Raw genomic sequence first — 132,644 nt, forward strand, 5'->3', positions numbered from 1 at the left:
CTTCCCTGGGTGTTTCAGATTAGAAAGCTGGACATGTCCCTTTCAGGGTTCTGTCCCAGGCACAGGAAAAATGGGCCAGCAGAAGAAGGAAGTGAAAACCTTCCCATCTCCTATCTCCATTCCCAGACCCAGTGTCCCAGGACTCCCATGCCCAGCTAGTGTGGAAGTTTGGGAACCTGTGGATTTTTCCACAGAGTGTCAGTTCCCTTCTGCTTTGCTTTTAGCTCCACTGGCCTCCTTTCTGTTCCTGGAAGCCACCTTTCTGTCTTAGGGCCTATGCATCTGCTTTTCTCCCTGCCACGTTCTTGGAGAGACCTTCCCCTTCAGCTCAAAAGTCTCATCCTCAAGGAGGCTTCTCCAACACTTCTGGGAGCTGGAACATAAGGTCAAGTGGGCAGGGATCCCTCAGTCAGGTTGTGCTCATTGATTTATCTCCAGCACCCAGCACAGTGCCTGGCCTGTCGTAGATGCTCATATATTTCGTTTAAAAGAACGTTGAATGAATTATTCACCCTGCTTTATATTTCCCATAGCCCTATTGCTATCAAACGTCATCCTGTTTACTCATTTGTCTGTTTACTTGTTTGTTGTCTGTCTCTCTGGCTAGATTAGAACCTCTGGGAGGGCAGGGACATTTCTGTCTTGTTTTCCAACGTCTATCATCAATGCCTGAATGACTGCCTGACACATAAAGGGTTCTAGATAAGCATTTGTTTAATGAATCCACAGGGGATCATGTTTTTCACAGACAAATGTGTCTGAATTAAAGACAACACCCTCCTTAGAAAAAAGGAGGAAAATTCTGAAGCACAGACAGACTGGGGTTGTGTTAAGACTGTTTCCACCATTCCAGAATCATTTCCTGTACTGAAGTGTGGATTGTACGATTTCCTTGACTAACATTAAAAAAATTTAGCTTATATATCTATTGATCACCTACTGTGTGCCAGGCAGTATGCTAGGAATGTTCACATATGTTGTGCCTCAATAGAGAAATTCTGTCCAATAGATTAATATCACTTAAAACTTTGCTTCTTTTTAAGAAGTACAGAAACAGGGACTTCCCTGGCAGTCCAGTGGTTAAGACTCTGTGCTCCCAGTGCAGGGGGACACGGGTTAGCTCCCTGGTCAGGGAATTAAGATCCGGCATGCAGCAGGAGAAACAAACAAAATAAACATCCATTTTATTGAGGGTTCTGGTTTATTGGTTCTTTATTGTTTGCTAGGCATTCAATGCCCTGGAGGATCACCTCCCAATCTATTGATACCTTTCCAAGTATCTGTCCCACTGCTTCCCTTAAGGTAGGCCAAGACCCAGCAAATTCAAACTGCTCATAATTCTTGCTCTTTCCATCCTGTCTCCTGCATTTGCCTGTTCTGTTCCTGTCCCTGGGTTATTCCTTTTCTCATCTCCATGGGTCTAAGTTTTCTTACTTATCATTCAATGTCCACCTCCTCCAGGAAGCCTTCCCTTATATTGCCTTGGATTTATGGTAGGGCATGCCTTATCTTTCCCCTCTCAGTTATGTTAATGAGGTGACTTTTGGATGGCACCTAAGGATGGGGGCTGGTTGCCAAAAAGACCAACTAGGTGATCAGAGGGCTGGAACTTTCAGTCTCTCTCACCCCAACCTTGGGAGACAGGAGAGGGGCTGGAGTTTGAGTTCAATCACCAATGGCTGATGACTTAATCAATCATGTCTACATAGGGAAGCCTCTGTAAAAACACCAAAGGACTGAAGATTCAGAGAGGGTGGTGTGCTCAGAGAGCATGTCCTTCCCACCTGCCTTCCCCTATGCTCTCTCACCTGGCTGTTCCTGAGTTATATCCTTCTATAATAAATCTGTAATCTAGTAAGTAATATGTTTCTCAGAGTTCTGAGAGCCGTTCTAGCAAATTAATCAAACCCAAGGAGGGGGTCATTGGTACCTCTGATCCATAGCCGGTTGGTCAGAAGCACAGGTGACAACCTGGACTTGTAATTGGCAAGTGGGGTGGGGGGCAGACTTTTAGGACTGAGCCCTTAACCTGTGGGGTCTGATGCTGTCTCCAGATAGATAATGTCAGAATTGAATTCAATTGCAGGACTGCCAGCTGGTGTCAGAGAATTGCTCGACGGTGTGGGGAAAATAACCACCCATTGTAATTGGGTGCAGAATCCTAACTGCAATATCTTTTGGAGGGACACAGTTCAACTCCGAACAACTGCCTTAACCTTTGTGATGTAAACGCATCATTAGGACTGGCTTCCCTAGTACAGGAATAGACATTCCTTGGTATACTGGGGAGGGCAGGGGATTGGTTCCAGGACCCGCCAAGGATATCAAAATCTGAGTGGCTCGGGGCTTCCCTGGTGCCGCAGTGGTTAAGAATCCGCCTGCCAATGCAGGGGACACGGGTTCGAGCCCTGCCCCGGGAAGATCCCACATGCTGCGGAGCAACTAAGTCCATGTGCCACAACTTCTGAGCCTGTGCTCAAGAGCCCGCAAGCTGCAACTACTGAGCCCATGTGACACAACTACTGAAGCCTGTGTGCCTAGAGCCCGTGCTCTGCAACAAGAGAAGCCACGACAATGAGAAGCCCGCGCACCGCAACGAAGAGTAGCCCCTGCTCGCCGCAACTAGAGAAAGCCTGTGTGCAGCAACGAAGACCCAATGCAGCCAGAAATAAAAACAAACAAATAAATAAATTAAAAAAAAATCTGAGTGGCTCAAGTCTCTTATATAAAATAGTATAATACTGTACCTTGATAAACTAGAGTGTTTGGGAGTAGAGGAGGTTCTGAATAATGGAGTTTTCTGGTTAAAGGAGGGTTACATTGCCCTGGTCCTGGTGATTCTAGAATAGTATAGTCAAGGTGTTTGGATTTTTCTTTTCTTTTTTTTTTGGCCACGCCACGAGGCTTGCAAGATCTTAGTTCCCTGACCAGGGATTGAACCTGGGCCCTCATCAGTGAAAACGCTGAGTCCTAACCACTGGACCGCCAGGGAATTCTCTTGGTCGTTTCTTGATTCGGGATCAACAGCAGTAGCAATGATGACTCCTGGCCAGCAATGATTGACATGTACAGCAAATGTACATAGGTGATTTGGGCCAAAACCAATTCTGCACCAAAGACTATGTCCGGACTTTACATTTGGGAAGAACTAAATATTGGCTTGTTCTGCTTTTGTACCTTTCACTTAGAAGGGAAGTACTGAAACAAACAAAATTCAGTTAAAGATCCAGGTTAGATTGCATCTGGTCAAAACAGATTTTATTGTACATTTGGATTATTATACTTTGATATTACACAACTTTGAATTACTAATAGTAAGTGACTGACATATATCATACTATCACACACATCATACTATGTGCTAGGTACTATCCTGAGCTGTTTACATTCATTAACTCATTTAATCCTCACAACAATCCTATATAGGTACTTTGGTTATCTCCATTCTACAGATGAAAAAACTGAGGCTCAGAGAGGTTAAGTGACTTGTCCAAGGTTACACAGCTAGGAGATGACAGGATCAGAATTTGAATCCAGTTTCCAGAATTTGAATCCAGGCTCTACATTACGTTTTTCTGCCCATGGTGATACTTGTCCTGGTTTGCCTAGGACTTTTTGGATTTGGCACCAAAAATTCCACCTCCTGGGAACCCCTTCAGTCCCAGGCCACCCAAGGATAGCTGGTCACCTTACTTCTGGCTCTCAAACATAGTTTTCCAAGGTCAGCTATTTTTTAGTAGAGCCATAATTACCTCTACCTGTGTGCCATTCAGTTCACTGATCGCTAATAAGATAGAGGGGTTATGAAAATGACCTTGTCAAACTCTTGCTATTGAAGTAAAGTGGATAATATATGGAGAAAATCTGTGGAGAGGACAAAACAGGAGCCAAGGGAAATATTTCCAGATCAACGATAAATAATGACTGAGAGAGAATGGGATGGGCGAAGAGCTGGCTGTGACTGAGGCCAGGACACGGTTGGAAATACCTAAAATAATGAAGGTGACAATGGTGATGGCGGTGTTTCTCAACACCTGTTGAGTGCCTTGTGCCAGGTTCTGTGCTAATCACTTTACCGCTGTTACCTCATTTAGTCCTAACGGCAACCCAGTGAGATAGGCACTACTATTCTCCAACTTTACAGATGACAAAATTGAGGCCCAAAGAAGTTAAATTAGGAGTGAAGGAAGCAGGTGGCTTCTGGGTGAGAAAGACGATGTGGACCTTGGCCTGTTCTTGGCTCAAAAGGTTTTTCAAAATATTTCCTACTTGGAATTTTTCCAGAATCTCTGAGGACAGAGCATTTTTTCCAGACCTGTATTCTGCTCAGATTCAAACTGGAAAAACAGGAAAAGGACTGGTCCCTTTCGCTCACCAGATACTTCCCTGCCATCAGAAAACTTACACATGCAGAACTTGCCGCTCATCTGGGGTTTTTCTGAGTTGGCCAGAGTCAGGCATCTCCTATGTGACTTGGGCAGACAACTGGGTGTTAAAGAGTGACTGATGAGGTCTACGTGCCGCAGGAGAAGCTGCGGGGATGTCTGTGCTGGGACCCTCCTGAAGGGCCACTGCTTTATTTTATATACCTTGATTCATCATTCAACTGTCACCCCTGAGGGCTTGCAATTAATTTTCATTTGTCCTGGTCCTCTAAAAGAGGGTTACAAATGGCTCCCCTTCTGGTGTCCTACAAAGAATCTTTCCTTTTAAAATAGTACCCCGTTAATAGAGAGAAAAGATCTCTGTGGAGATGGGTAATACATGAAGGACTTTTTGCTTTGTTCTGAGGAGGGAGTGGCCCTAATTTGCCAAATCCCAGTGGCTGCCTTTGATTCTGCTTTCAGATAGAATGCATTAAAAAAAGGAGTAGGGACTGCTCGTGGCGTAGTGGTTAAGAATCCGCCTGCCAATGCAGGGGACACAGGATCGAGCCCTGGTCCAGGAAGATCCCACATGCCACGGAGCAACTAAGCCTGGGTGCCACAACTACTGAGCCTGCGTTCTATAGCCCGCGAGCCACAACTACTGAAGTCCGTGTCCCTAGAGCCTGTGCTCCGCAACAAGAGAAGCCACTGAGATGAGAAGCATGTGTACCACAGCGAAGAGTAGCCCCCGCTCGCCACAACTAGAGAAAGCCTGTGTGCAGTAACGAAGACCCAAAGCAGCCAAAAATAAATAAATTTTAAAAAGCCAGCTGTGCAAATTTGACAGATAATCACTAACAAAAGAATTGTTAAAAAAAAAAAAGGGGTAGGGCGGACTTTCCTGGCGGTCCAGTGGTTAAGACTCTACGCTTCCAGTGCAGGGGGCGTGGGTTCCATCCCTGGTGGGGGAAATAAGATCCCACATGCTGCGCGGTGTAGCCAAAAAAAAAATAATAATAGTAAAAATAAAATAAAAATAAAATGTCTTAAAAAAAGAAGCAAAATGGTAAAAAAAAAAAAAAGGAGTAGGGCAATGCAACTAGAGATTATCATACTAAGTGAAATAAGTCAGAAAGGGAAAGACAAATACCATATTATATCACTTACATGTGAAATCTAAAATATGGCACAAATGAACCTATCTACAAAACAGGAAGAGACTCACTCACAGACATAGACAACAGACTTATAGTTGCCAAGCGGGAGACGGGTGGTGGAGGGAAGGACTGGGAGTGTGGAATTAGCAGATGTAAACTATTATACGTAGGATTGATAAACAACAAGGTCCTACTGTATAACACAGAGAACTATATTCAGTATCCTATGATAAACCATAATGGAAAAGAATTTTTTCTTTTTTTAACAGAGAGGTCTTTTTATTTATTTATTTATTTTTGGCTGTGTTGGGTCTTCGTTGCTGTGCACGGGCTTTCTCTAGTTGCGGCGAGCGGGGGCTACTCTTCGCTGTGGTGCGTGGGCTTCTCATTGCGGTGGCTTGTTTTTGTTGCGGAGCACAGGCTCTAGGTGTGCGGGCTTCAGCAGTTGCAGCACTCGGGCTCAGTAGTTGTGGCTCGTGGGCTCTAGAGCACAGGCTCAGTAATTGTGGTGCATGGGCTTAGTTGCTCCACGGCATCATCCCGGACCAGGGCTCGAACCCACGTCCCTCTGCATTGGCAGGCGGATTCTTAACCACTGCGCCACCAGGGAAGTCCGGAAAAGAATATCTTAAAAAAAGAATGTGTGTATGTGTATGACTGAGTCACTTTGCTGTACAGAAGAGATTGCCACAACATTGTAAATCAACTCTACTTCAGTAAAAAAAGTAAAACAAAACAAACAAAAAAAAGGAGTAGGGGGCTTCCCTGGTGGCACAGTGGTTGAGAGTCTGCCTGCCGATGCAGGGGACACGGGTTCGTGCCCCGGTGAGGGAAGATCCCACATGCCGCGGAGAGGCTAGGCCTGTAAGCCATGGCTGCTGAGCCTGCGCGTCCGTAGCCTGTGCTCCGCAACGGGAGAGGCCACAACAATGAGGACCCGCGTACCGCAAAAAAAAAAAAAAAAAAAGGAGTAGGGTGTTTGTTTTTGTGTTATTTTCTTGTTACCATATGCTTTAAAAAAAAAAAAAATCCTGATTTAACGGATGTGCAAAGTGTGATTTAGTCAATCAGGTTGAATGGAAGGGTAGCTGTCTGCATGCATTCTGTTTTTTAAAAATTTTGATAAAATGTACATAACAAAATTTTCCAGTTCAGTGGCGTTAAGTACATTCACATTGTTGTGCAACAGTCACCTCCATCTATCCACAGAACTCTTTTCATCTTTCAAAATTGAAACTCTGTATCCTTTAAACAATAACTCCCCATTTTTCACCTCCCACCTTTCTTTTTTTTTTTTTTTTTTTGCGGTACGCGGGCCTCTCACTGTTGTGGCCTCTCCCGTTGCGGAGCACAGGCTCCAGACACGCAGGCTCGGCGGCCATGGCTCACGGGCCCAGCCGCTCCGCGGCACGTGGGATCTTCCCAGACCGGGGCACGAACCCGTGTCCCCTGCATCGGCAGGCGGACTCTCAACCACTGCGCCACCAGGGAAGGCCCCCACCTTTCTTTTGATAGTATGTGTTAGGATGGTCAGAAGAAGCATTAAAAATATGAATTTTTCTCCCTTAACTGACCCAGCTTTCTGCTCATCACTGTTTCTCAGAAGAAATGATTATACAACCACATGCATCTTCTGCCTCTAATGGGATCAAATGATTAAAGATTTCCCCCTTTACAGCTGTGGGCAGGGACGGGGCCTTGGAGTCACAATTCCCTGAGGCCTATTAAGTTCAACTGGTAAGCTCACTGGGTAATTAACAGTCCAGATAATAGTCAAATGGGACAGATGCTGGGCTGACATTATTTTGAAGAATGATTAGGGAATGGAATTTTTTTTAAAAAGTTAAAAAAAATGTAAACATAATAGATGCTCAATTATGAAAATTTCAAGCTTCATGGAAGGGTATAAAGAGAACATTAATTGTTCCTCCTTAGTTCTCTCTCCTGTTACTTGTGCTGCTTTCTGGATTAAATATGTAGAAAAGCATATGTTTTCAAGTATGTGTACATCCATCTATTAATTTTTTTCTGGTTCTAAAAATATGTTTATTGTATTATCTATTCTTTAAGAAAGACCAATGGAATATTATTGTTCTTACAGCTCTGCCACTTCACAACTGCCCTGTCTTCCCAGTACGGATGACTCATTTCCCTGGTGATGGGCATGAGGGTTGTTTGTAGTTTTTCAGTAAGCAGTGTGGCAATGAACATTCTCATGCATTTAGTCATATAGTTTGCATACTTACGTGCACATGTCTATAGGATAAATTCCTAGAAACAAGATGTAAAAATTGGATGGATATTGCCAACTACTGAAAGCTAAAAATTTAGGACAACTGTTGACCTCTTGAGAAGCTTGGTCAGGCCCTCGTGACTCTATAAGCTGAAGGGATGCCCACCCAGTAAGTCAGTTAGGACCATCCAACTGAGGAAGATGCCGTGTGGTCGTAGCACCTGCATAATTTCAGGCGGGGTACTCCTAGCACTGAAAAGTTTCATCCTCATTATAAGTGGTCAATTTAGCTTTCTGATTTCTAAGTCAGTCTCTTGATGACTTTGGTGAATATCAATAAATTCTCTGGAGACTGCTCACCTATCTAAGGGGACCAATGCAATTTACAATTTATTTTCTTCCCTTGAGGTTTGAGATGATCAACCAAAGGGTAGCTGCACTGCTGAAGCATTTAGCCCCTACTGCTCAGTTGCTCTGCTGGATTGCTGGCTTGAATGACCAAAATGCCCAGAGCTGCTCTGAGACCTGGGATAGGTCTGAGTTCTCATTTTCCCGAAAGCCCACGGGGATCCCAGGTTGATCTTGGCTGACCTGGAAGAATCTGCCCTAAGAAACTTTTATCTTCCTATGGGAATTATTCTATTTATTTCCTCAAGATTGGTCTGACTGGAACCTAGCCAGGATCTCTGATTGTCCAAGGCAGATCTGAGTGAGAGATTCTCACCCAACTGATTCTGCCTGGCAGAGGAACTGAAGCCTCTGGGGAGTCTGTGGCAGATGTCTCCTAGCGGGTGTGGGGAGAGCTTTGGCAACTTCAGCTGGAGGAGAGTCCCCAAGCGACAGCAACGCCTCTGCCCCAATTTACATTTTGATCTAATCTCTGCATGTGATTTCTGAACTGGCAGTCTTCTGGTGACAGGGCATAAAGCAATGACAGGCCTCAATCATCTTTCATGTGCTTAGCAGGAGAAATCATGTTTTCTGCTGCTAGGATTGTCTACTAACAGAAGGGCAGGATTTTCACCTCCACACGACTTAGGCAATGGAATGTCCTCCTGCCTCCTTGAATTAGCTTCACATGCCATTGAAGGTAGCAAAAAGGGATTGGGGCTGTGTGTATGATCCATGAATCATTCGCTAGCTCCTGCGGTAATTTTTTTTTTTCTTGAGCAATTTTTGTGTGTGTGTGTGCTCAAGGCATAGATTTCTGAAACAGATTGCTTGAGTAGCAAAACCTTTCAATGCAACATCTAATTGTTTCTAGGGCCAGCAAACACTGCCCTAAGAACTTTCTTCAGGGCTGGCAGGCCTGAGAAGCGCCTCTCTCATGCAGTGGGGATCTAAGGTCTCCGAACTTGCAATACACGAGTTCATGATGGGGTTAGAAATGTTCACAGTTGCAGATGTAGCTTCGTGTCGTGTAGTGCAGAACAAGACAACCCAAGTTTAAGTGATTCCTCTGCCCGGGAAGAGTCACTTCATGCCTCTGAACCACATGTGTTCATTCCTCAAATGTTCACTGAGCATCAGTAGCACATGGAATCAATGAATGAATTTATTGAGCACCCACTATGCCCCTGGCACCGTGGTAGGCGTCTTTTTTCAGTTTTCCTCTCTAAAATGTAGGTAATACTGCACCTGCTCTCTATTCCTCCAGGGTTACTGTTGGACTCAAAACAAGATAACGTGTGGGAAAATACTTTGGAAGCAGCAAACCATGTAACCATGTAGAGGCCTGTTACCTTTACCTTTATTTCAGATTTTCTACTTCCTCTGTTTTCCCTTCCTATCCTTCCAAGTCTTGGGAGTCTGCCTGGGTGTGGCTTCAAGGGGCTGATTATTCACCATAGTCCAGTGTAGACGCATAGCTGGGAGTGTAGCATTTCCTTCCGAACCCGTGCCCTTAGGCACATGTGTCATCTTGAAATCTACATCAGTGGGAACACCAGCTTCCCACACCCTGTGGGAGATGGAGTTTGAATATGTGTGTGAATCATGTAAAGTTGAAGAGTTGGGTTCCGTGCCTTTGTGCTGTGCTGTCCCTTCCCACATTGTCAGAGACAAGATCTGAGTGATCAGGTGAACTTGATCTGTAGCAAAAAGAGCATGGGCTCAGGAGTCAGACCCTCCAATCCTGGCTTCTGCTCTGCCAGTTACTAATTGTATAGATGGCTTGACCCAGCTTAGGCAAAAAGGGAATCTAGTGGAAGGATCCTAAGACGTTAAGAATCAGGGATAACTGAAGTCAGGGACTTAAATGCCTCCAGGACACTCTTTTCTCTCTGGATTTTTTTTTTCTCCCTACATGTTGGCTTTATTCTTTTAGCTCAGTGTTTTCCCCAGAGAGGGGATCATGGCTTCTGGTAGCTCTTGTGTCTTATGGATCATAACTTTACCATTAGAGTAGGCCTGGTCTCTTCCTTCAATTCCAGTGTCAAAAATTCTGGAGAAGAAATCTGATTGGCCTGGCTTGGGTCATGTGTCAGGTCCTAGACCAGTCAACTTTGACAAGGGGAGGGGCAGGAAGGGTCATGTAACAGAGACAAAACCATTCCCAGAGATTAGGAAATTCACTGTGAGCCTGATAGCTAACCTATTTATACAGTTACTTCATCTCTCTGAGCCTCAGTTTTCTAATATGTAAATGAGACTAATAATATGGTCCAATGCCACAATGAGGTATACAGCTCTCACATTTTGACACCTTCACATTGCCCTTAGATTTAGCTAGCAGTAGGGGCTGAAAAATAATAAGATAAATCAGAAAACCTTTAATTTATTAATACAAAGAAATCTGGTGACATGCAATATTTACTTTCACGTATCAAAATATGTAAAGCAGAGACTTTTAAACTTAAATTTATTTCCTAGGCAAGACCTAAATTCTGGAATTCAGTATCTAATTAAACAATACCTTTAAAAATGGTAAATGAGGGACTTCCCTGGTGGTGCAGTGGTTAAGAATCTGCCTGCCAACACAGGGGACACAGGTTCGAGCCCTGGTCCAGGAAGATCCCACATGCTGTGGAGCAACTAAGCCCCTGAGCCACAACTACTGAAGCCCACGTGCTCTAGGACCTGTGCTTTGCAACAAGAGAAGCCACCGCAATGAGAAGCCCACGTACCACAACGAAGAGTAGCCCCCACTTGCCACAACTAGAGAAAGCCCGCGTACAGCAACGAAGATCCAATGCAGCCAAAAATAAATAAATAAATTTATTTTATAAAACGGTAAATGAAACTGTGTGAATAATAAAAGATGCAAACCAATCTAAAGAGTATTATTACAGAACTGACAAAAAGACAAAAAACACTAGTGTAGGCATAAAAGAACATAATTGAACGTGAAATTTTTCTGTTTTACATAAACCAGGTTAAAACTAATAAAGGGAAAGGTAAAATGTAGAAAATTAAATGAATAGCTTTTTAAAATAAGTCAAAAATTCAAAACTATATTAAACAAATACATTAATAATATATATCATTATATATACAACTTTTAACATACAAGAGTGTGTGCAATTAATGTCTGTCTTTTATATTTATACCCAAAGCTGAATGATACCCAAAGATCATGTTCCCATGTGCTGTGGAGGAAGAAAGGTCTCCTTTGAGCTGGGATGATAATAACTTGAGCATCAGACGGCTTTTTGATCACAAACCCAGTTGAAATTTACAGGTAGCTGTGAATGACTAGGTGAGGCAAATGGGGGCAATATGGTTCTTGGAAAGAATTGAAGGGTATAGTTCAAGGCTTAAACCACCCCTGCTCAAATTTTCTTCTGAAAAGCAGCAGAAATTAGAGGCCCCATCATTTGAGACCTGGCCAAATTGCCTTGCTGCCTGTCTCCCCACTTCCCTGTTTCTTGCAGTTCCTACCTACCTCCTGCGGTTGTGATGATGATGATTAAAGTATCTAGCCATGTGCCTATGTAGGTACTCAAAGCATAATGATTCTCTTTTACATACGGCTCAAAAAAAAATCTTTAAAAAATCATAGGCACATAAAAAGGTTGGCTATAGACATTCATTGTAAGAGCAGGTCACATGGCTCAAATATTGACCACAGCACCCTCTGATTTGTTTAAAATTTGCTGAGAGGATCCCTCAGTGATTTTTAATCTGATCTGAGCAAGCTCAATTTGAAAAATATCTCAGTATTCTAAAGGCTTCTTGGTCTATAAAGAATCAGGCAGGCAAGAGCATGTTTGGATGAAGATTCACATTTCATCCATGAAACTATATAAAATGCTTATATTTTATCTAGTATTACACAGACACATGATATAATTATACTACATGGTATGCCAAAAGCTCAGAATAGCAGAACACTTATTTAAATTATAGTTTAGAATTTCTCAAATCACTACCTTTTCCTAAGAAGTCCATGTCCTCATGACATTGTCAGCCCAATTTAAAAACTAAGCAGGAAATCTAGTTTATCATTTGAATGCGCAGTCTCCATCATACAGCAGAACATCTAGCCATGTGGCTTTGGGCAAACCACTTGATCTCTTCAACTTGAAAAACATTTTCATGCCTACCACGTGCAAGGCTTTGGGATGGACTTCTGTGGGATGACTCAGGCATGCCTTTGAGGAGAAGGGCATGCTGGGTAGGGACTTTCAGTAGAAGTTAAGTACAGAATCTGCAATGGTTCTGGAAGTAGACGGCGTATGAAGGAGGCGGGGCTAGCAAGTGGTTTGGTCTGGTGGAAGCATAGGGGACAGGTAGACGTGCAGGGGGAGCTAAGGCTGTTGGGGAGCTGTTAATTGGATAGAAGGCTCATAAGGAAGGCAGGCGTCGCAGATCTGGAGCCTGGATGACCTGGAGAACAGGATGCCTTTTAAGCAACATTAGGGAAGATGGCAGTGTTAGTTTGGGGAAACCAAAAGAAGGATGCTTTTGGTTTTAAATATACTGAGCTTAGGATCCTACTTGGTTATCCAGCTGGAGCTTCCAATAGGTAACCGAAATAGGGGAGTTGAGTTTGAGAGTTGCAGGGACTGGAGATAGAGATCTGAGAGTTGCCAGAAGTGATAGTTGAACTTGATTGGATCTCTATTCATTAGGACGTGGGTTCCACCGATATAACAGCAACACCCAAATATGGTAGTTTAAACCAGACAGAAGTGTATTTCTTTCTCACGTAATAATTCAGGAGTGGGACCTCCCTGGTGGCGCAGTGGATAAGACTCTACCCTCCCAATGCACAGGGCCCGGGTTCGATCCCTGGTCAGGGAACTAGATCCCACATGCATGCCGCAACTAAGGAGCTGGCGAGCCACAACTAAGACCTGGAGCAACCAAATAAATAAATAAATATTAAAAAAAAAAAAAACGAATTCGGGAGTGAGGAGTCTAGGGCTGGAGTGGTGTCTGTGGGAGGTCAGAGACTTAGGATCCTTCTACCCTTTTGCTCTATGAACCCTAGGGTCATGACCTTGTTCATATGGTCCAATATGACTCAACACTATCACATCTGTACTTCCAGCAGGGAAGGGGGAAAAATGGGAAAAAGACAGGACCTGAAAGTACTATAGGAACAGAATTGGGAGAGTTGCCTACTGATTAGTGCTCTCACTGCCATGGCCGGGTTCAATCCCTGGTCCGGTAACTAAGATCCCACAAGCTGCGCGGTGCGGCCAAAAAACAAACAAACAAACTATAGGACCAGAGTCCCAGACTTAGCTAGACATGTGGCTGCCCACAATAAAGGTTACATTACTCATCTGCCTTGTAGATAAGTAGCCAATAAGAGGTGAGCAAAAGACACGTGAGCAACTCCTATATCCACCCTACAACATGCTTTGAATACCACTATATCCTTGGATAATGAATCAGAGAGTGCACTGTGGTGAAAGCCAAATTAAGGATAGTCTCCTGAAGGAGGGGTTTCACGATGCTATCCACATGTCAAGGAGTATGAGAATTGAAGACTTTAGGGCAGTGGCCCTTCAACCAGGGTTGGTTTTGCCCCTCAGGGGACATTTGGCAATCTCTGGAGACATTTTTGGTTGTCACGACGGGGGGCAGAGGATACAATTGGCATCTAGTACGTACAGGCCAGGAATGCTGCTAAATCACCTATAGTGCATAGGAAAACCCCACCACCGGCAACGAATGATCTCTGCCCAAAAGGTCAGTAGTGCTGAGGTTGAGAAAACTTGCATTAGGGGATTAGGGAAGTGGTTCCCAAACTTTGCTACACATTAGAATCACCCGGAAGCATTAAAAAATCCTGATGCCCAGGTCACACCCAGACCAGTGAACTCAGAATATCGTGGAGTGAAACCCAGACATCAGTATTTTAAAAAGATCCCAGATGATTCCAACGTGCAGCAAAATTTGAGAATCACTGGATTAGGAGGTAACTGGTAACCTCTCTGAGAGGGGAGTTTCAACAACGACTGGCACAGAGTGGGCTCTCAGTACATGTCTGTTGAATGAATGAATACATAAATGAATAACATCATGAGGGTGGAAGCAAATGGTCAGGGGTTGAGGGGATAAGTTGGACAAGGGGGCAGGTGGGAGGAGGGGGAACAGAGAGATTTGAGTACAGTTTACTTTTCGCAGAGCTCTGGTTGTATCAGGAAACAGATAAGGAGAGTAGGTTGAGTGAAAGCAGATAGAGAAAAGATTTCCTTTTTAAAAAAAATTAATTTTTTAAAAAATTTTTGGCTGTGTTGTGTCTTCATTGCTGTGTGTGGGCTTTCTCTAATTGCGGTGAGCGGGGTCTACTCTTCATTGCTGTGCGCGGGCTTCTCATTGCGGCAGCTTCTCTTGTGGAGCACGGGCTCTAGGCGTGCAGGTTTCAGTAGTTGTGGCATGAGGGCTCAGTAGTCGTACATTGGGTTAGAGAGAGGAATTTCAGATATTGAGGTCAGAGGAGTAGAACCATTTCAAATAAAGATGGCGTCTAATGAATTGATTTGATTACATTATCTCTTAAATCCCTTCTAACTCTAAAACTTCATGAAGGGCTTCCCTGGTGGCGCAGTGGTTGAGAGTCTGCCTGTCGATGCAGGGGACACGGGTTCGTGCTCCGGTCCGGGAAGATCCCACATGCCGCAGAGCGGTTGGGCCCGTGAGCCATGGCCGCTGAGCCTGCGCATCCGGAGCCTGTGCTCCGCAACGGGAGAGGCCACAACAGTGAGAGGCCCGCGTACCGCAAAAAAAAAAAAAAAACTTCATGAGAAGTACAAGTGATTGAAACTGCATTTAAATCCAAATATGCAAGTAGCTGACAGCGTGACCCCAATCAATACTTGTGAAACGTGAAGTCCCATCAGGTCCAAGTCCATGGGGATAAAACAGGATGGGGATTTCAGCATGTGATCAGTAGGGAGGTTGATCAATCATTATGGGATCTCCATGTCTTGCAAAATTTTTCAGGTAAGTTCTACTCACACCACTATTTGAGAGTTAGGGAAGATCAGAGTCTTTCTGGGTCATGTAAAAACAAATACATGCAGGGATTCCCTGGCTGTCCAGTGGTTAGGACTCTGCGCTTCCAACGGGGGGACTTCCCTGGTGGCACAGTGGCTAAGACTCCACGCTACCAATGCAGGGGGAACGGGTTCGATCCTTGGTCTGGGAAACAAGATCCCGCAACCTGAGCAGCGCGGCCAAAAAAAAAAAAAAAAGCAAATATATGACTAAGAAGAAAGAATATCTTTGCCCCACACAAACCTTTGTGATAAAGGTTTATCCGCACTTCCCTCCTTCCTTTCCCTCAGCCAATTTGCAGCAAAAGAGGGTAAGATGTTGTTGTGTGGAACAAATGATTTTTTTGAAAGGTGAAACCACAGGTTGGTGTTTATGGAGGACAGACCAGGGGCGCTACTGAGAGGCAAAGCGGATGCTTATTAGGATTTCTGATCATTACTGAAGCAGGCAGGGAAGCTGGGGCCCTGAACTCTGTCTCTTTCTTCTTGGCCTTGAAAGCAGGAGCCGGCTTCCTAATTGCCCCATATGCTGGTTTTATTTGGTGGCTCAGCTGGGTGTAGTGAACCCTAGGAAGAGATGCATTCATTTTTAGTTACCTCACCAGATTGCTAATTTTCACTCTGGAGGCATCAATCACCATAATGACTATAATCCCAGGACAGAGAGGCAGCTATTTCGGCACCAGGGCAGCAGCTATTGCTACCACCAAAGCTCCTTTGAGGCTCAGGGCCTGGAGAGCCCAGGGAGAAGTCCCTCATGGCTTGCTCTGCCGGGCACTCTCAGATTTGGGATGGAGGGCATGCTGGGAAGTCATCCTTCTTTTCTTGGGGGAAGAAATGGAGTTTCCAAAGGAGCAGTGTCTTTGGAGTTAGTGGCAAGTGTGCAGATTAACACAGACCTTTGGTCCGGAGCTAACTGGGCAGCTGTTTACATGCCTGACCTGCAAACAGAACACCAGCTCCTCTTTTCTCTGCTCTTTTCCTATCAACATACTTCTTGGTTTGCCTTGTTTTTTGCATCTTTCCTGAGGAAAGCCTCAAGTTACTAAAGAACGACCTCAAGCAGAAACCAGAGGCTACAAAAATACCCTGCTCCCAGAGGTCGGGGCTAAGTATCACTAGAGAAAAAAAAAGCTCAGTGTAACTTGTCACGTTGTCACCTAGACTTGTAATATTGACTTAAATTTTTTCTTTCCCTTTCTTTTTTTTAAAGTTTTAAATCCTGCCATATGCTGATCTCCTAATTGGCTTCCTTGCCTTTTTTTTTTTCCCTCTCTTCTCTTTTTTTTAAAAAAAAATTTATTTATTTATTTGGTTGTGCCAGGTCTTAGTTGTAGCAGGCAGGTTCCTTAGTTGTGGCATGCATGTGAGATCTAGTTCCCTGACCAGGGACCGAACCCAGGCCCCCTGAATTGGTAGCGTGGAGTCTTAGCCACTGTGCCACCAGGGAAATCCCCCCAAAATTTCTTTTTAAAGAAAACCAACCTAAATGAAGTCTACGAAATATCCACTACATCCCGAAGCAGGGTCACTTAAAGACGATTAACTAATAAATAAATATGTGAAAATTTCTTACCTTTTCCACAGACGATGAGGAGGTAGAGATGGGGGAATAAATTCTCTTAACAAGTTCACATCCTAAGGGTGTCTGGGTGTCTGACTTTTTTTTCTTCCCCTGACATTTTAAAGACAGCCCTGAAAGTGAGAGAGAAAAGAGGAAACTTAACTGTGACAAAAAAGGAAAAGTCTGTTAAGAAGGAAATTTTTTTTGCCTAATAATATAAAACTTTGGAGAATTTAGAGCTCAAAGCATCCTTTGTTAATGATGGCAGGTTGACGGCCTAAGAGGAGGGGAAATTTTAGGTCAGGGACATTTGGGGTGAAACTGAGGCTGTGCTTGAGCATCGTAAGATAAGGCAGACAAATAAAGGATTGCAACAGGAGGAACGGCCCTCTGAGATGGCCCTGGCCCCATCTGCCCCCTTCCCTCCCCTGAGCTGACCTCAGAGGACCAGAAGCAAGCGTGCTTTGTTTTTTGTCTTCCAATCACCTGCCCTTATGTTTAGGCAGCAGACAGACCAGACTAATAAACACAGCTCTGCTCCCAGTCACGCATATGGTATTAAGAATATTCTAGTTCTTCCTTGATGGCTTTCTACTGCCTTTCTGCCCCCTAATGATCCTTTCTAGAACCTACCACAGTGCCTGTGCACGAAGTAGATGTTCAATACATGTTTGATGAATTGATTCAAATTTGGAGAAGAATTTGGGGGAAAAGAGTAAAAAATGAGGGGTGTTTCACTACTTCACTCTCTCTGGGGTCCTGTCCCTCTCAGCGAGAGCCTCGGATGAAAGGGCTCAGGCCCTTCCTACCAATGACTTTCGGTTGGTTCCCAGAGTCTCCGGTTGGGTCAGGGCCCCAGTGGAGCAGTGAAGTCGGTGCCATTTCTTTCTGAACTCTCCCTGCACTAATAACAATAACAGTTGAGTGGCAGTCACAGGCTTAGAAGCAAATCATTCTGACTTTGCCTTCCAGAGCAGAGCTGTTTCCCCTGAGGTCCCAGCAGAAAAAGTCAGGGCTCTCTTGGTTGCAGCAACACCATTTTTAAAAATTAATTAAATTAAATTAATTAATAATTAATTTTTGGCTGCATTGGGTCTTCGTTGCTGCGCGCAGGCTTTCTCTAGTTGTGGCGAGTGGGGGCTACTCTTCGTTGTGGTGCGCGGGCTTCTCATTGCAGTGGCTTCTCTCTCTCTTTTTTTTAAACAAATTTATTTATTAATTTTTCAATTTTTGGCTGTTTTGGGTCTTCGTTGCTGCGTGTGGGCTTTCTCTAGTTGGGGCGAGTGGGAGCTACTTTTCATTGCGGTGCGCGGGCTTCTCATCGCGGTGGCTTCTCTTGTTGCAGAGCACAGGCTCTAGGCACATGGGCTTCAGCAGTTGTGGCACGTGGGCTCAGTAGTTGTGGCTCGCAGGCTCTAGAGCGCAGGCTCAGCCATTGCGACGCACAGGCTTAGCTGCTCTGAGGCATGTGGGATCTTCCTGGACCAGGTATCAAACCCGTGTCCCCTGCATTGGCAGGCAGATTCTTAACCACTGTGCCACCAGGGAAGGCCTACCATTTTGTTTTGGTGACAGGAAGTCCTGTGGTTTTTCTCACCAACTTCCCTGAGGATGCCATCTTTCAGCTACACACATGTAGATTATTTCTGCTTTCCATCCATCCAATCTAGGGCTGCCAAGAGGTTCAAGACTTTCTTCTCTGCTTCCTACTTTCCCCCAAGCCCCAAGTTCTTACCCCAATGCCAGAAGCTGGGACCAGTCTCTGGGACAAAACAGAAATAATGTGGGAATTGTGGGTAGGGTTGAACACATACATCAATCTAGGAACAGGCATAAAAGCAAAGCCCTTGTTATTACAGGAGGGCAGTGGGAAATTATTTCTTATCCATCATGGGTGGTGGTAGTGATTAAGCATAAGCTATTTGTTTCAGTCTTTTATTTTATTTATTTATTTATTTATTTTGGCCACACCAGGTGGCATGTGGGATCTTAGTTCCCCGACCAGGGATGGAACCTGTACCCCCTGCAATGGAAGCTTGGAGTCTTAACCACTGGACCACCAGGGAAGTCCCTCGATATTTTAAATATTGTTTTGTGAAGGTAGATTATTTAATGGGAACTATCAACAGCTGTATTAAAGGGGCCACATGGAGGCTGTCCAAGGAAAGCAATATAATAATAACAGGCAATTAATTACATCTGGTTTAATATTTAAAAACATATCCAAAGGACAATGAGAATGAATTCACTTTTTTTTTTGGCTGTGCCACTCCACTTGTGGGATCCTTGTTCTCCGACCAGGGATTGAACCCAGGCTCTCAGCAGTGAAAGTGCTGAGTCCTAACCACTGGACCACCAGGGAATTCCCAGAATGAATTCACTTTAAAAACTTATTTTAATTTTATTTTTTATTGAGGTATAGTTGATGTACATTATTATATGTTTCAGGTGTACAACATAGTGATTCACAATTTTTAGTGGTTATACTCCATTTATAGTTATTATAAAATATTGGCTATATTTCCTGTGCTCTAAATATATCCTTGTAAGAATGAACTCACTTTTTAAAAAAATTTTTTATTGGAGTATAGTTGATTTACAATGTTGTGTTAGTTTCAGGGGTACAGCAAAGAGAATCAATTATACATATACATATATCTGCTCTTTTTTAGATTCTTTTCCCATATAGGCCATTAAAAAGTATTGAGTAGAGTTCCCTGTGCTATACAGTGGGTCCTTATTAGTTATCAATTTTATAGTAGTGTGTGTATGTCAATCCCAATCTCCCAATATATCCCTCCCCGCCATGAACTCACTTTTGAACTGCATTTGGTCCAATGTCTTTCATGGGGAGAGAGAGGAGCATTCCACATGCATCTGTGTTTGGGCTGTCAATTTATCAGTATCTATGCATTTGTTGTTTTCCTCTGGCTTCAAAAAAAAAAAAATCCCTTGGTATTACAGAATATATGTGTATTGAATAAAAAAACTTTGACTTCTGAAAACGTGTACTTAATGGCATATGCAAATAAAATGTAGTCAGTTTTGCTGTTAATATTTACTATTGAGATGTGTGTTCAATAATTCCCAAATAATTCAAAGAGTTCTTATGGTACTGCTACCAATACTACATGTTATAGTTCTATAGTGCTTTTTCCCACAGAGCTTTTAAAACAAAACAAACTCCACGTTTTTTTCCCCATCCAGTTAAATATTGGAGGAAAGCAGAGCATTAATTTATATATATTTTGAAAGGCAAAGAAGCACAAAGAAAAGAATTCAATGGAATAAGCCCCAGGTATCGTAACTCCAGGCTGGCAAGTTGAGCTCACTGAATCAAGGGCAGGATTTTCCATCCCATTCATGGGGGAAAGGAGGAAGAGAAAGGGGGAGTGGGAGGAATGCAGAGGGTACAGTACTAATTCCTTAGGAACGTGGAAACATGGAGCTCTTGGAAGCAGTGAGAGCTACTGCTCTGGGGTTTTCTCCCTCTGCTATTCTTTAGTCCACGGTGAAATGTTGGAGGAACAGAGTTCAAAGGTGCAGCAGTGTAATGTAGCCTGAAGCCAGAAGCAAAAGGGTCTGATTTCATCCCTTTTGATCAGACAGCCACTCACTTGGGGGTGCCTCTGTTTCCTCATTCATCACGCAGAGCAGTGTAGTGTGGGAAAATCCTCACGTCTGTCACATAGGAAAAGGGGGCCTGAAGCAGAAGCTGGGAGACCTGAGCTTATCGACTTTGGGTTCACAGCACAGCTAATATTTGGGGGAACAAGTTCTGAGAGGACTGAGGGTATGAGCATCCGGAAAATCGGGGGTTGAGAAGTGGTTTTCACAAGAGCTGAGCCAGGTGGCTCTCTGGGGTCTCAGACTGAGGAGATCTACGCTTGACAGACTTTACGGTGACCATTGTCTCAGCTTTGGGATTATAGCAACTGCCATTTGTAGTGTGTTTACTACGAGTCAGGCTCCTTGTACAGTTATCTCATTTGATCATCACCTAAACCTAGTTAGAGCAACATCATCCCAGTTTACAGATGAGAAAACTAAGCCCCAAGAGATTAATTGGCCCAAGGTCACTCACCTAGATAGTGGAAGTATCAGTTTCTTCGTCTGTAAAATGAGTTAATGACAGAACTAGATTCCATCGCCTGCTGGTTTGTTACAGAATCGCTTGAGATAGTCATGACCCAAGCGGAAGCAAAGCCCCAGGAATATAGGGATCGGCTGTAAAGCGAATCTTGCCTTTTCCATATTTGAATTCGGGTACCTTTTTCAAGGCTTCTAAAGCGCGGTTCGTTGGGGTGGAGGGGAGTTCGATGGGGGGGGAGGTCGCGACCGCCTTTCCCCAGATCCCCTTGCGCAGGCCCCGGTCGCCCTCTGCCGACGTAGGGCGGAAGCGCGTGGAGAATGAACGTTTCCGAGCCTGAGAGCGGGCCAAGAACCTCGTTGGCCTGTAGAAGGCGCCTCCCTGTGTGCAGAGTAATCCACTCAGCCGTCCCTTCCTTAAGCACTTCCTGTCTGATCTCTATGGTCCATCCGATAACGCCAAGAGAAGCTCCTGGAGATACCAATTTACCGTAAACAAAATCGAAGTGCGCTGACCCGGAAGAGGAAGCTGGAGCGGGGCGGGAGTAACTCGGAAGGCCGGCAGTGAGGGGGCCCGGCGGGTACAGTAGCTCCGAAGGCTGGCAGTGAGGGGCGCGGGGCAAATCGTAGCCATGGCCGTGGCCGTGGCTACGGCGGCAGCCGTACCCGGAAAAGAGCTGGGCCCCGCGGAAGAACTAGCCAAACTCGAGTATCTGTCTTTAGTGTCGAAGGTTTGCACTGAGCTGGACAATCACTTGGGGATCAACGACAAGGATCTGGGTGAGTCCGCGGAGGTCTCTGCGCCATCTGGGTTTGGGCTTGAGGGAAGGGGAAGGAGAAAGGGGATTGATGGACCGAGTGTGTGGGTCCGTGTGAGTCTATCTCTTTGTCAGAGACTTGGCCCAGGCAACCTGCGGCAGTGGCCTCCTCTTGAGAGCCCTCCGGGCCGAGCTGTTAGAAACCATTTCCCAGAGCTGTCGGTGAAACCTGGAGCGGCCATCGCTTTGGTTTTTTTTTTTCAGCCACAGACAATTAAACAGCGTTAACAACAACAGCGTAGAGCCACATAATGATGATGATGAAGATGTTCATGGCAGACACTTATTGGGTTCTCATTACATGCCAGATATTATGCTCAGCGTTTTACTTACATTATCTTATTTGGTTTTCATACCACTCTGTGAGATAGTATCTGTTTATAGTTTAAGAAAACAAGGCTCCAAGTAATTAAGTAACACCCCTCAAGATCACATATCAAATGTGAGCGAGCCTGGTCTGAATCCAGGTCTTTTGTAGTCTGTGGCTTTAACTGTGCTCTTAACCATTCCTGCTTATACTATCTCTCAAGCACCAATGTCTAGTGTCTGTCAAACATTAGACGTCTTGGGACAAACTGTATACAGGGAGAACCCAAACTGAGAAAATGGAAAAGACTGGGGTCCTACAGCTTAAGGCCACAGGCAGGTGGAGTCCTTATGAAAGCAGAGGGATGGATGGGGTCGAGAGCATGAGTGGAGGGATTTTTTGACAGGTACAGGGATGCTTCATCCATTTTAAAAGGAAGGAGGACAGAATATGGTTGTAGATGCAGATGGATTTAGGGACTGGTGGTAGGGAGATGAGGGAGAGAGTTCCAATGTGACTGTTCTGTTTTCTAAATGAAGATGAAGTCATCAATTGGAGAGATGGAAGGGAAGGGACACATGCATGACAAAGAGGGGTCAGGGAAGTTAGATGTGTGATCTTGGGTAAGATGTAATTTCTGTGAAGCTGTGTTTCTCATCTGTGAAATAGGTATGATACTGTGTTCTTCACAGGGTTAGTATATAGCACCTGTATATTTTAGTTCACTTTTCTCTTGCCTCCCATCAAGATGTACCTATCCTGTATCATTTTTCCTCAGTCTTCTCTTTTAGATAATAATGAGGTGATATTCTCGTCAGTTTGCTATCTCTCTGGGTAATATGTTCCTTCATTCAGCAAACCTTTGTTGAGCTAGGGGCTTAGGAATACAGTAGAGAACAAGGTAGATTCCCTCGGTCACTGCGCTTACATTGTTTCTCTCTCCCTCTCTTTTGAACTACAGTGTACTAATGCCTTAGCCTCTTTTAGAGGAAACAAAAAGTTATTGAGACCAAAACTGCCTCGCCCCCACCTTCGAGGGCCACTTGCAAGTCCAAGTTGTCAGGTGCAATAGATCTGAGGTTCCACCGACCCCCTCCTTGGGTTTGATTAATTTACTGGAGTGGCTCACAGAACTCAGAGAAACGTTTTACTAACTGGTTTATTATATTTATTTATTCATTTATGGCTGCGTTGGGTCTTTTGTTGCTGCTCCTGGGCTTTCTCTAGTTGTGGCGAGCAGGGGCTACTCTTGGTTGTGGTGCGTGGGCTTCTCACTGCGGTGGCTTCTCTTGTTGTAGAGCATGGGCTCTAGGCGTGCGGGCTTCAGTAGTTGTGGCACAAGGGCTCAGTAGTTGTGGCTCGCAGGCTTCAGAGTGCAGGCTCAGTAGTTGTGGCGCACGGGTTTAGTTGCTCCACAGTATGTGGGATCTTCCCGGGCCAGGGATCGAACCTGTGTCCCCTGCATTGGCAGGCAGATTCTTATCCACTGTACCACCAGGGAAGTCCCTAACTGGTTTGTTATAAAAAGATATAACTCAGGAACAGCTAAATAGAAGGTGTGTGGCAAGGAGAGAGGAGCTTGCATGCTCTCTGAGTGCCCCACACTCCCCGAATCTCCATGTTGTTCACCATCCTGGAAGCTGTCCAAACCCTGTCCTTTTGGGTGTTTATAGAGGCCTCACTGTATAGGCACAGTTGATTAAATCATTGGCCATTGATGACTGAACTCAATCTCCAGCCCCTCTCCCCTCCCCAGAGATCAGGTTGGGGCTGAAAGTTCCAGCCCTCTAATCTCCTGATTGGTTTCCCTGGCAACTAGCCCTCATCCTAGTTACCTAGGGGCTTTCCTAAGGTTATCTCAGGAACATAAAAAAAAGAAAACTTACTCTCTGCACTTAGAAATTCCAAGGGTTTTAGGAGCTCCATGCCAGGAATGGAGACCAAATATATATTTCTTCTTATAAATCACAGTATCACACTGTTAAACCCAGAATTACAAAAACAGTAACATTAAAAATACTAATATTGGAAAAGTGTGATAAACAATATTGTTTTGATGAAACTAAATTGCCAGAGTTGGTTTTAATAACAAAAAGGTATATATTTACTTCTTTTGTGTTTTATTTGTTGACTTGATTCTTTTGATTTTGACCTTGATGTATTATCATTTAAATCAGTCTCATTGTTTTTCCTGTTTTCAACAATGAGCTTGTTTTTAATTACTGATCCAGTTTTTGGTACTTCAGTTAATTTAATGATGTCCTCATATAATTCTGAAAATTAAAAAACAAAATCCTCATTAATGACGGCTGCAGTACGAATATGCTGCTGGCTGCTTTAGGCTTGGCTCTTTTGAGCATTGTATGACTAGCACCATGTGACTTAGTTCTCCCTCCACATTTCTCTAAAGAATTTGGGCTCTGAAATCAGATTTCTGGATTCCAGTCCTGGCTCCACCAATTATTATTGGGTAATTCACTGTCTCGAACCCTCAGCCTCCTCAGCTGTAAAACAGGGACAATAATGGTACCTACCTATGAGGGTCGTTGTGAGAACCATGGGGATAACCCATGTGAAACACTTAGCGTAGTGCCTGGCATGTAGTAGATGTTTGAAAAGTCTTAACCACTGATGTTGTTATTAACTTGTTACTTAAAAAAAGCTGATGGCATCTGGCTTTCACTTAATGTCATAAAAAAGGTAAAGGCAAATTTCAGCATGGAAATGGTATGGTGTTACTAGTTTATAAGTTAGCTATCCAGATCTTCCATGTTATTATTATTTTTTAAGGATTAACATCCAAATGAAGGGAATTTGCTGGCGGTCCAGTGGTTAGGACTCCATGCTTTCACTGCGGAGGATACGGGTTCAATCCCTGGTCGGGGAACTAAGATCCCGTAAGCGGAGTGGTGTGGCAAAAAAAAAAAAAAAGAAAGAAATCCAAATGAAATCATTAAAATTTTCATGTGGAACTTACAGTGTGAGGCTTATTATCTCAGCCTATCATAATGCACTTTTCTCCTGAAAGTCTCGTAATTAATAAATAGTTCTAGGGCTTTCCTGGTGGTGCAGTCCCCGATGCAGGGGACATGAGTTCGTGCCCCGGTCCGGGAAGATCCCACATGCCGCGGAGCGGCTGGGCCTGTGGGCCACAGCCACTGGGCCTGCGTACCGCAAATAAAATAAATAAATAAATAGTTCTAATATTAGAAATTTCAAAACGAAACCGGTTTGTAGAGAAAAATCTGTGGGAGAGGGGCAAGTGAGTCTTTCACCGACTCTGATGTTGTACCATCCAGCAGCTGCCTGGCCCTCATATATAGATCAGGTGTGTCCTTTCAGAAACTGTAGAAAGCATCCTATTTGTGCGTGTGTCCATGTGTGCGTGCATGTACACATGCACATGGGCTCATGCTCTTGGACGTGGTTGCCTCTAGAATCTATATGGTGGAGTACATATCTAGCAGTTTCATGAAGAGAGTACAGTGATCTGGGACAAGGAGGTCTTCCTCCCTTAAATACACTCAAGGGCCTGATGAGCCATTTCTTGTTTTTACTTATGAAAATTAACTAGACTATACATGGCTAATCTTGGTAGTCTAAATTCTTTCTTTACCCTTACTGAATGGTGGTCGTCGGTTTTTATGACTGTTGGATAACCCAACTGGTTTTATTTATTTGTTTATTTATTTATTTTTTGCCGTACACGGGCCTCCCACTGCTGTGGCCTCTCCCGCAACGGAGCACAGGCTCCGAACACGCAGGCCCAGTGGCTGTGGCCCACAGGCCCAGCCGCTCCGCGGCACGCGGGATCCTCCTGGACCGGGGCACGAACCCGCGTCCCCTGCATCGGCAGGCGGACCCCCAACCACTGCGCCACCAGGGAAGCCCTGGTTTTATTTTTAACATACTTGAAACTGATTTCTTGCTCAAGTCTCCATTCTTCTTCTTGTAATCCCTTTTCTCATTTGCAGCTGAATTTGTCATCAGTCTTGCTGAGAAAAATACCACCTTTGATACTTTTAAGTCTTCACTGGTCAAAAATGGTGCAGAATTCACGGTATGTGTATGTAGAGAACCCTGTTTTGTTTCAATGTCACTGTTGGATTTAAATTTTTATAGTACATGCCAATCAAGTAAGCCATTAAGTGTGATGTTTTCATGCCACTAAGCAGTGGTAATGTAACCGAATTACCTGTGACACCTTTCTAGGAAAATGGGGCAGGATTTCCATTATTAAGTCCTTATGGGTGTTTACATTCTTGTTCTGTGAATCAGGAAGTGAAAAGCAAGAATCTAGGTTTGAGAGGTAGTTCTAAACCATGGGAAATAAAATGGTTGATGGGAACTAAATTACTTCCCCCCAAAGAGTCCTAAATATTAGCTTTCTCTGAGGCTATGTTACTAGGTTCATGCCATATTAGGTTGACACTGTATGCTTCATTTGTCCCAGTTAGCTAAATTCAGGTGCATAACCACCCTTTTCTAAAGGACACCCCTTTTCTTAGTGTTTTTAAGCACTGATCCAGGAGCTGACAATTTTTGTTGTTTCTTTTCAAAGGATTCTCTTATTAGTAACTTGCTGCGTCTCATACAAACCATGCGGCCTCCAGCGAAGCCTTCCACAAGCAAAGGTGAGCAGAGCTCCTAGCCAAGCTTCATCTCCAGAATAGTTTAGATTGTAAGCGTCCTGTAAATTGCATTTATTTCCCTTGCAGCAGCTGCTGAGCAAGTAAATGTTCTAGTAAAATTTTCAAGTGACTTAAGACAAAATTAAAATGATAAGACATAACCAATCAAATGAATGCTGAATCATACTCCCCACTGCCACGCCAGGATAGTTTGTTAAGGGTTTTGTAATCAGTGTTTTTTTTTTTTTTTTTTTTTTTGGAAAATTGAATTACGTTTATAGTAATGTATGTGAGTAATATGTAGAAAAATGTTCTGTTTTTAGTTTGATGCAAATCTAATGTTGAAGTTCTTTTGTTAACCACTAAGAGTATTAAATATATCTTTTTTTTTTTTAACCCCTTCATGCGCTTTAATGAAACAAGATCCAGTTGTTAAACCCAAAACTGAAAAAGAAAAGCTGAAGGAACTCTTTCCAGTCCTTTGCCAACCAGACAACCCTTCAGTTCGGGTACTGTTATCATGAGAGCATGAGGATGAGGGTGTCTGCTGTAACTGCATTTCCCCCCCTCCTCACCCCTTTTCTTTGTCTCATTAGTTATTAATTTTAAGTTTGTCTACACTGTAACATATTTTTCAAAGTGAAAGTGGTCACTCCCTGAGCACATACTGTTGTATAGAATAGTGTTAAAGGGTTCAGAGAACCGTATTTTAGGGAAATGAGATTGGGAATTATGGAAAGCAGTGACTGGGGATCTGGAACAAGTATGAAACAACTTAAGGTTCTGGAACAGATGCCTGATGTGTGAAATTAGATTTTGACATCTAATTTTAGATGTCATTTAATTTTTCTGACATTTAATTTTTCTAATTTTAGAAAAAAATTTGACATCTATTTTCTGTTTATAGTCATCATTTTCATGCTTTCACGGGAGGGGTGATATCTAATTGCCTTCCATAGGCTTGTATTAAGGACAAGGGGGATTTGCCAAGTGTAGAAATGATTTCCAGGAACCTTTGCTCATACCTTCTTCCTCTCTCTCAAATTGTGTTGGAAATCTCTGTCCTCTCTGCTTCTTTACATAAGTGTTCAGAAATGTAGGGGGTGTTAGATTTGTAGATGTACCTGAAGTACAGATTCTTGAGTGACTTTTCTTGTCCCCTCTTCTCCTAACTTGGCTGCCTCTGCCCTTGTAGACCATGCTGGATGAGGATGATGTGAAAGTCGCTGTGGATGTCCTGAAAGAACTGGAGGCCTTGATGCCCAGCGCAGCAGGCCAGGAGAAGCACAGAGATGCTGAGCACCGGTTTGTCCCTAGCGTCCTGTCCTTTGGAAGTTTAGGATATGGTGATAGTTGAATTCTGGACCAGCCAAGCAAAATTTTGGGCAAGTTTACAGAATCTAGACTGGCCACGTACCATACTGTTGCATCTATTTTCATTGCTCCCTGTCGAGAATGTTTATGCAGCAAATGCTGAGGTGTTCAGAAGATAGAAATCCAGGTTGAAAGAGGATGAATATGTTTGTGGCCTCCTTTATTGGCCTGCAGGGATGTCATAGTTATTGAAACTCTGGTTCAGTTCAGCATTTAGTGGGTACCTGCCATGTACATGGCACTGTGCTGGGTGCTTGGGAAGGCAAAGATGGAATTGGGCTGGTTTCTTTTTCAGACAGGTATTTGTTGATTTGTTAGGGACAAGACAAAGAAGAAGAAGCGGAGCCGAGAGCGAGACCGCGAGCGAGACCGAGACCGCAATAGAGACCATAAGCGGAGACACCGGTCCCGCTCTCGATCACGTTCCCGGACCCGGGAGAGGAATAAGGGGAAGTCTAGATATCGGTCCAGGAGCAGAAGTCAGAGTCCCCCCAGAGACCGGAAAGACCGAGACAAGTATGGGGAGAGGAATCTGGACAGATGGCGGGATAAGCACGTGGACCGCCCTCCCCCAGAAGAGCCCGCCATCGGGGACGTTTACAACGGCAAAGTTACCAGCATCATGCAGTTTGGATGCTTTGTGCAGCTGGAGGGGCTAAGGTAATGGCTGGTACTCTGCTTTCACACCACTGAAGGACAGAATTTCTTTTATCACGGGATTTTCACATTCTAAAAAATTACTGTATCAGATTGTTAGAAGTTGACTTTTTATTTGAAATGTCATAGAGCCATTTATTCCTTCCTCTGCCTTTGGGAGGTCTGCCCTTTTGCTGGTTGAGACAGATGAGAATTTGTTGCCCCCTGGCCCCCAACTTTTTCTCTGGGAGGGTGGTAATCCTATTTTATTGTTTGGCCACCTTCTTGGAACTTTCCTCTTGAGTTTAAGACCATTTCCCTTTGTTCATTTCCAACAAGCGTGGAAATCGGTTGGGGAAAAAGTATTTTAGGCATGTTCCAGACGTGTGTGACTCTTCCTCAGGAAGCGGTGGGAAGGCCTGGTGCACATCTCTGAGCTCCGCCGGGAAGGCCGTGTGGCCAATGTGGCTGATGTGGTGAGCAAAGGCCAGAGGGTCAAGGTCAAAGTGCTGTCCTTCACTGGGACCAAGACCAGCTTGAGCATGAAGGTAGGTGAGATATCCAGCCGGTTTCCACAACTGATGGCCAGGGAAACATGATGGCAGGTAGGCTATGTCCCTTGTTTTTGTGCCTTAGGATGTGGATCAAGAGACTGGAGAAGATCTAAACCCAAATCGACGACGGAATCTTGTTGGGGAGACCAACGAGGAGACCTCTATGAGGAATCCGGATAGACCCACCCACCTCTCCCTCGTCAGTGCCCCTGAAGTAGAGGACGACTCGCTGGAGCGCAAGCGCCTTACCCGCATTTCTGACCCGGAGAAGTGGGAGATCAAGCAGGTTGGGGCCATTTGCTCTTATGGCCACGTAGTCATTCAGCAGGTAGCATGGTGTTTAGGAGTGCGGGCCCTGGAGCATGATGGCTTGGGTGACTTTAGGCCACTTGCTAGCTTGTGGTCCTGAGCCAGGTTACACTACCTTTTTGTGCCTCCACGCCCCCATCTGTAAAACAGGGCCAGTGGTGACATTGTGGGGATTAAACGAGTTAGTAGAAGTGAAGCTCTTAGGTTAGTGCCTTCCTGTGTTATGTGTTATATAAATGTTCATTCTTGTTTTCATCATTAGTCAGTAAACATAAAAGCGCTGTTGGCCAGGCCACTGTGCAGATGCTAGGGCTATGAGGACCTATCGTGGTTCCTACCCTTGAGGATCTCTCCTCCAGGGGAGGAGATAGATTGAAACAAATAACTGGGAAGACTTACATATTACATAATAAGGGGTGTGCAGAATGCTGTGGAGTCAAGGGAGGGAGCAGATAACACCCTGGGGATGAGACCGTTGAGCTGTGCTTTTGGGGGCATGTTGTCGTGCCCCCCTAGGGATGGGATATATGGTGTTCAAGGCCCTGCAGTCCTGGATCAGCAGAGGAAAAAACCTTGGTTTCCTACATGAAATCTCTGTATTAACTCTCCTACCAAAGAAGAGTTTTGATCTAGCAGGTGACAAATGCTTCCTTTTATCCTTTGGCTAGATGATTGCTGCCAATGTCCTTTCCAAAGAAGAGTTTCCAGACTTTGATGAAGAGACTGGCATTCTCCCTAAAGTGGATGATGAAGAAGGTAACCAACCACTTAGATGGAGCAGGATGATGGGTTGGGAGGACAGTTGGCAAGTTGAGCCGTGGATAGGGTTTATTTGTAGTTTAATCCAGTGCTTAAACTCATTTGTTCCTTGGGTCTCACCACTCATCTCTCAAAGGAAAAGGGTCTCCTTACGATGGAAGCAAAAAACTTCATTTTTCTGATAAATGTGTATATATTGTTACATTTGTTGCTTATAATCAGTTTTTAGGATATAAAAAGTCATAATTGTATTTTGCGGAGTGAATTTGATCTCACATTTTTAATAATTGTTCTGTAAACCCTGGATCTGCCTAGATTACCTCTGAGTTGCCCTGGAATAATTTTTGACTTAGCCCATAGGCAATTTTTTAAAATGGTGAAATAAATTCCTTAATAAAGTGTGTATAGTTTATATAACAATAACAAATGAACATCTGCGTATATAGTTATATAGTTTATATAACAATAACAAATGATCATCTGTGTACCTACCACCCAGTTAAGTAGAACTTTACCTACCAATACCTTTGAAACCCATACATGCCACTCTCTGATTAGATCTTCCTCCTTCCTCCTTTGGGCAACCACCATTCTAAATTTTGCATTAATTATTTCCTATTTTCCTTTAGCGTTTTACTATCTACTATATATCTATCCCTAAACATTGTATTGTTCAGTTTGTCTGTTTTTGAACTTCTTTTTTTTTTTTTTTTGAGTCACCATCATTCTTTCCATATTTATCTATGTTGATTTTTTAAAAATTTATTTATTTATTTTTGGCTGTGTTGGGTCTTTGTTGCTGCGCACGGGCTTTCTCTAGTTGTGGCAAGTGGGGGCTACTCTTCGTTGCAGTGCGCAGGCTTCTCATTGTGGTGGCTTCTCTTGTTGTGGAGCATGGGCTCTAGGCGTGTGGGCTTCAGTAGTTGTGGCATGCGGGCTCAGTAGTTGTGACTCACGGGTTCTAGAGCACAGGCTCAGTAGTTGTGGCACACAGACTTAGTTGCTCCGTGGCATGTGGGATCTTCCTGGACCAGGGCTTGAACCTGTGTCCCCTGCATTGGCTGGCGGATTCTTAACCACTGTGCCACCAGGGAAGTCCCTCTATGTTGATTTTTATAGTTATTTTTCACTCGTTTTCATTGCTGTAGAGTTTTTCTGTATATAAATTTACCATTATTTACTCATTTTACTTTTTGATGGGCATATAAGCTGTCTTCTCGGTTTTTTTGTTTACCTTTATGAATAGTTCTATTATGAAGTTCCTGTGTTTGTCTCTTAATTCACATATGCAAGACCGTCTCTTTTTCCTAAACATGTAGGAGGAGAATTTCTGGGTGGTAGGAAATGTGTGTATTCAACTTTACCAGAGAGTCCACATTGTTTTCTAAAGTTTTTGTACCAAGTTACACTTCTACCATAAGTGTAAGTGAGTCTCTGTTACTCCACATCCTTGTCAGCATTTGGTATTGTCCATTTGTCCAACTAAAATTTTTCTCCCTAATCTATTGTGGGTTAGGAGTTATTCCATATGAAGTTGGATGGCAAATGCCTTAGTGCCATTTAGAGTGTCAGACAGCATTTTTCCACAGGCTTAACTTCTTTTGAAGAAAGCTCTGATCAGTTCTTGGGCTGGGGCACAGATGCCCTAGAAATGGCTGGTGGAGGGGGAAGCAGACACCTGCATTACAGTTTTGACCTTGGGAGCTATCTTTGATAAAGATTGCTGATGCTTGTGGAAATGTATTGTTTTGGTGAAAACGATCTGTCATTTCTCTCTTTTTTTTTGGCTGATTCTTCTTTTGGGGGACTTTTAGATGAGGACCTTGAGATTGAACTGGTTGAGGAAGAGCCTCCATTCCTGAGAGGGCACACCAAGCAAAGCATGGACATGAGCCCCATCAAAATTGTCAAGGTGAGAAACACTGAGACTCTAACCTGGACGTGTCAAGTGAACTTCTTTTCCTAAAGTGGCAATTCAGTTTTTCAGAGCAGGTTACTAGATCTGAGTAAGCAGAATTCAGGCCTCGGGAGGTAGTAGTGACTGTTGGTCGGGGTCCAGAATATTTTTGTTTTAGAGGAAGATTGACTTGGCTTTGTTGTTTTTGCCTTTTAAATTCTTATACTCTCATTTTAGTGTGTTTTGGGAGGAAGCAGAGGTAAATATGAGTGCTGGATCTACCATCACTGCCTTTGCCCAGGCTTTAGGGCTTGAGTCATTACCTTGCAGATTCAAGGGCAATTTTGAAGGGTTCACTTGAGCAATTGGGCCCCCCAGTAGAAAGCTTGTGACATGCAGTGTGAGGAGAAGAATTCACTGAATAATTATGATAAAATTTTAGGTTTGGAAAAGGGTATCTTAAAGATCTCCCAGCCCAGCTGATGCTTGTAATCCGCCCATGTATCCTTCTTCAGTGTTCCTCCCACGTGGTCTTCTCATGTCTGCTTGAAAATGTTGGTGAATTTACCAGCCCTTGAGGAGACCCATTCCATCCCCAGATGGATCTGATCAATAGTTCTTCTTTAGGTAGACCTGAATATGTTTTATTGAGGCATCTCACTGGTCTCAATTTTAGTTCTCAGGACCATACAGAAGAATTCTTATCCATTTCTTACATGTCCATTCTCTTGGGGTTCCCATCTTCAAGCCCCAAATCCCTAATTTCTTCAGTGATTTATCATTGTCCTTGTTCATTTTCTCTGAATATAGTACAGTTTATCCATTTCTTTCATGCAATCTGGTGTGTTAATATGAACTTTCTTCTGGGTGGGCCTCATTTTAGATTTGAGTGGCTTAACATCTGAATTTTGTTTCCTGGATATTTAATGCATGCTGAGATCCCATTCTGATGTTGCTTTGTCCTCTGTTGCACTAGAACCCGGATGGTTCCCTCTCCCAAGCAGCAATGATGCAGAGTGCCCTCGCCAAAGAAAGGCGGGAACTCAAGCAGGCCCAGCGGGAAGCGGAGATGGATTCTATTCCCATGGGACTCAACAAACATTGGGTTGATCCTCTGCCTGATGGTAGGACTCTGGGAGGGGACTATGGACTTTTCAAAAAAAAAAAAATCTGAACTTTCACATACACAGGGAGAAGGCACTGCCAGTACATAACTAAAGATTTAGCCTTGGCTTTGGTGATTTAGTTTTTCCCTTCAGTTAGAGCACGTTTTTGGTTTGTTTTTTAAATGTTTTCGTAACCGTGGTCAAATCATTAGACTGGCTGTTTTCTTCTGAGTAACTTAAAAACTTTTATTCCAAAGATAATACAGCTTTGAAACTTCTCTTTTCATATAAATCTTTGTGTAGTAAATATTAACTGACTGCTGGATACAGTCATAACAAATACTTACTGTTTGTGTTAGGTACCTGGGTATACAACTGTGAAGGAAGCAGACAGGATCCCTGCTCTCTGAGGCTCACATTTTAGTGGGGAAAATGGATATTAACCAAATACTACCAAATTACTGACCAAATCACGATGAGTGCTACATAGATAAGAAGCACAGGTAGTATAGTTGGCTGTGGTGGGTCATTTCCCTGGGAAGGTGGAGACCCGAAGGATAAATAGGACTTAGTCTGTCAAAGGGGCTGGCGTGGGGATTGGGGAATATGTTCCAGGCTGAGGAATAGCCTGTGCTGAGGCTGTGATGTGGGAAAGAACTGTGTAGCTGGAATAGAGAGAATGATGGGCAGAGAGGTGGGGGGTGAGTTGTGGCTGCCAGGAATTTGGAGATGGCATTAGGAATTAGGGCTCAATCCTAAAGTTCACGGGGAAATGGTGCAAAGTTCTACGCAGGGAAGTGGCAAGATCAGAGTTGCATTTCCAAAGGATTATTGAGGGTGCCCTACAAAATGGATTGCATGGGGCAAGAGTAGACACATGTGGTGAATTAGGAGGCTTTTATAATAGTTCAGAGGAGAGAGATGGTGGCTTCAAGACAGATAGCAGAGAGGAGGGATGTATTGGAGAAATGTGATTTGTCGAGTGTGGGGGGAGAGGGCAGTGAGGTAGCATGAGGATGATACTAAGTCGCCTGTTTTCCTTTGCAGCGGAAGGCAGGCAGATTGCTGCCAACATGAGGGGTATTGGGATGATGCCCAATGACATTCCCGAGTGGAAGAAGCATGCCTTTGGGGGCAACAAAGCTTCTTATGGAAAAAAGACCCAGATGTCAATCATTGAACAGAGAGAGAGCCTGCCCATCTACAAACTGAAGGAGCAGCTGGTCCAGGTGAGAAGCCCTTTATGATGTGTTGGTGGGGAAGTCAGGGTGTTTTCTAAAAAGAGGATGACATGTTTTAATTGAAATTAGCACATTTGAAGTGGCTTTTCCGAAGGTGATAGGAAAAAAGCATTTCCAAGTACTTAAAAAATATGTATATGTTAGTCTACACATTTTTTTTTCCTATGAGGAAATAAATCTGTTTGAACTAGGGATCCCTAGAGCAAGTGGACAGAGTATTGTGTTGCACAGACAGATAGCTCTGGACAATAAGCATAATCGGGATGCTTGACTTGACATTGAGGCAAATCTTTGCTTCAGATACTTATTTCCATTTTCTGGAGATCTGATTTAAGACCACTAAACCTTCCTGAGGCAACTGAGTTCACTAGTTTCCAGGGAATCCTTTCAATGACATCTTATACATATACAATGAAGTACAAATATATACGAAAACACAGATATTATATGTTTTATATGAGCTGTATGTGTTTCTAAATGACAGCGTATTATATGTACTGCTCTGTGTTTAGCTTTTTCTCCTTAGTGATATAGCTCAGCATTGTTCCCTTTTTTTTTAAGGTGCTTTGTTATGTGGATGTGCTCTGGCTTATTTAACTAGTCCTGTGTTAATAGACATGTATAGGTTGATGGATGTCCTTTGCTGTTATAAACAGTGTAGAAATCAGGTGACTTTAGGGGGTAAAGTGACTTTATAGATTTGGGAATGGCAGTAGAAAGGAACATTGTATTTAACTTTTTTATTTACTACTGAATTCTTTAACCATGTTTGTGTAACACTTAAAAAATACATGTACGTATATAAAATATTAGGTCTATCTGGATAGTTATGCTTTTAGCATCATCTTTGTGTTTTTATGAACTTAAGGAAACCAATAAATTTAAAAAAATTTGAGTCAGTTAAAAAGAGAATTCTCATAAAGTTTAAAGTTTTTAATTTGTCATACATGCGATTAAAATAAGAAAGAGCATTGCTCATAGAAAATCACTGTTAGCATTTGTTTCTATGCGTCGTTAAAAATAATTTAAGCTCCGATTGTCATCTTCCGTGTGTATACTACTGTTTCCCCTTCTTCTCCTTTAGTGTTAGAGCATAATCAGTTGCTTTACTCCAAAATGTGCGGCAGATTTTAATGACCGTGTTTATGTTTGGCTGTCTTCAGGCTGTCCATGACAATCAGATTCTGATTGTCATCGGAGAGACAGGGTCTGGGAAGACAACGCAGATCACCCAGTACCTGGCAGAGGCGGGCTACACTTCCAGGGGCAAGATTGGGTGTACGCAGCCCAGAAGAGTTGCGGCCATGTCAGTGGCCAAAAGAGTGTCAGAGGAGTTTGGTTGTTGCTTAGGCCAAGAGGTAAGTGGTTGGCGAAGCTATGCTGAAAATGCCTGAAGAAAGTGTAAAGGCCCAGATCTCTGTCTCTAAGATGGGAGCAATTCTACCTTTTTCAGGTTTCTCCTGAGAGAGAGGGTTCTCATGGTCATCACTGATCTGTTCAGGATCAAGTCCAAGGCAGATTTTACTTTGAGGGAATCATTGTACATCTTGGTCAAATTCTGTCTGTTAAGATTATGGGTAATAGCCTGGGCTAAAATCTTGCCTGGAGATTGCAAAAAGGAGAGGTTTGTGTCTTAAGGTTTTCAGCTTCTGTTCTGCTTTAGGTGGGCTACACCATTCGATTTGAGGACTGCACCAGCCCCGAAACAGTTATCAAGTACATGACGGACGGGATGTTGCTCCGAGAGTGCCTGATTGACCCCGACCTCACTCAGTATGCAATCATCATGTTGGACGAGGCGCATGAGAGAACAATTCACACTGATGTGCTCTTTGGATTGTTGAAAAAGGTAACTGGGTGCTCTTTGGTAACCTTTATTCTACCTGTTGGGAACTGAATTCTGGGAATTGGATTTGAGTGCCTGTGCCTCTTCGGGCAATCCTTTTTCGTCAGCTACGTTGCATTTCCCTTTAGACGGTTCAGAAACGGCAGGACATGAAGCTGATTGTCACCTCAGCCACCTTGGATGCGGTGAAGTTTTCTCAGTACTTCTATGAGGCTCCCATCTTCACCATCCCAGGTCGAACATACCCAGTAGAAATATTGTATACAAAGGAACCTGAAACCGATTATCTGGATGCCAGCTTGATCACTGTCATGCAGATCCACTTAACAGAGCCACCAGGTAGGGGGAAAGAGCATTTTTTCCTCTTAGACCAAGTCCTAATGTAGGTATTTTTGCTCATCTTTTAAAAAATGCCTTTTAGGGACTTCCCTGGCAGTCCAGTGGTTAGGACTCCACGCTTCCACTGCCGGGGGCCCGGGTTCAATCCTTAGTCGGGGAACTCAGGTCCTGGAAGCCTCGTGATACGGCCAAAACAAACAAAAAAACCAAAAAAACCATCCTGTAGTTTAGACGTTTAAAAAAATGCCTTTTAAGTATTGGTCTGTCTGTAAGTCTCAGGCTTACATGTTTGAAATGGTGGTGATGAAAATATAAATAATGGCGTGTAGGGTTTAAATGCATCTATTTAAATATAGACACAAATTTTAAAAAATTAAAAAAACCAAAAACAAACAAATGAATAAACATGGATAGATGAAAACCTCTTGATTTGTTAGAGGTCAGAATATGAGTGTGTTTTCCATCGTTTGGAGTTTGATGAATGTCACTGTGGCCTTTGTATAGGGCACACACACAGAAAGTCAATGCTTCTGTTCTCCTCTTAGGTGATATCCTGGTCTTCCTGACTGGTCAGGAAGAGATCGATACTGCTTGTGAGATCCTGTATGAAAGAATGAAATCCCTGGGACCCGATGTTCCAGAGTTGATTATCCTTCCAGTGTACTCTGCTCTTCCCAGTGAGATGCAGACCCGAATCTTCGACCCAGCTCCACCTGGCAGCAGAAAGGTAACGCAGGCTCTTGTGCTCTGAAACCATGTGCTGTATGCAGCTGGCCCTAACGGGCATTGCTTAAGGTGTATGTGAGTCTTGTTTATTATGTTTTAGAAAGTGGTCCAACCAGTTTGTTAAGGAATGAGGGTCTTGTATGTGATCTTGCTCTTCTTCCTCTCTTTTCCTTCATTCGACAGATATTTTTTTGAGCATCTACCAGGCTTTGGGGTAGACACCAGGGCTGCAGTCTGAGGACAGGCTTCTATCTGCTGTGGGACATCCACCGGTAGACAGGCCTTTAACATATAGTGTGAACGTGCTGCTGGTGTGCTGGATGCCCAGTGGGGGAGCACCCAACCCAGTGTTCTTACAGGAAGTGAGGATCTAAGCTAGTCCTGAAGAACACGTGGATGTTCATCTAGACGAGAGGGGCAGGAGAACATGCATTCTGAGTAGACAGAACAGGCTGTGATAGCCGAGGGGTGAGAGAGTGTGGCCATTTCAGGGAGCTGTGTAGTTCCAGCAGCTGTGTGTATTGAGGCAGTGGGAAAGGGGACAGATGGATTTTAAAATAATAGTTTTACTGAGATATAATTTACATACCATACAATTGTCCCTTTAAAGCATACAATTCAGTACACTTTAGTATGGTCACAGAATTTTTTTAGTATATTCACAGGATTGTGCAGCCATTAATTACCATTATTAATCATTAATCAATCACCATTTATCACTACTGTTAATTTTTAGAACAATTTCATCACCCCTCAAAGAAACCCTGCACGCTTTAGCAATCATCCCCCATCCACCCTCTGCTCAGCCCCTGGGAACCACTCATCCACTTTCTGTCTCTGGATTCTCCTATTCTGGACATTTCATCATTTCATATAAATGGAATGACATAATGTGTGGTCCTTGCGGACTAGCTTCTTTTACTTGTAGCATGTATAAACACTTCATTTCTTTTTATTGCTGAATAATATTCTGTTGTAGAACAGAGTGTACCACATTTTGTTTATTCATTCATCAGTTGATGGACATTTGGATTGTTTCCACATTTTAGCTATTATGAATAATGCTGGTATGAACATTTGTTTACAAGTTTTAGTGTGGACATGTGTTTTCATTTCTCTTGAGTATATACCTAGGAATGGAAGACAGATGGATTTTCTTTTTTAATTGAAATGTAGTTCATGTACAACATTATGTTAGTTTCAGGGGCACTACAAAGTGATTTGACATTTGCATATATTATGAAATGACCACCACAATGAATCTAGTAACCATCTGGAAGATAGAAGGATTTGAATAACATTAAAGAGTTAGAATGGTCAAGACATAGTGGATGCCTGGAGGTTAAGGGAAGGGCAGAGGGGAGAAGTCAGGAATGACTACCAGTTTCTGGCTTGGGCAGCTGGATGGAAGATGGTGCTGAGGAGGGAAACGAGGAGGAGCAGGTTTGGTGGGAAGACAGTGATTCCTCCTCTGTTCTGTTCCTGGTGATGACACTTCTCTCCGGGAGGGCTTCTGCAGCTCTCTGGCAGGTAGAAGCGTTTCAGGGCCGGTAAGATGCTGGCATGGGGTGAGATGTTTCGGTGCCTCCTAACAATGATTTTTCTGAGCATTTGTGTTTTATTATCTGAACCTCTGGGTGGAAGAACAGTGGCAGTGCCAAGCTGAGACCAATAATCTTCTAGATCACATATACTGCTGCATACACACAAACTGTGAAATTCCTCTGCCGCCTTATAGTTCATTTCATGATCAGAAAAAAAATCTCCCTCTTGTTCCACATACACAAACAGCCCATTTTGTAGTCCAGATGTCCCCGTGGGGGAAGAAAAATCTCATTTTGCACTGGCACATGTGATGCCAGGAAATCTCTGCCTTCCCAGCGTGCTAGAAAATTAAAATTGTAGTAATCAACATTGGATCTAGAAAGTGAGATATGTAACCATTTGCACCAAATGAAATTGGCTTTGATTGGCCACTGCTTTTTCCTACTCCACTTCTCTCAGGTGCCGCTCCCTCCCCAACCTAACCCTTAAGAGGAAGGCACCTCCCCTTCTGCCCATTTGAGGTCAAACTGAGGTTAAGTGCTCTCTAATCATCTAGAGAGAGGGAGAGCCACACAATCCCTTTGGGAAGGTGTCTGAGTTCAGAAGTCTCCTCTCACACCTCTGGGCTGAGCCTGGGCGGCTCAATCCAGCTGTGTCCTTCTTGCCTGCAGGTCGTGATTGCCACCAACATTGCGGAGACATCACTGACTATTGACGGCATTTACTATGTGGTGGACCCTGGATTCGTGAAGCAGAAAGTTTACAATTCTAAGACTGGGATCGACCAGCTCGTGGTAACTCCTATTTCTCAGGTATGGCAGCTTTTCTGAAAATCCTGGTTAGGGCTTTTCTGAAATTTTTTATGGTTTTGTATTTTGAATTTTATGGTTTTAAGATGCTGGCTGCTTTCTTGAGATAAGGGAGATTTTGTGTTGTTTGTTTTTAATCTCCAGAATTGTGTGTCAACATTAAAAAGCCCCATAAAACTGGAACTTAAAAAAAAAAAAGAAATTGAATCCTAGCACCCTAGATGATCTAATATAAGTGGTAAGAACATATATTTTAAAGTATTGCACTTAGCCACAGATATCTGAGATAGTAATAATTCATGAGATGATAATATGTTTCTTTGGTAATTATGGAATAATCTCCTACCTAAATTATATTTAAAAACGAATAGCCTGATCATCCCTTTTGAAGGCAGTTTGGCCACAATGTATCCGAAATGTAAAAGTTCATTTCTTTAACCTAACAGTTCCGCTTCTAGAAGTATATCTGAAAGTTAGAAATGATTGAACACATATCCAAAGGTAATGGAAAAGGATGTTCACTGGAGCATTGTTTATATTGGAGGGAACCTGGAAAAATTCTAAATGAGCTCCAAAAGGGAAGTAGTTTAATAAAATGTGGTAAATTCATTCCATAGAATGTTATGTGACATTAACAAGGTGGTGTGTATCTATATTTAATGGCATAAGCATAACTCTGATATAGCGTTTGAAAAAAGTGAGCTACAAAATAACATGAGTAGTATAATCCAATTTTTGTTTAAAAATGTGTGTGCTTGTGCACAGTGTGTGTAAACGTGCCTGCGACCGAAAGCATGTTGGCGAAATGTTAGCCAGCGTTATTTCTTGGTGGTGCTGCTGGTTACTGTGCTGATGGGTAAAGCACGTTTTCTTCCCTGTACTCTTATATATTGTCCTTTTTAAAAAAAAATTTTTTTATAGGGGTATAGTTGTTTTACAATGTTGTGTTAGTTTCTACTGTACAGCAAAGTGAAGAAGAGTTCCCTGTGCTATACAGCAGGTTCTTATTAGTTATCTATTTTATATATATTATCTTAATATTCTGTAAGAGGTATGTATTACTTTCATAATTTATAATACCATAAGGCTGTTTTCATTTTGAAACTTTAGTAATAATAGCTAAGACTTGCAGGGTACTTCCTAAGTGCCAGGCACTGTCCCAGCTACTTTCACATACATGAACTCATTGTATTCTCAGTTGATCCTTTGTTGTAGATGTTATTATTATCCTCATTTCACAAATGAGACTGACAACCAGAGGGGTTATGTGACTTGCCTGTTACACAGCTGGTGGAGCCAGGCTTTAAACCAGGGCAGTCTGGCCCCAGCATGTGTACTCTGTACAGTTCTCCTGGGGGTGATACGTGCAACTCGCAGTGATGGAGAAATTATTTATTATTATCTGCTCTCCCTGATTTGGAGAGACACCTGTAGAATGCTGTGGAGTCTGCCACGGTGTGTGATTGCTGCCTGCCTTTGAGTGGGTAGTGACCTTGCATATTCCATCCTTTGGTTTGGAGCTGGCATAGGAATTTCTAAATCCTGATACTATTTATAAGACAGATGGTTTTGTCAGAAAACAGCCCTCTTCAGATTGCTATTCACTGTTTCCTAGCAACCTAGGGCTAACCTACATTTTTTTTTTTAATTTCAAAAATTAGCGCCCTTCTCCCAGGGCGAGATTACATTACATTATTTTGGAAGTTACCCATAGTCCTACTACCACCAATCACTGTCATCATTTTGATGTTTTTCTTGCCCATCTTTTTTCATGTTTGTTTCAGGTTGCAATTCTAGTAGTGTAGTAAGTGTGCGGTTTTTAATTAAGTATTTAATTTTCCTGAATATTAAGGTGATATATGTTCATTGTTGGATATTTGATAAAGAAAATAGAACTCATCAACAAGCCTACCATTAGAATTAGCCACAGTTAACATTTTAAGGTATTTTTTCCCTAGTTTTTTACTTCTGGTAGTTTGTGTATTTGCATTAAGATTAAAAAATAAATAAAATTAGTATTACATTGTTTGGCAACTTGCTTTTTCACCTCTGTGAGTGAACATTTCCTCCTGTCATTGAGCATCTCAAACCGAATTTTTAAAACAGCTGCAGACTCATTCACTGGTATGATTAACATTATATTTATTCAGTTCACTTACATTTGGTCATCACTGTGGAGGGTGGGTTTTGTCATTTTGTTTTATGCTTTCTCATTTATGATGTGCCACACTATTTTGTGTTTTTTTTAATATTTTTTATTTTATTTTATTTTTTGCCTGTGTTGGGTCTTCATTGCTGCGCGAGGGCTTTCTCTAGTTGCAGCGAGCGGGGGCTACTCTTCGTTGTGGTGCGTGTGCTTCTCATTGCGGTGGCTTCTCTTGTTGCAGAGCACAGGCTCTAGGCGCATGGGCTCAGTAGTTGTGGCGCTCGGGCTTAGTTGCTCCGCGGCATGTGGGATCTTCCCAGACCAGGGATCGAACCCGTGTCCCCTGCATTGGCAGGTGGATTCTTAACCACTGCGCCACCAAGGAAGCCCCTGCCACACTATTTTGAAGGTATATTTCTGTGATCTTTACCATATTTCTTCTATTCACTTGCTTGTATTTGGCCTCACTTGAACAAAGTTTCCTGAAATGCTGAGTGTTGGAGAGGGGATGATAAGAGCGTTGGTAGGTAGTCTTGGAAATGACCCTAAAGGAAGTGAAATAAACCCCATTTTAGGTTTTGCCTGTTGCTGAGTGCCCCTCTTTTAACAGATTTCCTGGGTAAAGCTGTTAAGCAATGTTTAACAGATATGTTACTTTTATATGCCCACTCCTCTAGGCTCAGGCAAAGCAACGCGCTGGCAGAGCTGGGAGAACAGGCCCAGGAAAGTGTTACAGGCTGTACACAGAACGTGCCTACCGAGATGAAATGCTGACCACCAACGTGCCGGAAATCCAGAGAACCAACTTAGCAAGCACAGTGCTCTCACTCAAGGTAGAAATCACTGTCTTGTTAGAATGCTTTGGTAGAACAGTCCAATCCTATGGCCTTAGTAAATGAATCTCAGTTTTATGAACCTTGTTAAATACTTCAGTAACCTCATGGAACCAGTCCCTTTGAGTGGAATGCAAACGGCTGTGATAACAGCCTCTCTGCTGCGGGGCTGGGGCTAAATTGGCATGTGTGCTGTGACATTTTTTCTTGCCATCGTAACCAGCAGGGTATTTGGTTATAAAAGGTTTTAGCTGGGAGCATTTTCAAACAGGATATTAGGAAAAATCGAATCAGTGCCAAACTGTGGACAAACTCACTTCCCTCAACCCTTTAACTTTCAGATCCAATTCTGTTCTTTTAGAACAGAAGCAAAACCCCCAATCCAAAAAGGGGAACTGTTAGTACAGATTTCAGCCTGGCCCCCTGGGGACTCGGTTTTCATTCTGAATCATTGCTCTTCCTCTCTCAGTCCCCTGTGAGGACCTTCCTTGTCTTTTGGCAGGGGGAGCTGCATGAGTAATTTCCTAGATGATGGGACCCCCGCCCCCCACCCCCCGACACTGATGCTGCGCTGGAGCCCTAGCACTTCGCTGATGCAGAGTGCTCTGTTGTCACTTATTATTCATTCCCTGTAAGAGAGGCTAAAACAGAGCTTCAGAAAAAAAAACCTGCTCCAGTCTCTGGAGTGAGAACAGAGAGGCATCTGTGGCTCAAACTTCTGCTCCGAGCTGTGTGTCCTTGGCAAATTTATCTGCTCGGCCTTCTGCCCTCTATTCTGTCAAAAGCGGGGGCTGTTAATAGTCTCTCCTGCGAACCTAAAGGAGATAATGCAGGTAAGGGCACTGGGCACAGTGCTTACTGATTGCTAACATAATTCCTTGTAGTTCTTATACAGTAAGAATTTATTGAACACCCGCTGTGTTTATGGTCACCATCACTTTATGGGAAAGAAGCAGAAAGCTTAGGTCCTGCCACATCTCCCTTTATACACACTTGGATAGGGCATCATTCACTTGTCTCTCTTAGTCATCAAATTTGGTAACAAATGTATCGAATACACACTCTGTGCCAGGCAGATTGCCAGTGGTTTTGTGTCCACGTGTCTCACCATTGTGAACTCTGAGAGCAGGGACCATGTCTTAGTCACCTTTATATCCCTGCCACCTAACATGGTACAAGGCACTTCCTAGGTGCACAGGAGAAATTATGTATGCAAGAGACAGGGCAAGCTGGTTGTTGTCTTTTTTTTTTAAATTATGATAAAATACACAATACGTTATCACTGTAATCTTTTTAAAATGTCCAGTTCAGTGGCATTGAGTACATTCACAGTGTTGTGCAGCCACACAGCCATCACCACTGTCCATTTCCAGAACTTTTTGATCATCCCACATCGAAACTCTGTACCCATTTAACTAAACTATCCCTTTTCCCCTCCCTTCTGCCCCTGGTAACCATTATTCTACTGTCTGTGTCCATGAATCTGCCTATTCTAGGTACCTCAGATAAATGGAATCATAAAATATTTGTCCTTTTGATCTGGCTTATTTTACTTAGTATGATGTTTTCAAGGTTCATCATGTTGTAGCATGTGTTAAAATTTCATCTTTAAAGGTGAATAATATTCCATTGTATGTATATACGGTGTTTTGTTTATCCATTCATCTGTTGATGGACATTTGGCTGGTTTCTACCTTTTAGCTATTGTGAATAATGCTGCTGTGAACTTAACGTACAAGTATTTGTCTGAGTCCCTGCTTTCAGTTCTTTTGGGTATATATCTAGAAGTGGAGTTCCTGGATCATTTTGTAATTCTCTGTTTAAGTTATTGGTGAATCACCAAATTGTTTTCCTCAGCAGCTGCACCATTTTACATTCCCACCAGCAACATATGAGGATTCCTATTTCTCCATATCTTGCCAACACTTGTTATTTTCTTTCTTTTTTTTTTTCTTTCTTAAATTATAGCTATAGCCATCTTAGTGGGTATGAAGTGGTATCTCATTGTGGTTTTGATTTGCATTTCCCTAATTACTAGTTATATTGAGCATCTTTTCATGTGCTTGTTGGCCATTTTTATATCTTCTTTGGAGAAATGTCTACCTTTGCCCATTTTTAAATTTTTATCTTTTTGTCGTTAAGCTGTACATACTGTCATTCTGAGAGAGTGTTTTTTAAAGTTTCCCGAGAAAGTATATGCTTTCTATCAGTCTTGAGTTTTGTGTGGCGCATTCCTGGAGATTCCTGCTGATCCTGCTAGTGGCTTCCTAATTGCAGTCGAAGATATAAGAGAGAAGGTGACAAGTAGTCTCCCTCCATGTTAACACTGGTGAGGCTGACCTTCCCATCACACACGTTCTTCTCTTCTGTTCTAGGCCATGGGCATCAATGACCTGCTGTCCTTTGACTTTATGGATGCCCCGCCAATGGAAACCTTGATCACAGCCATGGAGCAGCTATACACATTGGGGGCCCTGGACGACGAGGGCCTACTTACTCGCCTGGGCCGCAGGGTAGGGGACAGAACCTAACTTCTGGTGCTTTGGGGAAGGTTCCCTGGCTAACCTTCCATACTCTGTTCTGTTTAAAAGATTAAACTCTGAGGCCCTGGATAAGCTTTGAGTAGAATTCTACATGCCTGTTTTTAACCTGGATTTTCCGCTGTCACTTAAAACTCTTTCTTCTTTACAGAAAAAGAAATTCTATTCAGTTAATCTTACCTCATGATATATTATTGAGTCTAGCCTTAATTTGAAAAGATGTCTGCAAAATTCCCACCTATCCCAATGGTAGTTATATTCTTGGTCACATACATTTTGTTGGGTTTATTTGGGAAATTAAAAATAAAAAAGTCTTCTGATAGAGCCAGGCATCCCGCACCATAGTGCTTAGGTAAACCTCCTGTGGTCTGTTACCCACTCTGACCAGTGTTTTTACACTAGCAACCCCAGATGGGTCTTCCCCAGGGATGCAATTGTAGTTTCTTCTTCTCCCTCTAGATGGCAGAGTTCCCCCTGGAGCCAATGCTGTGCAAAATGCTGATCATGTCTGTGCATCTAGGCTGCAGTGAGGAAATGCTGACCATTGTGTCCATGCTGTCTGTGCAGAACGTCTTCTACAGGCCCAAGGTAGGGAGTTCAGGCCCACATTCAGATAGGGGTCAGGTGAAGTTGGGTGAAATCAGCCTGTTGCCACCACAGTGCTTAATGTGGACACTTGATGGGGCCGCAGAGGGCTCCCCAGCACTGCTGGATGTTCAGTTAGTAGCTGTGGGGTGGAAAATGATCCTCTCCGCACTGCTTGCAGGATAAACAAGCCCTTGCAGATCAGAAGAAGGCCAAATTCCACCAGACCGAAGGGGACCACCTCACCCTGCTGGCCGTGTACAACTCCTGGAAGAACAATAAGTTCTCCAACCCATGGTGCTATGAGAACTTTATCCAGGCTCGTTCTCTGCGCCGGGCCCAGGACATTCGCAAGCAGATGTTGGGCATAATGGACAGGTAACACCCGGTGGCTTCTCATGTTCAAGTTGAACCTCCTTGAATGCCGTGTCTGTTTGTCTCTGTACGAACCTGTGAAGCTGTAGGCACCTGTCCTCTTGCTCCTCACATAACTCTTTTCCTCCAGCTTTTCCGTCTTTGTTGTACTCCTCCCCAGGTAAGGACATGGCTGAGAATCACTTCAGAAAGTTCCTAAGAGGGAGATGATATATTATTTGTTGACAATGCTCTTTGTTTACAAGCGTCTGCAACATTATTAGTTGGGTTGAATTACAACCTAAGCAAAGTGTCTGGCTCTTATGGCATCCATCTTGCCCGCTGTGTAGAGCTGCCCCTGGAAGGACTGGAAGCAGGGTCCTGGTGCCAACTCTGGGGACCCCAAGAAGGATGTGTTGGGTACCATCATTCCAGAAGATAGAACCTCTGAAAGCAGAATAGTCTCACACCTTTGTCCTCTCTTGATTTATTCTCCTGCTAGACACAAGCTGGATGTGGTCTCCTGTGGTAAGTCCACAGTCCGAGTGCAGAAGGCCATCTGCAGTGGATTCTTCCGGAACGCTGCCAAGAAAGACCCACAGGAGGGTTACCGGACACTGATCGACCAGCAGGTGGTCTACATCCATCCTTCCAGTGCTCTCTTCAACAGGCAGCCCGAATGGTAGGTGGGCAGAGAGCTTGTGGATCTGCTGGCCTTTTGTGTTTGTATCCTCACCCACCCCCAGCACTTCCTATTCTAATATTGCTCATATTTCTAGAGAAGCAGGAGCCTGAATTAGACACAATATCAGGCCCTTTTTATTTATTATTTATTTATTTATTTTTAGTTTTATTTTTTTGGCCGCACTGTGCGGCACGTGGGATCTTAGTTCCCTGACCAGGGATTGAACCCGCACCCCCTGCAGTGGAAGCGCAGAGTCTTAACCGCTGGACCACCAGGGAAGTCCCGAGGCCCTTTTTAGAGAAAATCATGGGGGTAAGAGCTAGGAAGGATCTTAGAAATTATCTAGTGAGGTGGTTAAAAAAAAAATTTTTTTTCAAGTAGTATTTAAAAAAAAATTGGAATCTTACCCACCCTAACATAAAACCAATTATAAACCACGGTGCCACCATGGTGGTAGAAGAGGGCTGGAGATGAAGAGCCTTGCCTGCTTGGCTTTCCCCATCCCCTTGTGGCAGCCTCTGAGGTCCTCTTCAGGGCCCTAGAGGTCTATGGATACAGCCCAGAAAACCACCCATTTCACAGAGCAGGAATCCGAGGTCCAGAGAAGGGATGTGATTGGCTCCGTGTCATTTAAATCGTTGGAACTGGCAGTTCTCTGTGGTTAGAGGTGTGCAGGCTCCTCAGTATTGGGGTGTGGCTATCATAAACAGAGACTGCAGTCTCCTCAGGGGTCAGGCAGGAAAGGTAGGAGGGTCAAATGCAAGCTCAGCTGAGGCCCACCAGGGACCAGGGTGCCGTGGAGCCAGGCCTGTATCGGAGGCTTGAGCCCTCTCTCTGTACCCCGCTCAGGGTGGTGTACCACGAGCTGGTGCTGACCACGAAGGAGTACATGCGTGAGGTCACCACCATTGACCCCCGGTGGCTCGTGGAGTTTGCTCCAGCCTTCTTCAAGGTCTCTGACCCGACCAAGCTAAGCAAGCAGAAGAAGCAGCAACGACTTGAACCCTTGTACAACCGCTATGAGGAACCCAACGCCTGGAGAATATCCCGAGCCTTCCGGCGGCGCTGAGAGGCAAGAGTCTGTTTGTCTCTTCTGCAGCAGTGGGCCAGGGCTTGGCCTCGCTCTTATTGATGAAAAGCTGATCCTGAGGATACAGCTGTCCAGTGACTGACTATCTCAACTGGGCATTTCCTAAACTTGTCTCTCATTTCTTCCCTGGTGGTAAAATAGAAACAGGGATTTACGCCTGGTTTGATCAGAGCCTCCAAGCCCCACCACCCCAAGGCACTCAGCCAGGGCTCACAGCCAACATGGGAGTACAGTGCATCATCTCCAAGACAGGGGAAACTTCCGCAGCCCTCGGATGGGAAAGGGGAGTCATGAGCATCTGGTACCTGGACTCAGTGAGGGCCCTGATGCCCTAGCTGGTACTCTGGAGGAGGGAGCCACAGAGCTCGCTGAAAGTGTTGGCCCCGCTTCCTGCCCCTGTCCTGCCCCTGTCCAGCCCCTGTACTTTTGCTTAACCTCCTGCAAATATTTATTTTCTTAAGGAAACAAAATTGGTTTTCTGTGGCTGTTTCTTCTAGCTGAACGGTTAGTGTTGGCCTGGGCTGAGGGTGAGGAGGGTTAGTACCTGTGGCTTCAGTGGAGAGTCCCCTGAAACCAGAGCCTGGGGCCTCTTTGGGCTGGGAGGTGACGCACAGCCGGACCTCCAGTCTTATCTCTCAGCACCGGCGCTGGTCCGGCTCTGCGTGGACCGCCCCGTGATTAACCGCATCCACTGCACAGGCGCTCCACTTGGGGCGCCTGAGTGGTTGCAGATGCCGCATATTGAACACAGAAGGCTCTCCCCGGCTCCGTTTCCCGCCTGCCATGCTCACAACATGCAGCGTGTCCTATTTCCTTTTGAAACATGTAAGTGATGACACAACCTTCAGTTTATTTTGGTTTTATTTTTATCCTCCTGAGGTCTGACAAAGGGCTTTTTTGGTCAAAGCCTCCCTTCCTCCCCCCCAAACTGAAAATCAGCAGAGCACCTCTCAGAGCCTGATTTGTGCTGCCTAGGGTCTGTGCTCCTGGCCTCGTGCTTGGTGGTTTTCTCCTAGCATTTGCTGGGGAATGGCCACCTCCAAGTGCCCTCCTCACATTTCCTGAGAAGCCTCTGGGCTTGGACTTGGGAGAACATCAGGCAGATGCTGCTGGGCCAGGCTGTGGAACTTCTGGGAAGTTGGTCTTGTAGAGAAGCCCCCGGGGGATTGGGGACATCCTGTGTTATGGTCCGCACTGCTTCCTACCTCCTCACACCAGTAAGTAATGATGTAAATACTAGAACTACTATACAGTGGTACGCCGGACACTAAAAGAGACCATATGACATATCAGGATATAAAGGACTGTGGGCTGTCATTGAGCAGCAAACCAGCCACCCTGAAGACACAATTCAGAAACAACCCAGCAGAATCTGCTGACTGTAGGTCCCCACCCCTTTACTGAGCTGAGTGAGCTCCTACGATTCTGAGTGTGCCTCTCAGGAAGCCCAGGCCAGCAGTTAAGGGCAGGGGATCTTTACGTGCTAACCTTCAAGGTATTATAGGGAGAGGTAGTGCAGGGACGGACCGAGGACAGTGAAGTGGAAGCAGGGGCTGAGTACCCAGCTCGCCAGTCTTAATTCCAGCCCAGGTCTCTCCAGTTTAGGAACAAACTCTGGGCTTGGCAGCCCACCTGTCCCAGCTGGGTGACCAGCACTGACGGCATTCGCACCTCTGAAGTCATCGCCCCCAAGGAAGGAGGTTTGGGTTTTAAGCTGAAGTTGAAAAGGGGATGTTTAACAGGCCAAGGGTGAGAGACAGCAGGCTGGTCATCTTTCTGGGTTAGGTGAGCGAAAAGAAGGACCCCAGCTCTGTGGGTGTTCCTTGAACATCTCCCCGAAGAGCTGGGGTCATGTCTCTGCTGTGACAACATGACTGGGGTCTGACCTTCTGACTGTGCACCAGGAAACAGCATGTAGGCAGTATTGCTGAGCCTGCCCAGAGGGAGAAGGGGGCTCCCAGCCAGATTGGGAAGGACTCGCCTGCTGCTCCTACACAGTGGGGCCCCTGTTTCTCTTCCTTGAACCAGTATTTCCCGAGATTGAGTGACAGCCCAGGAGAGGATGTGGGTCTCACGCAGGGAGTTGGAGTCTTCTCGGTTGTTAAGAGTATGCTGTTTACCCCACCCCTGTGGGAGCCTAGCTCAGGAGTCTCCTGCCCCTGCACATGTGCCGAGTCTTGTACTTGTCTGTGTGTCGGGGGACCATCCGCACAGGCCACATGTCAGCTCTCCTGCTGGGTCACGTGCCTTGGTCCAGGGTTCACCTTCATCCATTTTGGAGCACGATTTGGTTTTGGCTGTCTCTCCTTCAGACAGAGAATTCTCTCCAGTGGTCGTGGTTGTGATCTGGTAGCTGTCTCCACTCGGAGCAGTGCCCTCCAAGTGTAAGGATTTGAACAAGAGTTGTGAGGAGTGTCTCGTTAACGCGCATTTCAGAGGGCAGAGGTCACGTGTCTCAGCCTGTGGAGACCTTTCCAGGACACTGCTTCTCACCTAAATTCCTGTCTCTCCTCATGTGCGCCTACTGGGGACCTCAGGGTTTCCACTTGACTTTACACCTCTTCCCACCATGATACCCTGGCTTTCATGTACAATTAAATCATATATTTTTAAAAACTTGTTTCTTAAAATTTTCTGTCTCTTGCTCTAAATTATGAAAATCAGCATTGTTTTCTGTTTCTGGGGAAAAAAATAACATTGCTTTTTATTTGTGGGTAGGGTTCGAGTGGCATCCCTTTCTGCCATCTTGGCGTAAGCACTGGGCAGGGGCTGAGGGTGAAGCATTAACGGGGTTGGGCCGGCCCTGCCTCAGCGCAGCTGTGGTTCCCTGCAGTTCTGATGTACCTGGATGGAGAGCACCCGTTTTCACCTAAGCCTGGCTCCTAGGAAGCTGCTTACACAGGGGCTGGGTCTAGAACTGCCCATCCTGCCCTTCCCTTACGCACAGCCACCCCGTTGTCATATCTACTGTTACACTGCCTCTCTAGGTGTCACTTTTGCAGCCTGGCCTTTCCCCGAACCCCAAAAACTCGGCCCAGGGTTCTGGTTTCCCCCAAATTTGGGCAAGGAGAATCCATGCTGTTTCTCCTTCCCTTTTCCTGCGAAGGTCTGGCCTGTTCTTCCTCCACTAGCCAGGACCCAGGGCTCGGGGCTGCTCCAGCCTCCCTGCACCCTCCTGCCTGGGTGCCTTGCTTCTCTCCCTGCTCTCCAGATCCTCTCCACACAAACTCTGTCCTCACCTTCAGCAAAAACAGCAACCTGGAGCCACGGCGGGAGGGGACACACAGTTGGGGTACACATGGGTAGCATGGTCATGGGAGCAACTGTGATCACAGAAACCACAGGCCAAACTCTGCCTGAAGAAGCCCCAGGAGGCCCTCAAAGCTCTCCTAGGCTCCCACTTCCCTCATCCTGGACAGGGAGATGGCTGCAGGTGGCCAGCGGGCACTAGGCCAGATTACAAAGTACCCTTTGTCCATTATTTCAGACAGTCCTCACACGATAATCCTGGGAGGGGGAAAGAGCAGGTATCACTGAGCCCATTTTCCGGAGGAAAAAGTCAGAGGTCAATTGTTTTTTCCTAAACCCATAAGGGAAGTTAAGTGTCAGGGCCAGGCCCCAAACTCAGGTCACGTGCCCCTAAGGCCAGAGCTCTTTCCAGCCCCAGGTCCTTCTCCCATGGCAGCAAAGAGGACAAAGGAGAACTCACAGGAGACGCAGGGGCCTTTATTAGGGTCTGGCAGATGTAGTGGAGATGGAGGTGAAATCCCAGGCCTGGGCCTAGGAAAAGGCAGAGGGCCCTGGGAGCAGAGCCCAGCCATCCCTCCTCCACCTGGCAAGCCCTCCCCCATCCCAGGTTCCTCACTCCAGCTTCCCCGACTCTAGGAACAAAGAGCACCAAGAACTGCCAAGTAGGACCCTCCAGGGCCACAGCCTGGAGCAGAGTGCGGGATGCAGCGTGCCGTCTCCCCAGCATGGGAGATCAGGGGAGCTCAATGTCTCCCTCTCCGCCAGGATGAAGTGGGGAAGCTCCTTCTCTGTCCCCCAGAACAGAACAAACTCTTGTTCTCTGTGATGGGGGAGAGGGAGTGGGGCTTGGCCTCTAAGCAGGACCTAGGAAGAGGCCAGAGGTGGAGTCCCCGGAGGAGTTTCCGAGACACCACCTTCACACTCGCAGTGTCTCCACTTTCCCTTCCCATCAACTCTGGGGAGCAGCTCAGAGTCTGGGCTGGAGTGACTGATGGGCAGAGGGGATCTGCTCCAAAGACATCTGTGGGTTTCAGAGTGGGAGTTTCCCTGACACCAAATTCAGCTCTATGTACACAGGGCAGCACCCCCGGCAGCAGGGGAGCAGCTGCTAGGGGCTAGTAAGAGTAGCCACCCTTGGGGCCAAAGGGCTGGGCGGGGCCAGCCAGCTCTGGGAGGTAGGCGGGGCTCTCGTCCAAGTGGGACAAAGGGACTGTGTCCTCCTCACTGACGGGCCGGTCAAACTCAGCCTTGAGAGTTGGACGCTGATTGTCCGGGAAGGCCAGAGAGAAGAGGGCCTCGGGCTCGCACACAAACTTATACACGTAACGCTCGCCAGCCACCTGTGGGAAGAGAGGGCCGGGTCAGTGTTGGGGTGGGGAGAGCAGCCCTCCTACAGATGCCCGGGGCACATTTCTCCTCCAGCTGGTTCTTCTAAGAAGCTCCTGTTCTCTAATCTCAACCTCTCCATGCTTTAGGCTTTTCCATTACTATTTATGTGTATCACTGTTTTGGGAGAGGGAAATCTTGGGATTGTCCAGTTTGACTTCTCTGACTGGTTCACTGTCTGCTCCTTCAAACTTGTGAGAGTGCTCTCCTGCCCCCATCACCTTCCCACCTCCACTGCCCCCCACCCCCTTGTCCTTGGACCCCTAAGCCCGACCTTCTGCATGATGCCTTTCTCGTAGTAGTATCGGAGTGAGCGGCTCAGTTTGTCGTAATTCATGGCTGGCCGGTTCTTCTGGATGCCCCAGAGCCTGGCGACCTGGGGACAGGAGACAGAGTTTGGGGATGGCAATGGCAGCTCAGCGGAGGAAATAATGGGGCGCAGGTCAGAAAGAGTACTTGAGATTCTTGGTGCAAATGCTCAGCTGGCCCTGCAGCTAAGCCCCAGCCCACAGACCCTGGTTTGGCAGGAATTCAGGTTAAATAAAGCAACGGTGCCGGTGAAGGCACATGCCACCAGTTCCCAGGTGCTCTCATCTCCAGGCCCCAAAGTCGTTGGGAGGAGGGGTGGGGACATCTGAGAGGCCCACCTCCTCAGGCTCAATTAGTTTGAACTCCATCCCCCGGCCGGTCCAGGCAATGAAGTGGGCATTTGTCGGGTCATCCAGCAGGGCCACCAGAAACTGCCACAGCTGCAAGGCACCCCGGCGCTGGTAGGGCGGCCCCTCTCTGAAGGCTCCCACCCCTTCCTGCTTGATGTCTCCTGGGGAACACAGGAAACAGGCGGTGGAGGGCTTGTGCCCTCCGGTCCCCCAAGCAACCCGGTCCCCTCTCCCCAGGGGTCTCTCCAGGCCCTTTCTCATGAAATGTGATGTGATTCCTGGGGGACACAGAGGGCATGAAAGGTCACTTCTCTGACCTTCAAATTTCTCAGGGACGACGCAGACATCATCTGGGAATGGTCGCAGAGGTTTCTCATAGCCATAGCCTTGAGGAGGAAGTTGCAGGGATCACTCAGATCTGGGGGTTCACTGATACGAGACCCCAGAGAGTCCAGAGGGACTCCTGGCCAGGAGCCCCTCCCCCAAGGCACGACTCCCTCCTCCAAACTTGGAGGGCTTGGCAGGGGAGGTAGGAGGCTGCCTTACCCATGGTCCCGTCACCTGGAGAGGGCCCGGAGAAACCCTCTGCGTGAAGGTACATTGAAGCATACCCAGGGACGTCTGGCGGGGGGGAAGAAAGAAAAAAGGGCGATGTTATAGGTAGCTGGGGTAGGGGCGGCAGTCCTGCACACATTCAAGAACTTCTTCTGCCAGCCTGCCTTCCGGTTCTTTTCCAAGAGGCCTGCCTACCACCAAATCCTAGGGGAAGTTCCCCCCAGAGGGAGTGAGAAGCCGGAAGCCCTCAACTTGAGGGCGGGGCCAGAGGGCCTGGATGGCAGCAGCTGGGGCTGGGCAAAGCTGCTCCACAAGGCCCAGGATTCCAGGGAGCAGCTGTTTCCTGTGAGTTTATGGGGAGGAGGAGGGTAGAGATGAACCTCCGGGGAAAGGGTTCAATGTCCCAGCCTAAGATTCCCTTGGAATGGGCTGACGTCCGGTCAGCAGGGCAGGTTCCAGCCCAGTGCGGGTGTGAGGGAGGGAGGGAGAGAGGGAGGAAAGGAGTGGGGGTGGGGCGGGGGGAGAGAGAGAACACGCATGCATCTATTTGTGGAAGAGGCAGTGGGCACACGGGGCTGTGTGTTTTCAGGTCTGACAGCAGACAGTCCACTCTATTTCATTCCATTCCACGGAACTGACACCTCCCCACCCCACCTGGAGGCGGCCCCGGTGCAAAGCCAGCCCTTCAAGTGCCAGCCCCTTCCCGCCCTACCCCCACCACTCCCACCTATGAATGAGATGGTGAAACCCGACACCTCCGGGAGGAGGCGGGAGGGTGGGCTCATTCATGCCTCCATTTTGTGAATGGAATTCCTGACTCCATTCAGAGAAAGCTGAAGGGGGAGGGGCAGGAGTTCAAGGGCATGTAACACGATCTCCTCCGGTCTACATCCTTTGAAGGTCGGCGGCAAGAGCGTCTCCCTCCTCCTTCCTCCATCTCACTGCCGGGCACGGCTCAGGCTTAGGGCCCGGGCTTGAGGAGAGGTGGGTGCACCTTTCTGGTTCTTGCTGGGGCAGCCTGGAGGATTTGGGGCTCACCCCCCTGTCCCGAAAAGACTGGGCACCAGGAATAGAGAAATTCAAAAGCTCTGGCCAGCTCTGAGCCTACCCTAATCTCTGAATTTATTTTTTCTAATGCAAGTTTGCAGATAAACTCAAATTTGGAGCTGGTAGCAATGTTAACAGGAGACAAGGTTTTCTGGGCCTTTCCTGGGCGCATGGGATTTTGAGCTGTAGCTGTTTTTGAACACTGCAGCTGAGTGCATCTCACTCCTGTCAACAGCCAGGTGGAACTAGAATTTAAAGCAGTCCCTACTTCCGGTCTGGCCAGGATGGCGGGTCCTTCCAACCTGGAGGCTCGGAACAGGATGTGAAAACCACATGTGAACCCCGCCTTCCAACTGGGAACTGTGAACCTGGCTAGTTTCAAGTTCATGTTTCTCCTCATTAAAATCCCTTTGTATTTTTAAGCTTCTGTGGGGACAGGGACCAATGACACGTCCTATTCATCTTTGTGTCCTCCAACTGCACACACTCATGCTCCTGGCACAGTACTTAAATCTCAGTAGGTAATTAAACCCCCAAGCACCTGCTAAATAGAAATAGGAAGAAATGCCTTAACTTTCCTATCAAGTCACAAGCTACCTGAGGGCAAGGACCTGCACATGTCACTTATCTCTTATCTGAATATAAGTTTGCTGATTGAAAAGTGACAGTTCTTTTGAATCTATGAAAAGAAGTGGTAGGTGGGTGGGTTGAATGTATGAACTGGTAAATGGATGGGAAGGTAAAAAAACTTGTGGGGAGACATTCTAGGTTTAATGGAACTGATCACATGCCACCCCACCCAGCAATCCCACCAAAACCCCTCCATCTCCTTCCCGGGAGCATCTCTTACCTGAGTCGTAGGAGAAGTCCATCTGCTCCTGTTTGATCACTACCCCCGCCCCTGGGTACCTGTGCCCATTGATTCCACCCTGGCCCACTGCCGGCTGGCCGGGCTGGCCGGCCTGTTCATACAGGGGGTCAAGGTATTCCCGCTTGAAGCTCTGCTGGGGGTAGGGTGGGCAGGGCTCCGACAGCTGGTGTTGGTAGGGGGCTGGGAGAGGTTCCCGGCCCCCTCCCTGAGAGGGTGTGAAGGAGTGGCAGATATCCAGGGGCTGCTGGAAGACAGAGCTGGATGTGGTTGGATGGAGAAGGAAGAAAAGAGAATATTAAACGAAGCCCTCCTTGTGCCTGCTGCTCCCAGAGCTCACAGAGTGGGCTCCGGCCGGGGGGGATGGGGGGGATGTCAATATCCCTTCCTCCCTACCTCCCCCCATGCCAGGTTTCTTAAGGGCAGCGAAGAACACTCAGGGATTGAGAAAAAACTGGTGAGACCTGGTTCTCCTTGTCACCTTACCTATGCTCCCCCAGGTACCCATGGCCAGGGTGGGGCTGGGAGGTGCCAGAAGATCTCAGGAAACTCCGTTGTTCTGCCCGGGGAAAGGGTTGCAGGGGCGACTGTCCGGGGGCACCAGGGGCGGGGGACTTGATGACGATTTGTCTAGGGGGGTCATAGGCACTGGAGGTGAGGGGGAGACAGGGGTGAGGGGGCAGAGAAGCTGGGCGAGCATCTCTGAACACTTCACTCCCTGGGAAGTCAGGTCACAGGGATTATGGGAGAAGAGTAGAGGGTGCCGGGAAAGGAACAGCATGAGCCAGACTCAGCCCCAAATGAACTTTTTCTTCTCCTTTCTTAATCCTGAAGCTGGGTGTAATCTTTAGAACACCTCTCCCCAGCCCAGAGCAGCTGGGCTGGGTCAGACAGCAGCTTCTCCAGTGGAAACACCCTGCCTGGGTCTTAACACACATCCCTTGAACCCGCTGCTGCATTTTTCATCCTAACTACTCAGGAAATCCTGAGTTACATTACTGCATTACAGGAGCTCGGAAATCCTTTCCGTGTCTAACCTGCATCTCAACCGCTGCCATTGCTCACAGGTGCCCACCCCCACCCTCCATCCAACCCTTCCCCAGGGCGGGGCTGGGGCTCACCTGGAATAAAGGCACTGCTCGCCATGATGGTAGGAGAGGGGCGGCTTCCTGCTGCAGGGCAGGGCCCGCTCTGTGCGGGGACTCTGGGGTTCCTTCTTGATCCTGGTCGTGGGGCTGTGGAAAGCTACTGTGGGGGTGGGGAGAGGCACAGCAAGGCCAGAGAGTGTCACAGGAGAGGCAGGAAGAGCTTCGGACACCTTCTGCTCTTTAAGGACCAGCTGGGTGCCAGTACAGCCTCATCCCCCTTCTCTGGATCTCCGTTGTCAGACACTTCTAAGAACAGTTGGCTATTTACATTATGTGTAGCTTTATACCTCAGGCTAATGTCCCATAGGAACCAAAGAAACTGTCTGAAGTTCAACATTTAACGCAATCCCCCCACCCCCCAAACACCTTTCTAGGGGTGAGCACCTCCAACGAAAGGCTCTGGTTTTCCTGACTGCCCTGTAAAATTCCAAGGGAGAAAAATGTTTTCTTCTTTGGGGCTATGAAGAATCTTTCTTTTTCTGGTTAAGGTTGGATATTAGCCCACTTGCCTGTCAGCTGACTAGCATCATACACATGCTCCTAATTATCTGGGAAGAACATTGGCCTTTCCTGTGGCCCCTGCTGGGTTCGCCAACTCCAGCCACCAGGCTGAGCAGCAGAGTTGGTTCCGAGGCAGTGAATGTGAGAGAGTCAAAACCTGCAATCGACGGTTCTGTTGTCGATCATTTGTGCCCTGTTTTCATGTCATTGAAGATAGTTGAGAGCAAAGTATCCGACATTAAAGCAGGGTTTCTCAACAGTAGCACTAGTGACATTTGGGCCAGATAATTCCTTGTCATGGGGGCTATCCTGAGCATTGTAGGATGTTAGCGGCATCCCTGGCCTCTACCCACTAGATGCCAATAGCACCCCACCCTCAGTTGTGACAACCCCAAATGTCAACTAACATTGCCCCATGTCTCCTGGGGGGCAAAATCGCCCCCAGTTGCATGAAAGTAACTTAGAATGGTAGAACTGGACCCTGCTGCACGGGTCCAAGCCCCTCGTTTCAGAAATAAGGAAATGGAGGATCACAGAGATGAAATGTCTGCTCCAAGGTCACACAGCTAGGATGGACAAGCCCCGATTTGAAGCAAGGTCTTCATCTCCCAGTTATTGCTTGGTCTTTGGGTCCAAACCCAAGAATGGGGAGCCCTGCCCTTCACTCTCTTCTAGAGGACAGAACAAGTTGATCTTTTGGGATTCTCTATCCCTATGACTCATTTCCTGCCCTCCCCTACTCTCCATTCCCTCTACCCAGGCCCTCTACTCACAGTTTTCTGAATGGAAATCAGGAACAAACTGCTCATCACTGTCCGGTACCTGAGCTGCAGAGAGAGGCCAGAGGTGAGTCTGGGGTGGGGGCCCCGGATGGCAGCCCCTGGCAGACACCATTATTGCAGCCCTGCAGATTAGCACCAGCCCGAAGCAGGGAAACAGCTTTCCTAGGACTGAAGGCAACTCCACCCCAGGTCCTAGCGACCTCCATCTCTGGGTTCCATCAACACCCCGGAGGGAAGGCTGCAAGTTCTCAGAACCCGTCCGAGCAGATTCCAGAGTTTTGTCCTAGACGCTTCGTCTTTTTTTCCCTCCACTTTTATGAGTGAGGACAGCCCTGCGCCTCAGTTTACAAAGCTCCCTCAGAGCTCCCAGCAGAGCCACATCTGGGGCGCGCGGGCACTGTAAGGAGTGAGATTCTGTGGACTTAGAATCACATGGGAAGATTCTGAATCTGGGCTGGACCCAGGAACCTGCCTTTTATAGAACCTCCCGGGTGAAAGGTAGAAATCTAGAGCCTGGTAAAGGAGATGGAAGGGAAGAAGGAGAATGGTTCAAGAGAGGTGATAAGAGGATGACAATGGGAGAGGAGGCTGGGGACACTGGCAGGTCAGGTGCCTTATCGCTCTGATGGGCAACTAGGAGAGAGAGAAGGGTTCCCAAGCTTGGAGCTCTGAGGAGCACCCCCAGGGTGCCAGCGTGGGTAGAGTTGAGTTTGGGGATTAGGCAGGAAAACTAAAATAGAACAACAGCTCATCCATGGCCTCCAGACTGGATATCCGGGCTTTGATTTCTAGTTCTTATCCTGGGCTCACTAACTCCTTCAGGTGGGTTACAGCTCAGCACCTCTCCTGACCCCAGAGTCTTTGCCCACTTTTTGCCCCTTTCTCAGGAATAAATAGATCACAGCAGGAAGGGGAAGGGTAGACACCGAGAGGGACTTCCTATCAATCTGGGAAGAGACTGGCTTGAAGATGAAGCAATGGAACCCATGGAGAGGGGTCTTTTGTTCCCTGGAGACTGCTCTCAGATTGGACAATAGGAAAACTCATGGATAAAATGACCGGAGAGTGGAGAATGGCTGGTAAGGGTGTGGGATACGAGGAGATGGCTGGAGATCACGGCCACTCGTCCTAGTCTATACAGGACACACCCCAGTCTCTATGGCTTCCCTCCTGGGCCAAGGCTCCATCATTTCTTCCTTGGATTTCAGCCACGACATGTTATCAGAACTCCCAACATCTACTCTCCCCAAAACTGTCAGAGGGATCTTTTTACAACAGAAATCCGATCACTTCTCTCCCTTGCTTAAAGCATGAACCCCAAACTCTTGCCCTTGGCCTCTGTGGCGCCCAAGTTTCTGGCTCTTGCTTACCTCTCTCACCTGCCTCTCCTTGCCTGTTACTCTCCAGAGCTCTGGTCTCCTTTTGGGTCCTCAAACTTGACCAGCTTGAACCCTCTTCCCCACATCTTTGCCTGTTTTTTTCTGGCCTTTGAAGTGTTAGCTCACTTTGCTATCTCAGAGGCTTTCTCTGACCACCCAAACCAAAGTGGTCCCTCCTGGCTCTCGATCACATCCCTGTTTTATTTTTTCCCTAGCACATATGACTACCTGAACTTATTAATTTACGCACATGTAACTTATGTGTAATTTATTGTCCATCTCCTCTACCAGAAAGTTAACCTTGCTGAGGGCAGGGGCTTTGTCTGTCTTATTTGTCTGACTCCCCAGCACCCCTCAAACAAGGTCTCGTTCAGAAGAGACACTCAATGCATTATTTGTCAACTATATGAATAAACTACAATGACGCCTTGTCCTCAGGCCGGTGAGAGCCAGCAACATGGGCCTGGGAGCAAGAACTGAAGAGATCCTAACCAATCAGCCCTTCCCTCCCCTTTAGGGCTCCCCCTCTCCACCACCAGGTAACATTAGAGGCAGGTCCCCTGAAAAGCACATCTCACAAGGGATGCTTTAGGCTGTGATCAATTGCTTGGCAAGTGGATTCTTCACCAACTTACTTTAAATATCAGAGGTGTCAAGTGCTTTAAAATACACATTTATGCGGGGTGGGGGGGAGGGATAAGTTGAGAGCATGGGATTAACAGACGTACACTACCGTATATAAAATAAACAAGGATTTACGGTATAGCACAGGGAACTATATTCAATATCTTGTAATAAACTATAATGGAAAGGAATAAAAAAAGAATATAGGTATACACATATATACATGTATAACCAAATCACTTTGCTGCACACCTGAAACTAACACAGTATTGTACATCAACGATACTTCAATAAAAAAATAAATTAAATAAAATAAAATATACGTTTGTAGGTAGGTGACTTCCTGACAGAGGGAACCCAATGGCTGAGGGGTTTAAGAATCAGGAACCACTAGCAGCTAAAGAATTTATGAAAGAAAAGTAAGCATAGAACCATCCTAAAGTGATCAGATAGATCACCAGGGCATGAAATCCCGTGGCAAAAACAAATCAACCAAAAAACCACACAGCACATCTTTTCAGGAGCGCGACTAGGGCACAAAGGCAACCATTCCCAAACTGGGCCCAGTCAAGAATCCTGGGGCATTGTTAACAACGGATTCCCAGTCCCCTCCTCTGGAGAGTCTCATTCCACAGGCCCGGGGTGGGGGCCAGGCATCTGTATTTTAACGCATGCCCCTGGTAGCTCTTAAGAAGAGGCAGGTTTGGAAAACTGGATAAAGGGAAGGGTGCAAAACCTGCTCAGCTGCCCAGGGGTGCAAGGCCCAAGCCCATCCCTGCTGTGCCCTCTGGCCCGCCCACAGACAAGACCCCCAGAGTGGCAGGAGGGGGGTGATAAGAGCAAGATGGACAATATTTCCCTCCCTGCCCATGCCTGCTGTGCCCTCTGGCCCGCCCACAGACAAGACCCCCAGAGTGGCAGGAGGGGGGTGATAAGAGCAAGATGGACAATATTTCCCTCCCTGCCCATCCCTGCTGTGCCCTCTGGCCCGCCCACAGACAAGACCCCCAGAGTGGCAGGAGGGGGGTGATAAGAGCAAGATGGACAATATTTCCCTCCCTGCCACCTGGGCAAGGAGGGTTCCAAGGGTGGAGGAGGTGCAGAACACGGGGGAGGCTGACGCACATAGGTCTGCTTCTGGGGCTACGTTAACTGCCGGTTTCCACGGAGGTAACGGGCTGGGGGCATCTCCTGCTGGCGTCACAGACCAGGTCACGTGACGCTAGAGAGCCCTGGGGTCATCTTTTCCTTCCTCTTGCCTCAGGCCTGAAGGTTGGACCAGAACCCCCAGTCCCCCCAGCAGTCCCAGAGGAGCCCCCCCCGCCCCAGCACACTGACCACACCTCAAAAGAGGTGGCACTATCTTCATCCCAGGGCCATGAGAAAGCAGCCCAGGCAAGAAGGGGCTGTGGTGGGAACCCCAGTCCCTGCCTGGCCCCTCTCCGGAACACCGGCTTCTCCCAAAGGGGCAGGACAGGGCTTCAGTCGCACAGAGACTGTCAAGGATGGGAATAGGAACAGTAACGTGGAGCCTCTCATTCCTGGACAGCAGGAGAATTTCTAATACCGTGTTTGGTCTTGAGTGTCAGCCGCTCTGTATTTGTTGAGCTGGCTGAGCTCTGGCTGCCAAGCCAGTGTGCCAGGGTCTGCCCTCAACTCCATCCTGGCACTAAGGTGGAGTTCACCTGCCTGGGGACATGGCAGATAATTAAGGAGGGGACGGGAAATGTGCCAAGCCAGCACGATACCCAGAAAGAGAGAATTTTAGGGAACATCCCTCCAGTGGGGGGCGGGAGTCAGTAGAAGAGAAGGGGCTTAGGGGCCTCCCAAGCTGGGCTCCAGGAGAGCTGGGAGGTGAAAACCACCAAGTAGCTAAGCCCACCCCAGGCAAACCACCCACCTATATGATACATGCCCCATCACCTTCTCCCCCTCCTAGGGTACAATTACAGGGTGAAGGGGTCCTTAAGGAGCCCCAGGGGGAAGGGGGGCCATTCCCCGGAGCTTCTGCTCCATTGTATCACCACTGGCCTCATCTCTCACCCTTACCCCGCCCCCACCCTGGCAGTGTGCTGGAAGGAACCAGTTCTCTATCTATGGAGGGGACATTTGTCCCCAAGAGCCTTCTGGAAGGGGAGGAGACAGAAAGATGTAGAAGGAGGCATTGTAGCTAGGAAAGACTGGGAGAGGGGATTAACCCCATATCGCCCCACAGACAGACTGCAGCACCAGCGTGCACACACGCAGGTTCACACACCCTGATGCCTCTTACTTCACGCCAGCACATGGATGAAACACATCCTCTCTGCATACCCTTCCCACACAGGTTCTCTTTTTGGACTTAAAAATACGATGAGGGAAAACCAAGGGGCAAGGGAGCTGAAGACCTTGGAGGAAGATTTGGGAGCAATGATTCTTATGGCAAGGGGAGCACAGACCCACCCCTTTGAGAATCTCGTAAAAGCTACGGATCATTCTCTTCCTAGAAAAATTCACATTCCTTTGTGTAGGGTGTACCCCCAACAATTTTATACACATATCAGAGGGCGCAAGGACCCCTGCCACCTATCCACAGAGCTTTTGGGAATCCACGGACTCATACAAAGGACATACATGACCCAGAGTCAATGTTCCTTACCGCCAAAGAGACCAACATCATTGTCTCTGGGGGTTCCTGTGGGCTCCCAACAAGCCCGGAAAGGAACCCTCGTCCAGAAGCGGCACATCTTTAACCATAGCCAGACACAGCCTGGGCTCAGCCTGTCTGAGCCTGAGTTTCCCTGTAGTAGCCTGATTATTTCTCCAGCAACTGAGCAGATCCCAGGCACCCCGAAAACAGACACACCTTCTTAGTCTCACTTCACCCCCACCCTCTCCATCTAGAAAACCTCCAACCCAAAGATGTCTGAGCTGCCTCGACAGAGCCCCCCTCCCCCTCCCCCTCAATGTTGCACGGACACCAGACGCCGCACCCAGAACGCCTCCGCCAGCATCCAGCCGGGTGTCCCCCGAAATCTTCACAGCCTCACCCACACTTCAAGGACCCACTGCGTCTCTCCACATTGGGGCTTTAGGGGGAAATCAAGCTGAGGGAGGATGGGCTCTGGCCTCCAGTCCCACGCGCCCCACCACTGGCAAGTTTCCAAAGGAGCTAGTCCCTCCCTGCCACCCCAAAACTCCCTCTGGGCTGCAGGGTCACTGACCTGGTGGGAAGAGGCAGGAGAGGAGGCTGGGGCGCTGCTGGGATGGTGCAGGGGGACAGGGCCCCGGCAGCTGCATCTGTCTCCGCAGAGAGAGCGAGAAGGAGCGATCGGCCTCAGCATCCCCCCCTCACGCCTGGCCATCCATCGCCAGCTGGGAACCTGAGCTGCTCCCTCAGAAGGAAGGACAGGGAACCAAGGAGACCCCAGCGGCCCCCCCCACCTCCGTCTTGCGATCCCCACCCCCACCTCCCCACCCACTGGATTTAAATGTACAGGGACTTCCAGGGCAGCAGCAGGAAGCACACACACTGGCTGTCACACTGACACATGCAGATAGACACAAGTACAATTTCTAGACCCCCACCGCCAAGGGGTGGGGCTTCCAAGGTTGAGAGCAGATGAGAACGTTTTCCTCCCCTTCCCATTCCAAACCCAGCTGCTTCCAAAATGCCACCCTCTGAGCCTACCCCTAGATCACAGCCCCGGGAGCTGCCCACCTGGGGAGCCTAGGGACCCTCAGCTGACAGACGAGGAGCCTGGCAAGCCAGACAGAAATCGGGCTTTGGGAAAGGAAGTCTTTGAGAGACGGTGGAAACCGACACCGCTGCGTCCTTCAGCTCCAGCCTAGCTCCGAAACCTCGAGCGGAAGATGGGAGGACTGGGCATAGCTCTGCATGTAACTCGCAGCTGGGCACACAGGGCTTGCAGAATCGGGGAAGACAAGACGTGCACAATCTCCCCCAGAACCCCCAGATCCCTCCAGCACCCACGAGGCCGTTCAGCCTCGAATTCCACAAAATGTCTTGAGCGCTTGCTCTATGCTAAACAGTCAGTCTGTTAGCGTACATATTTTGGGGACACCACAGTCGTCAAGACAGATCTAGTCTCACCTAGTCAGGGGTCTTTCTCTTCTACCCCAAGGTTTTAAAGATGGCTCTAGAGGAGCTGGGTTTGAGTTTAAAAAAATCGTCAAAGGTGGAGGGAAGGGGAGATCCCAAAGAGAAAAGCCCTCAAGAAGGGGTTCCTAGTGCTGTAGTTTCTTGGTTTTCAGTGTTACACTGAAGGGACCCTCAGATGGGGGTGTTAACCCTTCCCTCTCAGAGACTGCCTAAACACCATAAGCCTCCTACCTGCAGCCCCACCGGCAACACCCTCAGGCCCCACCCAAACACACCAAGGAATCCAACCAGGAGACCCCCCCACCATCCCGGAACACACCTCGCTACCCAGAGGAGGTCTCGCTATTGACCCCACCCCTCCAGCTCAGAGCGCACCCCACCCCCGCCCCCAGCAAACTGGAGGGGCAATTTGCCTGGGGAGGGAGGTAGTCAAGAGGGAAGGAGGCGGGAGGATCAGTTGCCATTAGAATTACAATCAAGGCTGTTTGAGGAAGAAGCCCTGGGCTGCTTTGCCAAAGTGAGGCAAAAAAGAATTATTTAAACTTTTGCAGTTCTTTTGGCTCAAACAGTAAATTGTTTGGCGCTGCGGGCTGGGAAGAAGAGAAACCAAGGGTGTAACAATGAATGTTTTGGCAATTCCAGAAAGGAAGTAACAAATGAATCTCTACTTCTCCTCCTCCAGTTTCTTAAACTCCCGACTCCCGCAACACCCCAACCTACACCTCGGCCTGGCGGCTGGTGCCAAACAAACTTTGCAAATGAAAATTTCAACCAGGAAAACGGGCCTGGGGCCAAGTTCCATTCAAATAGGCAAATACCCCACACAATGGTCTGATTCATCCGCAGGCCTAGTTACACAAGCCTGGCTCAGGGCAGAGAAAATAAATATCAATATAAGTAACCACGCTGGGACCTGGAAAGAGTGGAGAGGCAGGGGACGTGGGGAAGGGGCCTTGCAGAGGCCCTTGAGGGTGAGGAGAGAGGAAGCGGGCTAGGCTGGAATAGTAGGGGTAGAGAGCATCCCCCACCCCAATAATAGTAAAGGTCACAAAACCACTCACCTTCAGCAAGCCACGTCTCCTGGAAGTGACTTAGATCCTGGAATAGATCTGAGGGGTGAATAATGGAATTGGAGAAGGTGAGCTGGAGGTGCTCGTGAGAGAGCGGGAGCCCTAGCGAGCCGGATGACCTCCCCCTTGGGGGTACTGGCGGATAATGACCAGAGTCCCTTGGAGGGCGAGTCCTTTTGGGAAAAGGGCGGGGGCTCCAGGGTCAGCCCTCGGGGTGTGTGAGGTGGGGAGGGTAGCGGTTTGTCGCTCTGTCTCTTTACCTTCGGAGTCGGGGGGCGGCAGGGAGCCCGGGTCCATGAGCTTCCCCTGCGGGACCATCAGCGCTTCGCGCAAACTCCCATTTCCGGGAGATTTCTGCGGAGAAGGGGAAGAATGCCCCCGAGTCACCCTGAGGCCGCCTGGTCTGGGGGGCGGGGCTGGGGTCCCGGGGTGACTCCGGGGCGGGCAGCCCTGGACCCCGTTGGGGCCGCTGGGTGGGTAGGGGCGGGGTGCAGGGAGGGGGCGGGCGTGGAGGCCGGCGCCGCGCTCACGCTGCAGAAGGTGTAGGGCACTTGCTGGTCCAAGTATTCGCCTTTCATCCTCCGCTCCATCCGGCCGCTCCCTCCGGCCACACGGCCCGGGCCCCGCGCGGGGGCAGAGACCTAGGGGCGGGGGAGCTGCGCTTGCACACCGTCTGGGGGAAGGCAGCGAGGTGGGGGTGGGGAAGGGCGACGGGGAGGGGCAGTCGCGAGGCTCTGGGTCCGACGGCAAAACTTCTCCGACTCACTTAGGCGATGGGGAGGTTTCCGCCTGCCGAGCCTAGCGTCGCCACCACTCCCCTCCCGCCAAAGGAGGTCCCACCTGCTCCTGGGAGCCGGGCTCGCCGTTTCGGCTGCTTTCTGCAGCCCTGCTTTGCCCAGGCTCAGTTACATAAGACGTGTGTGTGTGTGTGTGTGTGTGTGTGTGTGTGTGTGTGTGTGTGTGTGTTCGCTCTCTCGCGCGTGTGCGCTGGCGCGCGGAGGAGCGGGCGAGGAGCGCACCATTCGCACACCCACAACTCTGGCGCCCCCTCCAACCCTGAATCCCAGCGTCTCCCACCCCTTGCCCTGGAATCTGCGGAGGCGGCTGTGAGAGTGTGGTGCGTGTTGGAGGCGAGGCTGGGAATCGCAGACATTCTCCCTCCCTCTCCCTCCCGCAGCCTCACCTGAGGCCCGGGCGTCTGTGCTGGAGCAGCGGGGGGTCCCGAGCATACCCCGGGACCCCACTGAGGGCCGTGGGGCTAGGCCGGAGCGAGGCGGCCCCGGCCCCGGGTCCCCCGCGCACCGGCTTGTTTTCCGGGCGCCGCCGACAGTTGTGAGCCCGGGGGAGCCGCTGATTGGTGCATTTCCTTCGCCTCGGCCTCGGCTCTCTCTCCCCCCACCCCGTTCCCTTTGTTTCATTGACTTTTGTGAATGAAACCCCAGGGCCCGGCTCGCCCGCCAATCCCGAGACTCGCCCGGCCGAGCCGGAGGGGCGGAGTTTCCCAGCCGCGGGGGCCAATCAGAACGCAGGGGCTGGCTCCCGGCTTCATTCACCGCTTGGGCTCTCATTCATAAAAAAATAAACTCCTCGCGGCCGGAGTTCATTCATAAATAGCTGAGAGAAAACGGGGGCAGTCGAGGACCCTACGTCTCCTCTGCGGGACTCGTCTGTGGCCCTGAGGCTCGGCTAGCACCTCCGGCTGGCGTCTGCACACATCTCTGTGCATCTGCGTGTACGTGGGAGTGTGAATATATCTATGTGTGCGCCCTGGGGGGAAGCGAGCGGACTTCCATGCCCAGAGGAACAATAATAAAGAGCATTTATGAAGCGCTCTGCTTCCACGTGCTCATTTCACTCCCATAAGCTGGCGAAGGGGTTCTATTTTTTCCATTTTACAGAGACTGAAAATGAAAACTCAGAGAGGGGCAGTGGCTTTGCGGAGGTCACTCCGTCAGCGCCGCTGGGGTTTGCAGCCCGCAATCCCCTATGTTCTCCTGTACAGTCCTTTGAGGCCACAATTAAATGAATTAAAGCTATGTGACAACAACTGATACACAGTAGGCCCTCAATAAATGTAAACTGGCACGGAATCCAGACTTTTTCTCAAGGGTCTGCTCTCTACAGAGCTGTTCTGTGACCCACTTTCTATTGATTGCAGCAGAAACTAGAGGCCCGGCATGGATCTCTGAAAATGCAGTTCTCTCTCCGCCATCTTTCTTCTTATCCTGAGAACAAACACGAGGTATGAGGGAGCAAAAGCCGCAAGGGATCTGATGATCTGGGGGCAGGACTGCTGTCAGTTCTAGCCAAAAGCTACTCATAGTCTGTCACCTCATTCATTTACCAATTCATTCAATAAATATTTATTGTGCCAGACACAGTGCTGGGTGCCAGGTAGGCAGCTGTGACCAAGATAGACACTTGGTGTCCTGTGCTGCTTAGGCTGGAGCCATGGAGGCACACAGGACATGACATCCCCCAGGTCTTTTTTTTTTTTTTCCTGAGATAATCTGGGTCTACAGTCTATGCCCTCCTTTGAGGAGAGCCTGATTTGTTTCCTGCCTGTTTGTGATAAACACAAGAGAGTGACCAAACCTCAGGCCTGTTTTCAAAATTCATCTAATCTAACACCCCCACTTTACAGATGAGGCTGTCGAGCTTCAGAGAAGGAAATGATACATGCAAGCTCTTTCAGTTGTCAGGATCAGAGCTAGAACACCAAACCTCTAGCACCTGTTTAGGGCTCCTTTCAGGAGATCATCCTGGACAAATGAAAATAAACTTCCCTCTCTTCTCTGCCGAAATATTTAAGACTCATGCTTATTGCCTCTCTTCTCCAGGAAGCCTTCCAGAGATCCTGAATCAGTTCCATAAAGACCCTACAACATTCTTGCCTGTATCTCTGTTGTCAAGTCTTTTTCTGCCTCGTGGTCATCCGATTGTATGGAGAGCTTTCCAGGGCCTGGAAAAGATCTCATTTGCCTCTTTAAGTCTTCCCCAGCTTACTTCAAGCTTATGAGGGTCCCAGGAAATAGTTGTTTAGTGAGTACGTACAATAAAGACCAAACTAATCGAGCTTAGCAAGGAACCCTCCCCAAGCAAGGAGAGACAAGCCCAAGCAAATCTCAGCTTTAAGCTGGATGGGACCAGTTTAGGGAGGAGCTTGTGTCTCTGAGCCAAGAGAAGTGGGGGAGGAGGAAAGGCAGCTTCCAGGAAGGCAGCTCTGATGTAGTTTCCATGACAATGAAGAAGATTCTGGTGGGTCCTGGAGAGGGCACTCCAGTCTGGGGCTCTCTTTGGGGTGCCCCTCTGGTTCTGAGTTCTTCCATTTTTCTGGAGGCCCCCTGGCTCCCTGGAGAGTAAGTGCTTCCTTTTCATTCCTCATCCAGGGTCGTGGCTGAGGGGCCCTCCTCCTCCGGCTGTGGCTCAGCAGGCTGGCTGAGTCGCCACTGCTGTCACCTGGCCTCTGATTCAACATCCAGGCTCAGAGTGAAACAGGAGGGGAGGGGGCAGGGCACAGCCTTTAAAAAAACAACATAGCCATAGGCTATGATGAAAGCTGGTTAGAACCAACTAGGTCCAAGATGGCAGAATATTTGACTTCCAGTGGACCTCGAGCCTCAGTATATGCTCATTGTAACACATCAGCGAGCTAAATGACACACCCACAGGCGCCATGACAGTTCCAAGGCTGACCATAAAGACCAAAAAGTGGGTGGTGACCCAATTCCTGGAAATCTCCACCCCTTCCCCAAAATAGTTGGAATAATCCTCCCACTCATTAGCCTATGAAATTACTCAGCCCATGAAAACTAACCACGCCATATTTCGAGGCTACTCTTGCCTTCTGAGATGGCCCACACTCTGTCTGTGGAGTGCATTTCTCTCTAAATAAATCCACTTCTTACCTATCACTTTGTCTCTCACTGAATTCTTTCTGTGATGAGACATCAAGAACCTGAGCTTCATTAAGTCCTGAGACCAGGTGTGTGATCTCAATTAAAATACTGTGGGTTCATAATTCAGAAAGAGTCATGTACCACAATGTTCATTGCAGCACTATTTACAATAGCCAGGACATGGAAGCAACCTAAGTGTCCATCGACAGATGAATGGATAAAGAAGATGTGGCACATATACACAATGGAATATTACTCAGCCATGAAAAAAACGAAATTGAGATATTTGTAGTGAGGTGGATGGACCTAGAGTCTGTCATACAGAGTGAAGTAAGTCAGAAAGAGAAAAACAAATACCATATGCTAACACATATATATGGAATCTAAAAAAAAAAAAAAAGGTTCTGATGAACCTAGGGGCAGGGACGCAGAGGCAGAGAATAGACTTGAGGACACAGAGGGGGTAAGGGTAAGCTGGGGCGAAGTGAGAGAGTAGCACTGACATATATACACTACCAGATGTAAAATACATAGCTAGTGGGAAGCAGCTGCATCACACAGGGAAATCAGCTGGGTGCTTTGTGACCACCTAGAGGGGTGGGACAGGGAGGGTGGGAGGGAGACGTGAGAGGGAGGGGATATGGGGATATAGGTATACATATAGTTGATTCACTTGGTTATACAGCAGAAACTAACACACCATTGTAAAGCAATTAGACACCGATAAAGATGTTAAAAAAAAAAAAAAAAGACCGTGGGTTCGGGACTTCGCTGGTGGCGCAGTGGTTAAGAATCCGCCTGCTAATATAGGGGACACGGGTTCGAGCCCTGGTCCGGGAAGATCCCACATGCCGTGGAGCAATGAAACCCATGCGCCACAACTACTGAGCCTGCGCTCTAGAGCCCATGAGCCACAAATACTGAGCCTGTGTGCCACAACTACTGAAGCCCGCGCGCCTAGAGCCTCCTGCAACAAGAGAAGCCCCCGCTCGCCGCAACTAGAGAAAGCCAGTGCAGCAGTGAAGACCCAATGCAGCCATAAATAAATGAATGAATGAAAGAATGAATGAAGAAATAAATTTATTAAAAGAAAAAAAAAAAAGATCATGGGTTCAAGTCCCAATCTGGGTTTCACCGTTTTAAGAGCAGTGACATCTCCAGGGGGAACATTTGAGCTTCTTCGAGGTCTTGAGGTAGTTGGGGAGAGGAAGGAATAGAGGGGCTGGAAATCACGTTTTACTGAGGAGAGGGTCCAGAGCTTTTTTCTGTTGGCAATCACATCACAATAACCAATATTTACTGAGAACTTCCATGTGACATGCCCTGCTGCAAAGACTTGGCCTGTATTTACTCACGCAGCCTTCACAGCAGTCCTGTGGGGAGTCATCTTCATTTTACAGACGAGGAAACTGAGGCCTTGGAAACACACATCTACCCCAAGGATCTGCTCCACAGACTGAGGACTCCCCAGACCTACTCATGGGCCCAAAGACTACATTTGAGTGAATACACAGCAGGAGGGATGGAGAACACGCTTGAGCCAGAGAGTATACATGGACACATCCAGATTAAGGAAGCTCACAGTCCCCTCCTGGACACACAGCTTCACGGAGGACACATACAACATACTCCCTGACACCCTCCAACACACCTCTGGTTGGGGGCTGTGCAGGTTAATGCTTCCTTCTCTCTGGAATATTGGGGCTGGACTCTGACTTTGTTTCCTAGGAGTCTAAGTTATAAAATGAAAATGTGGATTTTAGATATGCAAATGTCCAACAAAGGCAGCTTGGGACTTGTCTGAGAGCTGGAAGTTCCAAGCACTGGGATGAGGAGGGAGATGCCTGGATTAGACCTGAAGGGCCCAGGAGCCATCAGAGAAGCAGGCTCTCCTAGGCGGCCTTTCAGAATGTAGCGGTGGATGCTGGGTGACCTGCCCAGCGCGACTATGCGGGGAAGACAGAAATGCCTTCAGACGCTTGGCTTCCTCAGTGTCTGGAAGAGCTGAGTCTCACAGGCTTAAAGGGCAGTATTTAGAAGGTAACCCAGCTTAATAGTAAGGCCAGATGGATGGATAAACAGGGTCAGGAGGTAACCTGTGACGCTTTAGTGTCTCCCAAACTGGAGCTGTCACCAGGGGGGAATGAACCAGAGAATATAGGGTCAGGGCCTATTTTCTGGTGGGGGTGGGAGAACATGGGGTCTTCGCCATGGGCCGGTGGGTCACCAAGAAAAGAGTGCCACTCTTGGATTGCGTTTCGTCCTTGTCTCACAGTCCCACTCTTTCACACTGCTTCCTCTAAACGGCAGGGCTTCTCAGCCCAGGGTCCATGGGTAACGCTGCCTCTCACTGCTGTGGCCTCTCCCGTTGCGGAGCACAGGCTCCGGACGCGCAGGCTCAGTGGCCATGGCTCACGGGCCCAGCCGCTCCATGGCATGTGGGATCTTCCCGGACTGGGGCACGAACCCATGTCCCCTGCATCGGCAGGCGGACTCTCAACCACTGTGCCACCAGGGAAGCCCAGATAAGGCTATATCTTGAAACCAACTGTCTGCGTCGGTGTGTGCAGACGTGTATGCATTTAGCTGAGTCCAGAGCTTTTATCGGAACCATCACAGATGGGTCTATGATCCCCCATCTCCCCAGGTTAAGAACCACTGCCCTAATGTCTTTTATCCTAGATGTCTTTACAAACATCTTGTCAATATATATGATCTTAAAAGTGGTTGGAAAGAGCACTTTTGGAGACTCTGCTTGGGAGGGGGTGGAGCAATTGCTCCCCTTGTTCTCTCCACCTTCTACTTAGTGGGAGACCTCTTGAGAGCCCCACAGAAAAGGGGGCGGGCCCTCCCTCCAGCCATTTGGCTGGGAGCACGTCGTCCGGCTGGAGGAAATGTAGGGGTAAAGCAGATGTCTTGCGCAGCTCCGGAGGGCACCCTGGTAGAGGAGAGCTGTCTCAGGAGAAAAGGCCTAAAAATGAGGCCATGGGTGGAAACCGGGCCTCTCTTTCCCTTGGGTGTTGTAGGGGTGGGATGTACTCAGGAAACCTGGGAGAAACAAGAGGAGGTGATCACCACAGCCTGACTCTTGTGGGATCTCGTACAGCAGAGAGAGGCCACAGTCAGGAATCTGAGACGGGAGGTTCTGCTTTCCCCGAGAGACCCTCATCTGGGTGTGAGATTCTCAGGAGTAGAGGGACAGACACAGTGACCTCCTTGGGCCAGGCCAATCCCTGGGAGGGGCTGATTTTAGGACTCCTCCTTTGGGAATCACCTTTTGGGGAACCGTATAAGAACTGGTCAGACACCCACTGAGGAACATTTCAATATTTTTAAACGGGCTAAATAAATGTGTCCTCCTTTCATCTGGGATATTGTCATGGGAGGAAAGTTTGCGCCTAACGCTGGGAAGAGTCTGGGAGGTCAAAGCGTGCCCCTGAGGAAAGTCACTTTTATTTTTAGAAGGTGCTGGTGACTTCAGCTTTTCCTCTTTGCTGCTGGCAGCCGCTCAGGACTCTCCCAAATGCCAAGTCTTCCTTGTCTTGCTCTGTCTCTTCCCCTATTAGTTTAGATTTCAACCCTCGGCCTTTAGACGAAGCAGCCCAGCTCAAGAACAGGCCCTCCCTGAAAGCTGCAGGATGGAACAGGACCTTTTTTTCCCTTTCGAATTTTTTCCCTTTCTGTCAAAGAGAGACAAATGGACAAATGTCAGCAGCCTGAAGGATGAGAGTGGAATCGGTGCCAGTTGGGCAGAATCCAGAATGATCCCCTTTTTAATTAAGTGCGGATTTGAATTATGAGGGGCCGTAGCTCCTGATGGGCAGGGCACTGCCAAGGGGAGGCAATTTCTCTCCTTAAAGATTAAATGCCGTTCATTCCACTTAGTCTCTCCCCAGTTCTCTGAGAGCGTCTATATTTGCTCTTGTCATCACGAGGAACGCCCCAGCTGGCTAAGGCAGAGGCAGGGAACCCAGAGCTGGCAGAAGCCCGGGAGCTTGACTTCTCCTGGACTCTTTTTGGAGGAAATAGTGGTGGTGGTGGGGATTCCTGGTTTTATTTCTGAGTGGTTTTTTTTTTTTTTTTTTTTCAAATCAGAAACTCTTCTGACTCCCCCTGAGGCATCTTAAGGGCTTCCCTGCAACTGGGGAAGCGCTGTTGTAGATTTACTTCTCCTGTTGATTCCCAGCTATCCCTACTGGCGACCCCAGTCCAGATTTATCTGGTAATTTACAGCCACAGTTGTTAATTTACGTTCTGGGGCCATGGAACCCAGAGCCCAGGAAACGATGCTCGCCCTGGGTGAAGGCGTTGCTTTCTTTTCACTCCGTGGGGACCAAGCCCCTGGGTGGAGAGAGGATGGCAGAAAGGAAGGATGTTAGGGGGAGGCATGTGGAGAGGACACAGAACCTCACCAGATGGGGCCCAGGCACTCTGGATCCCAATCTGAGTTTCCAAAATATGGTATTTTCACGTGTGCTTACGTGCTTTGCATTTTATTGTATTCCTAAGCCTTTTCAGATATGTTATCTAATTACCTTTTCCCAGCATTCTTCCAAGCAGGTATTTTTAGCTCCATTTTGTAGCTGAGTACTCTAAAGTTCAGAGAGCAACTGGCCTTCTGTCACCGAAGGGTGGGGAGTGGGGGGGGATGGGAGAGTGGACCAAACTCCCACCTCCTGATGCCCTCTTCAAGCTCCACCCAGCTCCAGGGGCAGCCGCTTCTGAGAGACCCGTAGAGACAAAAACATATTGTTCTTACCAGCCTGATCCCCAGTCCTCTGATATCCTGACCCACCTGACCCTTCCCTCCCTGACATTTCCTTTTCATGCTCTTTTTTTCCCCCTACAAGACCCACTTTCCTGTTAATACCTGTTAGGGTCTTGTTAATTGTGTATCTTCTTAGCGGGTAGTTCGGCATTTTCTTAAATTGCATATCAGACACGAAAGTCTCCCACAACGGGAAAACTAATGCAGGGGGAAGCATTTTGCTCCCTAGAAATTGAGAATGTAAAGTATATTTAATTAAAATGATAAATCTGATTTTCAGTTTTGTTTTTACTACCGCTAAAACTAATCCACTTTATGAACGTTTGCAGGAGGCTGCAGGCCATCAAATCAGAGAATATTAGAGCTGCGAGGCACCTGGAGATCTTTCTGGGCCAAACCTTTCATTTTATAGACAAAGAGACTGAATCTTGATTGGGGAAGGGATCCCTGAAGTTCCAGTGATGTGTGAGGGGTTGGTTCTTCATGGCCCCACCTTCTTTCTTAATCTACTGGTGTACCTCAAGGGCAGGCATCTTCTGGCTGTGCTCCTCTCTCTTTAAATGTCTCCCCGCATCCACTGTGCAAACTCCTGCTGGGAGGGGCTTGGCCTCTGGAGCCCCTGCCCCCACCTCGCCAGTTGGTACCGACCACTTCTCTACCCAGTTCTGTCCCTCTGGCTTTCCTGGCTTCCCAGGCTGGATTCTTATTCTCAGGATCGTTTGGTGTGATTTTAAATTGTGTTTGATTCTCTGTAATATTCTCTCTGCCTCCTCAAGGTAGTAACCAGACCTTTGTTTTTCTTGTCCCGGTTGTGTCACAACCCCCAGGGTTGTGTCTGCAGAGCTGAAAACAGAAGCTGTTGAATTCACATTTTCTGTTGTTTTTGTTTAAAACAAGGTTGTAAATGTTGCAGACCATCATTTATTTGAATAGGTAAGACATGCATTTGGTACAAAATTCAAAAGTCGTAATATGCTCTCTGGTGAAATTTTACAGCCTTTCCCCTGGCAACCCATTTTACCTTACTAGAGGCAGCCGAGATGACATGTTCAATTTCTTGTGCCTTCTTGGTGAGACAAACAATACACATATACACAACAATGGCAGACCTCACACACATACCTGAATCTCCTCTCCTTTGTTTATACAAATGGCGTAGACTTGTGAACATGGGGGCATGAAAGTACCAAGAGTCAAAGAAACTTCATCCTGACACAGCCTGGCCCCACCAGAGAACAAAGAGTTCAATAAACTGAACTAGAACTTCTAGAGGTTGTTATATGTGCTGTTAAGATGGTTTTGCCCATCTCCGCCACCTCCCATACAATTAAAAACAACATAAACCATAGAATAAATTAGAGGAAATCCAGACAAGATTGGATTTTCATCATGATTACCAATACCAAAGTATTGCAAAGGAAAAAAGAAAACATCGGTGCCTCTGTTTTGCCCTAAGCACAATCTGTGTCTGATTACTTGGCAAGGGTTTTGAGACAAATATCCTGGTTGTGCCTCTGACTGGCTCTGTGATCTGGGTGAGTCAATTAATCTCTCGGAGCCTCAGTTTCCTTATATGTACAATGGGGACAATAAGATCTACCTTGGCTCAGGTCTAGGGATAATGGGTAGAAAATGCCGAGTTAACAAGAACAAGCCCCTTTTCAATCTCTCTCTGTAAATGTTTGTGCAAGGTCTCTCTGGCTGCCCCCTTCCCCCGGTGCACCCTCACTTCATGGCCTGCTCCATCTAGGCCTCTCTGGCTCCCAGTGCATGGGCTGATGTTCCCCTATTTCCCCTCCATCTCCTCCACGCTGCTGTCCTGGGAAGCCTCCACAGCTGCTTGGCCGGGATCTGGGTGTGTCAGTTTACAGGCAGTGACCTTTCTCATCTACTGGTTATTGGTGACCAGTTTCATTTGGATTCTAGGGGAAGAGGCTTTGAGGTCCCCAGGGTCTAGTCTGCAGTGGCTGTTGGGATGCTATGCTTCCAGGGACAAGGGGTTCCGCCTCCTTTGGCAGAGAAATGGGGATCCAGTTAAGAGGCAGGAGATCAGAGGAAGGGGGATTGTGGGTCCTTGTGTGTGTGTGTGTGTGTGTGTGTGTGTGTGTGTACATACACAAGTTATAATAGTCACTGCTTCACTTCTTATTTCCAAGAAGCCAGAAGGCTGCAGTAATTTCTTCAGAACGAGTCCTCCCAACTCCACCCTGCCCTGTGACTGCCAATTGTCTGTAGGATGCAATCCCAGCTCCTAAACCTGGTCTCCACAATGTTCACACTCCCCAGTCCCACGCTTAATACCCAAGTTCATCAACCCGGGGACACATATTGTCTTTTTTTTTTTTTGCGGTACGCGGGCCTCTCACCGCTGTGGCCTCTCCCATTGCGGAGCACAGGCTCCGGATGCGCAGGCTCAGCGGCCATGGCTCACGGGCCCAGCCGCTCCACGGCATGCGGGATCTTCCCGGACCGGGGCACGAACCCGCGTCCCCTGCATTGGCAGGCGGACTCTCAACCACTGCACCACCAGGGAAGCCCCTCTTTTTTTTTTAACAGGTTTTTTTTTTTTTTGAATTTTATTTTATTTATTTTTGTACACAGCAGGTTCTTATTAGTTATCCATTTTATACATATTAGTATATATATGTCAATCCCAATCTCCCAGTTCATCCCACCACCACCCCCGCTTTCCCCCCTTGGTGTCCATACCTTCGTGCTCTACATCTGTGTCTCTATTTCTGCCCTGCAAACCGGTTCATCTGTACCATTTTCTAGGTTCCACATATATGCGTTAACATAGGATGTCTGTTTTTCCCTTTCTGACTTACTTCACTCTGTATGACAGTCTCTAGATCCATCCTCGTCTCTGCGAATTGCGACACGTATTTTCCTTTGGGCTTCTGTGCCTTTGCAAATGCTACTTCTTCAACCTGAAACCCTTCTTTTCCTCCCCTACGGATGAAACCTCACAAGGCCCAGATGAAATGCTTCCTCTCCACTTTCCCAGGCAGAGGGCCCTCCGTCAAATCCTGCAGGACACTCAGAGCACACCTCTCTTGGAGGGAGACCTGGTCTCCTGCGTTGTTGGCATGAGCATACTCAGCTCTGTCCCCTTGTGGTAGAAGCGTGGAGTCCTAGCCACTGGACCACCAGGGAATTCTGCCCCCGTGCGCCCGCTCCCCCCGCCCTTGCTACTTTCTAGCTCTGTGACTTTGGAAAAGTTACTTAGCTTCTCTGAGCCCCACATGTGTGTGATATGGCATAAGTGAGTAACACATGTAAAACTGTTGGCTTGGCACATGGTGAGGGCTAAAAGAAAGATTTGCTGTTGCTTTTTGGCTGTCACTTACTATGTATTCCCATCTCCCAGCACAGTGCCTGGCATGTAGCAGTTGCTCAATAAATGAATAAAATGGATTCATTAATTAATCAGTTACGTTCTCCTACCTCCCCCCACCTCAGCTCCAGAGATGCTGCTGTTTCTCCAAGTTTGGGACCCCAGATGTAGCATTAGTCTGGTGCTTCCTCTGGAAGGCAGGGCTCCCAGCATTCCACATAAACTGACACCTGTCCCCACCCCCACTCCACCCCAGAGAGCGGGCAGCAGAGGGCATCCTGAAGCAGCAGTCACCAAACGAAAGTGTGAACACTTGTCCAGGATGTCCTGCCTCCAGATGTGGAGAAATCGGAGCTTCGCCACCAGCATTCCTCACCTTTTCACTTTCCCTTCTTTGGCTCTAGCTACAATCTCTCTGGAACCAGGAATCCTCAATTGGGACTCTCTGCCTCCTTGCCCTGTTCCTCAGAATGGGGGTGTCTGGACTAAGCCTCTTATCTCCTTTTCTCAGTTTCTTGAGGTCACTGACACAATGAAGTAGCACTAGACAGAGAATGAGAGGGTTTCAACTGCCATTCCTGGCTGTGTGACCTTGGGCAAGTCACTTAACCTCTCTGAATCCCCGGGTTGTGGTATGAAAATGTAGAGATGGGTGAGACTCAGTCATGTAAAGCTGCACGGAGATCATTCTGGTGGTTCCCCTTCCCTGCCACGGCTGCCTGCCCTCGGAGACTGACAAGGCAGGGTCAGAGCCTAGGGTCTCTAGAGTCTGAGATCCTGAGGGGACCAGGGAAGAGGGGTGGACCAGAGCCACCACCATTACCCTTGCCACGGAAAAGTGGGTGACTTGGAGGGCATGGGCAGATACCCTCCTACCAGGGGGCCCCATGGGACAAGGCACCACGACTGTGGCTTGGGACTGCCATGTTTCTCCCTTCACATGCAGTTGCTGCAGTTGGGTTTGGGCAAAAAGCACACCGCCTCCGCCACTGTTTGAGCAGAGAAAGTAAGCTTCACAGCTCCTGGGGGGCGGGGTGCCAAGTCACCCAGGCCCCCTCCTTCTGCCCCAGGGAAGACACACTCATATCAGTGTGGTTCTGGAATCTCCATCCTCAGCAGAGAGCAGCAGAGACCACATGAGGGCCTGACATGCCAAACTGGGTGAGAGGGGTCCGGCTCAGAAGGACCTCAAGGGAAAGCCACCGCTGAGCTGAGCGGGAGCTCAGAGCCTCTTCAGACCGTAACTGGGGTTGGGGAAGCCCCCCTCTGGGAAAGGCTTCCCCACCCTCGTGTTGACATATACCTCCCCCATATTGCCTCAAACTTGAGTTATGAAACATGTTCTCATTATAACATTTCACTGCCGCTCCCACCCACCTCCCTGACTAGATGGGAAGCTTCTGGAAGGTGGAGGCCTGTTCTACACCTCCCTGGACAAACCCCTTCCATCATTACCCACTTACCTTCTTCCTTCCTTCACAGATATTTATTGAGCACTGATGTAGGTGCCAGGGACACAGCTTGGATGCCTGAGGCTCATTCTTTTGGGGTGTCAGCTGCTAAATCTCCCAGTTGGGTCTCCCAGGCTCTCCAAGGTAAAATTTCCCCTACTCTATCCCAGAAGGGGACAGAGGGTCCAGCCTGGTAAGGAGGAGCCAGAAACTGCATGCTTGCAAAGGAAGCCAATTCCCTCTTTCTTCCTCCCCACAGTACCGGGGTGATGGTCCCACGGAAAATTCACAGGCAGGATCTGGAATCTCAGCGGGGGAGCAAGCCCAGGCTCCCTTCAGGGGAATCCCTGCCGGCCAGACCAAGCCTGAGCCCTGGGAAACAAGTTCAAGGCTACTGGTGTGTGCAGGCCTGGGCAAGGTCAGGGCCAAGTGGAGCCTCTCTTTCTCTCACACTGGCTTAGAATTTCTCACTCAGCTCTGTGGAGGGCCGGCTGTGGACATCAGGCCTGGGACCGCAGAGCCAAGATTCCAAAGAGAAAATTCTAAGGCAAATATCTCAGGAGTTTTTAGTTTTCCCACTTGCCACAATCCCTTTCACCACCACCCCTAGAATCTTCTAATTTAGCCTCGTGCTTACCAGCCTCCTGCTGCTGGTCCTGATATCCCCGAAGCCTGGAATACCCTCTCCCCGGCCCCATGCCTGAATCCTACCCCCTTCAATGCCGGCCCCCCATGCCACCTCCTCCGAGAAGTCTCCCCTGATCCTCCCAGTGAGCATGTGTCTCTCTGTCCTTGGAACACCCAAGTTCAAGCTGTGGTTAGGACTTTGGCTTCTGAAATCAGACAAGACTGGATTCATAGGCTGCTGGCTCTGCCCCTTCCCACCTGGGTGACCTCAGGCAAGTTCCCCCTCCTCACTGAGCTTGTGTGTTCCCATCTATAATAAGGGGATAATGACAGTACCTCTCTTCCGCACAGTGTTTTTGAGAGCATTAAGTGATTTTATACAGGCTTAGAATAGTGCCTGGTACCAAGTAAGTTCTCAATAACTGTTAGCTATTTGTATTTTACTTATAACATTCTCCCCGTAGCAGAGAATCTTCTCTACCAGAGGGTGAGCTCAACCCACAGAAGGACCCCATGAATATGTGTTGAATGAATGAATGAACAAATGGGGAGGGGCGGGGCCAGCACTGCAGGTGTGAGCTTTCAAAAGAGTTGCTGTCAGTTCTGTTCAAGATGGTCTCCTGCGGTTGACACCGACAGTGACCCTTCCCCCCTTGGTCCCGAGGAAATGCCACCCAGGCACAAGGTCTTCAGCTCATCTCTGTGATTCTCGGTTGTTCTTAAAGGCAAGTTTCCCAAGTGTCTCAGGCTGCCTGGCCTCCTCCATGTGGATGCAGAAGGAAGGTGGGAGCACAAAGCACGCTGGCTGAACCCCTTCTTCATAGGTGGTGCAGGGCGGGTCAGGGCCGACCCCAGTGGCGCTGTGGCTGAGCCCTGCCATGGGAGGAGAAGCTGCCACTTCTCACCCCGTGGGCTCAAGTCCAGAGTCCACAGTGATGGGCAGGGCTCCCCCCTGAGGATTCTCAAATCTGCTTCTCCAACTTGTCCTGAATAAGTCAGCTTTCAGGAAGGTGAGAACATGATGTATTGGGAGCTCCTCTTCTCCTTGTGCGGGTGTCCCCTTCCCACACCCTGGAGAGGTCTGGAAGGCAGCAGGGAACTGGAGCCAGATGGCCATGCCACATGGAAGCAAACCCCAAAGCCCCTGCCTCTTTGTCACCTCTCAGTTCCACTTCCTGGCTCTCCTGACTCGGGGAGGATACACCTCCAAAGGTCCTTCTTAGCCCCCTGGACGGGGTTCCAGCCGGGAAGATGGGTCGTGGGCTGCCTCTGCCCCTGACTTTCCCAGAGATACTTGGTCCCCTCCCTTGGCTGCCCAACCTTGCACGTGGACTCCTACTATCGGTGAATTAGGTCTTCCGTCTACACTTTAGAGCAAGGCTTGGTGGACTTCTTCTGTAAAGGACCAGACAGTAAATATTGTAGGCTTGGTCAGTCATACCGTCTCACTTGCAACTACTCAGTTCTCCCACTGCAGCACAAAAGCAACCAAAGACAACACCTAAACAAATGAGCATGACTATGTCCCAATAAGGTTATTCCTCGAACTTACACTAAAATTTAAATTTCTTATATTTTCCATATGTCATAAAATATTATTTTTCTTTTGATTTTTTCCCAATCATTGAAAAAGGTAAGAACCCTTTGGAGCTTACAGGCCTTACAAAAACAGGCAGTGGGTCCAACGTGGCCCATGGGCCATAGTTTTCAAAGCTTTGCTTTAGAGGTACTGGTCTTTCCATGTCTCTCAGGAGAGCATCCTCTGGCTGTAAACTCAGCTCCAGGGGCTGTGCAAAGCAGGTAGGTGTCTTTCATTCAGCATCAGCAGACTGTTCCAGGGCCTGGGCTGAGAATCAAAGGGGCACAGAAAAGGAGTGAGGCACCCAGCCTGCCCTCAAGGAACTTCTCATCCAGTAGCAGGGGGGGTGTCCAAGACAAGTCCAAGGAAGATTCTGATACACGGTCAAGGACAATTGGCATCATGAAAGAGAACTTACCTTGTCTGTGAATAAATAAGTTCTTTGCAGAATGTAAATTGGTGCAGCCACTATGGAGAACAGTATGGGGGTTCCTTAAAAACTAAAAATAGAGTTACCATATAATCCATCAATCCCACTCCTGGGCATATATTCAGAGAAAACCATAATTTGAAAAGATACATGTACCCCAGTGTTCATTGCAACACTATTTACAATAGCCAAGGCGTGAAAGCAACCTTAATGTCCATCGACAGATGAATTGATAAAGAAGATGTGGTGTGTGTGTATATATATATATATATATATATATATACATATATACACATATATATATGGGTATATATATAATGGAATATTACTCAGCCATAAAAAAGAATGAAATAATGCCATTTGCAGCAACATCGATGGACCTAGAGATTATCATACTAAGTGAAGTAAGTCAGACAAAGACATATCATATATCATTTATATGTGGAATCTAAAAAAATTATACAAATGAACTTATTTACAAAACAGAAACAGGCTCACAGACTTAGAAAACAAATTTATGATTACCAAAGGGGAAAGGTGGGGGGGAGGGATAAATTGGGAGGTTGGGATTAACATATACACACTGTTTTATTTTATTTTAATTTTTTTTACATCTTTATTGGAGTATAATTGCTTTACAATGTTGTGTTAGTTTCTGCTTTATAACAAAGTGAATCTGCTATACATATACATATATCCCCATATCCCCTCCCTCTTGCGTCTCTCTCCCACCCTCCCTATCCCACCCTTCTAGGGGGTCACAAAGCACCGAGCTGATCTCCCTGTGCTATGAAGCTGCTTCCCACTAGCTATCTATTTTACATTTGGTAGTGTATATATGTCAATACTACTCTTTCACTTCGTCCCAGCTTCCCCTTCCCCCCCGTGTCCTCAAGTCTGTTCTCTACGTCTGAGTCTTTATCCCTGCCCTGTCACTAGATTCATCAGTACCATTTTTTTTAGATTCCATATATATGCGTTAGCATATGGTATTTGTTTTTCTTTTTTTGACTTACTTCACTCTGCATGACAGACTCTAGGTCCATCCACCTTACTACAAATAACTCAATTTCGTTCCTTTTTATGCCTGGGTAATATTCCATTGTGTATATGTGCCACATCTTCTTCATCCATTCATCTGTCGATGGACATTTAGGTTGCTTCCATGTCTTGGCTATTGTAAATAGTGCTGTAATGAACATTGTACACACTATTTTATATAAAGTAATCAGTAAGGACCTATTGTATAGCACAGGGAACTCTACTCAATAGTTTGTATACGCAAAAAGAATCTGAAAAAGAACAGATATATGTATGTGTATAACTGAATCACTTTGCTGTACACCTGAAACTAACACAACATTGTAAGTCAACTCTACTCCAGTAATAAAAAAGAGTTCTCTGCAACTTGCGTTGAGAAAGTTGAAGGAGAGTAATGGGCTCCCTGGGAGAACAAATGTGGCAGGAAAGATTTCATGGAGGAAATGGCATTAGAGACAGACTTGAAGAAATCAGAACTCCAGGACTGACCTTCACCCCTAGTCTCCCTCTGGTGAAAGGAAGCCTTCTGACTTTTGCATGAAAACACTGAGGACACATAGGTGCTCTCCATGCCCCGCCCCGTAATGCCATTACTAGACGGTGGGCTCCTCAGGGCAGGGGCAGGGGCCTGACTCATTTCTGAGCCTCTGGAACCCCAAGAACATGTTTTTTTTTTTTTGGCACAAAGTTTATTTTGGTAAATGCTTGCTAAGATTGAACTGAAGTTGGGGTTAGGGGAGAGGATGAAAAAGATTTCTGATGGAAATTGGACCCAATAAATTGGATTGTTTTCTCTATTTTATCCAGCTCCCCAGACCCCAGAAAGACATTTCCCAAGGAATGTGCCAGCTGACTTGGGCACAACCTTAGAGTTTCTTAGAAGGGGCTTGTGGAGGGGGAGGGGCGTTAAAGCAGTTCTGACCGATCAGACCTTGGACAGAAGGAGGGAGGGACCCTCAGGAGTAGCTCATCTGTGATCCTGTCCCAAGGCCTATACCCCCCACTTCTTGCCACATAAGATGCAATGCCATCCAACCCAGACAGATGGCAGAGGCATTACTGCAGGGCAGATGAAAGCACAGGCCAGGGAGCCTTACTCATTTTCTCTGCTACCAATAAGTTATAGGACTTGAGCAAGTGAATCTCTCTTTCCCTTGGTTTCCTCATCAGTAAATCAGAGGCAATAAGAGTACCTACTCCAGGGAGCTGGTGTGATGATAGAATGCGTCAATAGAGGGGAGCACAGTGTCAGACTGTCCTTAAGGATTCAATAAATGCTCGTTCTTGCTACCAGATGTCACCTCGGCACCTGCCCTGGGTCCAGCTAGTATCTCAAGGGTTCTGATTGTCAGGACCATCCCTGAGTCTGATCTAAATCCCTCCTGCTGTAGATGGACAGCTTCCTTGACAGCCTTCCGGGACAGGGACACACTCTGTGCTCAGTGCTCCCTCACCTCACGCTGCCCCTCTAATCTCAGCTCCTTCTCTTTCTCCCCTCCCTTGGGATTATCATAAACTCCCCGGAGCTAGCTAGCCAGCAGGCTTGGCTGGGCCCCGTCTGCAGCCAGGTTCCCAGCCCCACACATTAACTTCTGAGAAAGCTGCTTCTCATCAAATCCTACCACCAAAAAGACTCCCCTCTTAGGTATTCCTGCCAACTCCGTTTTATAATCTCCGTGCCGGGGAGGGAGAACAGTATAGGCACTTTGTGTGCAGGAAGGAAGCAATTAAATTATTAGCACTTTGAGAAATTAAACGACATAACTTATGGCAGAATAAGTTTAGCAAAAAAAAAAAAAAAACCCTTGTAATGTGAGAAAACAATTAAAAAGAATTATATAAGGTTAGGCTCCCTCCTTTATTGCAATAGAGTTAGCAGTTCATTGATTAGCGTCTTGTTATAATGTAGCAGGATGGTGCAGGCTGCTACGGAGGCAGCAATACTCAGGAAGCGAGATGCTTAGCTGGGTCCTGCAAGAAGACACAGAGGAGGGGCTGAAAGCTTTTCCTGGAGAGGAATGGGGGAGGGGAGAATGGGGTCAGGGGAGGATCACCAGAGCAGCTCTTGCTTCTCCCGGCTCCTTCTGCTTTGGTAGAACTTGCCACATTCAGCCTGCCCAGACCCTGTGCCAGCAATTTTGCTCCTAGATATTCATCCCAGCGAAATGTTCACACAGCTCCATAAGGGGACATCCGTGAGGATGATCCCTGAGGCACCCTGTGTGTCCTTTGTTGGAACAGTGGAAAGGTAAAAAGGGCTGGATGTGCCACGGAGCAGCAGCAAGAAGTAACAGACCGCATGCACCCAGAACCACGTGGCTAGATCTTGAAAACTTAGGAGTAAAAAAAAACACATGACTGCTACCCGCATCACGTGGAGGGAGCTCCCAGACAAGTTGAACAAAAGAAGCAAGACATGAAAGACGTGAAAGAGGCCCCGCTGTATGATTCAATTTAGATGAAGTTCAAGAACAAGCTAACTATGGGGCTTCCCTGGTGGCGCAGTGGTTGAGAGTCCGCCTGCCGATGCAGGCGACACGGGTTCGTGCCCCGGTCCGGGAAGATCCCACATGCCGTGGAGCGGCTGGGCCTGTGAGCCATGGCCGCTGAGCCTGTGCTCCGCAACGGGAGAGGCCACAGCAGCGAGAGGCCCGCGTACCGCAAAAAAAAAAAAAAAAAAAAAAGAACAAGCTAACTAACTGGGTGTTGACAGAAGCTGGAGTAGTGGTTACCCCTGGCAGCAGAAGGGGGAAGGGAAGAGTTTATTAACGGGGAAGAGGCACAGGGGAAGCTTTCTAGGGTACTGGAAATGTGTTATCTTTTGATCTAGGTGGTGATTACACAGGTTGTATTCATAGATAAAAAACTGAGTTTTAGACTTAAGCACACATACTTTGCTGTATACATGTTATCCCTCAACAAGGAGTACAGAGCAAAAAATGTTGCCCAGGGAAAAAAGCAGGAAACATGGAGCTATGACACAATACCATTTATGTAAATAAAACCCTGCATGCACGTGAAACAACACTGCCCATCCTGCAAGAACTCAGCAAACAGAAAGATAGCCACTATCATTTGGACATAGGCAATGGGGATAAAAGAGAATGAATGAATGAATGAATGAATGAAACCAAGAATAGGGTCCTGAAAAGGCTAATTACGAAAATAGGTCATGAATGGAGAGTATGGTTAACTTAACCCTCTGCCTCTGAGGTAGAAGTTTGTAGAAAATCACTAGTTAATTAATCAGGAGGTCTTTGGGCTGGATGTGGGATGTGTGGGGTGTCGGGGCATTTTGATCTGAGGGGTGAGTGTAGAATCAGTCACCGACGCCTGCCAGGGGCTTAGGGAGGCACCTGTCTCATGTTTCTATCCGTCTCTGCTGTTTGCCAAGTGACACCATCATGCCCACTGCCTGAGAGGACCTCATATGGTGGGCAGATCCCCGGGGTGGGTTGACTGGGGCCAGCCCATCTGCACTTGGCCCAGACCTCCCACTCCCAGCTGAGCCCCCCAGCAGGTTTCTTAACCTCTCTGGATCTCAACTTCCTTATCTGTTACATGGATGATAAAAAGAAGGTCCAAGGTGAGGGTGTGGAGCAGGGCTCAGCAAACATTTTTCATTTGTTTTTTTTTTTGTCGGGGCCATGTGGCTTGTGGGATCTTAGTTCCCGGACCAGGGATTGAACCTGGGCCCCAGTAGTGAAAGCACTGAGTCCTAACCACTAGACCGCCAGGGAATTCCCTCAGCAAACTTTTTATGTAAAAAGGCAGATAGTAAATACTTTCTGCTTTGTAGCCCATAATGTCTTGATCACAGCTACTCCAGAAGCAGTCATAGATATAAATGAATGTGCATGGCTGTGTTCAAATAAAACTTTATTTATGGACACTTAAATTGAAGTATCACATGATTTTCATGTGTCACAAAATATCATTCTTTTGCTTTTTTTTCCAAACCATTTAAAAAGGTGAGAATGATTCTTAGCTCGCAGGCTGTACACAAACAGGTGTGGGGAGCGAGGGCGGATTTGGCCCACGGGCGGTAGTTTACTGAGCCCTGGACTAGAGCAGTGAGTGAGCTGGAGCAGGGCTTGGCACATAGCAAATGCTCAAGAAAGTTTAGCTATTACCATTCTTACCCCCACTGTACGGCGAGAAAGCAGAGATGTGGAGAGGCAAAGTGGCTTCCCAGGGTCACTGCGGAGTTAGTGGCAGAGCTGGGACACCGACCCAGATCTCCTGAGTCCCCATTCAGGGTGGTGGTTTCAACCCACTTAGAAAAATGCTCAAGGAGGGAAGAGTCTGGTGGTATCTACGTCCCCTTTTCCAGGGCCCACTGCTTGCAGCAAGAAGTCTGGCTTCAGTCTGGGTGGCTAGTTTTTCTGCTGAATCAGAGAACGCCTTGCATCCATGGAGTGCATTTTTACCCTTCAAAGCCCTTGGCCATCCTTAGTCTAAACGAAGTGACAAACGCTACTCTGCGCTCCTGTTTCCTAGGCTTCTTTTGTCCTATGGCGTCAGTGTGATGAATTTGTTGATGTGGATATGCCATTAGGGGGCATCAAAGTGAACTTCTGATTCCATTTACATAAAGTTCAAAAGCAGGCAAAGCTAATCTGTGCTGTTAGAAGCCAGGAGAGTGGTTACCCTGGGCAGCAGGCATGTGGGGGCCTCTGGGGTTCAGGAAATGTTCTGCCTCTTGATCTGAGGCTGATCTTTGTGAAAAGCCATCGAACCTATACTTATGACCTGGGCACGTTTCTGGGCAGATGTTCTACTCCAATAAACTGTTCAGAAAATAGCTCCAAAAGCATCTTGGGAAAAACAGCGAAATTTCGGTAAGTCTAGTTGCGGGAACGGGAGGGCATTGCTGATGTCACCCAAGCCTTCTTGCTCTGCTGGGGCAGAGAAGGACACTACTGATGAGACCGGAAGTTCACCAGCCCATACGCACCTTTCACCTTAACATATAAGGTGCTGGTCTTGGTTCCCTGGAGCACAGAAAATGTGTGAGTATATATGTGAGAGTGTGTAGTGTGCGTGCAAGTGTGGGTGGGTGTGCTTGTGAGTGTGAGTATGTGAGACATGTGTGTGTGAGCACCACTTAAACATGGGCCCCAGAAGTTTTCCTCTCCCTTTGGAGTTTGGATGTGGGACCTGGGCAGGGGTGTGTATACACATACTGAGCATGTGCCGCGCGTGGAGGTTCTGGGACTCATCTCCCTGGTGTGAGTGCTTGGCCATGCCGCTGCTATTCCTCCTGTGGATAGCCGTTATGTGTTTTTTATAATGCACAGATTTTGTAATGCTGCAGGTTTATGCAGAGAAAACGGCTTCTGGTAACTGGCTGACCCTTTTAGCCATTGTTCATGTGGGTGGACCTCAGGCCCTCTGTTTGTTTCTGGAGGGTTTGCTGGAATTCTCTCTGAGATGTGCTGAGCTTCCTGCCCAGGAGAAGAAATTGATTTAATTTATTTAATTCAGATGATTAAATTCTCTCATTCACAGGGAGCAAAACACAGATTTTGCATTACAGGAGCCTGAAGGAGAGAGGGAGGGATGGAGAAGATTGAAACATGGTGATTCCAGCTAGAGCTGGAAGAGAACTTCTCTCCGTTGGAAGGAGCTTCACATTTGTACCAAAAGGATTGGTCTTTGGGGCCTTTCTGTGAAAAAGAGCTGATGTCGTTGACCAGATTTGAGGAAGAACATTCCTGTCCTCCCACCAATACCACCCTTTAGGACTCCTCCGGACCGACGTCCCCTAGTCCCTGCCTTCAGCTGCAGACCATAACTCCACCCCTGCTTAACTCCCTTTCCCCCCCTTGAACTTGACTTTTCTAGTTCCAAGGGCACGCCATGCCCCTGCATGTTTCTCTCTACTGCCTGGAACATCCTCCTTCACCCTCAGCCCACTTGGTGAACCCTAATTTGTCCCTAACTCAGCTCAGATGTGGTGTTTTATGAGATGCTTTTCCATCTCCTCTCCCTTGCAAATATCTCGACTCTGGTGCTTACCACACATAGCTGTAATTCTTTGCACATGTGTTTTTCTCCCACATTGGGCCACAAGTTACTCCTGAGTAGAGACCCTGTCTTGTTCATCTCTGAACCACAGGATGCCAGGGCAATGCTTGCCTCAGAGGAGATGCTGGGTGAATAGAAGCTTCCTGAATGAATGAATAGGCACACAAGTGGGGGGTGGGGCACTGAACGAAGTCCACAGGTCTCAAATGCAAACACACAGACATGTACATGGCTGGGCAAAGGCACACTCCCCGCCCCTCACTCGCTGAGTTGAATTGTATCAGTCAATTCTATATTTTTTTTGGCCTCGTCACATGGCATGTGGGATCTTAGTTCCCCGACCAGGGATCAAACCCGCGCTCCCTGCATTGGAAGTGCAGAGTCTTAACCACTGGACCGCCAGGGAAGTCCCATGTCAGTCAATTTTTGTTTTGCACACGGCACTTGGCTTTCAGAAGGGTTCTGGGTAGTAGCGGCTATCCTTTCAGACAAGGTCTACCTGAGTCTAAAACAGCACAAGATGAGGGTGAAAGGTGGGACTGGAGGGGCATTCCGATGTGGGGCAAGACCAAGTCGGGAGACTTGTTGCCCTGGGAGCCTGGCCGGAACTGGGCCGCTCTGCTCGCAGTCACAGGCTGGGGTGGGAAGGTTTGTGGGGGAAAGGGTTAGATCAGTGACCCAGAATAGAGAAGGATCAAAGGCTGCCTGGACAGATGCTATCTCTCCATGGATGAGTGTCCCCGCAGGCACTGGCTGCTTCTCTGCACTCAGGTGCTTGCTCGCCACGGAAGCTCTAGTGAGAACACGTACGAGCACCTGGCACGGAAAACGAATGAATGAAAGAATTCATTGTCTGAAGTGGGCACGAGATTTTACTTCCTTGGGACCCATGTTTTCTCACCTGGAAATTGAGGGTGTGGAACTACGGGAGCCTTTCCAGCTCTGCTCTTGCCTCACTCTCCTCTGTGTTGATTAGTGGCCCATGCACTGCACAGACATAAATAATCATATACTGACATTAAATATTAATGTTGCCTTCTCCCTCTCGGTACCCTCTTGGGCTCTCAGCACAGGAGGATGGAGACCCTGGAGGCAGACAAGGGAAGGTTTCAATTTTTGAGTTGGCCACTAGCTAGTTGTGTGATTTAGGGCAGGTTCTTTTAGAAGCTGCTGGTTCCTCCTTGAAGTAGGGATACTACATAGTCTACTGATCTCTCAGAGATGTGAGCATGAAGCGAGATAATATATTCAAAAGGGTTTTGCAACCTGTCCGTGTTACTAAGGTGGCGTTCTTTATGATGATCCCACACGGTGGGGTCTCAGTAGACGCTCACAAAATGAAGGAGTTTCTGGATTTGCCTCTATCTTTAGTCAAGCTCTGCTATGTGTGTGTGTGTGTGTGTGTGTGTGTGTGTGTGTGTGTGTGTGTTTAAGGGCCTTAACCCCCATGCTGCCGGGAGCTTGAAGCAGCACAGCCAGAAGTTCTCCATCCTCCTTAAAGCCCAGCAACTAAGTGCTGCAACTTTGTTCCCCCCATAAGTCAACAGAACCAGTGGGGATGGGGAAACAAAGGAGCCCTTAGCAGGTAGGAGCAAGCCGGCTCAGTCTCCGTGCAAGTCACCACCAATAAAACCTAATCAATGCAACCCCTTTTAAGTTGGTTGGATCAGTGACCCAGAAAATAGCTCCCCTGCAGAAAAGGAAATGATAGTCAATAAACTGAGACGTCGATGGGAAAAATCTATTAAAGAGAGTGAGATATCAGGAGACCTCTGGTGTTAACGGAGACCCTTTGGAATGGAGCCACAGACAGAGAGTGGGTTTTTAACCCTCTCGAGGCCGGAGTTGTCTCTGCCCCAACTCAGCTTCCGGTGCTTTGCTCGGCCCTGCATCTCCCCAAATGGTATGGAGGAGCCCATGATGTGATGAGTGCTGTGTGCTGCTTGGCCATTCAGTGTTCCCTCCTAGATGGTCGGCAGGTGGGGCTGGTTCGAGGGTCTGTCTGGGGGGCTGCCCTAGAGACGATCCCTCTCTGGCCCACAGGGAAAGGAGCTGGGGGTCTCTGCTCCTTCAGTTATAACGGCTGTTCTGACCTGGGTGTGTGGAACCAGATGCCTCACCCTGGGTCGGATGTGCTGCCGCCACCCTGCCAATTAACAAAGCTTCTCTCCTCTGGAGTTTACCAGGAAACGCAAGCTGTCCCCGAGAAACCGTTCCGCGATAAGGTCAAGTGTTCTCCTGGCCTGCACACGGCGTCAGCGACTCTTCAAGCTCCCCGTGATCAAGTAGGGCAGGGGATGAGGGACTCGTGGTGGGTTTCAGGGTAAAGCTGTGTTGAATCCAGAAAATTGTGGGAGCACATGGGCAGGTGGGTAGCTCTCAGAATGGGGCGTACAGGTTCCGGGATTGCTGGATAGCCCACCCCTGGCCCTTGTCCTGTGCGCATCATGACCACTGGCGCTGAGCTGTGCGAACTGTGTCTGTGTGTGCAGGTGCTGTTCAGGTGTCTTGGAATGAAGGCTGCTGTTAAGGAAAATCACCATTGTATCACGCTCAACAGGCAGTGACGATGTCTAAGATGAAGGACATTTGGATATGCTGCTCTACTGTGAATAAATAGGAAAGTGTTGGAGTTAGTTTAAAGGGGGGTTTGTTGATGTGGAATTGGGAGGAACTAGAGGGGGCCAGCTTGGGGACAGAGAGTTATGGGAGTAAGACCTTGGCTGTACTCTTCCTCCTCTCATTTGCCTTGGGACAGAGACTTTTGCTGGTTAAATTTGTGTCCAGTCACTACACCGCATCCTTTATGTTATTATGATTGTTATTGCTGTTGTTTAATCTTTGAGTTTTACAGTCTTCTTCTTTGTTTTTTTTGTGGCCATGCCGCGTGGCATGTGGGCAGTGGAAGCGCGGAGCCTTAACGGACGACTGGACCACCAGGGAAGCCCTTACAGTCTTCTTTTGGAAGTAGAGTCATACAGCCATAGTATTTATGCCATCCCGGTGTTAGCGGGCTCTAGGGGAGATATTGGCAGTGGCTTGGTCCATCTGGGACATGTCCATGGGTGGGTTTTTATACCCCAAGGGGCCAAAAAGCTGAATATTGCAATTAAAAAAAAAGGATCTGGAGGTTTCTTTTTTTAAAGATAATTTAAAACAGGGGTCAACAAAGTACAACCTTTAGGCCAAATGTGGCCTGTTGTTTTTGTGAATCAAGTTTTGTTGGAACACAGCCGCGTAGCTCTCTCCTTCCATCTTTCCTGATGATAATCACATTGCTTGAGAGGTGTCAGCTGTCATGGTGGTTACGTTTGGTGGGGATTGTGAAAGATTTTTTTTTTAATATTTATTTATTTGGCTGCTGGGTCTTAGTTGCAGCACGTGGGATCCGCGTTGTAGCATGCGGGATTTTTCTTTTTCCCTTGCGTGCACGGGCTCTTCTTTGCGGCGTGCATCAGAGCATGTGGGCTCAGTAGTGGAGGCGCATGGGCTTAGTTGCCCCGGGTCATGTGGGATCTTCATTCCCGGACCAGGGGTTGAACCCATGTCCTCCTCTGTATTGGAAGACAGATTCTTAACCACTGGACCACCAGGGAAGTCCCCTGTGAAAGATGTTCTAATGTGTTTGAGGAGGTAACTGGTTAGCAACTCTATGAGGATAAAATTTTTGGATCTGGGCTTATTTTGCTCCTAGGGTGCAGGAATGTCAGGAAGGGAATCACTTTTCCTGAGAATATGAGAACCAGATGGGTATCTGTCTTCATTTGCCACCTCAGGTTGGTCACGGCCTCTGGGAGGTGGTGGTGAGGTTTCCACTAGTGGTGACAGAATAAATTGACAAACTGTTGCGGACACATGATTTGAGTTATTGGTTCCTCTGAGTCATGGGTTCATGCCTTTGTTACGATCTGGAGGTTTTCTTTGGCACTTAAGGGAACATTCTGGAAGCTTCTGATGTGCCCCATTTGCTTGGTGAGCCCAGAGCCTTGGGTGAGGTTTCATCTATTCCCATTCTTGGAGCAGGGCAGGGCTGTTCCTTAGATACCTTGCTCCCTCCTCCCCTTCAACTCAGTGACTCCCCATCTTAAGAGGCCTGTGACTATGGAGTCTGAAATATCTGAGACAAATTAGCTACCCACATTGCCTGAGCTTTGGAGTCCTGTGGTCTTTGACTTTCAGGGTAATCTCTTTCTAACTGTGTGACTTTGGTCAAGTCACTTCACCTCTCTGAGCCCCAGTCTCCTCATCTGTAAAATGAAAGCCAATTATATCTTCCTCACAGCGTTATTTTCAGGATCAAACAAGACGATGTTTGTAGGACATAGTATTTACCACAGTAACTGGCACATAGTAGGAGCTTGGAAATGGTAATTCCTGTCCTTATCTAAGACAGGATCATATTTACAACGAGTGTCCCATGTTACAAACTGTAAGAGACATTTTTGGAAACAGAGCCCCGTTGATAAGAATATGTCTCTGTTACAGGAGGAGGGTGGGGTGGGGTTCAAGCTTTGACCACAAGGGCGCCAAATTGAGGCCTCCGCTGGGAGTTACGTGTTTCTGCCACAAGGTGGCAGTGTTGGCAAACGCACAACATCCCATGCGTTGCAGAGAGGCCCAAGCCAGAAGAATTTTACCTCCAATTTAAATTATTTTAAGAATGGGAGTGCTTTTAGAGATCACCTAATCCCATGATTGGACACCTTGGGAAACGAAGGCCCAGAGAGAGGAAGAGCTATCCCCAAGATCACAGAGCAAGTCAGTGGTAGAGCTGGGTTCACAATTGATCTAGGATTCCTGACTTGATTCATTCGACACACCTTTGCCATCCTGCTCTTTCCCATCACGTTCTTTGCCTCAGGGTGAGGGGTCGGTGGGGCGGGGGAATTACGAGGGCTTCAGAGCCCTTGTTTCGGTCTTAGCATCTCTGTTTTCAGAGGCACCAACAGGAGCCCCCCCAAAGATTTATATAATCACTGGAAGTAAACCGAGAGATCCCAGAGTCCCCAAGATCTTAACTGCATATCCCTCACCTCACTTACCGTTAGTTAGTATCCTAGTGACAGAGGCAATCAGAAAACCATTTCTCCTCCCCTCCCCCTGCGATAGTTTGGTCTTTTTTTAAATCCAGGGTGAATGGATGGCCCAGCTCTGGTTTCCCGCTCTTTCACAGGAAGGACCCCAGTCTAGCTGTATTTGTCACAGCTCGACATGCAGTTTATTTGGCTTCTGCTCTGTGCTAGGAACCAGGTGAGTGCTGACGGCCCCACCCTCACTGGGTGATGCTGGTAGATGATGGTCACGTCTCCCAACTCACAGCTAAGGAAGCAGAGGCTCAGAGAGGAGAAGTAACTCACCCAGGGTCACGCAGGATTTGCAGGTTCTGAGCTTCTGCTCTTTCTAGGCTGGTCCAGCAGGGGCGGGGTGGTGGTGGATGGAGATGGCCCACCTTTGGGATTTGCGTCCTCATACCAGGTGCTTTGTCCTGCCATGGAAGATCCCTGAGCGGTAGGTTCTGTGCGCAGACTCCTTCCCTCCTCCCATCTCGCCCCCTCCCTACTGCAGCTTCTCACTGGTTCCTTTCCAGAGCACTCACTGGCTGAATAGGTTGCTAGTGGAAATGTGGTTTTCAAATTTGGGAAATCTCCATTAAGTCCTTTTATTTAAGGAGGATGTCATTATCACGCCTCCCCGAGGACTATTAGGGTTCTATTAGGCAAGGCCGCAGACTTCCTAGGTACTGTCTGGGGTCTGATTCCTGGGCAGGAAAATGCAAGACAGGAAGAAGGGGAGGCAGGAGGGGGAGAGAGAACAGGGGATGTGGAGGGGCTGGAGGAGAAGGAAGAAAGGAGGCGAAAGAGTGAATTAAGGCAGGAGTGAGGACTGAGAGAGACATGCAAGGGCATGCGTGCCCTTTGCTCCCTGAGGTGTGGGGAGAGGGCAGAGACCCTGGACCTCTGGGCCACGTGCTAGTTCAGAGGGTTGAAGATTAAACTGGAGGGGAGATGCCCACCCCTCCTTCTTTCACCCTTTGGAGCAGACAACACAGGCCTTCCTGTCTTCCAGCTGCCAGTCCCGCCTCAGAGATCCAGGTTCAGACTTGGGGTGGGGACCCTCTGTGAGGGAGAGAGGAAGAAGATGCCCAGGGAAGGTACTTCTGGAAACTGTGTCTGGGCTCAGGGCGTTGGCCTTCCTGATGACTCCGGTGAACACACTTTTCCTATTCTCTGCCCTTCTCTCTAGAAAGCAAGCTTGAGAAAAGCAGGACCTTCTCTCTGCTCTTGGCTGTCTTCTGGGATCCTAGAGCAGTGCCAGGCACATAGTAGGTGTTTGCTAAATGTTTGTGGGATGAATAATGAACAATGGATGAAGAAATAATTCCACAGATTCCTATCCTCTCCCTCGTAGAGCTTAAAACAGCCTTCCGGTTCGAATGGATCTTCTCCCTGTTCTCAGCAAAGGCAGTGATCTCACACACACACACACACACACACACACACACACACACACACACACACACACAAGGGATTCTGGGTTTAGGGAAGGTCACGAATCACATGGTAAGCCACTGACACTGGCTTGGCCACAAGAGACAAAAAAAAAAAAAAAAAAATCCTCTCCTGGGACTTGCCTGTTAGGGGGTTACCAGCAACGGACTGGAAGCAGTTTTAACCTCTGGGCAGGAAGGCTGCTGCTCTTCGGACAAACATCCTGGCTGGGAAATCCCCTGGCCTGGGTGGGTCCCTGGGGCCTGGCAGCCTTGCTCCATGCCATCCTGGCCTCGGCAGACCTTCCCCTGTCTCCTAGCTTGAGGCCAGGCACCCCCCTCCACCCTCAGGAGCCCGGGGAGAGCTAGCTCAGGCCCCTGGAGCTCCTGTGCAGAAGTGATTAATGAGGCAGACAAGTCTTTCTTCCCCAGCTGTGTCAACACGCCCCAGGCCGCCTGGAAGTGGCCCTGTTAGCTGCAGGTATGGGAAGCAGCCCCAGGCCTCCTTTACGCCTGTTCTCCCCTCACCAGGGGCTCCCTTTAGGGCCCTGGGCCTCCCACTGGGCCATCAGAGTCCTGATGGTGGTGGTGATGATGATGATGATGATTTTATGATGCTACAGCACTTGATATTTGCAGAAGGCATGGCCCTACTTTTCCTCAGCTCCTCTTTCCAGCTGCCAGAGCCAGTGGCTTGTGTGTGACTACGTTTGGTCACAGGGAGCAATTGAACTATAGCTGCCGGAGCTTATGCCACCTCCTCTGTGAAGCCTTCCTTGATCACCCTGGCAGGCTTTGTGCATATCCCCATCCTCCAGTCACTGCCCGGTGTTTTCACTGCATGGGGAGCACATCTGTTTCCCTCACTGCTTCCTTAAGGGAGGAGACTGTGTGTTTTTCTGGGTCTTACTCATTTTGTACCTGCAGCCCTCTTCCCCCACATCCCCATTTTCACAGCAGCCTAGCACAACGCTTGGCATGTGCTAGGATAAATACTTATTGAATGAACAAATGACCTTTAGATCTGGAAAGATTTGAAATTCCAGGGCTTTGGTCTGTCTGTGGTTCTGATTTCCTTGTGTTCGAGCTGGTTCAGATCCGCCTATGACCACACATCCTGCCTCTGGCCCCAGCTTGTCCTCATGGGGCTCTTAGTGGTTGCCACCCAAGGAACTCTGATAGAGCAGCAGATCGTGAACTTGTGTTGTGGGGGTGGGGTGGGGGGGTGGGGGAGTTGTGAGGTTGGAGTGGGGAGGTCAGGAAGCTAGAAAGAGTCATATGATTTTAAAAAAAGTAAACCTAGGGCTTCCCTGGTGGCGCAGTGGTTGAGAGTCCGTCTGTCGATGCAGGAGACACGAGGTTCATGCCCCGGTCCAGGAAGATCCCACATGCCACGGAGCGGCTGGGCCCGTGAGCCATGGCCGCTGAGCCGGCGCGTCTGGAGCCTGTGCTCCACAACGGGGGAAGCCACAACAGTGAGAGGCCCGTGTACTGCAAAAAAAAAAAAAGAAAAAATAAACCTGAAATTTTGGAATAATTTAATTTTTTTAAAATTTATCATCATTATTATTTTTTGGCTGTGTTGGGTCTTCATTGCTGCACGCGGGCTTTCTCTAGTTGTGGTGAGCTGGGGTTATGCTTCGTTGCGGTGCGTGGGCTTCTCATTGCAGCAGCTTCTCTTGTTGTGGAGCACGGGCTCTAGGCGTGTGGACTTCAGTAGTTATGGCACGTGGGCTCAGCAGTTATGGCGCACAGGCTTACTTGCTCTGCAGCATGTGGAATCTTCCTGGACCAGGGATCAAACCCGTGTCCCCTGCATTGGCAGGCAGATTCTTAACCCCTGGGCCACCAGGGAAGTCTCTTGGAATAATTGTAGATTAATAGAAAAGTTGCAACGATAGTACAGAGTCCCGTACACCCTTTAGCCCAGTTTCCCCTCATGTTAACATCTTATTTAACCAAGGTACTTTAATTAAAACTGAGAGATTCACATGGGTACCTTACTAGTAATTAAACTCCCGTCTTTATTTGTATTTCACCGGTTTTTCCATCAATGTCCTTTTTCTGTTCCAGGCTCTAATCCTGGATCTCACGTTGTATTTAGCCCACATGATTTGGAAGATGATGTTTTATTTAAAAATTCATGCGTGTCGCTCTCTTCTTCATAATCCATCTGGGTTGATTTTACGTGAGAATAAAGCTTCTCCCAGCCAAATTTTCCGGTAAACAATTGTCACTGTGTTGTTTCTCGTGGCTTCCCTGGCGATTCTGCACACTGTCGTGGGTCTTTGGGGAGTGAAGCATGATCCCAAGAGGACAGTCTCACGGCGTCTTCTGGATACACAATATTAAAATCTGCTGACTGCAGTTCTGATATGAACAAGAAACAGGGATCATTGGGCTGATCTAGGGCTGGGGACAGCAGAGGGGTGGGTGAGAAAGGATGGATGTGAGGGTATTTGGGGGAGGTTTGGGGAGAAGAGGGATCTTGGGGTGGTAGCCCGGCGTTTCCTGAGAGGCAGGGACATGATGTTTGATCTGTGAGTAGATGTGTCCTGGGTTCCCCTGGCTCATTGGTCCTCCGCCTGTGTCTCTCTCTCTTTTCTATCTTTTCACATGGGTATCTATTTGCAGCATCACAGTTTGTCTTGGTTTTACTTGCATTCCTGGTCAGCTGGAATAATTAGAGTTAAGAGGCGAACATTACTCTCGCTTTGAGGAAGACAGGATCTTCCTGTTTGGAGGCCCGAAGGACTGGGTAGGGGGGAGCAGAATGCAGGCGGGGTGATGGGTCAGTTAAGGCCCCTGCTCTTCGCCCCCCCCGCCCCCCCCCCCCAGACCCACTCTCCTTCTGCTGCAGGTCTCTGTCCAGTGTCTGCTGATGTCATTTCCATGCTTCTGGTTTCTAAGTCTCACTGCTTCAAGTGATAGACAGGCTGGTGGGGCTGTGGGAGGATGTGGGAGGGAAGGCATTTGAAGTTTGGTTTTGGAACTCTGGCTCCTTTTGAAAGAATAACCAGTGACTTCCGGGAGAGCCCTCAGCAGGCTGGCTGTTCCGGTCAGGGCCTGGGTGGAGGTGGGAGGAGGGGTAGTGGATGGAAAACCCCTCCCTGGCTGGGTGGGCCTGAGGCCAGAGGGCCAGTCCACACCCTCAGGCTTCCACCCCATGGCTCCCAAGATCTCGTACTTTTTGGAAGGAGGAGAGCCCTGGGTACAGGGCTCCCCGGGGCCTGCAGACACCAGTGCATTAAGGGGTCAACTCTTCTCATCTCTGTGTGGAGGGAGCCAGGATGCGTGTTGGGGAACAGGGAGAATTTCCCACCATCTCCATCATTGTCTGCCATGAATCCACTTCCTGGTCCGTATGTGATCATCTCAAAGGTCTGTAGTAGGTGCTCAGTGCCTTAAGAACCCTTGAATGGTTGAAACCTCATCATTTCCCACCTCCAGTTGTCCCCCCATTTCAGACCATGTCAGCCGGTTTAGAAAGGAACACAGGTTTACTGTGCTAGGTGTGTTTCGGGGTGCTTGCCTGCCCATCTCACTGCAGACTCTGTAGGAAGTGCTGGCTTTGTAAGTGGAAGGGGCGTTCATTCACGTGAACGCTTGCTGGAGGCAAACATCCTGTTCGAGTCATTAGCTTCCCAGAACTTCTCAAGGCACCATCCACCTCCTCACGTCTCATGAACTCCTCAGGCCTCTTCCCACCAGCCCATGGAAACAGACGTGATAGTCCGTGGATTTGGTGGAGATGCAGATTTTGAAGTTGCTCTTACTAGAGACGCCAATGACCTCCTCGTCTTCAGGCTACGGTTTGGTTCTCGTCTTCATGTCCTCACCACTCTGCTGCACAGAACCGTTTCTCTTCCTTTTGTCTATCAGCTCTCCTGGTCCCCTGGATATCACTCTTTCCAGCTCCCGGATCTCCTCGCTGGTCCCTGGTCTCCCTCATCTCTTTCCACTCGTCCTCTGCCAGCCTCTCATCTTCAGCTCTCTTTTTCCCTAGACCCTCCCTCTGGCTCAGCTCACCTGAGATCTCCACACAGCATATCTCCAGCCTAAACTTCCCCTTGAGCCCATCACATCTCATTTGGTTATTTCATCTGCATATCTTCCATCTACTCAGAGTCAACAAGTCCTAAACGGAGCACATCCTCTGTTCCCCGATTTGCCCCTCCTCCCATATTCCCCTGTTTTGTTTGCTGTACATAATCACCTAAAACAGAAACCTGGAAATCAACAGAGACTCCTCCCTCTCCCTCATCCTTCATGTCTCCTTAGTCACCAAGTGGTGTGGCTTCTCATCAGAAATCTCTTTAACTCCGTCCCTGCTCTCCCTCCCCGCCATCGCTGTCTTGGTTCACGCCTTTATCATTTCTCCCTTGGATTATTGCACAACATCCCAACTGACTTTTCTACCTCCAGATACTTCCAACTTCAGTCCCTCCTCTCCTTAGCTGCCAGCATTCTCTTTCTAAAAACAGATCCAAAATGCCATTTTCTGCCTAAAAGCTTCCAATGGTTTCCCACTGCCAAGAGAATAAGATCCAGATTTTTATCTTAGCACACAGGGCCTTTCGTGGTCTACGTCGAGTTTATCTTACCATCTACCTCTCCCATCACTGACCCTCCTGCACGCTTTGCCCCGCCATTCATGCCTCTCCCCATCTCCAATCATGCTGCCTTTTTTCACACTCTGCCTTTGCACGTACAGATTTGCTAGGGACGGAATGCTTGTGTCCCCCCCAAATTCATATTGAAATCTGAATCCCCAATCTGATGGTGTTTAGAGTTGGGGCCATTGGGAGGTGATTAGGTCATGAGGACAGAGCCCTTATGATCAGATTAGTGCCCTTATAAAATGAGACCCCATAGAGCTCCCTCGCCCCTCCTGCCATGGAAGGACATGGTGATAAGAGACATTCATGAACCAGGAAGTGGGCCCTCGGCAGACACCAAATCTGCCAGCACCCTAATGTTGGACTTCCCAGCCTCCAGAACCATGAGAAACACATTTCTGTTTATAAACCCACCCACCTGCTCTATTTTCATTATAGCAGAGGCTGAACAAACTAAGACAAGGTCCTTGTCTGAAAAGTCTTAGTCCGTCTGGCACGATTCTACTTGGATAGAATTCAAGGCCCTGCTCTGCAAAACCTCCCCTAACCGTCAGCTAAATATCAATAGTTGTCCCCTCGAAATTCCCACATTCTTCTGTCTCTAAAGAGCACATCTCACTTCATTTTGCATTTATTTTTCTATGTCTGTCTGAGTCTACCGGATCTTGAGGCCAAGGATCGATGCAAACTGGTGTATATAGAATGGATAAACAACAAGGTCCTACTGGAAAGCACAGGGAACTATATTCAATATCCTGTGATAAACCATAATGGAAAAGAATATGATAAAGAATATATACATATATATATATGTGTGTGTGTGTATAACTGGGTCACTTTGCTGCACAGCAGTAATTAACACAACACTGTAATTCAACTATACTTCAATAAAAAATAGATTTTTTTCCATAGAAAGCAGAAAAAGAATTCATTCCAAAAGAGGGCAGAAATAAGACATTCATCCTGAAAATATACTTTGGTATAATTCTGGTGGGACAGATTTTCCCTCTGAGCATGTTCTCTTACTGACGGCCCCACTGGAGTCTTATTGTCATGTAACAGTTTTTAAACACTTCTCTGATTCTCGTGTTGTGAGCAGGCAGGAACCATCTTCACATCCACACTTTCCAAGGAGAGAGTAACGTTATTTCTCAGAAGAACAGCACTTTCTAGCTTGGAAGAGTACATAAACATTTTATAGAGGCAGCACAGTTTAGATTCAATAGATACATCATTCATCACAGCGTGAAAAATGTGATAGGAAAAAATACTGCCTTGTAGAATAAGATATTCAAATGTGGTGGGAACGTTTAAGGCAGCTGATGGCCAAAGTGGGCGAGTCAAGGAAGGTGGTCTGCGTATGGAGGTGATTTTGCATCCAGAGGAGTTCTCTTCGTGACCTCAGCGACTGAGCACTGGCGAGCAGGGCTTCTTCCTCAAGGCCAATGATGCTTGAGGTACCAGATGGTTTCATTTTTCAACTGTGGTCCAAAGAGATGGTTGAGTTGGGCCAGAATTGCAATCAGCCAAAAGAGATAGCAGCAAACGGAACAGGTCACCAACATGGTGATGCTAACTCCCCGGCTGAGACCCTTTGGGATGAACCAGGGCATCAGGAAGCCGGTGAAGCCCCAGAACATGCTCATCACGATGAGAGGCACGGTGAGGCCAGTATATGGCACGATTTCTGTGGGAGGTGCCAGCCTCTGCCCTGCTGCCTCACTTTGGTCCCACCCCAAAAAATAGATTAAAAAAAAAAAAAAGCTTGCTAAACTCTTCCCAGGTATACGGTAGCATCAGATTTTCCAAGAGACAGGGAACCAGGATCTGTGGAGTCCCTTGGTTCTGAGTTGCTGACCAGCATGGAGCTCTCAGCACATGTGGTATGAGAGTGATCTCAAGCCAGATTCACATGGGTATGTTGATCTCTGCAGGCCTGACCTCTTCTCCCTGGGGTTTGTAGTCCAGAAAGGGACCCTCTGTGACAGGCCCAGGTCTAGGATGAGGGGAGTAGGCACTTGCTATAGGCCCAAAAAACCCAGTAATCAAGAGAAATAAAATTTAACACAATATTCAAAAAAAAATCAGTAAACTACAGCCCATGGGCTGGCTGCCTGCTTTTTATTTTATTTTATTTATTAAGTTTTTAAACATGTTGTTCTTTTTTTTCACTTATGATTTTGGTAAAGACTTAAATTATTTATCTATTATTTTTGGCTGCTCTGGGTCTTAGTTGTGACTTGCGGGATCTAGTTTTCCAACCAGGGATCGAACCCTGGCCCGCTGCACTGGGAGAGTGGAGTCTTACCCACTGGACCACCAGGGAAGTCCTTAAGTCCTTGCCTGCTTTTTTTTTTTTTTTTTAAACATCTTTATTGGAGTATAATTGCTTTACGGTGGTGTATTAGTTTCTGCTTTATAGCAAAGTGAATCAGCTATACATATACATATATTCCCATATCCCCTCCCTCTTGCGTCTCCCTCCCATCCTCCTTGTCCCACCCCTCTAGGGGGTCACAAAGCACCGAGCTGATCTCCCTGTGTGATGCAGCTGCTTCCCACTAGCTATCTATTTTACATTTGGTAGTGTATATATGTCCATGCCACTCTCTCACTTCGTCCCAGCTTACCCTTCCCCCTCCCTGTGTCCTCAAGTCCATTCTCTACGTCTCCATCTTTATTCCTGTCCTGCCCCTAGGTTCTTCAGAACCATTTTTTTTTTTTTTAGATTCCATATATATGTGTTAGCATACGGTATTTGTTTTTCTCTTTCTGACTTACTTCACTCTGTATGACAGACTCTAGGTCCATCCACCTCAATACAAATAACTCAATTTCGTGTCTTTTTATGGCTGAGTAATATTCCATTGTACATATGTGTCACATCTTCTTTATCCATTCATCTGTCGATGGACACTTAGGTTGCTTCCATGACCTGGCTATTATAAATAGAGCTGCAATGAACATTGTGGTACATGACTTTTTTTTTTTTTTTGTGGTACGCGGGCCTCTCACTGCTGTGGCCTCTCCCGTTGCGGAGCACAGGCTCCGGACGCGCAGGCTCAGCGGCCATGGCTCACGGGCCCAGCCGCTCTGCGGCACGTGGGATCTTCCCGGACCGTAGCATGAACCCGTGTCCCCTGCATTGGCAGGCGGACTCCCAACCACTGCACCACCAGGGAAGCCTTGTTTGTGGATTTTTTGATGATGCCTGCCTGCTTTTTAAAATAAAGTTTTATTGGAACCAGGGCTGGGCTAAGGAGGATGAGGTGGGGGACTGAGAACAAGTTTGGATCTTGTCTTTATTCGAAAAATTTGTATTTTGTTCATCATGAATTTTTGCATTAATTTTGATTAAAATACTGCATTCAAATATTATCTATCTTGATTTCTGAGGTTTGGGGCACCCCCCTTACCTTCTGTGCCCCAGGAAGTGCCTCACTGATCTTCCAGAGTTTCCCCCAGTGTCCTGAAGACGCTGGGTCCCAAGACGGGCAGCTGTAGGTCACTGTCGGGCCCCCAGGGCTCACTTCCCCTGGGTCCCTGGCTGACCACAGCCCCAGCCAGCCTGTATGAAGGAGCTGAGGGCCTGGACACCTTCTGTCCTTTGGGGATTGTGATGAGGTTTTTCTTTGGATTCCTTAGGAAGTTAGGTCTCCCCTGGCCCACTGACATTTGATTATTGAACAGCTCCTATCTGCCAGCCACTGGGGGTAACAGAACTGAGATTCTAAATGCCTTTTAAACCCTGCCCTCCAGCCCCTTTGCCCTGCCTGATCCGCCCCTGTCCTCTCTTCTGACTGGTCCCTCTCCTCTAACCTCACCACTTTGCACCCTAGCTTCCACAGCACCACCAGGGTCACCCGGACAAGGTGCACATCTGACCTCAGTGTTCCCCGGATAAACTCTCCAGTGCCCTGGGCATAAGTCCCAACACCCTAAACAAACCCTGCTCCTGGGCCAGCCCAGCCCTTGAATCCCATCTATGTTCCAGGCTCACCAGACTCCTGGGGATGTTGCTGTATGTGTCTTTCCTTCTTTCTTGCTCCTCTGTCTTTGCACATATGGTTCCTTCCCCTTGGATGTCTTGTCCCCTGAACCAGCCCAAGGGTCTTCTCCTATTGTGCTCTGTGATTCTCCTCTGTTTACCTCAGTTATCCCATTCATTCCTCTGCAATGTGGTTATTTATTTATAGGGCTGTGCCCACACCCCTCCCCCACCCACCCCCACCAACCTGTGAGCTCTTGGAGGTCAGGTCATGACCATTTTGTATCCCCTCCCCTCCTGCAGCGCCCCAGCCCCACACCCGCAGTACAAGGCCTGGCAGAAAATAGGCTCTGAGTGAATGAACTAATGCGTGAATGGAGAGGACATAGTCTTGTTTGCCCCTCTAGGATTTGCCACGCTCGCAGCAAGGTTTTGAGCAGAGCCCTCAGCCCTGGCTTCATTCTAGAGCTCACAGCATCAGATTTGGAAGTCAGGGGTTCCTGGTGCCCCAGCAGTAGGGAGGTCAAATGAGAAGACACTTCAGGAGAGCTGGGCCACTCCAGGGGAGGAAATGAAAACTAAATTGAATTAATTAGGGGTCGTATTGAACTCTGCTTCTTGAATGTGCTGAAGTCTGATTAAACAAACAACAAAAAAGATAAAATCGCTTAGTTACTTTTTTTTTTTTTTGGTAAGAGAAAAGAGAAGAAAACAAAATGTTGATTTAAGATGCGGCCCAGGGCTGGGGGCCCAGGGGAAACCTGGTGAAGGCTCCTGTTGTTTGGGGTCGGAGGTCGCGGGAGCAGCGCTGCCTGGGGATCCAGCTCAAGGTTCTGGAGTGATGGAAAAACCTGGCCTGACGCTTTTCCTCAGCGGACCCTTAACTCGCTAACAGGAACCAGCTGAGCGAACACAAACAGAGGTGCTGTGCCGGCACCGATCCCAGCTTCCTCTGAAATTTCCAGGCCTCTTTTTTCCTGTCGGATTCCAGACAGATGAAATTTTCCTGGCCCCAGCCCTGCTCCTGGCAGCATCTCCCCTCTGAATCACCATAAATCAGGGCTGGGGGCGAGTGATGGGATTTTCCTGATTGACAAGCCGCTACCCTGATAAAATGGGGGTTCCGTTTCCTAGGCTGAAAATAGCTCTGGGGGTGCTGTCCTGAGTCCTCCGCATCCCAAATCCCTGTAGGTATCTGCTTTGGATTTTAAATATTCATATCTGTCTGTGATTATGATTTCATCGAGAAGGGCTGTGGACGTGCAGATGTGAACTGCTGGGGGCCGCGGTGGTCGTAAGCGACACCATTGTTCGTGGGGTCACTTGTGGGGGGGGGTGTGCTGTACATTCCTCAGAGCCTCCATCATACACGGAGTCCCCAATTAATTTCAATACAAACACCGGATCTGGCCTCTCCTGCGCCTTTGCAGCCATAACACATGAGGTCATGCTGCTTTGGTTAACCGGAGGAGTTTTGGGGCGAGGTGGGGGGGGGGGGCTTCCAAGTCCCTGGGGGATCTGTCCTGCATGGCTCAGGCTGGGCTGTTTACTGCAGGGGGTCCACCTGTGCACCCGAACTCTCTTTCTCACCATCCTTTTCTCAGAAACTCTGAAATCTTTTATTCTTTCTTTTCCTAGTCCCTCCAGCTTCATCACAACCACGCCATTGATAACCCACTGTCCCTGCAGTTCTCTGAAAACACCCAGAGCCCCTCACCCTCTGTACTTTTGCTCAAACAGCTTCATCCACGCGGGGCATGTTTTTGCCCCTTCATATGGCTCCTTGTTCTTGAAGATTTCTTGGAAGAGTTTCTTCCTCCAGGAAGCCTTCCCCATCACTCCATTCAGAGTTAAGTACCACTCTCTCCTCCGTATTCCTATAGCTCACAGATTCTGAAACATGAGCCTGCATTAGAGTCACCTGGAGGGTTTGTTAAAATACAGATTGCTAGGCCCATCCCCAGTTTCTGAATCAACAGGTCTGGAGAAAGATCTGTGAATTTGTATTTCTAACAAGATCGCAGGAGATATTGATGCTGCTCTAGCCCCACGTGAGCACCTCCAGTGATAGAACTTACTCTGCTGTGTTCCTATGACCTGTTTGTAGTTTTCATCTACTGGGAGGGCTGGGACAGTCTTTTTCAGCTCTGTAGCCCAATACACAGTGAAGTTGCTCACTGGAGGTTTGTTGATTGAATTGTGGACACAGAACCGACTTGGTCACAGAGCTCAGTGGAGGGGAGGAACCTGCCCTTTAAGGACCTGGCTGCTGTTGCGCAGAGGGGGGCGCCCGGGCAAGAGGACTGGTTCGTGGGGGATCTCTGGAGCATGAGTGGGGGTCAGCCCCACTTTCTGCAGGTCTCCCAGAAAGCCTGAAATAGGAGGGTCACTGATTCAGCTGCTGGGCAGAGATGCCAGAGGAGGAATGGGAGTCAGGGTTTCAAGTTGCTTTTCTCCCTTTGAGACTCGGGAACACCCAGATGATGAAAGGACATGGGGACCCTGTCCCTTTTCTTGAGCACCATCTGAATGTCAGCTTCTGCCACCTCATGCTCCAGCCACAGGGCCAGGTGAGATCTCAGCCCCTGCCCCAAACTATGAGGACACATCCTATGCCTTAATCATCTTTGCAGCTGCCCCTTCCCCTTCCACACTTTGAACTGTGTTTCCTATGGTTTCTTCAATGTACCGTTTCTTCCACAGCTCACACCTTTGCTCATGCTGTCGCCCCTGCTCAACAATCCCCTCGTTCCTTCTTTGCTGGTCGAAATCCAACACATCCATTCTAGGCTGAGTCCAGATGTGCCACCTCCGCTCCGTGCAGGTCAGAGCCTCATTGGCTCCCCTGGGGTCCCACCCGGTAGCAACATCACGGTCTGTTATATTTGTTCGAATGGGTTTGGTTTCCGCCCCAGATGGGGTATTTGTTCCTCCTCCTCTGTTCTCCCGCCTCTAGCACCCTTCCTGGTTTACAGTGGGTTGCTCAGTCGGGGCCCTTTGAACGGGGTTGTACCTGCTCATCTCGGGGAACGTGTTGGTGAGAGGGATCAGCTTGGGGCATCACTGACTCTTTTTTTTTTTTTTGCGGTACGCGGGCCTCTCCCGTTGTGGAGCACAGGCTCCGGATGCGCAGGCTCAGCGGCCATGGCTCGTGGGCCCAGCCGCTCCGCGGCCTGTGGGATCTTCCCGGACCGGGGCATGAACCCGCGTCCCCTGCATCGGCAGGCGGACTCTCAACCACTGCGCCACCAGGGAAGCCCCATCACTGACTCTTTAAGTGCCAGGGCTTATTGGCTGAGCAAGGGGTCTTCTCCCCCCAGCTCCCCATTCCAGGGTGGTCCCTGTCTAGCCACACACTCAGCTGAATGGGACAACAGGTTGGTGTGGAGGGGGGTAGTGCCCAGAGATTCCCAAGTCCAGCTGCAGAGAGTTCAAAGCCCGGTTCTGCTTCTTCCCACCTGGGTCAACTTGAGCAAGTTATTTTTGTCATTGAGCCTCAGTTTCTTCTTCTGTAAAATGGAGAGTATAACCCTCCCTTGCCAGGCTGTGGTAAGGAATAAAGAGGATAATGTCTTGCAGGCTTCAGGCACAGGCCTTGGCATGGCTGCCTCTTCTTCTCCACCAGAGCTTCAGAACAGAGACCTTAAACTTTTTCTTTGTAAGTCCCTGCTCCCCTCCGTAATTTTCTAACAGTAACAGAGAAGAGCAGTCTCAGAGGGGAATCCATCAGGGCTGGGAACAAGCTGTTTCACCCCTGCCGATTTCAGCTGGAAAACCAGGCCCTTAGACAGGAGGGAGGAAAAATTATTAAAGGATTAAATCCAGAATAATCCTATAAGCCACAGGAGGCTCAGAAGGCAATAAGCCACAGACTTAAAGTCTGATCTGTGAAGTTATGGGGGCAGAATCAGCATCGGAAGGTTGGGAGTGGGTTTGAGGTATACAGTGCTGTTAGATCTTTTCTAAAAGGTGGCTTCATTTTCACCGCTCGGACAGTGTTTTTTGTTTGTGTTTTGTTTTTCCCTCCTCTTGTCATGGTTTTTAATAACAATGAGCGAGCTGCAGGAGTGGGGGAACTTTAGCTAAAATTCCATAAAAATAAAACTTTAATTAAAGTACACAAGTCATGAAATTCCATCCTTGTAAAGTGAGATGTCTTGGGACTCTGCCCCAAGCAGATCTTGCTCCCTGAGGCCCCGGGTTCACACGGGCTCCTCCTCGGGGGGCCGTGATAGCTGACACTCAGCCTGGACCCTCGTGTTGCCAGCTGAGTGAGGAGGCGTCTCTGGGCCCTCCTCCACAGCTCTCTCCAGTGTCCTGCCCAGAAAGGCCGGGAGGGCCACCGGGCTGGAGTGGGGGCGTTTTATAGGACTGGAGGCAGGCCCCGTGTGTGGGCTTTGGAAGAGACAGAGCACCCTGAGCTTCGGGGGCAGAAAGTGCATTTTTCACATTTTCCCAGGCAGCAAGAAGAGCATAGGCGTCCCTGGTGGCGCAGTGGTTGAGAGTCCGCCTGCCGATGCAGAGGACACGAGTCCGTGCCCCGGTCCGGGAGGATCCCACATGCCGCGGAGCGGCTGGGCCCGTGAGCTATGGCCGCTGGGCCTGAGCCTCCGGAGCCTGTGCTCCGCAACGGGAGGGGCCACAGCGGTGAGAGGCCCGCGTACCACAAAAAAAAGAAAAAAAAAGAGCACAGACCTGACCACTGGAGACTGGGAGTCTTCTTTTCTAGTTTCGATGATGTTACAACGAGCTGGATCACTCAAGCAACTCTCTTTTTGGTGGGCCTGTTTCCCCATCTGTAAAATGAGTCGATTAGATCCAGGGATTTTGCAAAGTGCCCACTGAGGAGACTTAAAGATCTCACAGAACCTTCCTCAGGGCCTCTCTGGGGGCTTTGGTGCTCAAGGCTTCCTCTCCCCCTTACCACCTTCCCTGACTCCTTTTGTCTGTTTTACAGATTGGGTTTTCTGGTAAGATTTTGTTTGAAACAAAGGGTCCTGAGGCTGAAAATGTTTGAAAACTGCTCAGGACTCCTCTGGTTGGAACAGTGTGCGATCTGCCCTGTAGTGTCTGACTCTGCCTTCCTTCTGGCAGCGAGGTCCTCCGTCCTGCTCTAGTGTATGAGGACCCCTTGCCCTCCCCCCCATCACCTTCCTTTCTTCTACAGTAAGTCCCCTACATATGAACCTCCAAACTGTGAACTTTCAAAGATGCAAACGTGAGTTCACATGTCCAATCACGTAAATTAGTTTACGCGTCTGGCGTACGTTGTCACGTGCATGCATCCTCTGCAGTGGTTGTGCTTTTGTGTACTTTACTTACAGTATCGTATAGAGCAGCAGTCCCCAACCTTTCCCGCACCAGGGAACGGTTTCATGGAAGACAGTTTTTGCACAGACCTGGGGCGGGGGGTGGGGGATGGTTCAGGCGGTAACGCGAGCGATGGGGAGCGGCAGATGAAGCTTCGCTCGCTCACCTCCTGCTGTGCAGCCCGGTTCCTAATAGGCCGCGGACCAGTACCGGTCTGTGGCCCGGGGGTTGGGGACCCCTGATATAGAGTACAGTAGTACAGTATCTTTATTTCAAGCCCAGGATGTCCAGAAGCAAGCGTAAAATCAGCGGTGATGTAGCTGGTACTGCTAAGAAGCACCAGCTGTTGTACTGTACTACTGTACTTTTCAAGGTACTGTATTAAAAATGTTTTCTTTATGTTTCGTGTTTGTTTGTTTTTTATGTATTATTTGTGTGAAAAGTATTATCAACCTATTACGATACGGTACTATACAGTGATTGTGTTAGTTGGGTACCTAGGCTAACTTTGTTGGACTTATGAACAAAGTGGAATTACGAACGCGCTCTCGGAACGGAACTCGTTTGTGTGTAGGGGACTTCCTGTATTTTGTGTTCTGAGTCACGGAACTCTTTGAATTGGATGAAGATGACCAATCTTCTCTCCAGAAAAATTCACATAGAAAAAAATACACACACGATGAAAATATAACTGTTTTAGCCTTCAGATCCTTTTGGGAAAGAAAATGTTTTCCTTTGCAAAAATGACTTGATGGGACCTCAGGCCCCAGAGCAGGGCATGAAAGGCCCGAGCTTAACAAAGTGATGACTAACCGCGCTGTAAAAGAAAATAGTTCTGTTTGCAGAGTCTCGCCGCCCTGCAGGTACTGCCTTCCTTTTGCTCTGGGTTGAGCCAGACTGGAAATCAGCCCCTCTCCACGACTTCTATACCAAAAAATGTGTTGCAGACTTGGCCAAACTTTGAGGACCAGCAAGGTAAAGTAGACGGAAACCCTTGCTGTGTTCAGACTTCTGGTAGCAAGTGATTAAACCGCAATTCAAATTTCTTAAGAAAAAACCCAGGAAAAATGAAATGTGTCGACCCACCTAGCTGGGAAGTTCATGATCGAGCCATGGTCCCACTGAGATGTACAACTCAAGGGGGCGCTGTTCACATTGTGGTAGCTCAAGAGAATCCAGGGACTCAAAGGACACTCCCTTCTTGTCCCCCTGTCTCTCTTGGCTTCGCATCTTTTGGTCTTCATTCTCTTTCCTGCAGAGAGGCCTATTCCACACAGTTGGGAAGATGTGGCCCCAGCAGCCCCAGGCCTACCTTGAAGCAGCTCAGTCATCCCCAGTCTCTGGGGGACGGGGTACCTTAGTCGGATTGGACCAGGCCCGGGTCAGGTGCTTAGCCCGGTGGCGGGTGAGCCTGGATACTGTATATGGCAACACTTTCAGAATCATGGAACTGGGGAAAAGAGTCCTCTGTTTTCACCCGATGGTGAAAGAGACACGGGGCAGATAAAAAACAAAGACACAACACACGCACAAATAGTATGGAAACAAAACGAATGTCTGCTCTCTACCTGACCGGCCCTTGAGTCTTTAGGCCAGTCTGCAATATACTTGTGTGTGAGTGATTCTGTGTGTGCACTGAAGGCACAGAGAGGGGCTGATTTCCATGTCCAGGTCAATCCAGAGTGGAAAAAGGGCAGTACCTGCAAGGTGGTGAGACGCTCCACAGACAACTAATTTGGAAGACCATAGAGCCAGTGATAAACAGGAACTTCATTATCGAGATGCCAGAATCCTTGGAGGGGCTGGGAGGGGTGCACGTGGGATGGAGTAGGCACTGATTTTATTAGAGCTCAAAGGATCGGGTGTCTTAGCTGACATCCGGATCACACACACGCAAAATATTGCATACAATTCTGAGGACTCAGGATCCCCTGAGTGGAGAGCCCCCATCTCGGACCCTGACTCCTCTTTCAGAGTTTCCTTCCTTCCTCCACACTGAGTCATGCGTTTCCTCTCGTGCAGAAGATTCCAAGGCTGAGGCCTCAATCCCAACACTCAGCCCCACCTAACTCCGCTCCGACGTGACACCTACGCTCCCATGGGAATTTTCTGGACTGTTCTCAAAGGACTACTAGGCAAGCCTGTCTTCTGCATTTGTACTATTTTCCTCCCCCCTCAGGATGAGGTACAATCCCAAGAGACAAAAAGTCCTGCTCCCCTCTCCTCTCCCATCTCCACTGCTGAGAACTGATCTTCCTTGATGATGCCATCTCTGGCACACGGGCCTCAGCTAGAATGAGCAGCTCTGGGTCACCCGCTGCAGGCAGCTCATAGCAGGGGAGCTGCCACGACTTGGTCCTGGGCCTCAGCTGCTGCAGGATTTACTGCTACCCGCTTTTGTTGGATCTGACAGATGCAGAAAGGGCTGGAGAAAGGATTTTGAATTTGTCCCAGGGAAATAATTCAAAAGAAGAAAAACGCTCAGGCAGGAAGGTGTCCGTTGGTATGGCAGTGACCTCAACCAGCAACATCCTAAAAGTCCAGCGATGGGAAGAGCTAACATTTGCCCTGTGGATCACGTGACTCCAAATGCACCTCACGATTACCTCATGCTCGAGGTACACGCTTGGTTTTACCACTTGCCTTACACAGGTTAGCTAAGAACGCCTTCTATTTAGTTATTTATTTAAAAATTTACTTTTTATTTTATATTGGGGTATAGTTGATTTATAATGTTTTGTTAGCTTCAGGTGTACAGCAAAGTGATTCAGTTATACATACACATGTATCCAGTCTTTCTCAGATTCTTTTCCCATATAGGTTATTACAGAAGATTGAGTAGGGTTCCCTGTGCTATGGTCCTTGTTGATGATCTATTTTATAGATAGTAGTGTGTATATGTTAATCCCAAACTCTTAATTTATCCCTTCCCCCCACCTTTCCCCTAAGCTTGTTTTTGAAGTCCAATTCTCTTTCTGTTTTGTAAATAAGCTCATTTGTATCATCGTTTTAGATTCCACATCATATGACATTTGTCTTTCTCTGTCTGACTGACTTAACCTAAATGTCCATTGACAGAGGAATGGATAAAGAAGATGTGGTACATATATGCGATGGAATATGACTCAGCCATAAAAAAAGAATGAAATAATGCCATTTGCAGGAACATGATGGACCTAGAGATTCTCACAGTAAGTGAAGTAAGTCAGGAAGTAAGAATGCCTTCTGTTGATTGCTGGTTCGCTTTGTGCTGGAAACTGTGCCAGACAAGCTATGTATGGGCTCCCAAATCTTCACCAAGCCCTGTGAGATGGATGTTCTTTTAGGTTTGTTTTTCGTTTTTGCGGTACGCGGGCCTCTCACTGTTGTGGCCTCTCCCGTTGCGGAGCACAGGCTCCGGACGCGCAGGCTCAGCGGCCATGGCTCACGGGCCCAGCCGCTCTGCGGCATGTGGGATCTTCCCAGACCGGGGCACGAACCCGTGTCCCCTGCATCGGCAGGCGGACTCTCAACCACTGCGCCACCAGGGAAGCCCTGGATGTTCTTTTAAAGATGAGGAAACAGGCTCAGAGTGGGTCAGTTATTTCCCCAGAGTCACAGATGTGCTTTTAGGTTGCGTCTGATTATTAGCACTTGTCTCCTGAATGTCATCCCCAGGGGAATGGATGAACTTGACAGCAGGGCATGTGACTCTCCTCTGGCACCGTAGCACTTAGTAAGTATCCAATAAATATTGGCTGTTGTGAAAGAACAGTAACCATCTGTGATTCACAGCTGTTTCTGTAGCACATCCTGGAGTCTTGTACTCGCTCCGGACCAGGCCTCAAGTTTCTGGATGGTTAGGAGGGCTGTGGGCAGGGGGTGGAAGCAAAAGGCAGCAAAGCAGAGCTATCTGGCTCTCCCATTCTGAGCCCTGTGCTGAGCTTCCGCCTTACCCAGCAGCTTGTATAGATTCCAACCATAGCACTTACCATTATGAAATACCTGTTGTTGTTTTTCCATACCGTTAAATAACTCAATTCTCGGAGGACATTGACCAGATGTCCTACAAATTTGACTTAATTCTGAAGCTATCTGCCTGGAGATAGCATCAGATCCCATAGATAAGGGCTTAGTCCTACACGGCTGCCTACCTCTCCAACTCCAGATGCCAATCATAAGTCCTGGTTGTCACTGGTACATGGCTGACTTGCCATAGATTGGAGGTTCCAACCACCCCCTCCGTGGGTTTAATTAATTTGCTAGAGTGGCTCACAGAACTCAGAGAAACATTTCTCTTACGAAATGACTGCTTTGTTATAAGAGGATATAACTCAGGAACAGTTAGATGGAAGAGATGCATAGGGCAAGGTCTGGGGAAAGGGCACGGAGCTTCCATGCTCTCTGAGTGTGCCCCGCTCTCCCTGCATCTCCATGCATTCACCAACCCAGAAACTCTGCAAACCCTGACCTTTGGGGATTTTATGGTGGCTTCATTACATAAGCACGATCGGTTAAATCATTGGCCATTGGCGATTGAACTCAATCTCCAGCCCCTCTCCCCGTTCCAGAGGTCAGGGGAAGTGGGATGAAGGTTCCAGCCCTCCAATCACAAGGCTGCTTCCGCTGGGGACCAGCCCTCATCCTTAGGTGACCCAGGGGCTTTTCAAAAATCACTTCATTAATGTAACAAAAGATACATTGGTCACTCTCCTCACTTAGGAAATTCCAAGGGTTTTAAGAGCTCCTGGCAGAGAAGGGGATAAAGACCAAATAGATATTTCTTATTATAAATCACAATATCATACCATGTGAGAGTGTCATCATTTATTTATACATCTGTCCCTCTCCTTAGCCGGGAAGTGCCTTAAGGTTTCTGTAGCCGCAGCCCCTGGACCAGTGCCTGGCACAGGACAGGCATCCTATAAATGACTGTTGACTAAGCAAGTTAATGAACTGGAGAAGTGTGGGTAGGAGGAAAGATGGGGACAGGACCAGGGATTAGAGGCGCCATAGCCTCTGTGCCGGTCAGTTTTGCTGCAATAATGCTCCATGATGAGGCTTCCCCAAACACTGGCTTACAACACCAATGTTCATCTGTTTCCGTACTCGTGAGTCCTGGGGTGGGCTGTCTCGGCTGGGCTCAGCACTCCTGGCTCCAGGCTTACGCTCAGGTGCGCTCCATGTGTTTCTTCATCTTCCTGGGTAGCTGCTGTTTGGGACACATCCTTCTTGTGGTGAACGGCAGGAGCAGAAACTTACGGTGCCCCTCCAGGCTCTGGCTTGGAACTGGCATGTTGCCATTTCTGCTCACATCCCATTGGCTAAAACTAGTCAAATGGCCAAGCCCAACATTATTAAGGTGGAGAAATATATTCTGCCTATTCTCCCGCCCCAAGGTCACAAGGTAGGTGAGAACGAAGAGCTGAAGGACAATCTACCGCAGCCTCCCTTAAGAAAAAGCCCTGAACCTCCTTTATTCCTTGGGGAGAATCTCTAGAAGAGCCCCACAGGCTGGTCCCAGAGTTCTGCCTGTGGCCCTGATATGACTTTCCTCTTGGGGTTTATGGCAGAAAGTGATGACTGTCCCCATTATTCACTGCCCCCTTCTTGTTTTTTTTTTTTTGCGATACGCGGGCCTCTCACTGTTGTGGCCTCTCCTGTTGCGGAGCACAGGCTCCGGACGCGCAGGCTCAGCGGCCATGGCTCAGGGGCCCAGCCGCTCCGCGTCATGTGGGATCCTCCCGATCCGGGGCACGAACCTGTGTCCCCTGTATCGGCAGGCGGACTCTCAACCACTGCGCCACCAGGGAAGCCCAGCCCTTCTTTTTTAGTAATAGAACACCCCAGGTTTTAGTTTGGGCACGTGGTGCCCACAGGAGGCCACACTTCTCAGCCGCCTTTGCAGCTAGACATGGTCATGTGACTAAGCTGTGGCCAATGGGATGAAGCAGACAAGCTACAGGCATCTTCTGATGTCAGCTGTATGAGAACGATGCTTGCCTTCTCCTTCTCTCTCCCCCTTGCCTTGAGCTGGAACGTGGGCTCACCTGAACAACAACACTCTAGGGAATGACAGGGCACCACAGTAGAAGGAATCTGGGCGTCCAGACAAGCTCTTGGAGTTGGCCCAGTTTGCCTGCCACAGCATGGGAGAAGAATGAAATGCCGTATTTCTGTTTGCTCCAGAATCTCAGTTTGTACATTAGTCCGCACGAGGTCACTTGCTTGCCATCTCATCGCCCCCCCCCCCCCACTCGGCGTCTAAAGGCCACTGGTCCACTCCTTGTTCTTCATTCACCAAAATGTGAACTCAGGGTCTTCCCTGGTGGCGCAGTGGTTGAGAATCCGCCTGCTGATGCAGGGACGCAGGTTCGAGCCCCGGTCTGGGAGGATTCTGCGTGCCGCGGGGCGGCTGGGCCCGTGGGCCATGGCCGCTGAGCCTGCGCGTCCGGAGCCTGTGCTCTGCAATGGGAGAGGCCGCAGCAGTGAGGGGCCCGCATACTGCAAAAAAAAAAAAAAAGTGAACTCAAATCCCTTTTCTTAATTTTCCTTAGCAAAAGTGAGACAGGATAGATTTCTTTAAAAAAAGGGATTTCATGAAATAAAGAGAAATCAAAGGAGAAACAAAATCCAGGAAGCTAACCATAAACCAATCCAGTTTCTATCCTAAGAGATACCTTACCCAACTGCAGCCATGACCAGGGCAGGCTGACGGTGGTTTTTGCCCATGGGGCTGGAAATTTAGTGGATGTGAAATTTAAAACTATAATTACAGAAGGTGATAAAATTTTAAATGTTGTGAAATATACATACCGTTAGCACATGTGCTCCTTCAGTGACACTGAAACAAAGGGATTTGGCTTCTCTATAGGAAGCTTCTAGAGGCCCATTGTTAATAACGCCCGCTTCGTGATTCACAGATGGAAAATCAAAGCTGGCTTGAGGATGTGTTTTAGGCCTTGCCTGAGGCAGCTAAAATGCCAGTTAGAGCTCTGTGTCCTACCAGAGGTGACTCACTCCATGGGCCCTGCACCTTTTCACCCTTGCCTTTCAGAATTTCCACCTGGTACAACTTTGTGGCCACTTTATGGAGTCTCTTGTTTCTGAACATTCAGTCTGCTTCTATCCAACCAGCATCATCTTCTTTCCTGCCTCCTTTGGCCTGGGCTCCTGGCCACATCATTTCTTTCGTGGCCAAGACCAGGAAAGCTCCCTTTAGCTCCTTGGAATCCCTGTTCATTTTTTTTTTTTTTTTTTTTTTTTTACCATTTTTTAAAAATTGAAGGATAGTTAATTTACAATGTGTTAGTTTCAGGTGTACGGCAAAGTGATTCAGTTATACATATACATATATCCTTTCTTTTTCAGATTCTTTTCCCCAGATAGGTTATTACAGAATATTGAGTAGAGTTCCCTGTGCTATACAGTAGGTCCTTGTTGGTGATCTATTTTATATAAAGTAGTGTGTACATGTTAATACCAACCTCCTAATTTGTCTCCCCCCATCCCCTTTGGTAACCATAAGTTTGTTTTCTATGTCTGTGAGTCTATTTCTGTTTTGTGAATAAGTTCATTTATATCACTTTTTTAGATCCCACATATAAGTGATATCATATGATATTTGTCTTTCTCTGTCTGGCTTACTTCACATAATATGAGAATATCTAGGTTCATCCATGTTGCTGCAAATGGTATTATTTCATTCTCTTTTATGGCTGAGTAATATTCCATTGTATAGATGTACCACATCTTCTTTATCCATTCCTCTGTTGATGGACACTGAGGTTGCGTCCATGTCTTGGCTACTGTAAATAGTGCTGTTATGAACATTTGGAACACCCCCTTTTTTTTTTTTTTTTTTGCGGTACGCGGGCCTCTCACTGTTGTGGCCTCTCCCGTTGCGGAGCACAGGCTCTGGACGCGCAGGCTCAGCGGCCATGGCTCACGGGCCCAGCCGCTCCGCGGCATGTGGGATCTTCCCGGACCGGGGCACGAACCCGTGTCCCCTGCATCGGCAGGCGGACTCTCAACCACTGCGCCACCAGGGAAGACCTGGAACCCCTCTTCTTAATTCTGGGTTTAGTTCAGAGTGACTTGTGTCAACCTTAGGCCATGCCAGGAATCTGGTGATGAAAACAGCAAATAACCTGTGACCCCATATTTCCCAGAGTTGTGGGAATTTGACATTTGTAAACCCCAAAGTCTTACAATTCTTTAATTATACAATATCATTTTCTTCCACAGGTAGGAAGGGAGGGAGGAAACACTAAATGAATATCTACTGTGTGCTAGGTATTTTCCCATTTGCTTTCCCATCTTACATGGTAACAGATGAGACAGCAGAGGCCCAGAGAGGTGAAGGCCCTTGTCCAACACCACACAGCCAGTAAGTGGCAGGGCTGGGATTTGAACTGAGGTCTCTCGGATTTCAAAGCCTGGGCTCTTCTTCCCCAAACAAGAACATGCACAGATGCTCAAGGGTGTTGAGGGGGTGTTTGGTCACAGATACAGGAAGATAGAGGGATTGAATGACAGTGGACTCAGATAATGGAGGTGGGAAATGATGGAGAGGGAAGGTGACAGACAGACTAGCTGATGGAAGAGGGAGGTGAGGGGAGGGTCAAAGGGTTCTGCTTTGACAAGGGATTTTGGATTCCAGGCAGGGAGTTTTTTTCCACACTGCGCCTTGCTGGAAACACCTCACATCCCCACATGCGATGAGCTCATTCTTCTGTTGGCACCGACTCGCATCCCATCTTGGCCCTGGATGGGCCACACCAACATTTCTGCAGGAGGAATAAAGCAATAACAGGATTCTCATTTTTCTCCTTAAAATAATACCTCTCTGTTTTGCCAGCGAGCAGAGAACTGCGCCTGCCAGCAGTCCTGTGGGAAGCCTGTTCCCCATCCTGCAGGATTAGTCTGATGCTGGCTTCCCAGGAGCCCCCCAGCAGGCAAGGCAGCCCTCAGGCAACCTCGAGCCTCTGGCTGTGGATCCCTGCTGTCTTTCTCAGCCCTGGAGGGTCATTCATTTCCATGTCCCCATCCCTGGCTCTCCAGGGCAAAGGGATGCTGCTCTCACCAGCATAGACCACAGGCTCCCCTAGCTGATGGCTGCCCTGGCATCTCTTTAGGACCTAAGCGATTTCCTACAAGGAAAAGATCATTGGAAAAGTCATTTTGAACAGGAAGAATTTAATTTTTCTGTACCAGGCTTTTTCCTTCTTAAAAGAGAGAGAGAGAGAAACTCATTTACCTAAAGGCTTGAGTGCCTGGAAATTTCTTCCCTGTGTGCACATTACCCACTTCCTGGCTGCAGGGATGGAAGGACTCGGAGGATTTGGAGGATATTAAACAGATTCATAATGGACCCAGCAGTATAAACACGTCTCAAGTGCAGACAGAAGTACCACAATCTCTTCTTTGGTTTAATGTGAAACATACACCGTTTGTGTCTGTGTCCCCATCTTACAAATAAACAAGGTGAGGAGATGGACTCTGAAATTTTCCCCGGGGAGCCAGGTGCCTTCGTTCCTTGTAATTTCCAGGCTTCTCCTGCCCACAAACAACGCAGAAAAGAACGCTTAATGTAGCCTTGCAGATCACTGCCAAAAGGCAGAGCAAATGGGAGAGGCCTGGCCAAATGGTCTGCAGCCATTCCCACCTTCAGGGTGATGCCACAAGTGGCTGGGGGCTCCAGGGCCCGAAGAGGGTGTTACCACCGAATTGACCAGGCAGCTGGGTATATGCTGGCTGGTGCATCAGGAGACATGGATTCAAATCCCACCTCTGCCCTCCACTGCCAGCAGGCTGTGCTATCCCAGGCAACTGACTGTACCCCTCTGCCCCAGCTGGGTTTCCTCGTCAGTGGGATGAGGTGACAGTCCCAGCCTGTGTATCTCACTGCATGATGGCGGGTCCCCCAGGAGACAAAGTGGGTCAGCATCCTTGGTTAGGATGTAAGTGATCTTAGGAATGGCCATTTCCCCATTTTTATTCAAAATCAGTATTTCTTACCACCAATTCTCTCAGACCCAGAGGCGGAGGGACGTGTCACTGTCAGAAAGTCTAAACACGTTGAAGCAGGATCATTTTTTTAAAAATTAATTAATTATTAATTTATTTTTTTGGCTGCTTTGGGTCTTCGTTGTGTGGGCTTTCTCTAGTTGTGGAGAGCAGGAGCTAGTCTTCGTTGCTGTGTGCGGGCTTCTCATTGCAGTGGCTTCTCTTGTTGCAGAGCACGGGCTCTAGGCGTGCAGGCTCAGTAGTTGCAGCACGTGGGCTCAGTAGTTGTGGCTTGAGGGCTCTAGAGCGCAGGCTCAGTAGTTGTGGCGCACGGGCTTAGTTGCTCCACAGCATGTGGGATCTTCCCGGACCAGGGCTCGAACCCGTGTCCCCTGCATTGGCAGGCGGATTCTCAACCACTGCGCCACCAGGGAAGTCCCGAAGCAGGATCGTTGACTCAAGGGCCAAAATGACTAATTTGACCCCATAACTAGCTCAGTGTGAGGAATACCGGCCAAACCAGTGAGCTGGCTGAACCGACAGGTGGGATCAGTCAAAACGCACTGCCTGGTGGCTCCAGCGGAGGCAGGGCCCACATCTGGCCATAGAAGGAGGATGGCTTAGCCATCGGAAGGATGGACCGCGTGGCCAGCCTGCCTGCGTCTTGCTGGGTGACGTGGGGCAAATTCCCTAATCGTCCTATGTCTCAGGTTCCTCATTTGCCACATGGAAAATAATAGAAGACCCCTCAAAGGGGATTGTGAGGATGAAATGATGTCATATGTGTGAAGAGCTTTGGATAGCGCCCGGCCCCCAGCAAGTGCTCTGCAAGTGTCAGCTATTCTTTGTGTCAAGGGAGCTCCTTGGGCATTGACAGTGAAATGTGTCTAGAGAAGAACAGAAATTCTTCAGATGAGGAAACCGAGGTCTGTAAATGGGACATGATCTGCTGAAGGTCACACGAGTTCAACTTGCATTTGATTGATATTATCCAGGCGCCGAGATCATAGTAACAATCACGTGGTTAACATGTATTGATCCTTTTCTCCATTCCAGGCACAGAGCTAAGCGTATCTCATGCTTTAATTAAATCCTCACTGCCACTCTGTGATGAAAACACCCTGAACCCCATTTTACAGATGAGGAACTTGAGGCTCAGAGAGGGAAGGGACTTTGCTGGTAGGTGGGATTAGCTGCACTGGTCGTAGGTCTGGGGTCTTGGAGTCCATGTTCTTCTTCCCCAGAATTCCCATCAGCCCTTCATCCAGGCCCAGGCACTTGGTTCTTGATTCTTGGTCCAGACTCCATCCTTCCTGCGTTGCTTCCTGTGGCTTCTTCCTCTCGATTCCAGGCTCATGTGGGCCTGGGTGCGCTGGCTCACCCGATGTGGAGGCAGGGAGAGGAAGGCTTTGAGCTCAGCCTTCCCCCTGGATCTCCTGTCCAGGTGGGTGTCACTGAGTCTCTCCAAATGTCCTCATTCAGCACTACATATTTCATGGTGCTTGGTGAGTGCTGGGAGCATTTCTCCTCCCCCCAGGTTCTTGGCCATGCTCATGTCTAAGGCTCTAAAGATTCTCTGTTTTCAGACAATAAATTACAAGCCTCTAAGTATCCCAGAGATCTGGGGAGGAAGAAACTCAGCAACACCGAGGCCCGAGGAAGATTTGGACCTGACCCAAGAGTTCCTGGCATCCTGGTTCATCTGTCCCCTAAGGCATCTGCTCTCCCACTTCTCTGACCAGCTGGCGTGTAAATTATCTCCCAATTCTTCCCAAGGAAAATAGAAAAGAGAGGAGTGGGGAATCAGAGGGAGAGAGAGAGAGGAAGGAAATACCAAAACCTGGGGGAGCGAATTATAATCCCTCCTACCTGTGATCACTTTAGAGTTTCGAGCGGTACCTAGCACCTTAGACCAGGCAAAAGGGGCCCCTGATTTGTGTGCTCAGCCTCCCCCAGCCACATCCCTCTCCATAGGCCGAGCAGTGTGCAAGGCCAAGGGGATGCACCCACTAGCACCAATGCCCCCCTTCTACACCATGCTGAGTGTACCTGGGACCCAGGAATGTCTGAGCCTCTCCCAGGATCTGCATGGGCTTCTTCCCCAGATCCATCCTCCCCAGACGCCCTCAGAGTGTGGACCTCTAGGTCCATATCTGTTTGCAATGTGTGTATGTACGTGTAGGTTAGAGGTCAGGGCTGGGCGTCCTCCTGCATCTGCACGAAGCCCTCACTCTGCAGGATGGAGCCGCACTGGGAAGGGAAGGGAATGGGGAACGGGCTGTGGGCTGTGACGGGCTTCCCCATGCCGTGGTGTTCCAAGTTCTACTCCAAGGAGTCCAGGAACTCTGAATTCAGACCTGGCCTTCCAGATTATGATATTTTCTTAAATATTATCATAGAATATTTGTCAAGTTTGGAGGATAACACATATTTCATCTACGAGTTTGTTAGACTTGATTTTTTTTTTTCGGTACGCGGGCCTCTCACTGCTGTGGCCTCTCCCGTTGCGGAGCACAGGCTCCGGACACGCAGGCTCAGCGGCCATGGCTCACGGGCCCAGCCGCTCCGCGGCATGTGGGATCTTCCCGGACCAGGGCACGAACCCGCGTCCCCTGCATCGGCAGGCGGACTCTCAACCACTGCGCCACCAGGGAAGCCCTAGACTTGATTTTTAACCCAAGAATTTAGACACACGCAGAGGAGCCCCTATCTGTACTGTGGCCCCAGGCTCTGCCACCGTTAGGGGCGGGCCTGGTTTCCAAAACACCTCTGGTCTCCTCTAAGCCTGTGAGCTGGGTCTGATCATTTTCACTTCCAAAGGAAGACTCTGAGGCTCAGGGAGGTTACGACACTGGCCTGAGTCTGCATAACTGGAAAATGGCAGAACTTCAAGGTGAAATCAAACCCTCCAACTCCACTGCTGGCTCTTCCTACTGCCTGGACCTCCTTCCTGCCATGGGGAGCCGCTTCTGTTTTGGGACGTGGTGTCTTGCTCCTCTGTGGGGGCCCAGGCTGAGTGGTGAGCCAGGTAGAAGGGGGCACACACAGGCTGGGACTATACTGGACAGACTCACCTCAGCAGAGGAGGCTCTAAATTGGGGTCAACCAAGTAGAGCTCCCACTTAGAAGAAAGAAAAATGAGAACCTTGTCTCCTGTCAGATTGGCAGGTCCCCACAGCTCCTATTTCAAAACCATAACCTCATCACGCTCCCCCTCCGCCCCCCTAAAGCCTCCCCTCTCTCAGCAAACTGAGAGTTTTCCATTGTAGAGGAGGGAAGAAATGCGTCTCTAATCCTCTTTGTTCCATGATTTCATCTCCTTCTCTCTCTCCTCCCTGGGGGCTCCAGGCAAACAGTTGGAGGAGGGAAGGTGGGGATGGGAGGGGAGCCAACACTTTTTTCACGGTGGTGGTGGGGGAACATTCTGGGCTTTGGGCAGGAGGGAGGGGAGCTGGAAGGGCTCATCCATCCCCTCCCCCAGCCGCCAACCAGAGCTGGAAACCTGGGAGACTTCCAGGAGGCCACCCTCCCCTTCCCTCTGCCCCAGCCCACGCACCACTGATTTCACCTCCTTGACTCTGTCCCCAACGCTCCATCACGAACGCGTTCGCTGCCTGCGCGTAAGCCTCATCGTTCATTCCTCACCGGATTTTGCAACAGCTGCCTAAGTGGCCTCCCAGACTCCGGTGCCGTCTACCTTGGGCCCATCCTCCGCTCAGCTGCCCCAGAGAGCCTCAGAGGCTCCACATCACCCACAGGATAAAGCCCGAGCTCCTAGGTGGTACTCAAAGCCCTGCTGTCCTCCCCCTGCCTCCTCTCCAAACTCCGTGGTCACAGTGTCCTACCACATTTTGTTTTCCTAATCATCTACTTACTTCTCACCCACTAAGCCCCTTGAAGGAGGAATCTTCTCCACATTTTTACATTTTTGCTTTTCCAGGCCCTGGCAAAGCTCTTGGCCAATCAGCCTTACCCTCCCATTCGGGGAAGCCAGACAAGCCCTCTACCCCCAAACCCCATCTCTCATTTACCTGCTCCCCTTCTTTTTCTGCTGCCCGATGTGACCCCACTGCAGAGCCTTTCTTTTCTTGTGTTGAAAGATGGCAAGTGACGGAATTCCCTGGCAGTCCAGTGGTTAGGACTCGGTGCTTTCACTGCCAGGGCCCGGGTTCGATCCCTGGTTGGGGAACTATAGATGCCCGCAAGACTTGCTGTGTGGCCAAAAAAAAAAAAAAAAAAAAAAGATGGCAAATGAACATGCATATCCACTTTTGCTCCCTCCCAAACCCAAATCCCATGGAAACAACGGATTTAGGTTTTTGTTAAAGGCATAAATCCACAAGAACAAGAAGACCAGGAGAGGAAAGCAATATGCAACAGAAGAAAACTTAATCTTACACCAGCCCTGGGGAAAGCTGAGAACCCATCTGACTTTCATGCCCTGAATTTCAGGAATGGTGGCCTTGGGGAACCTCTGGATCCTCTGGGGAGATGGGTGAGTGCTCAACTCAGGTGGATGGGTTGGAAGTCTGTGAAACAGTCCCAGGTCCCTCCCACACTCTGAACAGCTGGTGATGCAGGACTTCTCAGGGTCTTTAAGAAGCTGATGTGCAGTTATATTGAGACCGTCCACAAATGGGATTCATTAGGCAGCATTTTATAAACAGATTTATCTCTGAGACATTTTTTTCCCTCTCACTTTTAAACAGCTTGAGGCAACATAGCTTGGGCAATGCTGTTAAAACTTGCCAGCAGCTGGGAGGTGGGGTGGGAGTGAGACAGGCTGGGACTTGGGACCCTCTGCTGCAGTCTGCAGTGCAGACCCCTCTGCTGCAGGACCCTCTGCACCTGGACCAAAGCAATAAAATACAAAGAGACAATAAGGGACTAAAAATAACTGTGTGTGTGCTTGGTCAGGGCAAATTCTGGACAACAAGATACAAAAAGACCAAAAAAAACCCAGCTGCCACTTCTGAAGAGTCGGGAGCAAAAGCAGGGTACTGCACATGCCCCCTGCACTCAACACCACCAAAGGGGTGGGCAGACCCCCTGAGCCACCCCTCTGGCCTGACCCCTGGACACACTCCTACCCTCACCTCATGTAAGGAACCAGCTTCCTGGTTCCTTGTTCCTTACAAGCAAGGGAACCTGCTACTTGTTTTCACTCCCCCCTGCTGCAGCAGGGGCCCCAGTAAAGCCTCGCCTGAATTTCTTGTCTGGCCTCTAGTCATTGTATTGATTGGGGAAAGGCCAAGAACTCTGACCAGTAACAGGAGCACATATCAGAGGTTAGTCCAAGTCACCCTTAGAGCAACCTCTTCACTCAGGCCAATTGAGTCTGATCATTCATTCATTCATTCATTCATCAAATGTTTATTAAATGCCAGTCTGGGCATAGGGTGAAAACAAAGATCAATAAGACACAGTTCCCACTTTTGGGGGACTGACCTCCTGGTGGGGAGGTAATCAACTGTCTGTTCCCATTTAGGTAACAGAAGGACCGAGCCCTTTCCCTTCCTCTCTCCAGAACCAACTTCCTCTAGAATATTCAGGGAGAATATTCTCCCTTGGGCTCCTGGGTCATCCAGTTCTCTGTGTATCTTCTCTCTCAGCTCTCACCTGGCTCCACCTCTCTGAACCCGCCCAGTTTTCTCTGGGGCCTCGTTCAACTTGCTGCTGGTCATCAGAGCTCCCCTAACATAGGCTGGTGTGTGTTTTATAGAATTTCACTCCAGGTTTAAGATAATATGGGGTTTCCAGACAGGAAGCCACTTGAAATTGAAAATCATCTATTGCTAGACCGGGTGTCAGTAAACTTTTTCTGTTAAGGGCCAAATAATAAATATTTTAGGCTCATGGACCAACAAGCAAAATCAAGCATATTATGTACAGTATGCTTATATAACAACAGAGAAAGCAAATTTCCATAAATTTTTTATTAATGAAATTCAATGTATAGTAATAATTGAGTACACTTCTTTGTAACACAGGTCTACTAAGGAGAAGAATGGAATTGTTTGTGGGGGGGATATAACATTTTGCTTAGTTGGTTCAAAGTTAGTGTTTCCCATCATCAAACTGACATGATCATCTGTAGAAAGCAGTTTTAGCTCACGGGCCTTACAAAGACAGGTGGCAGGTGGATTTGGCCCATGGGCTAGAAGGTTGTGACCCTTGGGCTAGACGTCCATCAGCCATTCCCTGCCTCTATAACTAGCTTTCAGGTGTAGGCATTGCTCTGTCTTCAAGTTGTCTCCTCCAGACCTTTCCTCCCATCCCCTCTCCACCTACCCTCAGGTCCCCATCCCACAGTGTGTTTTCTTATTATGCAGAGCATTTAAATCTTGTTAGGCTAAATCTTTCCTATCTATCAGCAAGCTACATCAGGAGCCCAGTCCAGCCTGCTGTCTGTTAGTGCACAGTCTAGGAGCTAAGAATATATATATATATACATATATATAAAAAATATATATATATACATATATCACATACCATGTAATTCACCCATTTAAAGTGTGTATGTCAGTGGTTTTTAGTATAGTCCCAGATACGTGCAACCATCCCCACAGTCAATTTTAGAATATTTTCATCACTCCGATAAGAAACCCCATACCCTTTCACGGTCCCCGCCCCCCCACTCCCCCATCCTCCTTGTCCTAAGCCATCACTAATTTACTTTCTATCTCTATTAAGAATACTTTTTACATTTTAAAGTGGTTTTTATTTTATTTTATTTATTTACCTTTTTAAAGACATTTATTATTCATTTATTTATTTTTGGCTGCGTCAGGTCTTAGTTGTGGCACGTGGGATCTTTGCTGAGGCATGTGGGCTCTTCGTTGCGGTGTGTGGGCTTCTCTCTAGTTGTGGCGTGTGGGTTTTCTCTTCTCTAGTTGTAGTGTGCAGGCTCCAGGGCGCGTGGGCTCTGTAGTCGTGGCGCGTGGGTTCTAGCTGAGGCACGTAAGCTCAGTAGTTGGGGCGTGTGGGCTTAGTTGCCCCGCGGCATGTGGGATCTTAGTTCCCTGACCAGGGATCAAACCCACGTCCCCTGCATTGGGAGGCGGATTCTTTACTACTGGACCACCAGGGAAGTCCCTAAGGTGTTATTTGGGTTTTTTTGTTTTTTTGGCTGCGTTGGGTCTTCGTTGCTGCGTGCGGGCTTTCTCTAGTTGCGGAGCATGTGGTTTAGGCGTGCAGACTTCAGTAGTTGTGGCGCATGGGCTTAGTTGCTCCGCGGCATGTGAGATCTTCCCAGACTAGGGATCGAACCTGTGTCCCCTGCATTGGCAGGCAAATTCTTAACCACTGCACCACCAGGGAAGCCCCCTAAAGTGGTTTTTAAAAAATCAAAAAAGAAGATTTCGTGACATGTGAAAATTACATGGAATTCAAATGTCAATGTTTGTAAAGTTTTATTGGCACACAGCCACACCCATTTGTTTAGGTAATTGTCCAGGGTTGCTTTCTGTGCTAGGAGGGCAGAGTTGAATAGTTGCACCAGCGACTCTGTGGCCCTCAAGCCTACAGTATTTACTATATGGTCCTTGAGAGAAAAGTTTTCTGACCTCTAATGTGGGCTAGGACTTGGGTGGGGGTTAGGGAGGAGGGAGGGGGAAGCTTTTTTCCCCAGCCTAATGCACCCATTAGAAGAGCATTTCTCATCTGTAGAGGAACTGAACTGCTCTCCTGGGCCAGTGGTTCTTAGATTTCTGTGAGGGGACTTTGGTTCCAATGCTGACTCCTGGGCCTTATTCCAGATGGGTCCAGGGCAGGGGCAGGGACAAGTAAGCTGCCTTTTCATCAGCATCTGATGATTCTGAGGCAGGTGGGCCCCAGGGCACACTGGGAAGCCCGGTCCTTGTGAGTGCACACTCAGATGGCAGCCCCTCTCATGGAACAAGGATGTTTCCTTCCTGTTCCAGAGGCAGTGACCTTGAGGTGTGAGAAATGCCATAGGCGCCTATGTGTGCAGTGAAACAGGAACCTGGAGGAGGGGGGTCCTGAGGGAGCACCGCCCCCGAGCAGGGGTCCTGAACTTTTCTATCTGGTCTCTGGAATGAGCATGTAAAAAGTAACTAAGTGAAGTAACTCAGAAAGAGAAAGACCAATACCATATGATATCACTCATATGTGGAATCTAAAATATGACACAAATCATCGTATCTATGAAACAAAAACAGACTCACAGATATAGAGAACTGACTTGTGGTTGCCGTAGGGGAGGGGTTGGGAGAGGGAAGATTGGGAGTTTGGGATTAGCAGAAGCAAACTATTATATATAGGATGAATAAATAACAAGGTCCTGCTGTATAACACAGGGAACTATAGTCAATATCCTGTGATAAACCAAAATGGAAAAGAATATGAAAAAGAGCAAATACATATGTATAACTGAAGCACTTTCCTGTACAGCAGAAATTAACCCAACATTGTAAATCAACTATACTTCAATAAAATTAAAAACAAATAAATAGAAAAAAAAGAGTAAAGGGCCAGATATACTCATTCTCCTGAAGCCTGTACCAGGCAGGCGTCGGCCACAGAAGAAGATTCTGATCAAACACTGAGCAGCCTGGCTGGGGGCTGACGTGGAAAGAACTTTGTCAGTTCTTGGGGGCCGAGGAGGTGTGGGTGAAACATCATACCTACTCAGGCCTCGAGCAGAGTGGCTGCCTCCCCTGTGCTTCCGGGGGAGAGGGAACCAGTGCTTCAGAGGGACAGACCCAGGCAGGCTCTTCAGAGAGAATCTTCCACCTCTTCTTCCTCTGTATTAACAAATAACAAATGTGCAGAGGAACAGAAAGACTAGTACAACACAGCTAGCACCCCGCCACCTGGACCTGGCGGCAGCCAGCATTTTGTCACATTCACTTTCTCCCTCTCTTTCTAGATAGGTAGATAGGTTTTTAAAAATCACACATTAAAGTTGGCTCTTTGGGTGCACAGTTCTATGAGTTTTTTTTTTTTTTTTTTTTTTTTTTTTTTTGCGGTACGCGGGCCTCTCACTGTTGTGGCCTCTCCCGTTGCGGAGCACAGGCTCCGGACGCGCAGGCTCAGCGGCCATGGCTCACGGGCCCAGCCGCTCTGCGACATGTGGGATCTTCCCAGACCGGGGCACGAACCCGTGTCCCCTGCATCGGCAGGCGGACTCGCAACCACTGCGCCACCAGGGAAGCCCTAAAACAAATTATTAATGAGATATCAGGCATCCTTTTTCTGTCCTCAGTCTTTGAATTGGTGCGTATTTCACACAACACCTCTCGATTCAGACTAGCCATGTTTCAAGTGCCCATTTGTCACAAGTGGCCAGTGGTACTGCCTTGGACGCTGAGATACATACCAGTCTCCCTGTGGGCCCATGTGATTGGGCCCCAATTGCCCACCGTGGGCAACATGCTGTGACACACTCTTCAGGAACCCCTTTCTCTTCCCTGCCTCAGTCCCCCTTCCCTACTGGTACTTCCTGGCCTCACTCCCAAATAAACCATTTGCCCTCAAAGCCTCGTTCCAGGGTCAGCTTCTACGAGAACGAGGACCCAGAAAGGGGCTTCTTTCATTCTCCACTTCAGTGAAGCCAGGAAGAAAAGAAGGGTTTTTTTTCCCATTCCGTAGAAAGGATGCTGGGGTTCAGAGCTGGCCTGAGGTTTGCTGACAGTCCCCCAGCAGGCCTGGAACAGAACCAGGTGCAGGAGGTAAATGTTCTCTCCCACCTGCTTCCAACCCCCTGAACTTTTAAAATTTATTTATTTATTTTAAACCAGCGAAACAGCATTCCCCTGGTGGTGGGGAACTTGGTTTGTTTCCTGCCCTGTGTCCCACCTAGCTACCTCGCAGCGTAGACCGTTCTGCTTCCCGAGTTCAGCCAGCCCGGGCTGGCCCTGCCTTGGGGTGAGACCCCGTGGAGGCTGTGGACACAGCCTGAGACACCCTGAGGACCAGCGGCGGCTGGTGGGAGATGGGCTCCCTCGAAGGGCATGATGGGAGAAATGCCCCTGGGTCCCCCCAGCCTCATATATCCAGCAAGAGGAGAAGACCAGATCTCCTGGAAGGGGGGAAAAGAAAGGAAAAAAAAAATCTTCCATCTGTTGAGTATTAACCTCTGAACCATTTAACCAAACATTGGCTTCTCTTGTCATTTGATAAGGTGTACCAAGCCAAGGGAGATGAGAAAATTGGGAGGTTATTCTTTTAAATTACATCAGCAGGGGGTTTGTTCTTGCCGCAGAGCTCGGAGGGTCCCGTCTGAGCCATCACATCACCACCAGCACACTCAAGGACAGATTTGAGTGTTTTCCTCTGCCCTGGGCGTTCAGGCATTCACAGGGATTTTTTAAAAAGCAAGAGGGATTTGAAAATAAAGCCCATGCACGGCAGGCTGTCTGCCCTGAGCCAGCGCTGCAGCGAGGGTGATTATGGAGGAAGGAATGGTTTGTGTCACCGCCACACAGAAATGTCCGACGGCTTTTCTGCAGAGACAACACCTCTCAGTCTTCCAGAGATTCTGTGTGCAGACTTCCGGAGCTGTCGGGGACCTCCAAGGCCATCCCGCCTGCCCCAGCCTGCCTTGAGTCGAGTTTCTCGGTGGGATGGGCCAGCAAGCAGTCTAGACAGATAGGGACCTCCAGAGCTGGCCAGCCAGCTTCCGCGGGCAGATCTGACCTGTCAAGAGGACATCAGGCCCTGGACAGAAAGGCAGGAGCCCAGTCTTTGGCTCTTGTCTCTGGCCCAGGTCTTCCTCCTGTCCCTCTCGACTGTCGACTCATAGGAGCGCGTTATCTCCCCAGACCCGCCACCCCCCACAAGGCCTCCTGGGAGGTTAGCTGAGCCCTGGAGGGAGTCAGGAGTCTGTCAGGAATGCCTTGTATGACCCTGAACCAGTCCCTTCTCTCTGGGTCTCAGTTTCCCTGTGGATCAAAGGAACTGGATGAACTGGTCTCCAAGGTCTTGTCAACTCTGCCCTATGGTGGTGTTTGTTCATAGGATTCCTCCAATAGGGAGGAAACACACAGTCTCTGTTTCTCCCGGTGACTCACAGCCCCAGCCAGAAGTCTTCTCTGCCGTCTTTCCTAGGCTCATCTCACTGAAGCCTCACTCCTTTTCCTTTCTCTAGCCCTCTCCCCTTGGTTGGCAGAGCCCATGAGGTCTCACCTTTCCCCTACCCTGGACTCACTCCATCTTGTCTCTCTTTTGTCACTTTTTCCCTGGGGAAAGAGAAAGGTAATCCATTGCCCCTAAGCACTGACTAAGCTGGCCCTTTTCCACATATTAGCTCATTTAATTTTCTCAGCAGCTCAGAGCCATGGATAAGTCTCATCTCAGATGGGGAAACTGAGGCTTAGAAACCATGGCTTGGCCAAGCTCCCACACCAGGAAGAGGCGGAGCCAGGATTCAGACCAGGTGGGTTTGACTCTAGGTCAGATTCTCTTCACTACATGTCCTTTCTGTGTCACCTAGCCATCTGGGTTCTTCCTGGGTGAGGCTCCAGGCAACCTGAGGACAGAAGGGGCAGAATGGCAGAGTAGGCAAACGTGGGGTCTTGCTTTGAAGACCTAACTCCTTGGCAGACGGGGAAGGGAAGTTCTCAAGTCTCAGAAATCGACTGGGACATGACAGTAATGAATTTGAGCCCTGGGCTCCCTGCATATGATTTCACGCCTGTGGCATTCCCCATCTCAGGTCATGGCCAGCTTCACTGACCAGGTTGGCTTACCAGAGAAGCCTCTAGAATGAGTCCCACACAACAGCCCAAATGACACAAGGCCAGGTGCCATCTTTTCCAACACAGAGTAGATCTGTGACCTTGGGCGAGTTCCTCCAACAAGCAGAACTTCGGTTTGCTCATCTGCACGATGGGCATAAGGTCCCCCACCTACCTCAACAGGCAGCAACAGTGAAGAGACTTCATTGGCTCTGATGTAAAATATACCATCTTTCTTATTCTCTCACAGCCCCCATCCCAGGGACACCTGTAGCCCACAGCTGGTAGACATTTGTTGGGTATAAATTAGTCACCATCATTTGGACAGACCTTTGGAATTTACTGAATATTTCCACACCTTATATTCTTTAATTCTCCCAGCAGACCTTTCAGAGGGCAGGGTTGCCCTTTGCCCTTGGCCCCAGTTTACAGGATGGGGAAACTGAGGCTGCTCTTTTTTTTTTGTAATGAACTTATTTATTTATTTATCTATGGCTGCGTCGGGTTTTCGTTGCTGCGTGCAGGCTTTCTCTAGTTGCAGCGAGTGGCGGCTTCTCTTGTTGCAGAGCACGGGCTCTAGGCACACGGGCTTCAGTAGATGCAGTACATGGGCTTAGTAGTTGCGGCACGTGGGTCCTAGAACGTGTGGGCTTCAGTAGTTGTGGCGCACGGGCTTGGTTGCTCCGCAGCATGTGGGATCTTCCTGGAGCAGGGCTCGAACCCGTGTCCCCTGCATTGGCAGGCGGCTTCTTAACCGCCGTGCCACCAGGGAAGCCCCTGAGGCTGCTTTTTTATGGCTCCCAGCTGGCTGAGGAGTTGTGGTGACTTTCAGAGCCCTCTGCTGACAGCTCTCTGTCTTCTTGTCATTTACAGAGAGCTAGCCTGTAAGGGCAGCTCAGCAGCCAGCTGCAGCCCAGATGTGGAGGCCTGGCTGGCCATGGAGGAGGTGGGTGGGTGGGGACATCCTCCCATTTCCTCCCCTGAAGACAAATGGTTCAGGGGCCACTGGAGACCCTGCAGGCTGTGGCTGGCTTGGGAGCCTTCCTGGAGCCTCCGTGAGGCGGGTGCTGTGCTCATCTTGAAAACAGTTCCTATACGGAGGTGGTTACTTGGAGGATGAAATCAGGGAGCAGGGGCTCAGCAAGATGCCTGCCCTTCTCCTCACAGCACGACTCTCTTTAAGCTCGCTTAGGCTCTGGGTCCTAAGGGCCCTCCTCCTGGTCTGGGCGAAAGCAGGCCGGCTAAAGGGGGCCATCTTGGCCAGCACTTTTTTTGGCTGGTTTTTTGTGGAGGCCCAGCATTTTGAACTCTCTCCTCTGGCCATGGAATGAGCAGACACATACACGCACACACAGAGAAAACATACACACAATGCACACTTATGCAGCCGCACACACACGTATACACACATATACACACACCCGTGCACGTGTGTGTACACACAGGCATGTCCATCCACACCTCCCAGGAGAGACCGTGAGCTCCCTTAAGCCCCTCAGGGGAGGAGGGAAGGAAGTTGGGTGTCGTATATCATTTCTCTCCAAACAGGCAGTGGCCTCGCCGAAAGCGGGCTTGGGGGTGTTCGGCAGCCTTGAACTGGTCTCGGGAAGGATCCCCTCTGGCCCATATTTCACAGACACCCCAGACAGAGCCTGCTGTCAGGAGCGCTGTCTGATTTCCTCCCCTGCCTGCCGGCTCAGATCCCCCCACAAAGAGGGCCATTGTGTCCGCCTCCGCACCCCTGGCACCTGCTCCACAGAGATCCGAAGGGGGGCACGCTCAGAGGGGATCTGGGGGACGAAGGCGCTGCGTCCTGAGCTGCAGCGCACAGAAGGGCCACAGATTCTTGAGCAGAAAGAACCTGGGTCTGGCTGAAGGGTCCCCCAGCCTCGCAGGCCTCAGCATCCGCAGCACTCCCACCCTCCCGCCAGTCCTCCCCGGCGCCCCAGGGCTCTGGAGAAGTTTCTCCTCAGGCCTTTCAGGGACAAGATGGGTGAGGAAACCATTGAAGAGGTGGTGACTGAGGATGAA

The 132,644-nt window shown here is 48.1% G+C and overlaps 2 protein-coding genes, 1 long non-coding RNA gene and 1 pseudogene across 10 annotated transcripts; 1 reads left to right on the top strand and 3 right to left on the bottom strand.

Moving 5' to 3' along the window:
* Positions 1 to 10,994: 10,994 nt before the first annotated feature.
* Positions 10,995 to 21,230, bottom strand: LOC137212655 (uncharacterized). Of its 2 annotated transcripts, XR_010937570.1 has the most exons (4): positions 20,857 to 21,230; positions 19,589 to 19,703; positions 16,785 to 16,903; positions 10,995 to 15,775 (listed from the first exon to the last, which is right to left on the bottom strand). It is a non-coding gene; the product is annotated as an uncharacterized lncRNA (long non-coding RNA). The 2 variants fall into 2 exon arrangements; XR_010937569.1 differs by lacking the exon at positions 19,589 to 19,703 and having other exon boundaries at positions 20,857 to 21,213.
* A 57-nt stretch (positions 21,231 to 21,287) lies between these two features.
* On the top strand, positions 21,288 to 50,607 carry DHX8 (DEAH-box helicase 8). Of its 2 annotated transcripts, none has more exons than XM_067716123.1 (23): positions 21,288 to 21,641; positions 25,961 to 26,046; positions 26,548 to 26,620; positions 27,041 to 27,126; positions 27,813 to 27,922; positions 28,310 to 28,651; positions 29,031 to 29,175; positions 29,264 to 29,467; positions 30,159 to 30,246; positions 32,064 to 32,161; positions 33,123 to 33,270; positions 34,300 to 34,481; positions 35,657 to 35,851; positions 36,157 to 36,342; positions 36,468 to 36,678; positions 37,224 to 37,405; positions 39,621 to 39,761; positions 42,582 to 42,737; positions 45,113 to 45,250; positions 45,737 to 45,865; positions 46,044 to 46,240; positions 46,719 to 46,898; positions 47,751 to 50,607. In XM_067716123.1, exons 1-23 carry the CDS (start codon positions 21,494 to 21,496, stop codon positions 47,968 to 47,970), a joined length of 3,645 nt encoding a protein of 1,214 aa, XP_067572224.1. In that variant the 5' UTR covers positions 21,288 to 21,493; the 3' UTR covers positions 47,971 to 50,607. The 2 variants fall into 2 exon arrangements, with proteins under 2 accessions (XP_067572224.1, XP_067572225.1); XM_067716124.1 differs by having other exon boundaries at positions 27,047 to 27,126.
* Positions 50,608 to 51,696: 1,089 nt separating this feature from the next.
* ETV4 (ETS variant transcription factor 4) lies at positions 51,697 to 66,744 on the bottom strand. Of its 6 annotated transcripts, none has more exons than XM_067716177.1 (13): positions 66,545 to 66,743; positions 65,892 to 66,002; positions 65,622 to 65,715; positions 65,353 to 65,400; positions 58,178 to 58,231; positions 56,877 to 57,003; positions 56,242 to 56,403; positions 55,738 to 56,015; positions 53,832 to 53,906; positions 53,603 to 53,671; positions 53,274 to 53,446; positions 52,901 to 53,002; positions 51,697 to 52,580 (listed from the first exon to the last, which is right to left on the bottom strand). In XM_067716177.1, exons 2-13 carry the CDS (start codon positions 65,949 to 65,951, stop codon positions 52,356 to 52,358), a joined length of 1,467 nt encoding a protein of 488 aa, XP_067572278.1. In that variant the 5' UTR covers positions 65,952 to 66,002; positions 66,545 to 66,743; the 3' UTR covers positions 51,697 to 52,355. The 6 variants fall into 6 exon arrangements, with proteins under 6 accessions (XP_067572278.1, XP_067572280.1, XP_067572279.1 ...); XM_067716179.1 differs by having other exon boundaries at positions 56,242 to 56,385; positions 66,545 to 66,742; XM_067716178.1 differs by lacking the exon at positions 66,545 to 66,743 and adding an exon at positions 66,128 to 66,313.
* Positions 66,745 to 100,813: 34,069 nt separating this feature from the next.
* LOC137211670 (V-type proton ATPase subunit e 1 pseudogene) lies at positions 100,814 to 101,362 on the bottom strand (annotated as a pseudogene).
* Positions 101,363 to 132,644: the final 31,282 nt, after the last annotated feature.

The sequence above is a fragment of the Pseudorca crassidens genome, chromosome 19 (assembly GCF_039906515.1).
Source record: "Pseudorca crassidens isolate mPseCra1 chromosome 19, mPseCra1.hap1, whole genome shotgun sequence".
Classification (NCBI taxonomy): domain Eukaryota; kingdom Metazoa; phylum Chordata; class Mammalia; order Artiodactyla; family Delphinidae; genus Pseudorca; species Pseudorca crassidens.

Coding starts and splice junctions, on each gene's coding strand:
- DHX8 (XM_067716123.1), top strand. CDS start 21,494: ATGGCCGTGGCCGTGGCTACGGCGGCAGCCGTACCCGGAAAAGAGCTG. Junction 26,047..26,547: donor AAAATGGTGCAGAATTCACG/GTATGTGTATGT, acceptor TTCTTTTCAAAG/GATTCTCTTATTAGTAACTT. Junction 39,762..42,581: donor TGGTAACTCCTATTTCTCAG/GTATGGCAGCTT, acceptor CCACTCCTCTAG/GCTCAGGCAAAGCAACGCGC.
- ETV4 (XM_067716177.1), bottom strand. CDS start 65,951: ATGGAGCGGAGGATGAAAGGCGAATACTTGGACCAGCAAGTGCCCTAC. Junction 58,232..65,352: donor GGAGACGTGGCTTGCTGAAG/GTGAGTGGTTTT, acceptor CTCTCTCTGCAG/CTCAGGTACCGGACAGTGAT. Junction 52,581..52,900: donor AGAAAGGCATCATGCAGAAG/GTCGGGCTTAGG, acceptor CTCTTCCCACAG/GTGGCTGGCGAGCGTTACGT.